We start from the raw sequence: 144,179 nt of genomic DNA on the forward strand, positions 1-144,179 counted from the left end.
ATACCAATTATGTTTATTTATTTAATTTTTTACTATGCTCTAGGGGTAAAATGGGAAAAGGGTTTTTTTTTTTTTACACAAAACAAAAAACTTTATTTAACTCATTTTTACTTTTTTCATTAGTCCCCCTAGGGGACTTCAAGCAGCGATCGTTAGATCGCCTGCACGATATACTGCAATACTAATGTATTGCAGTATATCGTGATTCTGACAGGCATCTATTATCTTAATAGGTGTACAAAGATGGCGGACCTGGGGGTCTTCATTAGGCCTCCAAGCAGCCATAGCAACCATCGCCCCCCCCCCCCATGATTGTGTTGCGGGGGGCGCGATGAGCTGTTAGAGGGGGTCGCCTAAGTCTTTCCAACGATTTAAATGCTGCGGTCGCTATTGACCGCAGCATTTAACTAGTTAAACTAGTGGGATCGCGCTCGAGCGCGATGCTGCTCATTACTCTGTAGTGTCGGCTGTAACATACAGCCAACACCCGCATCGTATGGAGCGGGTTCACTCCGTGAGCCGGCCCCATACTTCCCCTACCCAGCTATGACGTAACTGTATGTCATATGTCGGGAAGGGGTTAAAAAAAGAAGTTGGTATGGTAATTGGGAGGACCTGGAACAGATATAGGATTCTTGTCAATACATTCATTTTAAAAATGGTGCAGTGACCCATCCACGTGAATGTGCCTTTCGACCACCTAGTAGTCTATCCGGATGTCTGCGATGAGAGGGGGGAAGTTTAATTTGAAGAGGTCTTTCAGGTCAGCTGGGATCTTAACCCCAAGGTATTTAAGGGCTGATGTGTTCCATTTAAAGCTGAATGCATGTTCTAAGGTGGGTATTAAGTGGGAAGGGAGATGTTCATGGCCTCCGACTTAGAGAAATTAATTTTAAAATTAGAAAGTTGGGAGAAGAGTTGAAATTCATGCATTAGATTTGGGGGGGCATGGAAGGGTTGTACAGAAAAAATAAAAGGTCATCAGCGTATGCCGCAACTTTATATTCTCTCATGCCCAGGGGCGTAGCTATGGGGGGGGGGGGGCAGGCGGGAAATATTCCCCCGAGCGCAACTAGGTGGCAGGGAAGGGGGGCTCCGCAGAGCAGCTGATCGCTGCTGATAGGCGCCCTGTATGTCGGAAACCTGCAGCAGCTTTAGGAAGAGCCAGGAAATCACGCAGCGGCGTTCTGACTGAGGTCTGTGATGGTCAGGGAGTGGACCAGTCCAGTCACCTGACCTCACGTCAGTGACATGAGGTCAGATGACTCAGGTCAGGGGACTGGACTGGTCCACTCCCGTGCTGCACCATCCCAGCATGTAGGGGGTGCCACTGGGCTCTGCCTCTACTCTGTGCTCTGCTGTCACACACACACACACACACACACACACACACAGTAAATAACAGCCGAGAAGGAAGCTCCGCCCACAGCCCGTCCTGAAAGAAACTTGTGATCCTGTCAGCAAGGAGACATGGTGTGTGTATATGTGTGCGTATACAGTACGTGTCTCTGTGTTTGTATGTGTATATGTTACAGTGTGTGTGTGTGTGTGTGTGTGTGTGTGTGTGTGTGTGTGTGTGTGTGTGTGTGTGTCTTACATCTACTACATTAGCTGTACTCAGAGAGTTATCACTGTATTATCTGTGGCGTTACATAGGACTGCAGGTAACATCTACTACATTATCTGTACTCAGAGAGTTATCACTGTGTTATCTGTGGTGTTACATAGAACTGCAGGTAACACTACTACATTATCTGTACTCAGTTATCACTGTGTTATCTGTGGTGTTACATAGAACTGCAGGTAACATCTACTACATTATATGTACTCAGAGAGTTATCACTGTGTTATCTGTGGTGTTACATAGGGCTGCACGTGAAATCTACAACAATATCTGTACTGCGCATATATGTGCCTGTGTGGGTATATATGGGTCTGTTTGTGAATGTGTCTTTGTGCTTGTATATATGTGCCTTTTATGTATTTGTATATGTCCCTGTCTGTGTATTTATCTGCCGGTGTGTGTGTGCGTATATGTGTCTGTACGTCTATATATTTACCTGTATGTATATATTCCAGAATGTGTGTATGTACACTACCGTTCAAAAGTTTAGGGTCACTTAGAAATTTCCTTATTTTTGAAAGAAAAGCACAGTTTTGTTCAATGAAGATAACATTAAATTAATCTGAAATACACTCTATACATTGTTAATGTGCTAAATGACTATTATAGCTGCAAACGTCTGGTTTTTAATGCAATATCTACATAGGTGTATAGAGGCCCATTTCCAGCAACCATCACTCCAGTGTTCTAATGGTACATTGTGTTTGCTAACTGTGTTAGAAGGCTAATGGATGATTACAAAACACTTGAAAACCCTTGTGCAATTATGTTAGCACCGCTGTAAACAGTTTTGCTGTTTAGAGGAGCTATAAAACTGACCTTCCTTTGAGCTAGTTGAGAATCTGGAGCATTACATTTGTGGGTTCGATTAAACTCTCAAAATGGCTAGAAAAAGAGAGCTTTCATGTGAAACTCGAGAGTCTATTCTTGTTCTTAGAAATGAAGGCTATTTCATGCGAGAAATTGCCAAGAAACTGAAGATTTCCTACAACGGTGTGTACTCCTCCCTTCAGAGGACAGCAGAAACAGGCTCTAACCAGAGTAGAAAGAGAAGTGGCCCCGCTGCACAACTGAGCAACAAGACAAGTACATTAGAGTCTCTAGTTTGAGAAATAGACGCCTCACAGGTCCTCAACTGGCAGCTTCATTAAATAGTACCCGCAAAACGCCAGTGTCAACGTCTACAGTGAAGTGGCGACTCCGGGATGCTGGCCTTCAGGGCAGAGTGGCAAAGAAAAAGCCATATATGAGATCAGCAAAAATACAAAATGAAAGGCAGGTGACCAAGGATAGTAAAACAAATCCTAAAAAATTCTTCAAGCATATAAATGCAAAAAAGCCAAGGTCTGAACATGTAGGACCCTTAGATAGTGGTAATGGGGAGTTGGTCACAGGAGATCAAGAGAAGGCAGAGTTACTAAAAGGGTTCTTCCACTCTGTATATACAACAGAAGAAGGAGCAGCTGATGTAGCCGCTGCGGGTGCTGTTAATATATCAGTTGATATACTGAATTGGATGAATGTAGATATGGTGCAAGCTAAATTAAATAAAATAAATGTACACAAGGCCCCGGGACCAGATGGGTTACACCCTAGAGTTCTTAAAGAGCTTAGTTCAGTTATTTTTGTCCCCCTCTTCATAATATTTAGAGATTCTCTAGTGACTGGTATAGTGCCAAGGGACTGGCGCAGGGCAAATGTGGTGCCTATTTTCAAAAAGTCGATACATACAAAGGGAGGACCCTTATAGTTGGTGGGCGTATATTTAAATTGAAAAGATTGATTTGCCTACCGGCAAAAAAGCCCTGTTTTCCAACTATCAGAATAGAAAATAATAAAGTATTTATTTGATTTTTGCAACAAAGACAAACTACATATATGTAAAAACAAGGTCCATTGCTTACTACAATCAGCACAGTGCAGAGTATAGGGAGCCTAGAGCCAACGGCTGCAGCACGTTGCACCCAGCTCACAGTTAGATTCTAGAAGTCAGCAGGACAAGTATTTAAAATAGAAATGCTGACTTCTAGAATCTAACTGTGAGCTGGGTGCAACGTGCTGCAGCCGTTGGCTCTAGGCTCCCTATACTCTGCACCAGGGGCGTAACTAGGAAAGACTGGGCCCCATAGCAAACTTTTGACTGGGGCCCCCCCCCTCTGCTGGGTATCACACAACCCCCCCCCCTTGTAGATAGTGCCTCCCTATAGATTCCACCACACAGCGCCCCCTATAGATAGCACAATACACAGCCCCCTGTAGATAACGCCATACAGCCCCCTCTGTAGATAACGCCATACAGCCCCCTCTGTAGATAACGCCATACAGCCCCACCTGTAGATAACGCCATACAGAACCCTCCTGTAGATAACACCATACAGACCCCCCTGTAGATAACGCCATACAGCCCCCTCTGTAGATTACGCCATACAGACCCCCCCCCAAAAAAAAACGGCCTATAGTTTGTCCTACAAAAGACATGCATCCCCTATCCACAGGATAGGGGATACATGTGTGATCGCTGGCAGCGATAAGGAGAACGGGGGACCGAAAGTCCCCCGAAGTTCTCCATGACTAACCTCTGACTTCCGGCGTCTGCGCAGTTCAATAAAAATGAAAGGAGCGCTGGTCACGCATGCGCACAAGCACGACCGGTGCGCAAGTCATTTCCATGGAGCTGCCGACACAGACACCGGAAGTCCGAGGTTTGTCATGGAGAACTTAGGGGGGACTTTCGGTCCCCCGTGCTCCTCATCGCTGGGCGTCCCAGCGATCCCACATGTATCCCCTGTCCTGTGGATAGGGGATGCATGTCTTTTGTAGGAACAACCCGTTCAGTGGCGTCGCGCTGTAGCAGCCATAGCGGCTGCTAGCGGAGCCTGCGGCCATGGGAGGGGCCGTGCCGGCGGGTGGCACAGGCCCCCTCATGCTGCAGGCCCCGTAGATGTCGCTACGGCTGCTATAGCGGTATTTACGCCACTGCGTATAGGTTTGTACGGCGTAAAACTACAGCTCCCAGCATGGCCGAAACAATGATAAGGATATGCTGGGAGATGCGGTTTCACAAAAAAAAACATACCACCATCATCTCGCTGCAGATCATACAGTGACTACATTACTGATTAGAGGCAGAATAAACATTTACATTAAGTGACTCACCGGTGACGTCTCAGATTCTAGTTCTTTTCTTCTCCCTCCGGTTCAGACATCTATGATGGATTTCTCCCGGCCATGACCCACTTCTGCAGTTTTCCGTTTAGATGTCTTCAGCTTCTCACTTTTAAAACATTTCTGCACCTGTAAACAAAGTTACAATTCTCAACACATCTAAATATAACTGTCTCACACACACACACACACACACACACACACACACACACACACACACACACACACACACACAGTGCCCCCTGTAGATAGTGCCCCCTGTAGATAGTGCCCCCTGTAGATAGTGCCCCCTGTAGATAGTGACCTACATAGAAGCCGCTGTAGATAGTGCCCACATATGGACTCCAGAGCTGCAAGGCAATAGTGCTAACCACTGAGCCACCGTGCTGCCCTACATATAGCTTCCCCTATAGTTAGTGCTCCACGTATAGCCCACCTCTGTAGATATTGTCCCACATATAGCCCACCCCTGTAGACTGTGCACTACATATAGCCACCCTGTTGCTAGTGCCCCACAGGTAACCCACCCCTGTATATAGTGTCCCACACATAGCCCACCCCTATAGAAAGTACCCTAAAAAATAGCTCCCCTATAGATAGTGCTCTACATATAGCCCACCCCTGTATAGTGTCTCACATATACTGCCCCACATATAGACCCCCCTGTAGATAGTGGCCCACACCCCCACATATAGACCCCCCTGTAGCTACTGCCCCACATATAGACCCCCCTATATATAATAGCCCACATAAAGACGACCCCCCCCACTATAGATAATGCCATTCACATTTTTCTGAGGAAAAAAATATATAAAGTTGACATACTCACATTCTCCGGTTCCCACGCTGTTCACTGGCGATGCAGACATGCTCTCTTCTGAGCATGTCTGCAGGAGCTGAATGAGCGTCCTTCAATGACGCTGATTGGCGGGGCAGAATGACTTGCCCCGCCAATCAGCACCTTCCAAGCATGGAAGCGGCGCGATGATGTCATCGCGCCGCTAGCCAATCAGTGTCATTGTAAGGCACTGGATGGTCAGGCACGGAACATGCCCGGCCATTCAGCGCTAATACATGTATTTGGCTGCCGCTAGCACCGGGGCCCCCTCCGGTGCTAGCGACACCTACAGGCATGAGAGTGCCTGTGTAAGGCTCGGTGGCGCGGGCCCCACAGTAGTGGTGCTACCCCTGTAGCAGCCATAACGGCTGCTAGCGGCGCCACCGGGCATTTGGGAGGGCGTGTCGGCTGGCGGCACGGGCCCCCTCAAGCCCCGGGCCCCGTAGCAGCCGCTACTGCTGCTACCGCGGTAGTTACGCCACTGCTCTGCACTGTGCTGATTGTAGTCAGCAATGGACCTTGTTTTTACATATATGTAGTTTGTCTTTGTTGCAAAAATCAAATAAATACTTTATTATTTTCTATTCTGATAGTTGGAAAACAGGGCTTTTTTGCCGGTAGGCAAATCAATCTTTTCTATTTTCAAAAAGGGCTCTAGGTCTTCGCCGGGTAATTATAGACCAGTAAGCTTAACATCAATTGTGGGGAAAATGTTTGAGGGGCTATTGAGGGACTATATACAGAATTATGTGACAATAAATAGTATTATAAGTGACAGCCAGCATGGTTTTACAAAGGACAGAAGCTGTCAAACCAACCTGATTTGTTTTTATGAAGAGGTAAGCAGAAGCCTAGACAGAGGGGCCGCTGTGGATATAGTGTTTTTGGACTTTGCAAAGGCATTTGACACTGTCCCTCATAGACATCTAATGGGTAAATTAAGGACTATAGGTTTAGAAAGTATAGTTTGTAATTGGATTGAGAATTGGCTCAAGGACCGTATCCAGAGAGTTGTGGTCAATGATTCCTACTCTGAATGGTCCCCAGTTATAAGTGGTGACCCCAGGGTTCAGTGCTGGGACCACTATTATTCAACTTATTTATTAATGATATAGAGGATGGGATTAATAGCACTATTTCTATTTTTGCAGATGACACCAAGCTATGCAATACAGTTCAGACTATGGAAGAGGTTTGTGAATTGCAGGCAGATTTAAACAAACTAAGTGTTTGGGTGTCCACTTGGCAAATGAAGTTTAATGTAGATAAATGTAAAGTTATGCACCTGAGTACGAACAACCTGCATGCATCATATGTCCTAGGGGGAGCTACACTGGGGGAGTCACTTGTTGAGAAGGATCTGGGTGTACTTGTAAATCATAAACTATATAACAGCATGCAGTGTCAATCAGCTGCTTCAAAGGCCAGCAAAATATTGTCGTGTATCAAAAGACGCATGGACTCGCGGGACAGGGATGTAATATTACCACTTTACAAAGCATTAGTGAGGCCTCATCTAGAATGTTCAGTTCTGGGCTCCAGTTCATAGAAAGGATGCCCTGGAGTTAGAAAAAATACAAAGAAGAGCAACGAAGCTAATAAGGGGCATGGCAATTTTTTTACGCCTATGCTGGTGCCCAAAAATCATCCAAGTAAAAATAAGGCCTCAAAATCCTTGCATGGCACCTTCACTTCCAGGCACTGCTGTGTCCGGACAACATATTTAGACCACTTTGGGGGTATTTCTGAACTCAGAAAAATAGCCCAATAATGAGGTCACTTCTTGGGGGTTTCCACTGTACTAGCACCTCAGGAGCTCTGCAAACGCAAAATGGCACCCGAAAACCATTCAGCAAAAGTGCTCCAAATGGCGCACCTTCCCTTCTGAGCCCTGCTGTGGGTCCAAACAGCAGTTTATTACCACACATGGGGTATTGCCGTAATCAAGAGAAATTGCTTTACAAATGTTGGGATGCTTTTTCTCCTTTATTCATGGTAAATATTAAAAATGTCTGTTTTTTCGGAAAAAAATATTGATTTTCATTTTCACTGCCTAATTCCAATAAATTCAGCAAAAAAACGGCGTGGTGAAAATACTACGTCTATCCCTAGATAAGTTCCTTGAGGGGTGGAGTTTCCAAAATGAGTTAACTTTTGGAGGTCTTCACTGTTTTGGTCCCTCCATGGCGTTGCAAAAGCGACATGGCACCCAAAAACCCATTCCAGCAAAATCTACGCTCCAAAATCCAAATAGCTCTCTTTCCCTTCTGAGCCCTGCCGTGGGTCCAAATACCAGTTTATGACCCTATACGGGTGTTACCGTAATCGGGAGAAATTGTTTTACAAATGTTGGTGTGCTTTTTCGCCTTTGTTCCTTGTAAAAATTAAAAATTTCGATGTTTTTTCGTGACATGGTGCCTAAAATATATTGTAATAAAAAGGAGTTCCCAAAATCCACTAGGTGTTCCTTTGCTTCTGAGGCCGGTGTTTAAGTCCATTAGAACACTAGGGTCACATGTGGGAAATTTCTAAAAACTGCATAATCTGGGCAATAAATATTGAGTTTCGTTTTTCTGGTAAAACCTTCTGTAGTGCAGAAAAAAAATAGTATTACAAATAAATTTTGACGACACATACAGAGATGGAATATGGCACATACTAGAGAATGCGAAGAGCCGTTCCATTCACTGCAGCGTACGCCGTCTGTGTGGGAACGGTGCATGCGCCGCTCCCACACAGACCAAAACTAAGCTCGTTAGCAGAGCGAAATCCGGCGCCATTTTCATGTGGACCGGAAGCTGCTGCCGGACAGTCAGATGACGACTTCCGGCCGCGGCTTCCGGCCGTATGTTCAAGGAAGCGAAGACGCAAGGAATAGGAGCGGAGGCGGCAGCAGCAGGTAACTTATGTTTGTGTATGTGATGTGTGTATTATGTTCGTGTATGTTAGTGTTATATTGTCTGCCTAGCACTGTATCTTATCCTCCTACACTGTGCATTCGCTCAGAAAATGGCAGCACACTGTGTAGGAGGTTTGAAGATACAACCCCCTCCTTCTCCTGGCACTAGCCAGAATAAGGGAGGGGGGATTGTGTGAGGACACTAGAGCGAGTGTGTCTACCATAAATTTGCAGCATAAAGCAATGAGGTTGCTTTACCACATTGACCATGCTGCAATTTTGGGAACTGCTCCCTCTACTGACCAGCACATGGAAATGTTATAAATTAGAATCTAATTTATAATATTTCCTGACTTGTGAAAAAATTAAAAAATCTAAAACAATATGTAATCACTCAAATAATGATTGTTTAACTAAAAAAATTAAGAAATAAAATTTCTAGCGACACATTCCCTTTAACCCTTTCAGGACTAAAGGTCCTCGATGCCTCAATGACCAGCCCCATTTTTTCAAATCTGACATGTCATTTTATGTGGTAATAACTCTGGAATGCTTTTGCCTATCCAAGCGATTCAGAGATTGTTTTCTCGTGACATATTGTACTTTATATTAGTGGAAAAATGTGGTCAATAAATTCATAGCTTATTTGTGAAAAATGCCAAAATGTAAATAAAATTTGCAAAAATTATAATTTTTCTAATTTTAAATGTAATCTACATTGTAAAACAGATAGTAATACCACACAAAATTGTTGCTAATTAACATCCTCCATATGTCTACTTTATATTTGCATTGTTTTTTGCACATTATTTTATTTTTCTAGGACATTACAAGGCTTAGAACTCTAGCAGCAATTTCTTACATTTTCAAGAAAATTTCTAAAGGTTATTTTGTCAAGGACCAGTTCAGTTCTGAAGTGGCTTTGAGGGCCTTATGTACTAGATAGGACCCATAAATCACCACATTTTAAAAACTGCACCCCTCAAAGTATTCAAAACAGCATTCAGAAAGTTTATTAATCCTTTAGGCGTTTCACAGGAATTAAAGCAAAGTAGAGGTGAAATTCACAAATTTCATTTTTTTTTGGCGAAATTAATTTGTAATACATTTTTTTCTGTAACACAGAAGATTTTACCAGAGAAATGAAACTCAATATTTATTGCCCAGATTCTGCAGTTTTTAGAAATATCCCACATGTGGCTCTAGTATGATAATGGACTGAAGCACCGGCCTCAGAACCAAAGGCGCACCTAGAGAATTTTGGAGCCTCCTTTTTTTAGAATATATTTTAGGCACCATGTCAGGTTTGAAGAGGTCTTGTGGTTCCAAAACAGTGGAATCTCCCCAAAAGTGGTTTGGGAAACTACACACCTCAAGGAATTTATCTAGGGGTATAGTTAGCATCTTGACCCGACAGGTCTTTTGCTATATTTATTGGAATAGGTCTGTGAAAATGAAAATCTACTTTTTTTCTGAAAAAATATAATGTAATTTTTACAAGGAATAAAGAATAAAAAGCACCCCAAAACTTGTAAAGCTATTTCTCCCGATTACGGCAATACCCCATATGTGGTAATACACTGCTGTTTGGACCCACGGCAGAGCTCAGAGGGGAAGGAGCGCCATTTGGCTTTTTGAGTGCAGATTTTGCTTGGTAATAGTTCTGTTTTGGGTTTTGCTGGTATTTCAGTTTATAATGTGTGGGTATATGTAAGCTGGGCAGAGTACATCAGGGCATATTAAGGGGGTAAATAAATAATTCATAGATTTGTGGCCGGTGTCGCATTGATAAATGGTGCCCAATCTTATCCGCTTTTGGACAATCTGCACAATTTCTGTTGCTATATTCTGAGCGCCAGAACTTTTTATTTTTTCTCCACCGGAGCCGTGCGAGGGCTTATTTGTTACGTTACAATTTGTAGTTTTCATTGGTACCATTTTAGGGTACACATATGATTTTTTTGATCACTTTTTATTCGATTTTTTGGCAAGCAAAGTGACAAAAAAAACCACACATTTTGACAATGTTTTTGTCTTTTTTACTGTAATCACTGTGCGCTATAAATGACATTTTACTTTATTCTGCAGGTCAGTACGATTACAGTGATACCATATGTATATCGTTCTTTTGTTTTGTGGCGGATGCGCAATAAAATCACTTTTTTATAAAATTATTTATTTTCTGTGTCACCATATTCTGAGAGCCGTAATTTTTTTATTTTTCAGTCAAAAAAAGCTGTGTAAGGGCTTGTTTTTTGCAGGACGGGTTGTAGTTTTTATTGGTATTATTTTGGGGTACATGCGAATTTTTGATCACTTTTCATTCTATATTTTGGGAGGGGTGATTGACAAAAAAAAAAAGTGATGCTAGTATTGTTTTTTAATTCTTTTTTGCGGTGTTCACCGTGCGGGAAAAATAATATTATAGTTTTATAGTTGGGGGCGTTACGAACGCGGTGATACCAAATGTGTACTTTTTAACGCTTTATTTTTTTTTCCTATAATAAGAGACTTATTATAGGAAAAAAAGCATTTTTTGTTTTGGTAGCTTATAACTTATTTTTACACTTGTATAAAACATTACTTTTTTTTTTTTTACTTGAAGACCTGCAGCGCTGATGGCTGCTATAATACATTACACTACCTGGGTAGTGTAACGTATTATAAACGGTCAGTGTGACGCTGACAGTCACACTGACAGGGAGCCTATGAGGACCAGCTGCCGCGAATGGCAGACGCAACTGACGGCAGCACCCGCAATCGGTCCTCGGAAAAGTTTGTTGTACTGACGTAGAAGGTCTATCGAAGGCAGTGTGTGGCAATATCTGCGGCTGAGGATTCCGCTTCACGTCCCTGACCATATATGGACAGTGAAGTCAGGGACTACTCCTGGAGCGGAATCACCTGCCGGGGTATCCGCTTTAGGATTAGGGGACCGCTCCAGAAGTCCATGACCTCACTGTCCATATATGGACAGTAAAGTCAAAGTCAGGGACTTCTCCTGAAGCGGAATCCCTGGCCACAGCTTCGTCAACGCTGTGGCCGGGGATTATGGATTCCGCTCCTACAGGGAGCAAAAAAAATCTCCTCCTCCTCACACACTTCACACTGTGAGAAGAGAGCGAGCAGCAGAAAGCACGGCCATCACTCAGATCACATCCAAGTGACAGCCATGCTTTACTCGTCCCCATAGACTTCTACGGGAGCCGTGCGGCCGGGAGAACGGCCCAAAATAGGGCACGTTTCATTTTTTGACAGCCCGGTTCAAAAAAATCGGCTGAGTGACTATCCCCATTTGGGACTATTGTTCCTACTGAGGCCGTGTGAGGGACGTTCAGAGAATGGCAGTCACACGGCCGAGAATCCCTGTCGTGTGAATAGGGCCTAACTATTTTGTGTAGCATTTCTGTCCTACAAGCAGATTCATTTAAATTTATAAAAATGCACATTTTTGCAAATGTTCACTAAATTTAGTTTTTTGTTTTCACAAATAAACACTGAATGTATCGACCAAATTTTACCATTAACATAAAGTACAATGTGTCATGAGAAAATCTCAGAGACGCTTGGAAAAATAAAAATGTCAGATTTGAAGAAGAAAAACCGGCTGTGTCCTGAAGGCCAAAACAGGCTGTGTCCTCAAGGGGTTAACTTCCACATTGGCTAAAATTAAGACAATTTTTCTATGCCAGTAGAGATGCAAGCTTTTTCTGGATTTGCAATATTTTTGTGACACTTTTTGTTTTTAAGTCACACTTTATAAATGCTGTAAGCACTTTTCGCTGTACTTTTGCAAACTATTTTAGAGAAAATCTACAAAAAAAAAGTGCAAATACATTGATAAAGGTGGGCCACAGGATCCAATACACTAACAACCCAGTAGAAGGTTAGCAAAGGCACCAAGGGAGTAAAGATACTCAGCCTACCTAAGCGCTAAGCAGAGCTTGCAGTCTGGCACCAAATACGTCCGTCTGCGCCTTTTAAATCCAAAAGGTTTAGCAAGACTAATCAGCTTGGCACAATAGCATTGCAAGCGCCAAACCCAAGAACTCGTAACTCATCCTCATAATTTTTAAGATAGAAAGAGCATTATGGACGTGTCAAAAGGCAGGATGTCAGTGCATTTGAACTAGTTACCATACTACCATTACCCACGCTGGTAAAAACGCTCTCCTGCACTGGCTGCACCAGAATCTTCAGATTGCCTGGCACTAGATCCAAAAAGCATGGAAGAGAGGGCGGAAGCACCAGAAACTTCCAGTTCTTAAAATAAAAAACCTAAAAAGGTCCTCTTGGGACAGATAAAAACCCCACAATTAGTTTTTTGTCTCTTGGTGACCTTTTTTTGGCATGTTTGATAATTGACTAGTGTTAAAGAGGCTCTGTCACCAGATTATCAAATCCCTATCTCCTATTGAATGTGATGGGCGCTGCAATGTAGATAACAGCAAAGTTGTTTTGTTTTTTAAAAATGATAATTTTTGCCCAAGTTATGAGCAATTTTATATTTATGCAAATGAGCTTTTCAATGGACAACTGGGTGTGTTTTCTCGTTTTACCAACTGGGCGTGTATTGTGTTTTTACCAACTGGGCGTTGTGAATAGAAGTGTATGACGCTGACAAATCAGCGTCATGCACTTCTCATCCTTTCCACCCAGCTTCTTTCACTGCAGACACACAGCGTGTCGTCACCCACAGGTCCTTCAACCTTGGCGTCGGACGGAGATGATACATGGGCTCCAGCCGTCCGAGAAGGTAATATGCTCGTCTCTAGGGAGTTTACTATGCTTACCTGCACACAGTGATGCAGATTCAACTGTACTCTCTCGGACGCCTGGAGCCGATGTGTCTTCTCTCTTCCGACGCCAAGGTTGAAGGACCTGTGGGTGACGTCACGCTGTGTGTCTGCAGTGAAAGAAGCTGGGTGGGAGCGATGAGAAGTGCATGACGCTGATTTGTCAGCGTCATACACTTCTATTCACAACGCCCAGTTGGTAAAAACACAATACACGCCCAGTTGGTAAAACGAGAAAACATGCCCAGTTGTCCATTGAAAAGCTCATTTGCATAAATATAAAATTGCTCATAACTTGGGCAAAAATGATGGTTTTTAAAAAAAAACAAAAAACGTTATTGTTATCTACATTGCAGCGCCCATCACATTCAATAGGAGATGGGGATTTGATAATCTGGTGACAGAGCCTCTTTAAATAACCCATTAAGCCGCCAGCCTATTTTGACGTTCAGGACCACAGGAATTTTTTCATTTTTGCGTTGCTGCATCGCGAGAACCATAACTTTATAATTTTTCCATCAGCGTAGCTGTATGAGGGCTTTTTTTTTTTGAGGAACGAGTTGTATTTTTTAATGACCCCATTTAGGGGTGCATATAAAATGTTAGCTTTATTTTGTAGGGGTATGGGGAAAAAAAATTCTCTTGTAGTTTTTTTGCATTATTTTTACGTATTTTCACTGTGCGGTATAAATGACACGTTAAATACAGGTCGTTAGGATTGGCGCAATACCAAATATGTATAGGACATTTTTTTTTTTATACCATTGCAAAAAAAAATAAAAATAATTTGTTTACTTTTTTTTTTTTTTACCTTAAACACTTTTCAATAAAGTTTTCATTAACTTTTTTTATTCCCACTAGGGGACTGCACAATGCGATCTATTAAATGCTTCTATAATGCTTAGGTATACTTCGGTCGTGAAAGGCAATAATGCTTTTGGTATACTAACAGGCAAACAGCCATCAATGGCCTGGCACCCTTTGTTAGGCTCCCAGATGCCGGGGCAACCCATCATCTCACCACAACCACCACCCACTTATTACATCCTTTTGGGGTAAGAACACCGCTATTAGGACGTAATGGTACGTCCAAGTGCAGTAAGGGTTTAAAGACTTAACCAAAAATTTTGAATAAATATTTCAGCCATTTCTCATCGTTTGCTCCTATTATTTGGTCTCTTATTGCATATTGAAAATTTTATCTAAAGAATTCTTACATATGTGCTCCTATAGATCAGCCATTTCCCCTTCCTCACAATCCTGTGTCTGGCTGTAAGACAACTGGCTGCAGCAGGAGCCTCCTCACTCTGCTTTATCTGCAGTATGACACAAGGATCGTTAAACCAAAGGATAGTTAAACCCCACCCACTTTTGTTGAGCCCCACCCCTCAGTCATTCACCCACCGAAAATGGAACAGTTCAGTAGAAAATTAACCCATGTTGCAGGATTTTTACGAGAAAATGCAGACAATCCTGTAGACTAACAAACACTGTGGGCACATGTATCTCCTGTGTACTTTAAAGGGAAGGTGTCACAAATTATATTTTTTTATGTTATTGCTTTTAGTATGTCATTAAAATAAATTTTATTTGTGTTTTCGTGTTGTACTTTTTTCTTCCTTTTACTTCTCTATGGGGGCTGCCATTTTTTTTTTCATCTCTGTATGTGTCGATTAACGACACATACAGAGATGGAATACGGCACATACATCCCCATAGAGAATGCGAACGGGAGCCGTTCCATTCACTATAGCTTACGCCGTCTGTGTGGGAACGGAGCATGCGCCGCTCCCACACAGTCCAAAAGGAAGGTCTTCGGCAGAGCGACATCCGGCGCCATTTCATGTGGACCGGAAGCCGCGGCCGGACAGTAAGATGACTACTTACGGTCGCGGCTTCCGTCCATATGTTCAGGAGCAAGGACTAGGAGCGGAGGGAGCAGAGGCAGCGGCGGCAGGTAAGTTATGTTTATGTATGTGATGCGTGTGTATGTTCGTGTTATACTGTCTGATTACCACTGTATCTAATCCTCCTACACTGTGCATTCGCTCAAGAAATGGCGGCACACAGTGTAGGAGGTTTGAACATTCAACCCCCTCCTTTCTCCTGGCACTAGCCAGTAGAAAGGAGGGGTGTTTGTTTGAGCACACTAGAGCGAGTGTCTTCTCCAATTTTGCAGCATAAAGCAATGAGGTTGCTTTACCACATGCCAATGCTACAATTTTGGGAATTGCTCCCTCTAGTGACCAACACATGGAAATGTTATAAATTAGAATCTAATTTATACTATTTCCTGACTTGTGAAAAAATTAAAAAAATTAGAACAATGTGTAATCATTTATATACTAGCAGTTTAACTGAAAAAAAAATATATATATATTTTTCTAGCGACACATTCCCTTTAATCATTCCCTTTTAGGTTTAGTGTTCGTTCTTCTGTCCCAGTTAGGAAGAATCAGAGCTTAACCCATTGTGTGCTGCCTGAGGACAATATGGAAGACCGTTTTAGTACAAGTTTTAGGATGGCATTTGGTAGTATACTATTATACTAAGAAATTTGCCTATTCTTTTTCAAGTCAAAGAACTAGATGATATTTTATCTTGTTGATGCACCTACAGGTTCTTACAAGTGTGACACGGTTGAAATAAAACAAGTAAATATGCAATGTTTCACAATCTTCTGATCAACAAATATAGACAAAATGGTTTATTTGTAACACTACATATCTATTTTATTATCTTCAAAGAATGTCGCTGAGCGTGGTTACATGTGGGTCAGTTTTTTGGAGGTTTTTAGCCACGATTTTTGCAAAACCGAAGCAAAAACAAACATGAAACTGACACATGTAACTTCACCCTTACATTATGTGGGGGTGTAGTAAATGTTGGACGACATCTACGCGATGGCACAAATCCTGTAGCTTTAGTGCATTTGTTGTACTTACATGTTTGTCACGATCCTGAAAATTGTGGCAAAAAAAAAACCCAAAACAAAATCCAAATACACCTCTGCCGCCCCATTTTTTCCAGTTCACAATGTCAATTTAAGGGAGTAGAATGAGATTAGAACAAGAATTACCCCCCCCCCCCACCCCAGAAACAGCGCTATTCTTGTCCGTGGTCTGTATCTGGTACTGCAGTTCAGTCAGATTCACTTGAATAGGGCTTTGTGGAAATACCAGACAGCCCAGAGCGGTTTCTGGGAAGGGACACTTTAACTCTTTTTATACCCCGGAATGAAAAATAGGTTATTCTCCCTGCTAGGGCTACTACATAGCCACATACATGGATTTGTCTATAATCCAACAAATATAAGACAGCACTCCAAAAAGTCCAAGTAGTGGTGGGTCACCTCAATATAGTGCGTGTTACTGAGCTACAGTACCAAGGAAAGCGGACCATACAAATGAGCTATAGCTCAAAGGAGCCGCGCCACCTGAGGGTCTGACTCCCAGCAAGCAAACATTGATGGACTATTATAAGTATAGGCCATAAATATTGCATCCTAACTAATTTGCCATGATTAAGTAACAGTATTTTCTAATACACGTTAGCTTTATCATGTCCTTTATCTCCTGATAGTGGAGTTAAATGGATTGTAAAAATTAATTGTGGATTTTTTTCATTTGCTGTACTGTACCTCAATTTTCTTCATAAAGAAAAGCAGTAGTGTTGCCTATGGCAACCAGACTGCATGTTTAAAAGGATTTTCCAGAACACTTATTGGCTGCCACAAAGCGTATTTCCAGTAAAAAAAATAACAAAAACTTTAAGGTGCTCTTCGAGTACCGTCAAAGCTCAGCCTATTGCGCACTAACAGGAAGTGTTCATCGCTGGCAGAGGTTCTTTGGGCAAGTGCACCTCTTTGAGCTAAACCCCTGATTGTAGCGCTCGCTCAGCAGGGAGGAAGTAAAGGGCTGCAGTAATTCAGGTCTCCTTCTACTCTGCCCCATACTGAAAAATAATGGAGCGTGCAGCCTGCACGTGAATGAAGCTAATAAAAAGGATTAGAAACGTGGCTTTACACACTGAGGTGCAGATCACAAGAGGTTTTCAAGTAGATGACTGGATGTATACTTTGATAGGCTACTTATTTTTGATCTGTGAGTGTCGGACCCCATGTACCACCACAATCCAGCACGGTTTATTGGCCAAGCCGTGGGCCTTTTCCTTCCTTCCCTTAGCTCTCTCCCGGCACTGAACCACCCCTCCCTCATTAAGATCTTACACTCTCATTTTCTCAGTGTCGTGCACAAGCCCATGCTAGCAAAAGAAGCCATAAAAAGGAATCTAAATGCCTTGGACTCCATTTACACTGGTGGTATGGCTTCAGGTTTTATAGGATCCATGACAGATGGGACAGAACAGTTATGATCAGTCATGATAAAAAAAAAATGTTACTTAATTTTTTTTAATAAAAATTAACCTAATGGACCAATATATTTTTAGAACTGGAGAGAATAGTGCAGTGCGCTATGCTATTCTGACCATCAAAATGCAGTGAAAGCCTGATTGAAAAAAAAATTGTGCAAGCGAGACAGACTTTTCCTTGAAAACGTATTAAGTCAATCCATAAAAAGTTAAATATATAGAAAGCACATAAATGATAGAGGTGGGAACTGAAAATACTGCAAATAATATATATAGTCACCGATAGGTCCGCAGTAAACTAATTTAACAATATAGTACTATAACAACTATAGCAATTTTATTGTAGACTACGTTTTTTTTGTCCAGGCCACTGGACATGCAGTGTAAACCACCTACTAGTGTTCGAGAATACGGTTCAGATTTTTTTAGCTACTTTATCAGGCGCAATATACACCGGCTAGTTCACAGTAATCTATGTTGTTCTTTACTGGGAAGCAATGCCCTCTGATGGACCACTGATCAGGCTTTTTCAACACCATCCCTTGGCTGTCAATGCCCTGTTTTACCTCAAAGTGGAATTCATTTGTAAATTAATTTTAGCTCATCATGACGAACCAGATGGTGCAGAGACCCGGGGGAATCCTTCCCTAGTCCTGGAATAAGTTAGGTGACACCCTAATATCCATTACAAATTCATATTTATGGGGACCATGACTTCCATAGAAGCCATAGTAGAGTTCTGTCTGGCTACGAGATGCTTGAAAAGTATCCCATAGAGTGGATTTTACTTTTATTAGTTTGAAAGGGTTATTTGAATCATCTAAAATAGTTGGCCACTTATCAAACATACTTGGCATGGACTAATCAAAAGTTGTCCTTCCCCCGTCTGACCTGTAACATGCCATGTGTGACAGGGGAGCATGAAAACCATTGTACAAAAGAAACAAAAAATAAAATTAAAAAAATACAAAATAATAAAAAAAAAATTAGAAATATTTGGTGGGCTGAGGTACACACAAAAACACATCAATAATCGCCAAAGGCAAAAAGAGTAGCCCTGGTTTCCCAGATACCTATTGAATGCTTAATAGTATTGTAACGTATAACTTTATTATGAATAACTATAAGCATACATATGAAATGAAAGTCTCCATATAACGATACTAATAATACTCTGTAGTCAGTACCATCTAAGTGCAGTCAAACCACCATCTCTGATGGCCGCACTACCTATATGAAACTACTATGATTCGCGGCTGCAGTCCGCATAAAAAGGGACTTAGAATTGTCAGAGCACGTTGAATTTTAAAAAAGAAAGAGGGGGGGCTCTTTCTTCTTTATTGAAATTTATAATAAAGTTATACGTTACTAAAGTTATACGATATTAAAGTTATAGGTATCTGGGAAACAAGTGAAAACCATTGTGGCACAGTAATGAAGATGGCGGTCACATGATGTATCATACATGCGCAGACTCAGGCCCAATGCACACGACCGTGCCCGCAATCACGGCCCGCGATTGCGGGCACGGCCGGCCGCTGACTGACAGCCGCATTTTCGGGCCGTGCTCCCATACAAAAGTATGGGAGCACGGCCCGCAAAATCCGAAAGAACGGACATGTTCCATAATTCCCGGAACATTTCCACGGCACTGACACCCTTCCGTAGTGCTACGGAAAGGTGTCAGTGTTCAATGAAAGTGAATGGCTCCGTTTTTGCGGACCGCAATTGCGGTCCGCAAAAACGGAGGTTTTTTTGCTGTCGTGTGCATGGGGCCTTATACAAGCTTATTTTTTTTACTTGTATGGCTCTTGTATAATATTTGCGCATCCATAGGTAGGAGACATAATTGACTCAGAGGTCACGTGATACATGTTACAGATTGGTTGGGGGAAGCTAAACTTAAACTGCCATATGCGGGGTAGGTTTAGAAAGTGGCCAACCCCTTTAAGTTATGGCTTCGTCTGGGACCTCAGTTTCCCTTTGGCATGTCTGCTAAACCGCGACATTCCCACCATCCTGCTTTGCAGGGAACTGCAACAGTTCTATTCAAGCAAACGGTTCTGCGCTCTAGTTCCTAGCAAAGCAGGTGGCCGGGACAGTTACTGTGCAGGGATGATCAGCGAAGGAGCGACAGCGCTTAACTGGTTTTGCTGCCCCTTCATTCTGATGATCGGTGAGGGTCCAGGCAGTCTGACTCCACTGATCTGCAAGTGGTGGCACATCATAGCAAAGGGCCTTCACTTACTTTAGCGGGAAAACCTATGCTCAACATTGAAATATCTATGTTTACTATACGCTTAATAAAGACTTTCCAACTGCAAATGCACTTTTATTTACTCATTCCCAGTTCTCTACTATTGCTCCTCTTTGCAAACGAATGTCCATCAGTTGTCTTTGCTGGTTTATTTGAAATTTCCTCTGAAAAACAAGACACTAAATAACCAATTTTTGCCTAAAATATTTTTTTTTATTTTCATAATTAAAATTCAGATTAAGACTAACTGATATACAGATGCTGATACTAGCCAAGTATACATATATATACACATACATACATATTCAGAAAAAAAAAACAATATTCCAGTTGTCCTTTGCAAAGTCAGACGTATGTTACATATATATATATACATCTTGTATCTCTCAGAACATGTTTCTAAAGCACATTAATGGTTTATAGTAAGGCGTAGTGTATTACTCATGTGAAACCGGTGTATAAAAAAAAATGATAAAAAAAAATGAAGTCTTCAGAATTATGCCATACTTAATGGGTCCCGGACCTCAAAAAGCTACATCTCCTTATGCTTGTAGAAGGGAACCGGTCACCTTTTGCAAGAAAAGATTCACTAGAACTTTATTCATTTAAAGCCCTGCTCATTCTGGGGCTGGAGTCCAGTGGGGGACAGAATTCTCTGCATTAGTTGTCAAGCCCTAGGTAGGAACGCCCAATGGGCTCAAATTTAGAATAAGCAGGGATTTAAATGAATAAAATAGGATATCCTGTATCTTTTGCCACAAAACTACATATCTGCTCAGCTCCACCTACTCTATAAAGATGCTGCCCACAGATTGGACAGCATGTTTAACATGAAGGGTCAATGCACACAATGCGTATTACGTGTGGTTTTGCGGGTGGCAAAACCACAGCGTAATATAGTACTAGCATAGACAAAGATTCCAGGTAATCTCATGTCCACGCTGCGGTATTTAGCGGGACGTAAATTGATCCGCGGTGCGTATCTTCGAAAACGCCGAATGTCAATTTATCTTGCGATTCCGCTTGCGAATTCTATCCTTTTAGTTCTACAGAAATACATAGCAAAACCCGCATGACAACGCCACAATTTCCGCAGCAAAACGTAAAAATCACACCGAAAAAACGCATAAAAATACGCACCTTCAAGTGCGTTTTTTTCCTGCTAATTTCTTGGCAGTTTGGCTGCATATATTCCGCCGCAAAATACACAACATGTGCATGGAGCCTAAAAGGTTCCTTTTAAAAATGTATGCTATTAGAATCTGTGTGATAAAGTGGCGACGATTCCTTAGACCAATGCTCTTAGTATTAATGTTACAGTGAGTTATTGGAAATACTGGCTCCATGGTCATGTAGAAGTATAAACCTAAGTGATCTGCTGTGAACCTATACATGAAACCGATGGTCTGGCAGATTCTAGGACTAATAAGTCAACCGTGCAATATTCACACTATATTAAATTTAAAACACAAACTAAACCACTCATCCCTGAGAGATACCTTGTATCCATTGGAAGACCTGTACACACAGGTAAGAAAACTCTTCAGTCCATCTGATTCAAAATACGGAAAGTATTTAAGAACAAAAAACCCACAGGGCCAGCCCCAGACTCCTAAAAACCTAAATCAAGGCACCGTAAGCTCACATGATCACTGGAAGAGATGTCCTTGGTGTGACAATAAAAAAAATACTTGAAGTGGTTAATGGAAGTTCAGCACTAATTGGAGGTGGAGAACTTTTGCTCTAGTTGCAAGACACTGATTCCTTACACCATAAGGTTGGATAAAACTGGGATTCACAAGCTACACAGTATTACTCTACAATGCCACCTTAGACTATAGCAGGTGCAGGCCAGAGGTAAATCAGAGGGAAGACAGGCTTGTGATTGGCACAACTTCCTATGTAAGTAAGTGCTTCTTGCCCTAAAAGTTCTCTTCATGCGTCTTATTAAGGTCGATGAAATCTGTAAAGTGAAAAAGAAAAAACATTATACTTGACATTGGTTGTATGTTTAGCACTTGTAGCACTAATGTAATTACATTAGTTAATATGTTTAGAAAAAAAACACATGTTGTTCAAGATCAATCAGGGAGGGGAAGAGGAGTGGATGAGGGGGGGGGGTAGGAGAACCATACCTACAGCTAGTTAAATTGACACTCCTGAAAAAATTAAAACACTGTGCTAAGCATAAAGCAGGGCCAAAGGGGCAGTGTATGACTTAGGCTTCATTCAGACGAGCGTGCCGATTTGCGTGTGTAAAAAACGCAGCGTTTTCTCTACATTTCATGTCCGTGTGCCATCAGTGTGCTTTGCATGTGTTTTTCACGTTCGTGTAAACACTTTTTATTTCTCTGCATTTCTGTGTGTATATATATATATATATTTATTTTTTTAATTATTTAATATATCGATTTTTTATATATAGTAACCAATGCCTCCAGGCTGCCCTGACAACCACCGGCACCCTGCAATGGGCTCCTCCCTATTTCTAAAGACTTGTATGCCAAGGTCACTATTGACCACGGCATCTTAGTAGTTACAAGGCTGGGATGAAAGTTAACTCCAATCCAGGCCGTTAGAGGGAATACACAGCTAACACCAGCAGCGTATGAAGCCAGCTCCATACTTCTCCCCCCACACCATGACGTACAGCAGGGGTCAGCAAACTGTTGCACCAGTGTCACAGCCAGCACATGGGGCATGGTTTACTGGCACTCTTTCCTCTCCCAGTGTCCAGCTTCATTGTGAGCTTGGTGGCACTGAACACAGGGAGAGAGTGGCGCTTCATTATGTGCTTAGCGGCACTGATCACCAGGAGAGAGAGCGGAGCTTCATTGTGTTTGTCGCTGCCGAGCACTTGGCAAGAAAACACTGCAGCACTGCTCTCTCTCCTGGTGTTCAGCATCCCCAAGTGCATAATGAAGCACCACTCTCCTGGTGATCAGCACCACAAGAAGAGTTCAGGAAAAGAAAAAGTTAGCAATAGTTGACAGCTCTCGCTTTTATGTGCACCCCCCCCCCCCCCAAGCTGGTGTTCAGTAGTCGCTCTCTCTTGTATGTGAAGCTTCCCCAAGTGGGCATAGTAGCATCGGTCTATCCTAAGAGCCATTCTCTCGAGCTGGTATTCAGTAGCTGCAGTCTCTCCTATGTGCACCCCCAGCTGGTGTTCAGTTGCGGAGATCTCGCCTATATGCCCACCCTCTCCAAGCTGGTATTCAGTAGCTTCAAATGCACCACTAGTGGGTCATCTTTGCAAAGAAATTCAGGGACAAGGGACACACTAAAATGTACTTAATTAACTGATTAATTGGTTTGTGTCACATACATGGCAACAGTTTGTCTTATATGACTCATGTTTGATGAAGTACTCAGTGTGCCATGCAATGATTTTATTTTTATTGGCACGCCATACAAAAAAAAGGTTGTGCACCCCTGGCGTACAGTTACGTTGCAGTGCAGCAAGGCGTTAAAGATTATTTGGGATTTGCTTTGCATTGGTTTGATTTGGCAACCTGCCTTTTAGCTTGCATCCTTAATGTCATTTATTGCCTTTTTAACATTAGATTTTAGCCACGTAATTTTTTGGAAAATTAAAATACCATCCCTCCTTGAGAGAGCCACATATTATGTACTGAAAACAGGGTCAAATCCTGTCAGAGAAAAGCAGGGAGGACTACGAGCCAAAATGATTAGACCACTACAGAAGACCAGTACATGTTAGGAGTACTGTGGCGGAAGAGAAAAGTTAAGAACCACGTGGTGCCTATTGTGAATTCAATCTGTGTAGGAACAATAAATAATCCTTAAACTGCCAAGGACATACTGTATGTAATATGTTACGACTTTAAACATTTGACTAGAACTAGAATGTAAAGGCTAGAGCTTTGCTTTGGGTATAATTTTGAGTCCAGAATAGTGCAGTTCTCCGTGCGCAGAACTCGTTTGAAGTCGGGAAGCAGGAAAAGTTTAACTTCCTGGCTTTGTGTATTAGGGGTGGGAGAGGGAAGTTGCAATTGAGAGCAGGAAGAAAGATCTACAGTCATCTCTCCCCTGTACAACTTTCCAGTGATGCCAGGGGTGCAAATTCACACTATCACCCCCCTTACCAAAAAGATGATGTGCTCCCTGGTGTCTCTTTCTACTAAAAGGGTGCGAATATGAGCAGTTGCACATCTCATCACCCCCTGAACCTAGTCAGACCACTTGTCTGTAACTCCAATGTTTACCGGCACCTGGATCCCAGAGATTCGTAGTCTCTTCTGTTCTGGGGAATATTTGAAGATACGTCCATGTAGACATAGGAATAGGTGGCATGTATGGACCCTGCACATCTTGAATATTTTTAGGGGCTGTTGTGTGTCTAAGGTTCCACTTGTGTCAGACTTTTAGTCACAAACATACATTTGGATGCAATTTATTACACTATGTTACAGTTTGATGCAAAATGTCAAGTAGGTGCCCAGGAGTGTAAAGTGCTGGCTGGCATTTTTACAATGCACAAGGCACTTTCATAAAATATATACCTATGTGTGTTTAGTATGAATTTTTTTATTTTAGAATTCAAATTGTATTTGTGTATGTCAAAAGTGTGAAAATTGTGCCAAAATCCCTGCCAGTGAAAGTTTTAATGGAGGTCTAACTTTATAAAAATATGTAGAAGTGGATCACAAAAAACAGGATCCTATATACCAAAGTGCTTTCCAGGAGCAGCTATTTGGCATCAAACTGGCCATTACATGTCACATTAACTCCTTAACGCCGAAGGACGGACATATCCGTCCTCTGCAGCTGCTAGTTCGCGCAGGACGACCGATATATCCGTCCTGTGATGGCGCGGGTACTGTCACTGTACCCACGCGATCAGCGGCAGGAGCACGGCTGTTATACACAGCCTGGCTCCTGCTGCAACTGCCGGAATCGAAGCGCGCTTCGATTCCGGCAGTTTAACCCATTAAATGCCGCTGTCAATGGTGACAGCGGCATCTAATGTGTTTGACAGAGGGAGGGAGCTCCTTCTGTCACCCCATCGGTGCCCCCGCAAACAAATCGCGGGTCGCCGTCGGGTTTTCTTTGACAGCCGGGGGTCTAACAAAGACCCCCAGGTCTGCCTTCAGCATCTGCCTGTTAGGCGATGCCGGAGGCATGACCTAATAGGTTGCCTGTCAGTTTTACACTGACAGGCAATAATGCTTTGGTATACTAAGTATACTAAAGCATTATATATGCGATCGGCACATCACATAGTGAAGTCCCCTGATGGGACTTAAAAAAAAAAAAATGTCAATCAGTTAAATAAAGTTTGTAGAAAAAAAAAATAATAATTACAGTCAAAATCAAATAAAACTACTTTTTTTGCCCAAAAAGTGGTTTTATTCAGTAAAAGTGTCAAAACAAATCACACATACACATATATGGTATCCCCGCGATCGTAACAACTTGACCAATAAAATGAACACGTTAATTAAACCGCCGGATGAACGGCGTCCAAAAAAACCGCAAAAAACAACGGCAAAATGCTCTCTTTTCTCCCATTCCCCCCATAAAAAATAAAATAAAAGTTAATCTATAAGTCCTATGTACCCCAAAATAGTACTAATGAAAACTACACATTGGCCCGCAAAAATCAAGCCCACATACGGCCACATCGACGGAAAAATAAAAAAATGACGGCTCTTGGAATGCGGTGATGCAAAAACAAGTAATTTTTTTCTAAAAGGGTTTTTATTGTGCAAACGTAGGAAAAACATATAAAACCTTTACATATTTGGTATCCCCGTAATCGTGCCGACCCATAGAATAAAGTTAACATGTTATTTAGGCTGCATAGTACACGGCGTAAATTTATAACGTGAAAATTAATGCTGGAATAGCTGCTTATTTTCAATTCTCTCCTAAAATAAAGTTAATAAAAGTTAATCAATATATTGTAAGCATCTAAAAATGGTGCAATTACAAAATACAACTCGTCCCGCAAAAAACAAGCCCTTATACGGCTATGTCGACGGAATAAAAAAAAAGTTACGACTCTTGGAATGCGACCGTGAAAAAACAAAAAATAATCCTTGGTCATTAACGTGCAAAATGGCCCGGTCATTAAGGGGTTAAGCCTGCTAGTTCAACAATATAAAAGACAAAAAAAAAAAAAAACCTACAAGAATATTAAACCCAATAAGTTTATTATTGGGAAGAAGTGATTTTCAGGCTTTAGTCTCACATGATGCGAAGTGCTAAAGAGATTAAAGAGGCTCTGTCACCAGATTTTGCAACCCCTATCTGCTATTGCAGCAGATCGGCGCTGCAATGTAGATTACAGTAACGTTTTTATTTTTAAAAAACGAGCATTTTTGGCCAAGTTATGACCATTTTTGTAATTATGCAAATGAGGCTTGCAAAAGTCCAAGTGGGTGTGTTTAAAAGTAAAAGTCCAAGTGGGCGTGTATTAGGTGCGTACATCGGGGCGTTTTTAATACTTTTACTAGCTGGGCGCTGTGAAGAGAAGTAACATCCTCTTCTCTTCAGAACGCCCAGCTTGTGACAGTGCAGATCTGTGACGTCACTCACAGGTCCTGCATCGTGACGGCCACATCGGCAGCAGAGGCTACAGTTGATTCTGCAGCAGCATCAGCGTTTGCAGGTAAGATCGACTTACCTGCAAACGCTGATGCTGCTGCAGAATCAACTGTAGCCTCTGGTGCCGATGTGGCCGTCACGATGCAGGACCTGTGAGTGACGTCACAGATCTGCACTGTCACAAGCTGGGCGTTCTGAAGAGAAGAGGATGTTACTTCTCATCAGAGCGCCCAGCTAGTAAAAGTATTAAAAACGCCCCGATGTACGCACATAATACACACCCACTTGGACTTTTACTTTTAAACACACCCACTTGGACTTTTGCAAGCCTCATTTGCATAACTACAAAAATGGTCATAACTTGGCCAAAAATGCTCGTTTTTTTAAAATAAAAACGTTACTGTAATCTACATTGCAGCGCCTATCTGCTGCAATAGCAGATAGGGGTTGCAAAATCTGGTGACAGAGCCTCTTTAAACTACAGATGACAAAAAGTCTGGAAAGGGTTACAAAGCCATTGCTAAGGCTCTGGGACTCAGTTGAACCACAGTGAGAGACATTATCCACAAATGGAGGACTTGGAACAGTGGTGAACCTTTCCATGAGTGGCTGGCCTACAAAAATGTCACCAAGAGCGCATCAACGACTCATCCAGGAGGTCATAAAAGAACCCAGACAAACATCTAAAGAATTGTAGCCTCACTTATCTCAGTTAAAGAGGCTGTCACCAGATTTTGCAACCCCTATCTGCTATTGCAGCAGATAGGCGCTGCAATGTAGATAAGAGTAATGTTTTTTGTTTTTTTTAAAACGAGCATTTTTGGCCAAGTTATGACCATTTTTATATTTATGTAAATGAGGCTTTCTCAAGTCCAAGTGGGCGTGTTTAAAGTAAAAGTCCAACTGGGCGTGTATTATGTGCGTACATCGGGGCGTTTTTACTTCTTTTACTAGCTGGGCGTTGTGTATAGAAGTATCATCCACTTCTCTTCACAACGCCCAGCTTCTGGCAGTGCAGACACAGCGTGTTCTCGAGAGATCACGCTGTGACGTCACTCACTTCCTGCCCCAGGTCCTGCATCGTGTCGGACGAGCGAGGACACATCGGCACCAGAGGCTACAGTTGATTCTGCAGCAGCATCGGCGTTTGCAGGTAAGTCGATGTAGCTACTTACCTGCAAACGTTGATGCTGCTGCAGAATCAACTGCAGCCTCTGGTGCCGATGTGGCCGACACGATGCAGGACCTGGGGCAGGAAGTGAGTGACGTCACAGCGTGATCTCTCGAGAACACACTGTGTCTGCACTGCCAGAAGCTGGGCGTTGTGAAGAGAACTGGATGATACTTCTATACACAACGCCCAGCTAGTAAAAGAAGTAAAAACGCCCAGATGTACGCACATAATACACGCCCACTTGGACTTTTACTTTAAACACGCCCAGTTGGACTTTTGCAAGCCTCATTTACATAAATATAAAAATGGTCATAACTTGGCCAAAAATGCTTGTTTTAAAAAAAAACAAAAAAAAAACGTTACTCTTATCTACATTGCAGCGCCGATCTGCTGCAATAGGAGATAGGGGTTGCAAAATCTGGTGACAGAGCCTCTTTAAGGTCAACAATGTACATGATGCCAGAATAAGAAAGACAAAATGGGCGAAAATGGCATCCATGAGAGGGATTCAAGGTGCAAATCACTGCTGATCAAAAGGAACACATGCTTGTCTCGCATTTGCCAAAAAACATCTGGGTGACCGCCATGACTTTTGGGATAATATTCTGTGGACTGATGAGTCAAAGGTAGAATTTTTTTGGATGACATGGGTCTCGTTATATCTGGCATAAAGCTAACTCCGCATTCCACCATAAGAACACCATACCAACAGTCAAACATGGTGGTGGTTGTGTGATGGCAGTGTTATGGTCTGGGGCGGCTTTGCCTCTGCAGGACACGGATGACTTGTCAATTGATGGAACTATGAATTCTGGTCTCTATCAGAAAACCCTGAAGGAGAATGTCTGTCCGTCAGTTTGTGACCCCTAGTAATACTGATGAGTGGCAAATACTATTTCACAGCACTAGAACTAATTTTTTGGGTGGGGGTTTGAAACAGCAATTCCGCCATTGTTTTTACGGCATTCACAGTGTGGTATAAATGACATAACTTTATTGTTTTGGTCTACACCAAATTTATATTCGTTCTCTTTTTTGTTTTACTACTTTTGCACAGTAAAATCACTTCTTGTAATCAGATTTTTGTGTCGTCGCACCCCGACTTTTAGTTTTCATTGGTACAATTTTCATTCCTTTTTCTTTTTCTTTTAGTGGAATGAACAAAACCGCAATTTAGTCAGTTTTTTTAAATATTTATTTTTAGGACGTTCACAGTGCAAGATAAATAATGTGATCATTTTATAGTATGGGTTCTTATGGATGCAGGGATACCAATTTGTATTAATTTTTTTATTTATTCTCTTTAATATAAAGAAGCATTATTCAATGGAAAAATGGCGATTTTTGTTATATTTTACTTGGGATACTTTTCTGCTTCAAAACAATTATGTATACAATAAAATGAGGACTTGAACATGCGATTGTTTGATCACTTACATAATACACTGCACTACATATGTGCAGTGTATTATGTAGTGCAGTGTATTACGTAGTGCTGTATTCTACTAACAGGCAGCATATTAGGGCCTAATAGGATTATGTCCATGGCAGACATGGGGGCCTTTGTTGGGGCCCCTTGCTGCCATGGCCACCCCCGATCATGTCACAGTTGACGATGGGCTGACAGAGCTATTGAACGTGGCATCTAAGGGATAAATAGCCCCTTCGACCACAGATAATGCTGAAGCCCATCACACGTTCTGGTTTGTGGGGTTCAAGTAGAACATTTTGCGAATTCCTAATATAAAAGTACACAAGGATAATGGTCAATGATACTTCTCGAAAAGATTATAATGATCAATTACCAATATGTGTTACCAAAACAACTGGTTTCAATTGCTAAAAATAGGTTACAGATTAAAAACTTGCTTTAAATTTTTCTCCGTCACTACTGGACTTACCTTGTATAGTGTTTGCTCTCGTCATGCACGGCCATCTCAGAGCTCTTGAAGTCATTTAATTCCTTACGGATTGCTGCCTACAAGATAGAAAAAATGTGTCATCTAAAAGAAGATATCAGACAGCCTCTCCCAGACAGTAAGGGAAGTAGAAAGGTTACTATTAAGATGATGTAAAACGTCTGCCCCCTAGAGGCACTATTGCTAGAAAATACATTATTTATCCGAATTATTGGTACCTTATATAAGAGATACTCCCGTTACAGTATTAACCCCTTCCTACCTGTGCCACATTAATTAAGGAACTAATGGCATTGCACTAATGGCTACCCTGCTAATTTACACACATAATACAGAGACGGTCCCTTACTTTGTCAGCAGGGGTGAGCTTGGTCCAGGGTTTATCAGCTCTCCTGTCATAGTCATGCGCATCTGTCGCTTCCACATACTCATTAAATCGAAGAATCTTCCGCTCCAACAACTCCGCCACTGTAGGTCTTTGACTGAGCTACACATAGAAGTGAGAAAGAAAGTTGTGGCTTAATGACGCTAACGATTAAACCGATATTATGACACAATCTGCACCCTTGTCAGTAAGGAAACCAATGCTATAAAATAAAGCGGTAAAATCTACAAAGCAATACTAAAACAGAGATCTAGATGTGGAATAAGCATAAAGCAAAGAGAAAAAGAATATCGCAATCCAGATTCAGGATACATATGCGGAGAGTATTATGCCTTGTTTTTTTTCTACCAAAGTGGGAGTAGGTGGAAATATAGAATTAGAGAGTTCTGGAATATGGTAGAATTCTAACAGTCCTAGAATAGTTAGCCTTTATCTAACCTTAGCCTGATATATTCTCTAAAATAAAGGCTGATAAATGCTATCAATTATTTTCTAGGCAAATACCTTGCGGGTCAGTCGTCTCTTGATTTCCCGTCTCTCTGCCAGCCGGTCAGCTTCATTCTTTACTACAAGTAAAATATGTACAAGAATGTCATCCAATAATAAAAAGCCTCTGGAATGTGGGTTTTTTTCTGCAAACACCTACCCATCCCACAACTGGATTGTTTAGATAAGGATTGACTTTATCCCTCCCTTCTTAGCTTTTCTCATCTCCTTGTTAAATTTTCTAGTCTTACCTTATTATAAGCTCCAACTTATGCCCGCTAAGCGTAGGCATTTAGTGATATGCATGCATTGGAAAATGCCTTCATTTGAAACAGTCAGCCACTTCCTTTTCTTAGTAATCTTAAGACTGATAGCAAAAAATAGCAACCAGTGTGTAGAAGCCTTGAGCATCCTCCCAAATATTCTGCGGTGTTCCTGCTGACCCCAGTGGAGTAGAACTTTACATTTCTACCCTCTTGTGCAATGGTGCTATGACCCCCAATATAAGATTACAACTTCATCTACTCTAATCCTCTCCTGTATCTTTCACACTATATACTGTTCAAATTCTATTCTTACATTGCAGAATGTTCCTCTGCTCCAGCTCCTCCGCTGAAGGTCTCTGGCTCAATCTCCGGTTTAGCTGTGAGCCAATCTGCTGCCGTATTTGATTCCACTCTTCTCGACTGCGGTGCGGTAACTCTGTGTCTTGTTCCTGAGAACCTGCTTTTCCACCTAACTTCATGGCCAGAGTATCCTTTCTCTTTACTTTATTGGCCAGGGCGCCTAGATAGAGAGAAATGTTGCACAATGTCATGCAATTAAATCCAATTTTGACTAAAAGAAACAATAAAACATAAGATTTCAATAAAACGATACCAATACATTTTGTATCCCACTAATTTATTTGGTATTGCGTCAGATGTTAAATAGTTTGATTTTATGCTCAATCTTAGAGCGTTTTAATGGGTATGCCAACTCATTACATGATCATGCTTTTATCGGAGGGAGATCTTCTAAGCAGAGTAGAGAGAACCAATTCAGAAAAGAGAATACAATTGTTCTGGAATTTACAAGATATTTATTCCCATAATCCAAGGTCCCCTTGATGCCAGATTATAGAATTTTTACTGTATTTCACTTACTTGTTGTTGAATCATCATCGTCGTCTTCATCTTCCTCTTTGTACAGTATGGGCCCCTCTGAATCGCTATCACTAACACATTCATGTTCATCCTCCTCATCCTCCTCCTGGAGGCATGGGGGAATGTAGCTTGGTATTACAGTAACAGAAGGAACATCTCCGATATATACCCTTGAAGCATTAGAATCGCCTCTTTCTGGAGATAAATCTTCCTCCCCGAAGCTCACTTCATCATCGTCATCAGGCCTGGAAAGCAAAAATATTTAAAACACTCCTGTTTCCATATTTCAGGAAAAACGAAGAAAAGCTGGACAACCCCTTATCCAAAAAGGACCACTTACTGACAAACCGCTTATTGTTGCATATCCAACATTTGATACCCCCAGTGATCAACAGTTCTCAAATTAAGGAGTGACTTTGTAATACATGGTCACGTCGAGTCCCCCAGCAGAGGCAGCCGCTCCCTGACCAAGCAGGGCACCAGTTGTTCATAGAACTTCAGCACAGCCACATTCACTTGAATGGAGAAGTGTTGCAGTTCCATGCCAGTTCAACTGTGCAGACAAATCCAGAGATGCAAATTTTAATTTTACCATTAAAAATCCTAGCGATATGCCATCCCTTTCTGTGATGGGGACTTACAAAGCAACACAACTATGTTTTGACACATATTTACAAATTAAAATGACAAATAAAATAACCAATAGACGAACACAATTGGAATTATGCAAAGGAGAAATGGGAAAGTAAAAACTCACACTTTAAGCATCTCTATAGTGACAGGCAAGGATCTCACGCGTGTTTTCTCCTCACCAGACCCCACTTCATTGGAAACAAATAAAAGGGAGTGCGCCCGCTGGGAATTATCCAATGTGGGCACTGGTTGTGGACTGTTGAGAGCCTGCTGAATGCGAATATGAAGAGGCAGCATGGACACATTCGGTGGCATATCTTTTTCCTCTTCTGTGCTATGCAGAGGTATATCCGTTGGAGGGGGACTTTGTGGGGGCAATAGCGGCAATTTGGGGGCTTGAGAATGAAGGGTCGGAGATGGTGGGGAATGCGCTGCAACTTCATTTGCAAGGGGAGAAGGGGTTGACACAGGTCGAGCAACTTTTTCTTTGCCGCTCACAGGATCTGTGGAGGGTGGAAGTCCTCGTTTGGAAGGAAGTGGTGGAGAGGGACGAGACCCAACAGGTGTGAGTGTGGTTCCTCCCAGTGCCTGGCACAGCTCGGCTAGAATAAAAATATGAGTTACTTTATTAACGGTCGCATGTAAAGTAGTACACCAGACTGCCTTGAGCTCCTCCTTTAACGTTTTTATGATCAAGATCTTTAATAGTTTGATTATAATGACACAATTCAAATGTCTAATTCCATTGAGGTATGTAACCAAAACAATTTGATATTCCAACTTATCCTAGCAAAATATAACACTATCAAAAAGGAATCTGGTCTCCCATTTTACTCTACCATATTGCTGGTTTAACAAGCCTTATGAAATTACATATTAAGTGAATAAACACGAAAAAAATATCCCAGCAATTCCTCCCTTAACCTCCTTTTCTTATATATGTGTTGCCCCTCAGAATCCGGTGTCTGGTAGTAAGACAACTAGCTGCAGCAGAAGCCTCTGCTCTGTTCCATTTTAGGCTTGTGTTCTGCGTTTCCTACTGCAGACAGATAAGGAGATTAACCCCTCGTGTTCCATGCAGGATTTTTACACGACTGTTTGTTTTAGGAACATGTAGATAAAACTGCAGAACGGCCAACAGTGTAAGCAAGTTTCTCTATTTTTTACTTTTATCATTCATTTCTAAGTTTAGGTTTCCTTTAACCCGTTAGTGACCGCCAATACGCCTTTTAACGGCGGCCACTAACGGGCTTTATTCTGATGCATATGCCTTTTTACGGCACTGCATCAGGATAAAGTAAACAGAGCAGGGAGTGTCAAATCTCCCTGCTCTGCCGGGTGAGATCGATATTAGTATCGATCTCACCCGTTTAACCCTTCAGATGCGGTGCACAATAGCGTGCACCGCATCTGAGTGGTTTTGGAGAGAGGGAGCCCTCCCTCTCTCTCCCACCGACACCCGGCGATACGATCGCCGAGTGTCTGTGTCTCTAATGGAAGCCGGGGCCTAATAAAGGCCCCCAGGTCTGCCTGGAGCGACTGCCTGCTAGATCATGCCGGAGGCATGACCTAGCAGATGCCTGTCCGTATTAAACGGACAGGCAGTAATACACTGCAATACAAAAGTATTGCAGTGTATTACAATAGCGATCGGAGAATCGCATATTATAGTCCCCTAGTGGGACTAGTAAAAAAGTAAAAAAAAAGTTTCATAAAGTTAATGAAAAAAAAAATGTGAAAAAAAATGAAAAACCCAGCTTTTCCCCTTACACAATGCTTTACTATTAAAAAACCAAAATAAAGTTAAAAAGTGACACATATTTGGTATCGCCGCGTCCGTAACGACCCCGACTATAAATCTATAACATTATTTAACCCGCATGGTGAACGCCGTAAAAAATGTAATAAAAAACTATTGAAAAATTGCTGTTTTCTGTGAATCCTGTCTTTAAATTTTTTTTATAAAAAGTGATCAAAAAGTCGCATCTACTCAAAAATGGTACCAATAAAAACTACAAGTCGTCCCGCAAAAAAAAAAGCCCTCATACAACTGCATCGGCGAAAAAATGAAAACGTTACGGCTCTTCAAATATGGAGACACAAAAACAAATAATTTTGAAAAAAAAAGCGTTTTTACTGTGTAAAAGTAGTAAAACATACAAAAACTATACAAATTTGGTATCGTTGCAATCGTAACAACCCGCTGAATAAAGTTATGGTGTTATTTATATCACGCGGTAAACGCCGTTGATTTAAGACGCGAAAAAGAGTGGCGAAATTTCAGGTTTTTTTCTATCCCCCCCCCAAAAAAAAGTTAATAAAAGTTAATCAATAAATAATATGTCCCCCAAAATGGTGCTATTAAAAAGTACAACTTGTCCCGCAAAAAACAAGACCGTATACAGCTATGTCGACGCAAAAATAAAAGGGTTATAGCTCTTGGAATGCGACGATGGAAAAACGTAAAAAATGGCTTGGTCATTAAGGTCTAAAATAGGCTGGTCATTAAGGGGTTAAAAGAACGTGTATCTTCGGACATGTCATTAACGGTGGTGGACCAGCAAGAGCTGTGCCACTTTCACTTCGAGGTTTACTGAGTGAATCTGGCATGACAATACAATTCCATTCATTTCAATGGGTTTATAATGGCCCTTCAGATTCAGTCATGAAAATTTCCGAATGAAGCTGACAAAAGCTAAAAAGGAGCTCACAGAGTACCACAACTCCTTGGTTCTAGCAATCAGAGTGTTTCATGAACAAGACTAAATAACATCTGTGACATTTGAAAGTGCACATATACTAGGAGGATATACCCCAGAGCAAGATATGGCATTAGCAGCCTTTTTTCCATATACTTAAATCTTCAATGCTCCACTCTACTACAAGCACAGATCTTCCATTCCCACACTATACTTTCACCACTGGGGGGGGGGGGGGGTTCAATCTGAATTTCTGGGTATAATATGAGTCATATGGAACTGTATGCAGATCCCCTCCCTAGTGGTTGTTCACAGAAAGAATAGCTCCTCAAAATTAAGCGTGTTTGGGAATTGAAGAACGAGGGTCTGTACTAATGCATCAGACCAACTTAACCATATGAAAATGAATAGGAAAATACACCAAATCATGTATGCTCCTTGTTTCTTGGAAAATAAAAAGCGTAACAGTAGGTACACGTTAAAGCAGAAGGTAAAAGCTCTGAAGATGCACCGTTCTTGGCATTTCTTACCCATTAAAGGGGTGCTGTTCCGGTTCGGGGGCTTAGGCGGTGGAACAGGTGGCTGTTTAGGTGCTGATGGTGCGAGAAGGGTTCTAGGTGCAGGTGAAGGGGTAGAGTTCGACAAGCGTGTCACAGATTGGGGTTGTTCTGGTCGTTGGCCCGCACTATGATCCTGAGTGACTGAATTGGATGTGGAAAGTTGTCTTTTTGGAGGAAGAAGTGGCTTTGAGGATTCCCGTAAGACCAGTGGCTGCTTTGAGGATTCCCGTAAGACAAGTGGCTGCTTTGAGGATTCCCGTAAGACAAGTGGCTGCTTTGAGGATTCCCGTAAGACAAGTGGCTGCTTTGAGGATTCCCGTAAAACAAGTGGCTGCTTTGAGGATTCCCGTAAGACTTCCTGTGCAGGTTCCACTTGAGAAATGGGACGTGGTACTGTTGAATCTAAAAAAAAAAGAAGAAAAAAAAAGTGTTTTATTTGTATCCACTATACATTCATTTAAAAAAAGAACAGCCTTGTGTAAACTTTACCTGGTCGACTGTTCCGCTTTACATTTTTGTCATCTTGTGACTCCGTGGGCCCTTGGCTCATATGGCCATTTCTTAAAGGAGGGGACTCTGATTTCACAGAAGTATCTGTGGGATAAAAAGAAGCAACTTAAGTTTATGCATGATTTTTTATTGTTTCCTCTTATTTACATAGAACTAACATTTAACAGTGCTGTACGCAGAATACATTCATTAATATAAGACTGTTCCCAGTGGGGCTCCGAATCTCAGGTAATCAAGTTATGGTGTATAACACATTTATGCATTCTTTTGGAGTAGAGTGGGAACAGGATAAGGGGGATTTCACACAGAGTTTTATGACAAGGAAACCGCGTCAGAAAACGAGCCAAAAAACGTCTGAAAATGGCTCCCATTGATTTCAATGGGAGGCGGAGGCGTTTTTTTTCCGCGAGCGGAAAAACTGGTTAGCGGGAAGAAGGGACATGCCCTATCTTCGGGTGTTTACGCTTCTGACCTCCCATTGACATCAATGGGAGGCAGAAGAAGCGTATTTCGCGGCGTTATTTGCCCGCAGCGCTCAATGGCCGCGGGCGAAAAACGCCGCCAAAATCGGCGTGCAGGCAGAGCGAAATCTGCCTCAAAATTCAGAAATTCTGCATGCAAAAAACTCTGTGTGAACCCAGCCTAATTGTATGCCAAGTTGGCAGTGTGTATTGAATTCTTTTTGTTTAATGCCCACCACCTAACAGGGTTACCTTTTGCAATTTGTTGTAGAATCAGAGGTACACACAAAATAGGGATTAGAAAAAAAAAAAAAAGGGTCTGCATTGTTCCCAGAAACAGCACCACTCTTATTCATGGGCTGTATCTGGTATTGCAGCTGAGCCCTGTTCACTTCGCTGTTTCCGGAAAAAAGCAGACCTTTTTTTCCAAATCCTGGACAACAGCTACGATTATTATATAGAACCCAAAAAAATGGATTGACTCGCTACTTGCCTTCAGGTACTTCAGGTACCTCCACTAGAACACCTCTCTTTATTAGCTCTTCTCTGGGCTTTCTCATAGAGATCTTTCTCTCCAGCACTTTAGAAAAGGTAAAACAACATGGTCTAAGTTGATAAAATTGAAGAGGGGAATGCAAAAGGGACAAAAATCCTAGTGCAGTGCCATTACTTCAACTTGTTGGAAAACCCATTTAAGATGCTCAAAATCAGCGCTCTCCTGTCCATGGACTGCCTGGTATTACAGCGCTCATCTCCATAAATGGAACTGAGCTGCAATACCAAATACCAGCCCATGAAAAAGAGTGGCGCTCTATCTGGAGGGAAAAAAAAAGTAGACCTCCCCAATCCTGGAAAACCCTCTCAAAAGTTAAAATCTTATTGTGGCCTCTACATGAAGTGCAATCTGACAATGTGAAACGTAAAAAATAAATAGTGTACACCCTTGTTTTTGAGCATCTTAAATGTTTTTTTTTTTTTAAATAATCCTGAAGTATTGGTATAGCACTAGGATCAGGTTTATCTGCTGGGACCTCTGTCAAGCATTAGAAAGAAGTATCAGCCGCACTAGTTAAGCCCAGTGGCCACCTGGGATTTGTTCCCTGCATTGCTCCATTCCTGATCAGTTTCTGTGCAGGTACTGTAACACAGCCTTATTTACTAGAATGCAGAGAGTTCTGTGCAGATGTAGTGCCAAAGGGCCCTCGAGGTTTTAGATATTGGTGGGGTCCCAACCTATCATGAAGTTATGGCATATCCGAGCAATATTTTAAACCTACATACTGTCAGCACACCCTTTTAAAAAACGCATCTTTGTGGTAACAGTAGACTACTCCGCTTATGCACATTTTATTTACAATTACCTTCTGAAGTCTCACGAAATGTATCACTGCTCTTCCTCTTCCTCCATTTCCAAGGTTTGAAGAACTTGCCTATCCCAGAGAACTTGCTCTTTCTTTTGGTAGGTGGAGTTGGAGGAGCTGGGGGCACCATAGGAGGATCCCCCTCCTCTGCTGGAAGGAGATAAAAAGATTAGCTTACTTCTTTAAATTTTAAGCGCAGGTGTCATGAGTAGCCCGACACCGGTTGTAAAACTTCACCTTGGAATAATGTATACTAAATCAATTAGGCCCTGTTCACATCTGTAGACCTAATTTGCCCAGTCAAATTGACAAAAAGCCAATAGGTTTTGCCGGAGCTTACTTTAATTACCGTTATACTGTCCCTGTGACAGAACAGAATAACGGAAATCGTAACGCAGATGTGAACAGAGCCTAACAGGGGTATTTCAGCTTACTTAAAGTAAAATATATTTACTTATTGATTTTGTGGAGAATTAATTCTAGTAAAGCTACCAAGAGAACACATTCAGAGATGGGAGTGTATAAGCCCAGCACTTATGTTTCATAGATTTCCCAGAGGAAAAACAGAAGAACGGGACTATGTAGAAAAGACACTCCAGAATTATTATTTTATGGAGATCGCAAGTATTTAATAAACAGACTTGTCTGCAGAGCTGACGGATCCTCTTTAACCCCTTGGCACTACGCGCTGTACATTTCCCCCACGGTTAGCTTGCTGTCAAGACCCTGCGCCATAGATGTACAGCGTAGTCATGACAGGGATCAGCCTCCCTCACCACGGGAGGATGGCTGTGATTGCCAGCAGTACGATCGTGGCAATGACCAAGATCGAAGAGAACTCTGATATCTGCCACTCAACCCTTAAATGCTGCAGTTAACGTTGACCGTGACATCGAAACGTCCACCACAAAGGGAGGGGGCACCCCATCGCCGACAACGAGATAGTGCGGGCCAATAGTTAAATATGGCAGCCAGGGGCTGGCACAACCCGATGTGCTTAAATGGACACTTACTTTTCAAAAACAACTTATGCTAATCTAATAGTATACTTGATATTGATCAACTTTGAAATGGACGTACTGTTAAAATTTAGTTTATTTATCGATGCAAATTCTGAGCGAATTTAAGGGCCTTTTGAACCGGCTGACAGTAGGCCGATGCAGCGAACGCCCATCAACGAGACATCGTTTATTGGCGCTCGTTCTCTCCTGTCACACGGAGCTATGGATGGGGACGAGCGGTCGTTACTCCGATCGCTCGTCCCCATACATCATGTCGGCAGCACATCTCCCTGTTTACACAGGGAGACGTGCTGCCGACAACGATAATATTTCTCTTTTTTTAAAACTATACGATCACAAGACTATCGATCATTTGCTCGCTCATCTGTTGATCGCTGCCCTGTTTATACAGGGCAATTATCGGCAACGAGCGTTATACGAACGCTCGTCTGCACGATAATCGTCCTGTGTAAAACCCCCTTTACTTCCACTAGGTGTCTCCCTTCCCGTTACCTGCTGTCCACTTGCTATACTTATAGAGCAGAGGAGAAGACGGACTGCAGGAAGTGTGTATGTGGGGGGGGGGGGGGGGAGGAGTTGTCTCTTCACAACCTGCCAATAGAAGTCTACAGAGAGGGCTGAGAAGGAGAAGGGAGAGAAAGACTGTTGCTGCCCATTTAAGTCAGACTTCTACGTGATGCGCCTAAAGTCACTTAGATGCCACGGTCTCTTAACTGCGGCATCTAAGGGGTTAAACAGCTGGGATCGGATGTTCCTCTGATCCCGGTCTTTGGAGCAGGAGCACAGCTATTATTAGGCGCTCAGCTGTCAAAGGGCGGCGCTGTGGCATAATCGCGGTTTAGTGACTGCTGTAAAAGGCATATTGGCAGTCATTAAGGGGAAAACTGTGAAAAAATAAATTTACCTCCAAGGCTACAACATAGGGATGATGGAAATTCAGTGAATGTCATTGGAAGTCACTCAACACCTTTTGCAACAGGAGGAAAAAACTGTGTATAAGAGGATAACTTCAGCCAGAGTTATTCGTTCCCATATAACATGTAATCCTACTGGAGAAGTTCTCATGAACAGGTTACAGGTGGCCCTTGCAAATGTACTCGATTAGGGTCAGATAGGGGAACATAGTGCAGAACACCACCTGACATGAAGTAAAAAGGAAGGCTTTATTTCATATACTTTCAAGGTTAAGAAGCATAAAAGCTTATTCAAGTTAAAAACACGTGGCATGCGGAGTCTCAATGACATTGACTGAATTGCCCTTATCCCTATGCTGTATAATTGGAGGTATATTTCCTTTTTAAAGCGTTTTCACATGCATCTATGACGTATCACAAGATTATTTTCACTGAAGAAATGTCTTAAAAGGGATATTCCAATAATTTACATTTATGGCATATCTGTACGGCATAATATAAATGTGTGAATGGCGGGGGTTTTCTCATCCGGTACCGCCACCTATCAGGAAGTAGTCCTCCAGACAACGGCACTAGTAGCAATAACACAGATTTACCATTTAACCCCCACCTACCAGAAATGAATGGGATATATTTAAAAACGATCAAATATCAGAATACCCCTTCAACCCCATGACGATGAGTAATGGATATATTCTTTGCAGACAGATCCTTGATCATGTAGAGCAAAGTACCCGACATATACACCAAACCTAAAGCCAAGCGTAGTGTATACAGAGCCTAGGTCCTCTTGCACATGATCGAGTGCCACTCGAGACTTTTTTTTATGGCATCTGAGTGGCACCTGATAGTTTTCATTGACTTTGTAAATTCAGGTGATACATGTTCTTTCCCCGGATCACGGACGGGACGCAGGCGGCACACACGGTAGTGTGCAAGAGCCCTTATACATTTTATATATTTTAAATATTTTTGCATGCATGTACGTTTCTCATTTCCTATATAACTAGATAACTAACTAGAAGCTTGATTTGTTTGTAGTCTGTAACCATGGAGATACCTAGATCAGCATAGGCGCTGTATACATGAAAAATTAATATATGTACAGTAATGTGCAATGCAATGATCTACAAGAAATCCACTCACATGGATTTTGTATTTATTAGTCCCTCAAAACTGAGGAGTGTTTTAAAGAGCAATTGTGATCGCCACTTACAGGTTGCGTAATGTTTTGAATACTAATGGATTGTGTCCATTAGTGGCATAATTGGACGACCACTGCAAATTATTATTAGAAATGCTAATACTTGACTGCTAAGATTTGCTAGGTTGGCATATCGGCAGTGAAAAATGTCACTTGATGGTGTAAGCTGGCAATGCACGGCTAGCTAGCTGCCTTTGTGTGGAAGCCTGTCAATATGCGTTGCACAATACAGGGAGTGTACAGCACTTAATTAAGGGATTTAACCCTGCAATAGCCAGGCAGCAGTATATATTGTGATGAAATCAGGGACAGCAAGTAATTTGTGGGTGTAGAGCATAAGGCTCGGGTATTGCACTGCTGATAACTGAGACAGGTGCTTATTAAATTGAACTATTATCAAAGTCTAGAAAACAAATAGATGTCATATTTAACCCAAAACGATCATGTATCTATATTTGCATTCAGGTTTTAATTAAATTGTCCATTTACTATATAGATCTTTACACATGCAACGTAGTTCGGGTTGCCGAGTGCTCCACCCACATTGAAACGGTAAGCAAAATCAGTGTAACTTCATAGCTTCATAAAACAAAAATAATAATAAAATAAAAAAAAATGATAATGCTTCCATTCTTCGTCATGAAGTTGTTGTGTAAAACAAGACCATTCTGCTGTATACTGATATAAGGAAGGGGTATGTCGTGTAACACAGGGAACAGAATGCATTAAGCATAATGTATAATAAAATCAAAATTTATAACATTTTTCAATCAATGTAGTTACAAAAAAAGTGGACTGCCTTTAAAAAGGACTATAGCTAGAGGAAAAATGAGTAACTACCACAGAATAATTTTATAAGGAACAAGATTATGCAAAGAAAACATGAAACACAAGAAAAAAAACAGCTCAATTTCAGAAGCCTGGATGAGGAGTTAAAAAATAGAAAAGTTATCTAGATCAGGTTCATACACCGCAGCACTTTAACAAAATATAGATCTATGGGGCCACGGCACGGGCAAATCCTATACTCGATCTACAAGCTCACGTATCAAAAGTTAAAGGAAGAGGAATTTACACAAATTATCTTACGCATACTGCGATTGGCAAAATAAATACACTGAGGACCTCTCCATAAAAGGTTCCTCAAGACGGGTGTGCGGCCGCAGGTGGATGGGGGTGTAAACATCTCAGATATAACGTATTAAAAGGCCTGATGTACATGCAATGTATCGAGATGTAATAACATATGACAGCAAATCGTACTAAACAATGCTAGAATTACATACACCTATCTGGTCACTAATGATAAAATACGACATGGTATAGTTCCGGAAACATACAACATGCACAGTCCTATGAGAAATCAGTAGCACCATTCTACAAAAACAACAATACTCACCCTGCAAGGCCGGGATCACAGGCCGGGAAATGAATGCTTGCCCCATTGATACCCCCTGTAGTGCACCCAATGGTACCTCTGTAGGGGTAGGGCCTTCGTAGTTTATTAAATGCCCCCTTAGGGCAGGCGGGCCGATAAAAGAAGCCAAGTGGGACTTTACACGGAGGAAAGCACTCAACCGAGACACACAAATACACTGGGAATATAATACCACTGCCGCCCTCTTAACTCTTTCCACACCCCTTCCTTGCAACAAACAGGATTAACAGGATCCCGGACGTAATCATCGTTTCTATTGAAGACAGAAGTGATACCAGCTATATCATGAGCACAGATTCGACAATCTGAGGGAGGATGTCGATTTTAGAAAACATCTGGGGAGTTGCTAAATTTAAAGCTGAACGCCTCCATGTGAAACCTGCATATACAGTATCACCAGTCAAGTGACAGCCACTCCCCACAATGCTTCACATTTCTCCTAGTATTTCCTTTAACTCCTTAACCACGTTCTGCTTCTTATCCTGGGCATAGCTGCTCCCTCTACCACTTCCTTTCTCTTTAGCTCCCTACAATCTTACTGAATAGCAGCGCCTATTTTTCTCCTCAATTTAAAGCTCCCTAAATTACGGTTCTTTAGAAGTCCAACACCGCAAACTGTCTAATGAGGGGTAAAACAACCAAAAGCACAGCTGTCCCTTCAGAACGTCACTGTCATAAGCAACATGTACAAGTAATGCAGTCATAGTCACTCGACGAAAGCGGTCAAACGCGTAACCTGTCCCTCAGGTACATACAAACTAACCTCACACAACATTGAAAAGAAAGGGGGTTCCCAATGACTTAACAAGTGATTCAGCACTCGCACCTCCTTCCCATCCCTCACTCCCAGAGAAAACATCCCTCATGGATGAGCCATTCTTTCCAAGTACTACACCTTATTCTTCCTATAGGGAACACATACACTCTTGGTCCACATCGTCACACATACAAAAATGAAACCATTACAATTCTTCAACATTCCCTTCAGTAAAAAAGCAAGACTTAAAGGAACATGATGTCTATTGTGGGAAAGTCCTGCTTTCCTGTCCTGCACTGCTCTCTTGTGGATAGAGAAGAAACGGAAACTGCATGCATAAGCGGGTATTAACACTTTCAGTCAACATGTATGGACTCACGCACTAGATTTTCCTCCTGCAAAAAAACTGTGTGAACTTAGGAATAGAAATTAAAAAACAAACAAAACCCTTTAAGGCAAATAGTGCCTGCTATAGTATGTGAAACCGGAAGTGTGAGCGTCTAGAACTAGTTCAAAAACTGTAAGCCACGACATGTTTAGGCCAGTCAAGGAATGTCAATTTGTAGCACAATGTAGGCTTTGACTAAAACGAGACCCCTTCAGATTAGAAAATATAAAGGAAAAAAAATGAAACATGAGAAGCAGTGCTCCTCTAAGGTAATATCATCTGGGACACGTCAGATTCCGGGAGCAATGTACAGGTGACAGAAAACCGCTAACCTAGGCTGAATGTAGCATGTGGAGACTGCCTCCCCCTCTGCTGCCCCCACTAGAAGGGACTTCACTCGGGGGGGACCAGTGTGTGGAGAATAAAAGATGCAGTAAAGGGATCTGGCAAGAGACTCCACAAGTAGAAGAGTTCTTTGTTTAAAACTAGATGTCCTTTTATTCGGCTCACGACAACACGTTTCAGGACAGATCCCTTTGTCAGGTCGTACATTAGAAGGTTTCACACAGTGTTTAAGTACAAAAAAAAAACACTGGAAAAAGAATATTAAGAATAGAAGTCCCACTTTTTATAAGCATTCAAATCATAAATCAAAAAGTGTCATAGAAAGAGTACTGGAAAGACTAGTTCTCAATCACACATGTATGGTAACCGTTATTTATAGAACGACAAGGAGAAATAACTAGACATGATCAAAAAGTTCAACCGTGAGCTCAACCATAGTACCTTTTTATAGAAACCTTCTTCATATCACACGAAGGAACACTCCAGACAAAATCTCTATATAGGTTATGCCCAGGGAGGACCTGAGCGGGCAGTTCATCAGCTCTGCATTGAGTGCTCCTTTAAGTTTCAGGAAACGTTCCCTTCTCTCACCAAATACGGAGGAGAGAGGAATCTGAAAGCGGAATGCGGTATGGCAGATTTCCCAGATACTACAGTGCCTTCATAAATGCCAACTACAATGCCCCCTAAAAAGCAAGATTAAGTACCCTTATCAGGTCCAGCACCTCCTAGGCGGCAAGCCCACGCAGGTAGTTAGTTGGCAGTGGCACCACCACCACACATGCTTCTTAGTGACTGATAGACATTTGTGAGGGTAGGGGGGGGGGGGTTCTCAATTGTTCCTTAGCGTATATGGCACATTCGTTTTCCCAATTCATACTCCACTTGGGACTGAACTGTGCGCATTATACTGGTTAGGCTGGGTTCACACCTGTATTCGTGTGTTCCGTTGTCCTGCTTAGTCAGAGGAGCAGGACAAGGGAATAACGGAACCAATGGTTCCTTTGGACAACGGATGGACAACGGATAGCGCCGGTTGCCGACAGAACCCATTGGGTTCCATCTGCTTTCGGCTGGGGTGTCCGTGATTTTACCAGACAACAACGCAGCATGCTGCGGTATGGTCTCCGGTAAACCCTACCGGATCTCCCCTAATGGAGCCTCTGACGCAGATGTGAACACCGCCTTAGATTAGATAGATTTTTATGGTTGTTGCTGCATTCTAAGTGAGAATAGAGCACAACGCACATTTCCAACAGAACACAAATGCTACAAAAATTGTAATAGTTGTTTAGGGACCTTCTATGCCTTTACATGCTCTCCACACCATAAACCCCAATTTTTTCTTGGTCATTTCTGCATGGTCTGTCTCTCTCTGTTCTCCTGCTCCCCCATCCCCATAGACTTCTATGTGCAGTGTTTGTCTCTCTGCTCCAGCTCTCTTTTCTTCTGCTCCACCATCCACATAGACTTCCATTGGCAGGCAGTGAAGAGACAACCCCCCCACCACGTACTATAGTTTATCTCCTCTGCTCTGTAATTAGGGAAGGATTTTGCTTCACAATAGGCGGTGGACAGCAGATTACACGAATGGAGACACCTAGTGGCAGCAACACAGAACTTGCATGGATAAAAACGTAATTGTAACAGTAAGTAAAGGGCCTGTCACACCGGCCAACAATAGGCCGATGCAGCGAGCGCCGATCAATGAGACATAGTTGATCGGCGCTCGTTTGCTTCGGTCACACGGAGTTATGGATGGGGAAAAGCAGTCGTTACTCCGATCGCTCGTCCCCATACATCATCACAAGAATTTGCTCGTTCATCTGGCGTTATATGAACACTTGTCTGCACGATAACCGCGCAGTGTAAAACCCCCTTCAATTACATAGTTGATATATCAGGTAGATATTAGGATAAGTTGTTTGAAAAGTTAATGTCCATTTAACATTTTTATTTAGAAAAACGGGAATTGATTGGTACATTTCTAGCCACTTCAACTCCACTGAAAACGGCCCCAGACTCCAAAGCCCTGTCAGAGAGAAATCTGCAGCGTAATACAGTACCAGCAAAGTAAATGAGATTTCAAGTAATCTCATCTACATGTTACTGAATTTTTCCGCACGTAAGTTGACCCGCGGTGCAGATTTTAAAATTTGCAGCATGTCAGTTTATCTTGTGTTGAAGACTCAGAATTGTATCTGACAAGTTTGTAAAAAAAAAAAAAACACCAATACGCACAAAAAAATCTGCACGGGTTTACGCATCAAAATGTAAAATTGACACCTAAAAATTGCATAAAAACCCTGCAATATTAAGTGCATATTTTACCTGCCGCAATATCTGCGTTTATGTGGATAAGGCCGGGTTCCCACGGGTCAGATACGCTGTGTAAAAACTCTGCAGCGTATCAGACCTGCGACTCCGCCGCAATAGTCGTATCACTTGGCTATCTGTTGCGGGTTCTGCATCCGTATTGAATTCAATACGGAAAACCCACAACAGAAAAGCAACAAAGGCATAAACTGACATGCTGCAGATTTAAACTCCGCACCGCAAGTCAATTTATAATTTTTTTATTGCAGCATGGGTACGAGTTTTTCAAAATCTCATCCACTTTGCTGCTACTGTAAATGCTGCAGAATTTCTGCACAGAATTCTGCAGCGTTTACGATACGTGGGAACGGTGAAGTCACAAGTCACATTTTGTTGCAGACATTTTCTGAGACTGAAAATCAGTTCCATTCATCTGAATGGTACTTGAAGAAATCCATACACCTGCTGCAGAAACAGACAATCCGTTGCATTCATTTGAATGGGTTTGTCACAAGAAATTTTTGCAACAAAACCTGCAGCGTGTGACCGCACACTAAAAAAGTTAAAATATTTAAACAATTGTCCCCCAGACAAACTTAGGGTATGTCCACACGTAGCGTAAACACTGCCGATTTTTCACAACGGATTTCATTGTGGAAAATCCACAGCGTAATACAGTAGAAATAAAGTGGATAAGAATTGAACAAATCTCATCCTTGCGGCGTGTAAAAAATAAGCCGAAATAAAGCTTGTAAATTGACCTGCAGTGCAGTTTTTTATTCCGCAGCATGTCAAATTAGACTTTGGAATCGTTGCTTTTCTGCTGTGGGTTTTACCCATTGAATTCAATGGGGAGGTAAAACCCTAAACAAAATAGCAAAAAGCTGCAATTCCACCGCAAAAAAAAAAGAAAACTTCCCAGCTGCAGCGATCACATGGGATGAAATGTCATCCCAAAAGGCCAGGCTGCAGGACATCAGAGGGACGCGTCGCCATTTAACCTGCTGTTTTCCGCATCAGACATTCCACCTGAAAAACCGAATCACAATTTGGTGATTTACGTCCGGAATTCGGACGTAACCGGATACACGGTGTACTTTTACTCAGCGGAACCACCCTGTGTGAACATACCCTAATACTGAATACACCCCTAACATTGCTGACAGAAAATAAACTATAACAAAGACATATTAGAAGCTAAAAATGGCCACACATAAAATGGCTGTCACCCCTGACATAGGGGTTCTATAAATAGGGGTGAGGGAGACAAGCTCCTTTCAGACACTTAACAGCAGCATATCTGCCAGTATAACAAAGGACTGGGCAGATTGAAATGTCGGCAGATTACACCACGATCCCATGTGTATTGGCAGATTAATGGGGTATTGCCAGAATCAATCATCAACTAATTACAGGATCGGTGATAATTGTCTGATCGATGAGGGCTCCACCACTGGGACCCGCACCTATCGGCTGTCGAGCATGCGCGCTGCTACTCTATTCAAAAAGTCTATAGGAACGACAAACAGCCGTGTAAATGGCTCGGCTGTATCAGTCAGTCCGATAGACATTGCATGGAGCAGCAAGCGCGCAAGCTCAACTGTGCCACTATTCAAGTTCAGCCTCACTGCGAGGGGCGCAATGAGATGAATCTAGGTTTTTGGGACAATCGGTGGTGGTCCTAGAGCTAAAGGCCCCAGCGATCAGACAATTATCACCTATGCTGTGGATAGGTGATAATTGTCAATTCTGGGAATACCCCTTTAAATATGTATACACAATAAAATATTAAGATACATGCACCATATGGAGAAACGCATTGGAACACACCTCTTAACCATTGAATACAGGTGTATCATTCAGTGCCATTGCCACAGATGTATAAAATCGAGCACCTAGCCATGCAGTCTGCCTATACAAACATTCGTGAAAGAATTTGTCGTTCTAAAGAGATCACTGATTGTGAGCATGGTAATGTAAGAAGATGCCACCATTGCAACAAGTCAGTTCATGTAATTTCTTCCCTCCTAGATATTCCATGATCAACTGTTCGTAGTATTATTGTAAAGGGAAAGTGTTTAGGAATCACAGCAACTCAGCCATGAAGTGGCAGACCACGTAAGTTACAGAGCAGGGGTCACCAAGTGCTGAGGTGCAAAGTGCATAAGTCGCCAACGTACTGATGACTCATTAACCATTCCAAGCCTCCTCTGGCCTTATTACAAAACAAACAAAAATAAACAAAAACACAAAAACTGTGCGCTGGGGTCTTTATGGCATGGATTTCCACAGCTGAGCAGCTGCATGCAAGCATTACATCAAGCACAATGCCTAGCGTTGGATGGAGTGGTGTAAAGCACACCGCCAATGGAGCAATGGAAACGTGTTCTCTAGTGACAAATCGCTCTTCTCTATCTGGCAGTCTGATGGACGAGTCAGAGCTTGGCGGACGCCAGGAGAACGTTACCTGCCTGACTGCGTTGTGCCAACTGTAAAGTTTGGTGGAGGAGGAATAATGCCATGGGGCTGTTAATCAGGTTTGGCCTAGCCCCTTAGTTCCAGTGAAGGAAAATCTTAATGCTTCAGCATACCAAGACATTTTGGACAATTGTATTCTTGTAACTTTGTGGGAACAGTTTGGGGAGGGCCCTTTTCTATTCCAGCATGGCTATGCCCCAGTGCACAAAGTAAGATCCATAAAGACATGGTCGGGTGAGTTTGGTGTAGAAGAACTGGACTGGCCTAGAGCACAAAGCCCTGTCCTCAACCCCATCGAAAACCTTTGGGATAAACTAGAACAGAGATTGCGAGCCAGGCCCTCTTCTCCAACATCAGTGTCTGGCCTCACAAATGCTCTTCTGAAGGAATGGACAAAAAATCCTACAGACAGAGGCTCTGTCCCCACATTATAAGTGCCCTATCTACTACATAATGAGATCGGCGCTGTAATGTAGGTACCAGCAGTGGTTTTTTATTTAGAAAAACTATTTATTTTCACCAAGTTATGAGTGATTTTAGCTTTATGCTAATGATTTTCTTAATAGACAACTGGGCGTATTTTTACTTCTGACCAAGTGGGCGTTGTACAGAGGAGTGTGTGACGCTGACCAATCAGCGTCATGCACTTCTCTCCATTCATGTAATCAGCACATAGTGATCCTGCGTTGTTCACTATGCGCAGTCACTTACTCACACATTAACATTACTGTAGTGTCTTGACGGTGAATAGACATACCTTCCAGCGAGGAAGGGATGTCTATTCACAATCCCGACAGTTCGATAACGTTTGTGTGTGACTTACAGCACAGCAAGCGTAATCTCGTGAGATCACGCTGTAAATGATAGCACAACGTGATCTCGATGTGCTGTAAGTCCCACACAAACGTTACTGAAGTGTCGGGATTGTGAATAGACATCGCGTCCTGGCAGGAGGTGATGTCTATTCACTGTCAGAATACTTTAGTAACGTTAATGTGTGAGTATGTGACTGCACATCGTGAACGTAGGATCACTATGTGCTGATTACATGAATGGAGAGAAGTGTATGACGCTGATTGGTCAGCGTCATACACTTCTCTCCACAACGCCCACTTGGTCAAAAGTAAAACACACGCCCAGTTGTCTATTAAGAAAGTAATTAGCGTAAAGCTAAAAATCGCTCAAAACTTGGTGAAAATAGATAGTTTTTCTAAATAAAAAAAACATTGCTGTTACCTAAATTACAGCTTCGACTTCATTATGTAGGAGATAGGGCACTTATAATGTGGTGACAGAGCCTCTTTAATGACCAAGTTATTTATTTTTTTAGTTTTTCCATTGTCGCATTCAAAGAGCTATAACTCTTTTCTTTCGACATAGCTTTATAGGGAATTTTTGCAGAAAAAGCGGCATTATTTTTAATTTTTTTTTTAAATTGCACTATTTTGGTTTTATTACTATTTTTTTTGGGGGGGGGGGGTAGAAAAAGAAACAGCAATTCCTTTATTGTTCTATGCATTTTAACCCCTTCCCGCATCTTGACTTAACTGCACGTTAAGGTGAGCAGTAACTTCACGCACTTTGACGTGCAGTTACGTCTGTACTTTGACAGGTAACCGCCGCGGCATTTAACTGTGCAGGGTGTCTGCCCTGCTCTCCCCGTTGCCGATTAGCAGCCCATCGCCACTGATTTCGGCAGTTAACCCCTTAGATGCGGCGGATGATTGCGATCGCCACATTTAAGGATTTTAGCGCAGATTGGCAGCACCCACATGAAATGACGGAGGCTGGCGATGGTTGCCATTGCAACTGGAGGTCAGGCAATGGCCTCTGGGATGTTATGTACGGAAGCCAACGAGTTAATAAAAATGTTTTATAAAAGCTATAAAAATAAAAAAGTTATAAGTTACATAAACCAAAAATTAACACGATAAATAAAGTACACATATTTGGTATCACCGCTTTCGTAACAACTCAAACTATAAAACTAGAATATTATTTTTCCCACACGGTAAACACCGCCAAAAAAATAAAAAAATAAAAAAAAAAAAAAGTGATTCTGGCATTGTTTTTACAGATTTTTTTGTCACCACCCCTCCCAAAATATAGAATAAAAAGTGATCAAAAAGTCGCATGTACCCCAAACTAGTACCAATAAAAACTACAACCCGTCCCACAAAAAAACAAGCCCTTACACAGCTTTTTTGACCGAAAAATAAAAAAAAGTTATGGCTTTCAGAATACAGCAACACAAAAAAGAAATAATTTAAAAAAAAATTGATTTTATTGTGCAAACGCTCCAAAAGGTCCTAAGGTTGGACATAAACGTTGCATCCTGTTTTGCGGTTTGAAATAAATCAACTTTATTTGCCATACCGAAGTGCTGCGGGATTTCTTATATATATATATATATATATATATATATATATATTATATATATATAAAATCGTATCGGCCCGCAGGTAAAAGTTAAATTGTCGTTTATAGCCCACGATGAACTCACACAGCTCCATTGGAGAAAAAAATAAAAAAAGTTATGGCTCTGAGACTATGGCGATGCACAATGTAGTGAGTTTTCCAAAAGCGGATAAGATCGGGCACCATTTATCAGTGCGACACTGGCCACACATCTGCGGATTATTATTTACCACATTATTATACCCTCTTATTATGCCCTGATGTACTCTGCCCAGATAACATATGCCCCCACATTATAAACTGAAATACCATCAAAACGCCAAACAGAACAACTACCAAGCTAAATCTGCGCTCCAAAAGTCAAATGGCGCTCCCTCTCTTATGAGCCCTACAGCGTGCCCAAACAGCAGTTTACGTCCACAAAAATGGCATCGCCATACCTGGAAGAACCCAATTAATATTTTGTGAGGTATTGGTCTTCAGTGGCACAAACTGAGAACAACATATTGTGCACTAAAATGGCATATCAGTGGAAAATTTTAATTTTCACTCCGCACCATCCACTGCGCATTAACCCCTTCGCGCACCACGACTTAATAGCATGTCATGGCGCGGGGGGGGGGTGATGTATGGAGCGAGCTCACGCGCTCAGCCCGTACCATGCGCTGCGGGTGTCAGCTGTGTATTACAGCTGACACCCGGGAATAATGGACAGGAAAAGTGATCGCGCGGCTACAGGAGCCTGTAAAAATGAGAATATACCGCAATATATTAGCATTGCAGTGTATTTTACCAGGGGACTAAAAAAGTGGAAAAAAAACAAAAATAGTTATTAGTGGAAAAAAAAATTAAAGTCCAAAAGAAACCCTTTTCCCATTTTTTCGCTAAGGTTAAAAATAAAAAAGACAAAATTGGTATCGCTGCGTCTGTAAAAGTCCAAACTATTACAATATACCATTATTTAACTCACACGGTGAATGGCGTAAAGAATGATGAATTTAATATGCCAAAAATCTCTGTTTTTTGGTTTCCCTAGCTCTAAATAAAATTTTATAGAAAGTGTTCAAAAAGTTGTACACTACCGTTCAAAAGTTTGGGGTCACCCAGACAATTTTGTGTTTTCCATGAAAACTCACACTTAGGCCTCATTTACACGAGCGTGTGCATTTTGCGCACCCAAAAAAACGCAGCGTTTTGCGTGCGCAAAAGGCACTTGACAGCTCCGTGTGTCATCAGTGTATGATGCGCGGCTGCGTGATTTTCGCGCAGCCGCCATCAGAGATGAGGCTAGTCGACGTCAGTCACTGTCCAGGGTGCTGAAAGAGTTAACTGATCGGCAGTAACTCTTTCAGCACCCTCGACAGTGAATTCCGATCAAAATATACAGCAACCTGTGAATAAAAAATAAGACGTTCATACTTACCAAGAACTTCCTGCTTCCTCCAGTCCTGTCTCCCGGCCGTTGACTTGGTGACGCGTCCCTCACGACATCCGGCCCCACCTCCCTGGATGACGCGGCAGTCCATGTGACCGCTGCAGCCTGTGATTGGCTGCAGCCTGTGCTTGGCCTGTGATTGGCTGCAGCTGTCACTTGGACTGAATTGTCATCCCGGGAGGTCAGACTGGAGGAAGAAGCCGGGAGTTATCGGTAAGTCAGAACTTCTTTTTTTTTTTTTACACGTTCATGTATATTGTGATCGGAAGTCACTGTCCAGGGTGCTGAAACAGTTTAACTCTTTCAGCACCCTGGACAGTGACTATCTCCTGACGTCGCGTACCGGAATTTTTTTTGCCGGGTTCGGTCAAAACGAGTTCGGCCGAACGCGGTGAAGTTCGGTTCGCTCATCTCTAAATTCTGACACTCCGTTTGGATGTTTGTAAACAGAAAAGCACGTGGTGCTTTTCTGTTTACATTCAGAGTTTGACAGCTCTTGCGCGAATCACGCAGTTCGCACGGAAGTGCTTCTGTGCGACCTTCGTGGTTTTCACGCACCCATTGACTTCAATGGGTGCGTGATGCGCGAAAAACGCAGAAATTTAGAACATGTCGTGAGTTTTTTTTCAGCGCACTCACGCTGAGCAAAACTCACGGACTGTCTGCATGCCCCCATAGACTTGTATAGGTCCGTGCGACCCGCGTGAAAAGCAAGCGCGCCGCACGGACGTATATCACGTTCGTGTAAATGAGGCCTTATATTTATCAAATGAGTTGCAAAAGGACTAGAAAATATAGTCAAGACATTGACAAGGTTAGAAATAACTATTTTTATTTGAAATAATAATTTTCTCCTTGAAACTTTGCTTTTGTCAAAGAATGCTCAATTTGCAGCAATTACAGCATTGCAGACCTTTGGCATTCTAGCTGTTAATTTGCTGAGGTAATCGGGAGAAATTTCACCCCATGCTTCCAGAAGGCCCTCCCACAAGTTGGATTGGCTTGATGGGCACTTCTTGCGTACCATACGGTCAAGCTGCTCCCACGACAGCTCTATGGGGTTGAGATCTGGTGACTGCGCTGGCCACTCCATTACAGATAGAATACCAGCTGCCTGCTTCTTCCCTAAATAGTTCTTGAATAATTTGGAGCTGTGCTTTGGGTCATTGTCCTGTTGTAGGATGAAATTGGCTCCAATCAAGCGCTGTCCACAGGGTATGGCATGGCGTTGCAAAATGGAGTGATAGCCTTCCTTATTCAAAATCCCTTTTACCTTGTACAAATCTCCCACTTTACCAGCACCAAAGCAACCCCAGACCACCACATTGCCTGACGCCATCTGTCAAGCATGGTGGAGGTAGTCTTCCAGCATCTTTTCAGTTGTTCTGCGTCTCACAAATGTTCTTCTGTGTGATCCAAACACCTCAAACTTCGATTCGTCTGTCCATAACACTTTTTTCCAGTCTTCCTCTGTCCAATGTCTGTGTGCTTTTGCCCATATTAATCTTTTCCTTTTATTAGCCAGTCTCAGATATGGCTTTTTCTTTGCCACTCTGCCCTGAAGGCCAGCATCCCGGAGTCGCCTCTTCACTGTAGACGTTGACACTGGCGTTTTGCGGGTACTATTTAATGAAGCTGCCAGTTGAGGACCTATGAGGCGTCTATTTCTCAAACTAGAGACTCTAATGTACTTGTCTTGTTGCTCAGTTGTGCAGCGGGGCCTCCCACTTCTCTTTCTACTCTGGTTAGAGCCTGTTTGTGCTGTCCTCTGAAGGGAGTAGTACACACCGTTGTAGGAAATCTTCAGTTTCTTGGCAATTTCTCGCATGGAATAGCCTTCATTTAGAAGAACAAGAATAGACTGTCGAGTTTCACATGAAAGCTCTCTTTTTCAAGCCATTTGGAGAGTTTAATCGAACCCACAAATGTAATGCTCCAGATTCTCAACTAGCTCAAAGGAAAGTCAGTTTTATAGCTCCTCTAAACAGCAAAACTGTTTACAGCAGTGCTAACATAATTGCACAAGGGTTTTATAATCATCCATTAGCCTTCTAACACAGTTAGCAAACACAATGTACCATTGGAACACTGGAGTGATGGTTGCTGGAAATGGGCTTCTATACACCTATGTAGATATTGCATTAAAAACCAGACGTTCGCAGCTAGAATAGTCATTTACCACATTAACAATGTATAGAGTGTATTTCTGATTAATTTAATGTGATCTTCATTGAAAAAAACTGCTTTTCTTTCAAAAATAAGGAAATTTCTAAGTGACCCTAAACTTTTGAACGGTAGTGTATGTACCAAAAAAATGGTACCAACAAAAACTAGCTCGTCCCGCAACAAATAATCCCTCACACCTTTCAATCGAACAAAATAAAAAAAATAAAAAAAGTTATGCTTCTCGGAATGTGGTTAAACGAAAAACTTTTTTTTTTTTTTTTTAAATCGTTTTTACTTTGTAAAAGTAGTAAAATATAAAACAAACTATATCAATTTGGTATCACCGCAATTGTATGGAGTCGCAGAAAAAATTTAAGTTTTCGTTTTACTGCACGGTGAAAGCAGTAAAATCAAAACCCAAAAAATCATTTTTTTCCCAATTTTAGGATGCAAAGTTTACTTTCAGTTTCCCGGTACATTAAATGGTGTCAATAGAAAATACAACTCATCCAGCAAGAAATAAGCCCTCACACCACTCTATTGACTGAAAAAAAAAAAAAGTTAAAAAACCAAAATAAGTGAAAGACCAAAATAAAAAAGCAAAAAATGGATCAGTCCAGAAAGGGTTAATTTCTAATAATAAAAAAAACCCACAATTTATGACCACATGTGGGGTATTTCCGTACTCGGTAGAAATTGCTTTACAAATATTGGGGTGCTTTTTCCCCTTTTGTGAAAATGAAAAAATTCAAGATTTTTGTAGAAATAATGTTAATATTCATTTTCACTGCCTAATTCTAATAAATTCTGCAAAAGACGTGTGGGGCCTAAATGCTCACTATACCCCTAGATAGATTCCTTAAGTGGTGTAGTTAACCAAATGGGGTCACTTTTGGGGGGTTTTCACTGTTTTGGTCCCTCAGGGGCTTTGCAAATGCGACATGACACCTCAAAACCATTTCAGCTAAATTTGAGCTCCAAAAGCCAAATAGCGCTCCTTCCCTTCTAAGCCCCGCTGTGCGTCCAAACAGCAGTTTATTACCACATATGGGGTATTGCCGTAAAACAGGAGGAGAAATTGCTTTACAAGTATTGGTGTGCTTTTTCTCCTTTATTCCTTGTAAATATTAAAAAGGTCTACGTTTTTTCAGAAAAAAAAAGTATATTTTCATCTTCACAGACTAATTCAAATACATTTAGCAAAAAAAACTGTGGGGTCAAAATGCTAACTATACCCCTAGATAAATTCTTTGAGGGGTGTAGTTTACAAAATTGGGTCACTTGTTTATTTCACGGTTTTGGCACCACAAGACCTCTTCAAACCTGACATGGTGCCTAAAATATATTTAAAAAAAAAAAATTAACTAGGTTCTCCTTTGCTTCTGAGGCCTGTGTTTCAGTCCATCAGGGCACTAGGGCCACATGTGGCATATTTCTAAAAGCTGCAGAATCTGGGCAATTTCTTGTGTAAACTTTTGTGTTACAGAAAAAAAAAATACTTGTATTAGGCCTCATGCACACGAACGTACAAACGACCGTAATTACGAGTCGTAATTACGACCCCATAGACTTCTATTGGCCACGGGTACCTTCCCGTATGCTTACGGGAAGGTGCCCGTGCCGTTGAAAAATATAGACCATGTCCTATTTCAGGCCGTAATAACGGCACGAGCAGGCCCATAGAAGTCTATGGGACTCCCGTAATTAAGGTTGGCTACGTGTGCGCACCAGTAATTACGGGAGTGTTTATAGGAGACGTCAGGGGATAGTCACTGTCCATGGTGCTGAAAGAGTTAAGTGATTGGCAGTAACTCTTTCAGCACCCGGGACAGTGACTACCGCTGGAGTTAATAGTATTAAAAGTTAACTTACCTGCTTCTTCCTCCAGTCTGGCCCCCCGGGATGACGTTTCCTCCCATGTGACCGCTGCAGTCAATCACAGGCCAAACACAGTCTGCAGCGGTCACATGGACTGCCGCGTCATCCAGGGAGGTCGGACTGGATGTCAAAAAAGGGACCCCGTCACCAAGACAACGGTACGTATGAACTTGGTTTACTTTCAATCGCTGCGGAAACTCTGCCTGAAAGGGCTGCCCCTTCTCTCTTTCCACCACTGATAGAGAGAAGGGGCTGCCGATTAGTGCAGCGAAAACGGGTCCGTAAATACTGGTGGAATACGGGTCGAATACGTGTGACAAAGGACCCGTATTTCCGCCAGTATTTATGGGAGGAAAAAAATACGTTCGTGTGCATGAGGCCTTACAAATGAATTTGAGAGAGAAAAAAAATGGTTTTTATACATTATAACACTTTCTGAATGCTGTTTTGGATAATTTTGGGGGCGCAGTTTTAAAAAGGGGGGTGGGATTATGGGGACTTTCTAATATAGAAGGCCCTCAAAGCCACTTCACAACTGAACTGGTCCCTGTAAAAATAGCCTTTTGAAATTCTTGAAAATGTGAGAAATTGCTGCTAAAGTTCTAAGTCTTGTAACGTCCTGGTCAAATAAAAGAATGTTCAAAAAAATTATACAAACAAAGTACACATATGGGATATGTGAATTCGTAACTATTTTGTGTGTAACACTACCCGTCTTAAAAGCAGTTAAATTTAGAAAAATGCTAATTTTCTCAAAATGTTGGTGTTTTTCACACAAATATTGAATTAATTTACCACATTTTTTTTTACTAACAAAGTACAACATGTCACGAGAAAACAATCTCAGAATCACTTGGATAGGTAAAAGCATTCCCAAGTTATTACTACATAAGGTAACATGTCAGATATGGAAAAATCGTCTTTGTCTTTAAGGCCAAAACAGGCTGTGTCCTGAAGGCGTTCAATTACGCCATTCACCATGTGGTGTAAATAACATGCTACCTTTATTCTATGGGTCGGTACGATTACAGCAAAACCATATATGTATATGTTTTTTATATGTTACTATTATTGCAATTAAAAAAACCTTTATTTTTCTGTCGATGTTGCCATACGAGGGCTTGTTTTTTGCGGGATGAGACGTAGTTTTCATTTGTTTCTTATTTTGGGGTACATGGGACTTCGAGATTAATGTTAGTTATTTTTTGGGGGGGTAATGGAAAAAATAGCAATTCCGCCATTGTTTTTCTATGGGGTCACTTTTCAGTTTAAATAAAAAGATTATAAAAAAAATAAAATGGTCATTACAATCACGGCGATATATTTCACACTTTTACTAAATAAAACCACTTTTATGGAAAAAGGTTTTGTTTTTTACTATGCATCTTAATTTACTTTTATTTTACATTAATTCATTATTTTTTCGTCCCACTAGGGGATTTCACTATGTGATCTTTTGATCGCTTATACAATGCTTTGGTATACTTAGTATAGCAAAGCATTATTGCCTGTCAGTGTAAAACTTTTGTTAAACCCCCAGCTGCCATCGCAACCCATCATCGACCCGTGATTGCATTTGCCAGCCACCGATGGGGGACAGATGCCGTGGTCAATAACTAGCACAGCATCTAAGGGGGTTAAACTGTTGGAAGGAAACATCTATCGCTACCGTTAGAGCAGGAACCTGCTGTCATAAGACAGCCGAGCACCCGCTCCAACCTGCACGAGACACCCCAGCAGGACTTAGACTTGGCAGCCCAGCCTAAGTTCCATTAGGGACAGACGTTAAAAGGCGTATCGGTGGTCAAGAACGGGTTAATGCCTATGAATTTAGAATGGGTTGTCATAAAAGCTCCTGTAGGTGTAATGTGTAGGTGTCCCAATACTTTTGTTGATATAGTGTATCTCATGCTAGAACCCCTGAATCCTGTATAAGTAGAGGGATTAAAGACAAATGTTAGGGGTAATATGAGGAGTTTGGAACTACAGATTAGATCTGAAAATATTATATGAATGTAGAAAAGTGTGAGATATCTGCATTGCAGATTAGAAACAGATCATCAAACATTCTGCCGAGTAGAACCACCATTTTCCCTTACTCCAAGACATAAAATAAATAGTTATTCAGGAAGGGACAGATGCTTGGTGAAGTTCAGAATGCAGATCCTTGCTAGAAGAGACATGCAGTTTTCAGGAATGAAGGAGGAGGCGGTATGGGAAGCACTCCAAGTCCTGTCCTGCAAGTCTGGTCAGTTCCGATCGGCTTTTTCTGTCCATGTAGAGCGTTCTTTAGGCTGCTTACAAAACTACACACGTGCGAAAGATGACCTGTTATTTCGTTTGAGCAGCGTCTCATCCTATAACCCTGTCATTATCCTGCTTTTTTATTTTCAACAAGGTTTCCAGCCTAAAATAATGAATCCAAAAGATGAAACTGTCTTTCTGTCTCAGACCTGAAGGCTGTGTACACCGTTGTAGTCAATTATTCTTTTTTTTTACATTTAACGGTGTATAATGTGATTTTACACAACTTTTAAATAGGTTTTTAATTAAAAAATATGTTTTTACTTTTTGAGATACAGCTTCTTTATGTCCTGTATACATACAAGCTGTATCCAGCTGTCTAAGCCGAATCTGTCAGGTCTGCAGGAAGGATGGCTGCGGTCAGCGATGGTTCTGCGTGTCTGCCATGCAGGAACCACCTATTGTCGATCACATCAAAATTTATGACTGATTCAGCTTAGACGGCAAGATACAGCTTCTATGTAGACAGGACATGTATGAGCTGTATTTCAAAAAAAGTAAACACTTTTTTTTTTTTAATAAAAACCCATTGAAAAGTTGCTCAAAATCGCATACACCATTTTATATACAAAAAAAAAATTACATTTGACTAAATGTTTACATAGCCTTTAGGGTATGTTCACACACAGTCCGGGTTTTCAGGCGTATTTCAGGGGGGCGTAAATGCCTCGAAATACGCCTTAAAAATTGCTAAACGCCTACAAACATCTGCCCATTGATTTCAATGGGAAAAATTGTAGTTTTAAGCTAGGAAGATGTCTGAAAATCAGAGGCCATTTGCCGTTTTTGATTTTGCGTGTGAACATACCCCCTAAGGGTACGTTCACGTGTACAAAACTAAGTGGCTGTAAATGACAGAGCTGTTTTCAAGGGTAAATAGCCGCTGATTTCAAGGCATTTTTTTTTTGTTTTGTTTTTTTAAACTAATGAAGCTTTTTTTCATTTAAAGCTTCTTTTGTAGTGTTTTTCACAGCGTCAATGGAAAATCAGCTCCAAAAACGCTTCAAGAAGTGACACACTGCTTTAGGACGAGACGGTTTTTACGAATTCAGAAGCATAAAAATACACCTCATGTGAACAACCACAGTTTGTAGGCGTTTCGCTCGTGTTTTTGTAGGCGTATTTCAAGGGGTTTACGTTCAGAAATACGCCTGAAAACCTACGTGTGAACATACACTTAAAGGAAAATTTCACACACCCCCATCCCAAACTGCTGACACCGCTAGTTAGGTATAGTGCAAAGCAGTGTAATCATATGTACGTCCATGATCTTAGTCCTTCCAGAACTGTAAAAAAGTGGTTTTATTCTCCAATGTGTCGTATGCAAAATTAGCTCTGCCAGAGCGAGAGCCCCTCTGTTATCGGCTCTCCACACTGGCTAAAAGAGGGGTATCCCAAGTTTGGGCCTGTACCATATGATGTCCATATTCCATAACGGGAGAAATGGAAAGGGCTTTAAAACATTTTCTTAGAACTCCGCGTTGTACCATTCATCTGTTATTTCTCCTACAAACTGACAAAAATTGACAACTGGGTGTTGTCATTCCCTTTGTCAAAAGGTTGTGTCCCTACACAGACTCACTCGGTCATTGGAGCAGTGATCAACTTAGATTTTATCAGTATTCGGGCAAAACCTCATGCACACAAACATGGTTTCTATGGGTCCATGCACACGACCATGGTTTCCACGGTCCGTGCATTGGCTTGGAGCCCTGATCGCAAAAAGATAGGACAAGTCATTATACGGGCCGCATTTGAATTGGAAATCAATGTATGCACGGTCCGTGACTTGCGGGCGGCCCGCTGATGACAATCCGTGCCACAATCACGGGCCGTGTACATGGCTACGGTCGTGTGCATGAGGCCTTAGACATGGTATCCGTAACAGAGGAGCCACTGTCAGCTGAGCCGTCATTCATGGCAATGACAGATTCGGCTTAGAGCGGCATTATACCGTTTCTATGTAAAGTGGATACATAGAAGCTTATAATCAACATATACGGACATTACATAAAAGAAAAAAACAAAAGTCAGTAAAGATTTACATAGCCTTTAAATACAGAATGGAGATCTCCCTTAACTTCACTTTCTCCATAGTGATACCACTGTAAATTGTGTTGCCGCACTAGTCGATCCTTCCAAAAGGGAGAATTATTGAGGCGCTTTATTGAAAGTGCAAAGGCAAAGTTAGGCAGGGACTTTTCAATTTTCCAAAGGGCTTTAGAGAGCTGCAATCTGGATGTTATGGGCAACTCCTCCACTTTTTCTTTGCACCTGTTTTGATAAATCTTCCAATGGCCCTATAATTTTTCCATGATAAAAGGAAGTAAACTTTACCTAGAAGCTACTACTGGCCATTTAGAAAGTCAACTTAGTAACTTTAGTGAGTTATCTACCCATGAATCCAGTTAGAGGGGTGGACAAAAACTGGACTTTGATCAGAACGAAAAATAAAAAAAAACTTTGCATTCAAAGTTTTTTTTGTCAATTGCAAATGATTGTCAAGACGTACGTAAAGACAACAGAATCAAAACCGGATCCACTATCTGTTTCAGAGTGCTATTCGATCACAATTGGAAACAGACAAAAAAGGGACAGGCGTGAACAGAGCAAAAGCTTTTTAGTGTTTAATACTGCTTTATTAAACATAGTGTGCCACTTTTACACAGTACCACTTACCGCTCCTGTCTTCCATCACAGGGGCGCGAGGGGGGCAGGGGATCTGTGCAGATCTGCTCCGATGAGGTTCTGAAAAAAACAAAAGACGTAACAAAAAGGCCAGTGGAAAATACTTTGACAGCATACACTACGACACAGGAAACCTATTTAAAAACAAAAATCACACATGGTGAGTAAACAACAATATGTAGCCAACTTCATATATGGCAAGTAAAAAGATCACTGGCAACTACAAGCATCTATAAAAACTCAAGTCAAGCTCAGGTTTGCATTGTACTACAAAACTACACAAATAAGGGTCAGTTCATACGTTGCGTAAATACTGTGGATTATCCGCAACGGAAATTTGTGTGGAAAATAAGCAAAAAATACAGTAGCAGCAATATAGAGGAGATAAAACAAATCTCATCCACACACTGCTTATTTGTTGCGGGTTTTCCCCAATGAAATCAATAGGGAGGTAAATCTCACAACAAATAGCAGTCGTTGCGTTTTTTTGTGGCGGGCTCGCAGCAATTCCACCGCAAAATACTTACCCAGGAGTCTGTTTCTTCATCCAGGCCGGTCTCCTGGGATGACGTTTCATCCCATGTGACTGCTGCAGCCAATCACAGGCCGGAGCGACGGTAACAAGGGATGAATCATCATCCCAAGAGCCTGGCCTGGATGACGTCAGAGGGCCGGCCTCCTGGGATGATGCTTCATCTCATGTGACTGCTGCTGCAGCCTATCACAGGCTGCAGCAGTCTCCTGGGATGAATCGTCATGCCAGGAGGCTGCATGTTAGAAGGCCGCTAAGTGCTGCAGTTTTCCGCAACTAACAATCCGGCCGAAAAACTGCACCAGTTTGATGCGGTTCTTTGTCCGGAATTCCCGGCAGCTCACAGGGCGGTTATGCTGCGTGCTGTTACCTTTGGCCCTGTTCACACAGTTTTTAGCAGGTAGAAAATTCTGCCTCAAAATCTCGTCTGGTATTTTGAGGTAGATTTTGATCTGCCTGCACGCCGCTTGCTGCGTTTTTTTGCCCGTGGCCATTGAGCGCCACGGACAAAAAAGCAGCGAAAAACTCTCTGCCTCCCATTGATGTCAATGGGAGGTCAGAGACGTAAATGCCCGAAGATAGGGTCTGTCGCTTCTTTTTACCGCTTGCGGGGGAAAAACTCCTCCGCCTCCCATTGAAATCAATGGGAGGTGTTTTCAGACTTTTTTGGCGCGTTTTCTGATGCGTTTTCCGTGTCAAAAAATTCTGTGTGAACAGGGCCTAACAGTTTCCTAGTTTCATAATATTATTGTTAATACTACTAGGGGTAAACAATACAATAGTAATCTGCAGGTTGAAAGTCTGTCTGCTCTCGTGCCCTGCATTACTTGCTTAAAAAAAATAAATCATAATGTACATTACTGTTTCAGTTTTTTTTACATTATGCTCTACTTAGAACAGATTAAATTACATACAAGTGTATTAAAAACCTTTTAAAAAAATTAAATAAAAAAAAACAAGAGAACAAAGTCCACACAATACATAACTGGACCTACTGAAGTCTCCACCCATATTAGGCCTCATTCAGAAGAGCGTGTCCATTTTGCGTCCACAAAAAATGGACTGTATATTATGCAATCCATGTCGGTGTCGCATCAGTGTGCTTTCCGCGTGGCATCAGTTTTTCACATTCGTGTTTCTCCTCTGCAAGAACTTCCTGGTTTTATCTTTTTTTTTTATCTCAGCATTTCTTCAGCAACTGATGTGTGAAACACAGACAGCACACAGATGTCGTCCAGTAGCGTAACTACCGCGGAAGCAGCTGCTACGGAGCCCGTGTCTCGAGGGGGCCCGTGCCGCTAGCTGACACGCCCCCCCATATGTCCGGTGGTGAGCTAGCATCCATTATGGTTGCTACAGCTGTAGCGACGCTACTACGGGGCCCGCGCCGCCGAGCCTCTAACATTTATAGGCTGGACGACTCACGCCCGGGGGCGTCGCTAGCACCAGAGGGGGCCCTGGTGCCATCGACAGACACCCCCTCTTGTACTAATTGTACCTGCGTCTATAGCACGCAGGTACAAATTTCAACAACGCTAGCATCATCAATGATGTAATCGCGCCGCTTCCGTGCTTGAAAGGCACTGATTGACGGGGCAAGTCATTCTGCCCTGCCAATCAGCGCCTTTGAATGACGCGTCGTTCAGCTCCAGCAGGCCTGCTCAGAAGATGGAAGGTCTGCCTTGCCACCGGACGGCGCGGGAACGGGATCATGTGAGTACGTAAAGTTTTTTTCAAATAAAACAGTGGCATTATCTACAGGGGAGGGGTCTATATTTGGGTCACTATATACAGGGGGGGGGTCAATATGGGGGGATGTGGGCCACTATCTACAGGGGGTCTATATGTGGGACACTATACAGGGGTGGGCTATATGTAAAGCACCATCTATAGGGGAGCTATTTGTAGGGCACTATCTATAGGGGTGGGCTATATGTGGGACACTATATACAGGGGTGGGTTACCTGAGGGGCACTAGCTACAGGGGGAGCTATTTGTAGGGCACTATCTATAGGGGTGGGCTATATGTGGGACACTATATACAGGGGGAGCTATATGTGAGTTACTATATACAGAGGTGGGCTATATGTGGGATACTATATACAGAGGGAGCTATATGTGAGTTACTATATACAGAGGTGGGCTATATGTGGAGCACTATCTACAGGGGAAGCTATATGTAGGGCAGCACGGTGGCTCAGTGGTTAGAACTATTGCCTTACAGCTCTGGAGTCTATATATGGGCATTATCTACAGAGGGCTGTATGTGGGGCACTATTTACAGGGGCTTCTATGTAGGGCACGATCGACAGAGGCTCTATCCCTATCTTCAGGGGGCTATGGGGGCACGGTGTGTGTGTGTGTGTGTGTGTGTGTGTGTGTGTGTGTGTGTGTGTGTGTGTGTGTGACACGGTGTATAGTACTATTATAATCAGGGAAAGTGTATGGCGCTTTTATAATTAGAGGTGCAGTATATGGTACCATTATAACCAAGGACACAGTGTATGGTACTATTATAATCAGGGACACAGTGTATGGCGCTATTATAATTAGAGGTGCAGTGTATGGCGCTTTATTATATTTAGAGTAGGGATGTCACAATACCAGAATTTGGACTTCGATACCGATACTTTGCCAACAGTAATAAAAAAAAATTCTTCCGTTTTCTGATGTGAGGCGCGACGTGTGATGAATTTTGAACACGCCTCACATTAATAGTAATTAATCCCATCATGTTTCTCAGTCATAATGGGTTAATGTGCGAGGTACATGATGGGGTTAATTACTATTAATGTGAGGAACATGGAGGTTAAATTCATCGCACCTTGCGCCTCACATTAATAAGTGAATGAAAGCTTTTATTTCATTTTTTTACAGCGTACACATCATAAATGATGCAAAAAAATTGTTGTGCGCGCCATTACTGAATGTGTGAATATTTTATGTATTGAGACTTTTTCTAATGTTTATTGTAAAAAAGGTGAATGTGTATTTTTTTTTAAAATTTAACAATACTTTGTTTTTACTTTATTTTTAAACTTTAATGATAGCACACAGGCAGTTGTTAGGACATACTTGGGTATGTCCTAACAACATGAGATATGGTAAGACAGCCCTGGGGTCCGTCAATAGACCCTGGGCTCTCTGCCCATATATGATATGGCCCTCGATCGCGTCACAGGAATTCCCTGTGACGATCCAGGGGCATCCCCCTTCTCATTTTCTCCTGAATGCTGCAGTCAGCTGTGATCACAGCATTCAGGGGAATAACGGCGTTGCCCCGCTCCTGACAGGAAGTGCGTGCGCGGTCAGCATGAGGAGGTGCAGCTGGCGCTGCACTAATGAGAGGCAGTTCAGGCACTGGAGACAGAACATGGGGATGTTTTGTAGAGCTCCCGCCATGTTCTGTCTCCAGTGCCGCCGCTCATTAGTGCAGCGCTGGCCGCATCGCATCATTCTGACCCCGCGAACTTATCATGACTCAGGAGCGGGGCTGTGGCTGAATTACACAGCCGCACTCCCATACATTCGTGTATTACTATACTGAGCTGTGCGGCTGCGCAGCTCAGTATCGAAATACAGGAAATAGCGGTATTGAACCGTTTAGGGATGCACAGTATCGAAGTTTCGATGCACCGTGCATCCCTAATTTAGAGGTGTTGATAATTTTAACTTCGTTTATAGGTGCAGAAATGTTTTAAAAGTGAGAAGTGAAGACATCTGAGCGGAAAACCGCAGAAATGGGTCGTGGCCAGAAGAAATCCATCAGAGGTCTGAACCGGAGGGAGAAGAAAAGAACTAGAATCTGAGACATTACCGGTGAGTCACTTAATGTAAATGTTTATTCTGCCTCTAATCAGCACTGTAGTCACTGTATGATCTGCAGCAAGATGATGGGTGGTATGAATGCTTTTTTGTGAAACAGCATCTCCCAGCATATCCTTACTATTGTTCGGGCCATGCTGGGAGCTGCAGTTTTACGCCGTACAAACCTATATACGGCAGGGGTTGCACTAAATTGAGCTTTATTTGTTCTGGTGTTGTATATATGCACTGAGCTTTGTTTTGGTGCTGTATATACGTACTGAGCTTTGTTCTGGCTCTGTATAGATGTACTGAGCTTGGTTCTAGTGCTGTATTTATGTACGGAGATTGGTTCTGGGGATGTATTTATGTACGGAGCTTTCTTCTGGTATTGTGTATGTGTACTGAGCTTGGTTCTGGGGATGTGTGTGTGTGTGTGTGTGTGTGTGTGTGTGTGTGTGTTTCTGGTGCTGTATTCTGCATTGCCTTGTGGCACTATACATCAGGGGGAGGCTGTGCGGCGCCACCTACTGAGGGGGGAGCCTGTGCGGCGCCACCTACTGAGGGGGGAGCCTGTGCGGCGCCACCTACTGAGGGGGGAGCCTGTGCGGCGCCACCTACTGAGGGGGGAGCCTGTGCGGCGCCACCTACTGAGGGGGGAGCCTGTGCGGCGCCACCTACTGAGGGGGGAGCCTGTGCGGCGCCACCTACTGAGGGGGGAGCCTGTGCGGCGCCACCTACTGAGGGGGGAGCCTGTGCGGCGCCACCTACTGAGGGGGGAGCCTGTGCGGCGCCACCTACTGAGGGGGGAGCCTGTGCGGCGCCACCTACTGAGGGGGGAGGCGCCACCTACTGAGGGGGAGGCGCCACCTACTGAGGGGGAGGCGCCACCTACTGAGGGGGAGGCGCCACCTACTGAGGGGGAGGCGCCACCTACTGAGGGGGAGGCGCCACCTACTGAGGGGGAGGCGCCACCTACTGAGGGGGAGGCGCCACCTACTGAGGGGGAGGCGCCACCTACTGAGGGGGAGGCGCCACCTACTGAGGGGGAGGCGCCACCTACTGAGGGGGAGGCGCCACCTACTGAGGGGGAGGCGCCACCTACTGAGGGGGAGGCGCCACCTACTGAGGGGGAGGCGCCACCTACTGAGGGGGAGGCGCCACCTACTGAGGGGGAGGCGCCACCTACTGAGGGGGAGGCGCCACCTACTGAGGGGGAGGCGCCACCTACTGAGGGGGAGGCGCCACCTACTGAGGGGGAGGCGCCACCTACTGAGGGGGAGGCGCCACCTACTGAGGGGGAGGCGCCACCTACTGAGGGGGAGGCGCCACCTACTGAGGGGGAGGCGCCACCTACTGAGGGGGAGGCGCCACCTACTGAGGGGGAGGCGCCACCTACTGAGGGGGAGGCGCCACCTACTGAGGGGGAGGCGCCACCTACTGAGGGGGAGGCTGGGCGGCGCCACCTACTGAGGGGGAGGCTGGGCGGCGCCACCTACTGAGGGGGAGGCTGGGCGGCGCCACCTACTGAGGGGGAGGCTGGGCGGCGCCACCTACTGAGGGGGAGGCTGGGCGGCGCCACCTACTGAGGGGGAGGCTGGGCGGCGCCACCTACTGAGGGGGAGGCTGGGCGGCGCCACCTACTGAGGGGGAGGCTGGGCGGCGCCACCTACTGAGGGGGAGGCTGGGCGGCGCCACCTACTGAGGGGGAGGCTGGGCGGCGCCACCTACTGAGGGGGAGGCTGGGCGGCGCCACCTACTGAGGGGGAGGCTGGGCGGCGCCACCTACTGAGGGGGAGGCTGGGCGGCGCCACCTACTGAGGGGGAGGCTGGGCGGCGCCACCTACTGAGGGGGAGGCTGGGCGGCGCCACCTACTGAGGGGGAGGCTGGGCGGCGCCACCTACTGAGGGGGAGGCTGGGCGGCGCCACCTACTGAGGGGGAGGCTGGGCGGCGCCACCTACTGAGGGGGAGGCTGGGCGGCGCCACCTACTGAGGGGGAGGCTGGGCGGCGCCACCTACTGAGGGGGAGGCTGGGCGGCGCCACCTACTGAGGGGGAGGCTGGGCGGCGCCACCTACTGAGGGGGAGGCTGGGCGGCGCCACCTACTGAGGGGGAGGCTGGGCGGCGCCACCTACTGAGGGGGAGGCTGGGCGGCGCCACCTACTGAGGGGGAGGCTGGGCGGCGCCACCTACTGAGGGGGAGGCTGGGCGGCGCCACCTACTGAGGGGGAGGCTGGGCGGCGCCACCTACTGAGGGGGAGGCTGGGCGGCGCCACCTACTGAGGGGGAGGCTGGGCGGCGCCACCTACTGAGGGGGAGGCTGGGCGGCGCCACCTACTGAGGGGGAGGCTGGGCGGCGCCACCTACTGAGGGGGAGGCTGGGCGGCGCCACCTACTGAGGGGGAGGCTGGGCGGCGCCACCTACTGAGGGGGAGGCTGGGCGGCGCCACCTACTGAGGGGGAGGCTGGGCGGCGCCACCTACTGAGGGGGAGGCTGGGCGGCGCCATCTACTGAGGGGGAGGCTGGGCGGCGCCATCTACTGAGGGGGAGGCTGGGCGGCGCCATCTACTGAGGGGGAGGAGGGGGCGCTATCTACAAGGGGGTGTGACACTGTCTATAGGCGGGGTTGTATAGCACTGTCTACAGGGGGCACCATCTACAAGGGGGCTGCTTGTGGCACCTGGGGGGGGGGGCCCAGTCAAGAGTTTGCTATGGGGCCCAGTCTTTCCTAGTTACGCCCCTGATGTCGTCCGTTTGCGGTCTGTGCTTTTCACGTACCTGTAGAATTTAATGGGTGACGTGGTCCGAAAAAATGACCAGAATAGGACATGCAGCGAGTTTCACGCAATGGATACACGCTCTGTGAAAAAACACGGATGTGAGAATAGCCCCATTGAATTGCATGGGTCAGTGTGACAGTCATTTCAACTGATATTTAGATGAGCGTATTTCACGTCCGTGTGCGGAGCCCTTACGTCCCATGCACACGACCGTGTGCGCCGGCCGAGACCTGTCAGTGATCCGAGCAAAGATAAAACATGTCCTATCTTTCCTCGGATTGGAGACTCACATCATTTTTCACAGACCCGATTCACCCGCTAAAGTCAATGGGTCCGTGAAGACTATCGTGTACCACTCGGAGGCCATCATAAACGGCCCGAGTAGCACAACTGTCGTGTGCATGTGGTGTTACGCAGTCAATAATATGTAAAGGTTAATAGTATGTACATATTGTATATATACACACATACACCAATAATAATAATAGCACCCAACCCATCCATACATTATACTAGCTTTTATACCCGGCGTTGCTCGAGAGGTTGACTTACGGTATAGAGTAAAAGCTCACTATTTAAATACACAATTATGTATTGTAAGGCCCCATGCAAACGACCGTAGAATTCGTCCGCAATTACGGACCCATTCACTTCTATTGCCCGTGGACACCTTCCTGTATATTTACAGGAAGGTGTCCGTGCCATAGAAAAGCTCAGCAAAAGATAGGACATGTCCTGTTTTTGCTTTTTACGGACCGTGCTCCCATACTTTATATGGGAGCACGACCCACATAATTAAAAGTTAACTTACCTGCTTCTTCCTCCAGTCCGGGCTCCCGGGATGACGTTTCATCCCATGTGACCGCTGCAGCAAATAACAGGCCAATCACAGGCTGCAGCGGTCACATGGACTGCCGCGTCATCCAGGGAGGTCGGACTGGATGTCAAGAGGGGCGCGTCACCAAGACAACGGTACGTATGAACTTCTTTTACTTTCAATTGCTGCGGAAACTCTGCCTGAAAGGGCTGCCCCTTCTCTCTTTCCAGCACTGAGAGAGAGAAGGGGCTGCCGATTAGTGCAGAGAAAACGGGTCCGTAAGTACGGGTGGAATACTGGTGACACCGGACCCAATGTTATTGGAAGCACCATTAAATATCCTTAACACTATGATCACATGATCAAAAAAGGCCTCCTGTTGCCAAAGTAGCAGTCGGCAGCCCTGCGATCGCATGGCAGGGCTGCCGATCTGTTACAAACCACTAAGATGCAGCGATCGCTGCATCTAAGGGGTTAATGGCAGGGATCGGAGTTAGCTCCGGTTCCTGCTGTTACAGCAGGGTATCTGCTGTAACATACATCTTGCAGTTGGTACCGGAAACCTTTTAGGCCCCGCCTCCGAGTGGGGCATAGGAGGCTTCCGTAGCTGGCAGGCCATGAGGCCAGTATTAGGCCTCCGGTTGCTATTGCAGCCACCGGCAATACGGCGATCTCGTTGCTGGGGTGCCGATGGCTAAAAACCCCTCAGATGCTGCAATCTCTATTGAGCGCAGCATCTGAGGGGTTAATGGGCCGGATCGGAGGCTAGCTCCGGTCCTAGCCGCTACAGCAGGGTTTCAGCTGTAACATACAGCTGGCACCCGGGGGTGATGGTGCGGGCTCAGCTCCTAAGCCCACACTACCACCGCAACGTAACTGTACTGCGGTTTGCAGGAACCCCTGCCCGACATCAGCGTATATATACACTACGGATTTCGGGAAGGGGTTAAACACAAAGTATAATGCAAATATTCATACTACTTTTTTCTGATCCTCTCCTGGTTTTGACCTAAAAATACAGAGGCACAATACTGTAATGCGTAAAAGCGTTCTGTTCAACCTTTCCGTCAGAGGGACCGACGAACGGAAAGCCGAACGGAAGCTGTTACTTCCATTTGCATTACCATTTCAATAAAAGCGCCGTCAACAGCACTATTGTTTTCGTGGAAAAAACTGAAGCTTTTACTGAACGGAAACTAAAGAATTACCATTGAAATCAATGGTAATGCAAACGGAAGCTATAGTTTCCGTTCATTGGTTCCTCTGACGGAAAGGTTGTACCGAACCAATGAACGAAATCCAAGCGCTGATGTGAACAGGCCCTTACATTAAAGGATCATAATATGATACAGAAAGAAACTTCTACGAGTGCAAGTTTAGGGGGAAAATCAGCTATCATTTTAAGAAATTCAGGAAAAATATTTAGAGTCTGATGTGCAAGTCTGGACAAGTATACATGTCAACTGATCATTCCAGTATATTCTTAAAGCCCTTTCACACAGGCCAATGATCTGACGAACACTCGTTCCCGATCATTGCTTTGTGTAAACAGGGCAGCGATCAGCCGACAAAAATGTGTCAACGCTTGTTAGGCTATGTTCACACGGAGTATTTTGGGGGAGGAATATCTGCCTCAAAATTCCGTTTGGAACTTTGAGGCAGATATTCCTCTCCCTGCACGCCGACTTTCGCGTCGTTTTTCGCCCGCGGCCATTGAGCGCCGCGGGCATAAAACAGCGAGAAATACCCTTTCTCCTGCCTCCCATTGAAGTCAATGGGAGGTCAGAGGCGGAAGCGCACGAAGATAGGGCATGTCGCTTCTTTTTCCCGCGAGGCAGTTTTACTGCTCGCGGGAAAAAGACGCCGACGCCTCCCATTGAAATCAATGGGAGGCGTTCTCGGGCTGTTTTTGCCGAGTTTTGCGACGCGGTTTCCGCGTCAGAAAACTCGGCAAAATACCCCGTGTGAACATAGCCTTAGTCGGCTGATCGGATTTTGCAGGTGGTCCATAAAATGGTCGCTTGTTGACAGCATATCTCCCAGTGTAAACAGAAGATTGTGCTGCTAACAAGATGCAAATGTATGGGGACGTGCGATCATAAAAATTATCATTATCCCCCATGCATTTCGATCATTGCTCCGTTTACATGGAGAAAATGATGCTGTAATGTCGATCTGCGCTTGGTTACCAGGCAGAGCATCTGCCCGTGTAAAAGGGCCTTTAGGCCTCATGCACACGACTGTAGCCATTATTTCCTACGACCCTGGGCCGCGCATGGACCGTGGAAACCACAGTCGTGTGCAAGGGCCCATAGAAATGAATGGGGCCACAATTCTCCCGTGGATTTTCGGGGAATTGCGGCCGCAAAAGCACGTTCTTGTGCTTGGGGCCTTAGTGTCTGAAGAACTAACATAAGATCTAAATCTTGTATAAAATGTTCAACTTTTAAAAACACCCGCTAGTTGCTGGTCATAACTACTTCAACCTTAATGAACTTAATGTACTGACACCACAGAATAGGGGAGATGTATCAAGACTAGTGCAAAGGAAAAATGGAGTAGTTGCCATATTCCACCTAATTATTCAGAGTCCCTTTGGAAAATGAAAGTAGCGAGCAGATTGGTTGCCATGGGCAACTCCTACCCTTTTCCTTTGCACCAGGTTTGATACATCGCCCCCATGTTTTTCAAATCAAATTTCAACGGCCATGTTTAGCTATAAGAGGGTTGTGCTGTCCCATTATAGGACCCTTACTATGTCCAATGCCACACACATATGGATGACTGCTAGGATGCATCCTATAAACAATAGATGGCAGTGTTACATTGAGAACCCCACATGATCAGCTTTTGGGAATGTGATCTGCAATATGGGTATGAGTTAATATAGAACTTGCTGTTCATTGAATCCAACAATTAAGAGTACCCTCCGTAAGTAGCTATACCAAAGTATAAGGCTGGATACACACACACACACACACCTCGCGGTTTGTTTGCATTAGTAGCTGCTTTTTATGCACGTTTTTACTTTTCCCCAAAAACGCTGTGGCCGGATGTGGCTTTAAGGACTAATAAAATGAGTACAGTGAATATGGTGGGCTTTTGTTTGTTTTTTTCAAAAACACAGCATGCTCTAGGTATGGCTCTGTCACAGCCTGCATTTAACCCCTTAGTGACCAGCCCATTTTAGGCCTTAATGACCAAGCTATTTTATTCGTTTTTCTATAGTCGCATTCAAAGAGCTATAACGTTCTTATTTTTTCGTCTACATAGCTGTATGAGGACTTGTTTTTTGCGGGATTAGTTGTGCTTTTTAATGGCACCATTTTTGGGTACATATAATTTTTATATTAACTTTTATTAACCTTTTTGGGGGGGGATTATAAAAAAAACCTGAAATTCCGCCATTGTTCTATGCGTTTTTAAATTGACGCCGTTCACTGTGCGACGTAATTAACATGTGACCTTTATTCTATGGGTCGGTACGATTACGGCGATACCACATATGTGGAGGTTTTTTTATGTTTTACGACTTTTGCACAATAAAAACACTTTTGAACTAAAATTATTTGCTTTTGCATCGTCGCTTTCCAAGAGCCGTCATTTTTTTATTTTTCCATCAATGTAGTGATTTTTTGGGCTTGTTTTCTGCGGGACAAGACGTAGTTTTGAATGGTACTGTTTTGGGGTACATGGGACTTATTGATTCATTTTTATTATGACTTTTTTGGGGGGCAATGGAAAAAAATTGCAATTTCGCCATAGTTTTTGGCGTTTTTTTTTTTACGGTGTTCACTTTGCGGTTTAAATTACATATTAACTTTATTAATGGAGTCATTACGGTCGCGGCGATACCATATATGTGTACTTTTTTTTTTTTTTTACACTTTTACTAAATAAAACCACTTTTTATGGAAAAAAATGGATTTATTTACTGTACTTTTTATTAATAATCTTTATTTCACTTTGATGACTGATTTTATTAGTCCGACTAGGGGACTTTACTGTGCGATATTCCGATCGCTGCTATAATGCTCTGGTATACTTCGTATACCAGAGAATTATTGCCTGTCAGTGTAAATCTGACAGGCAATCTGTTAGGACGTGCCTCCGGCGCGTCCTAACAGGCATATGTCCAGGGCAGACCTGGGGGCTTTTATCAGTCCCCCGGCTGCCATGACACCCCATCGGAGACCCGCGATTTCATTCGCGGGCCGCCGATGGGTGACAGAGGGAGCGCACTCCCTCTGTAAACAAAGTTAAATGCCGCGGTCGCTATTGACGGCGGCATTTAACGGGTTAAACGGCCGCGATCGAAGTAAACTTCGATCGCGGGCGTTGGAGCAGGAGCTCAGCTGTCATCAGACAGCAGAGCCCCGGCTCCTGCCTGCACGGGAGACCCGTGCAGGACTTAGACTAGGCTGACGTGAAAAGGCGTCAGCCTAGCCTAAAGCCCAGTAGTGAATCACGTTAAAACACGTATTAGTGGTCACTAAGGGGTTAAAGTATACGTCGGGAGCTTTTGAATGCTAAACATAAGCCAAAAATGTGATGTAAATGGGGCCTAAATCACATTTTATTTATTTTTCAGCGGGTCATGTGTTCATCAACACACTCAAAAATGACACCTTCAAAAAATATTTTTCACTTAAAGAGGCTCTGTCACCAGATGATCAAATCCCTATCTCCTATTGCATGTGATCGGCGCTGCAATGTAGATAACAGTAACGTTTTTGTTTTAGCGTGTCCTCGCACGTCCGACGCGATGAAGTTCCTGTGGGAGGAAGTGACGTCACAGCGTGATCTCGCGAGGACACGCTGTGTCTGTGCACTGCCAGAAGCTGGGTGGTAACAATGAGAAGTGAATGATGCTGATTCGTCAGCATCATACACTTCCAATCACAACGCTCAGCTAGTAAAACAAGTAAACACGCCCAGATGTTACAAACACAATACACGCCCAGTTGGAAATAAGAGAAAACACGCCCAGTTGTCCATTACAAAGGCTCATTTGCATAAATATAAAATTACTCATAAAAAAAAACTTTACTGTTATCTACATTGCAGCGCCGATCACATGCAATAGGAGATAGGGGTTTGATAATCTGGTGACAGAGCCTCTTTAAGCTCTAAGGTTACGTTCACACAGAGTTTTTTTGCAGGCGGAATTTCTGCCTCAAATTTCCGTTTGGAAGTTTGAGGCCGATTTACGCTGCGTTTTTAATCTGCGGCCATTAAGCGACACGGGCATAAAACGCTGTGAAATACGCTTTCTCTGCCGCCCATTGAAGTCAATGGGAGGTCAGAGGCGTAAACGCCCGAAGATAGGGCATGTTGCTTCTTTTTCCCACGAGACGGTTTTACCGCTCGTGGGAAAAAGCTGCCATCACCTCCCATTGAAATCAATGGGAGGCATTTTCGGGCCGGTTTTGATGTTTTTTGGCGCGGATTCCGCGTCAAAAAACTCAGTGTGAACCCAGCCTAAGGTTTTTTGCAGGCGGAAAATCTGCCTAAAAATTCAGTTTGGCATTTTGAGGCAGATTTTGCTCTGCCTGCACGCCTATTTTCCCCCGCGACCATTGAGCGCCGCAGGCAAAAAACGCCACAAAAAACGCTTTCCTTGCCTCCCATTGACGTAAACGCCCGAAGATATCCCTTTTTCCCACGAGACGTTTTCCGCTCGTGGGAAAAAACGCATCCGCCTCCCATTGAAATCAATGGGAGGCATTTTCAGCCGTTTGGCGCATTTTCCAAATAAAATACAAAAATGTAAAAAAAAAAAAAAAAAAATAAAAAAAAATCGGCAAAAAAACTCCGTGTGAACTGGCCCTTAGGCCCAGCTTGTAAAAATCAGCTCCAGTTTTTTTTTTTTAAGTGGTTTTGCACCACAGGCGTTTTTTGCCCGCGTTTCTTTGACAAATAACGCGTTAAAAAACAAAAAAGTAGTAAAAAACTGCTGTGGCCGTTCACGGCGGCTTTTTCCGTCTCCCATTGACTTCAATAGGGTTTTTGAGGCGGAAAATGCCTCAAGATAGGGCATGTCGCTTCTTTTTCCCACGAGCAATTTGTTTCCACAGCAAAAACGTGTCAAAAAATTGTGTGAACAGGGCCTTATTTTTAAACAAAAAGTTGTAAGAATATCTATTTGTGCATACAGCGGTCACGGACTGAATCTTGGCTGCAATGTCTAATGGGAGTATGAGGTCTACAGCTCCTGTCTCTCCCCCATGTTTTACACTGCATCTCTGCTTGTTCAGCTTTACATAAGCTCACCAGGAAGTCAGGGGAGAGTGGATTGCCATGATAGCAAGTAGAGATTCAGATTTTTTCTGTAGTAACAAAAACACCATCTAAACTGTGAAGCATGGTAGAAGACTCAAGAACATGAATTCAGGGATTATCCAAGTGGGCAGAGTTGCTGGTACGTCAGTCTATAGGGCCACTTCCTCACTTGCATATTTTTGTTAGTATTTTGCACCCCTATTAAGAGTTTGTTTACATCTGCAATCCAGTGTCTGTTCTCTGTCATACGAGAAGAGCAAAAAAATAGTGCCGAATCTTTTGGGTATTTATCATGGTGTCCGTCATATTACTGGGGAAAAAATATTTTCCAATATTTTGGAATAGATCTGCAACAGAGTCCTAATGGAGCCTCTGAGCCAGATGTGAACAAAGCCTTATTTAGCCAAAACCAGGACCAAAGCACAGAAGATGTACTTTTTAGCCAAAGATCTTCCAGATTATAAAGAAGACATTCAATCTCCAAATTAACTGTACATACAGTTTGATTTTTAGAGGCTGGTCTTCCATCCAACTTGCATCCTACATAGCAATTTTTTGGAAAAGCAAACACCATAATGGGTCCTATTGAAATACACATTGCTGTACTGCATGTGCCACACCCTGGTAGCAATTTTTTCCCCTAAGTAAATAAGAGCAAAAACACACAAAAAATGCTAGATACGGAATGATGCACCTCAAAAGTACAGCAATGTACTCTACAATACTTAGAGATGTGAATAGTATTGAGAAGGGCTTTCACTCTAGTCAGGGGCACGAAGGTTTTTTTCAAGAAGCAATTCACAAAAAAGCTTTCGGAAGGCAACGTACGATATAACAATGTAGAGTAGGGAGACAAATTTCATTTGTGGGGTGTTTATAAATAATTCCAGCACACACACATGTATAAGGGAGCGCAGACAATGCTGGCTATAAAGGACAAGCACATACATACGAGGCATGAATCATGTGGTTGGTTGCTCAGGCCTGGCACACATTGGCAGTTAATATTTACCTACGGTTCACCTAAGCACATACACATACATAGTGCCGTGTTCTTCCTTTACAAGCACTGTACACTCATGCAAGTTCTATGCACGCAAACATAAGCTATTGCTCATAAAAAAGCCAAGTTCTGTACATTGTGTAACCTGAGAATTACATTCCCTATATAGATGTACAGATACAGTTTTGATTTTAAAGGAAAAACAAATATGTATGTATGTATGTATGTATGTATGTATGTATGTGTATGTATGAAGTACTAGGCATGGATGTTGGATAAAATACTCCTAAATTCTACGCTGCGCCTGGTATCTGACAGTCCAGGATAATGGGGACACGGCTCCGGGCATACATACCTTTGACTAGAGCAGCTATGCAGGGTATTTGTACCTTGCCCATCAAAGGAAACATTAACCTGAAAGCACACAGCCTACGTTTACAGTATCGGAGAGACAAATCCCAGGTAGAAATAAAACTCAGCCAAGACTATACACGGTTCAGCTAAACCATGTACGTGAGCAGAAACAATACTCAGATTCAAAGGAAACTCGGCATCTCAAATTGCAGTCATCTGACTAAAGGAATAACAATAGTAGCTACATTGACTGACTCAAAGGCTATATACACCATTGTAAACATGTTTTTTTTAACCCCTTCCCTCTTTAGCCACTTTTGACCTTCCTGACCGGGCCTCATTTTTCAAATCTGACATGTGTCACTTTATGTGGTAATAACTCCGGAATGCTTTTACCTATCCAAGCGATTCTGAGATTGTTTTCTCGTGACACATTGGACTTTAAGTTACTGGCAAAATTTGCTCGATATGTTCAGTATTTAATTGTGAAAAACACCAAAATTTAGCGAAAAATTGCAAAAATTAGCATTTTTCTCAATTTAAATGTATCAGCTTGTAAGACGGGCAGTTATACCACACAAAATTGTTTCTAATTAACATCCCCCATATGTCTACTTTAGATTGGCATCGTTTTTTGAACATCCTTTTATTTTTCTATGACATCACAAGGCTTAGAACTTCAGCAGCAATTTCTCACATTTTCAAGAAAATTTCAAAAGGCCATTTTTACAGGGGCCAGTTCAGTTGTGAAGTGGTTTTGAGGGCCTTATATATTAGAAACCCCCAAAAAGTAACCCCATTTTAAAAACTTCACCCCTCAAAGTATTCAAAACAGCATTTAGAAAATGTCTTAACCCTTTACACATGTCACAGGAATTAAAGCAAAGTAGAGGTGAAATTTACAAATTTCATATTTTTTTGCAGAAATTAATTTTTAGTACAATTTTTTTTATAACACAGAAGGTTTTACCAGAGAAATGCAACTCAATATTTGTTGCCCAGTTTCTGCAGTTTTAGGAAATATCCCACATGTGGCCGTAGCGTGCTACTGGACTGAAGCACCGGCCTCAGAAGCAAAGGAACACCTAGTGGATTTTGGGGCCTTATTTTTGTTAGAATAAATTTTAGGCACCATGTCAGGTTTGAAGGGCTCTTGCAGTGCCAAAACAGTCAAAATCCCCCAAAAGTGACCCCATCTGGGAAACTACACACCTCAAGGAAATTATCTAGGGGTACAGTGAGCATTTTGACCGCACAGTTTTTTTACAGAAATTATTGGAAGTAGGCCGTGAAAATTAAAATCAACATTTCTTCAAAGAAAATGTAGGTTTAGCGATTTTTTTTCTAATTTCCACAAGGACTAAAGGAGAAAAAGCACCGTAAAATTTGTAAAGCAATTTCTCCCGAGTAAAACAATACCCCACATGTGGTAATAAACGGTTGTTTGGAGACACGGCAGGGCTGAGAAGGGAAAGAGCGCTATTTGGCTTTTGGAGCTGAAGTTTAGCAGGAATGGTTTGCGGAGGTCATGTCACATTTACAAAGTCCCTGAGGAGACAAAACAGTGGAAACCCCCCACAATTGACCCCATTTTGGAGACTACACCCATTGAGGAAATTATCTAGGGGTATAGTGAGCGATTTGACCCCACAGGTTTTTTGCAGAAATTATTGGAAGTAGGCCCTGAAATTAAAAATCTACTTTTTTTCAAAGAAAATGTAGGTTTAGCTTATTTTTACTCATTTCCACAAGGACTGAAGGAGAAAAAGCACCACAAAATTTGTAAAGCAATTTCTCCCGAGTAAAACAATACCCCACATGTGGTAATAAACGGTTGTTTGGAGACACGGCAGGGCTGAGAAGGGAAAGAGCGCTATTTGGCTTTTGGAGCTGAAGTTTAGCAGGAATGGTTTGCGGAGGTCATGTCACATTTACAAAGTCCCTGAGGAGACAAAACAGTGGAAACCCCCCACAATTGACCCCATTTTGGAGACTACACCCATTGAGGAAATTATCTAGGGGTATAGTGAGCGATTTGACCCCACAGGTTTTTTGCAGAAATTATTGGAAGTAGGCCCTGAAAATAAAAATCTACATTTTTTCAAAGAAAATGTAGGTTTAGCTTATTTTTACTCATTTCCACAAGGACTGAAGGAGAAAAAGCACCACAAAATTTGTAAAGCAATTTCTCCCGAGTAAAACAATGCTCCACATGTGGTAATAAACGGCTGTTTGGAGACACGGCGTGGCTTAGAAGGGAAAGAGCGCTATTTGGCTTTTGGAGATCACATTGAGCAGGAATGGTTTGCGGAGGCCATGTCACATTTGCAAAGCCCCTGAGGGGAAAAAACAATGAAAATGCCCAAAAAGTGACACCATTTAGGAAACTACACCTCTTGAGGAATTCATCTAGGGGCGTAGTGAGCATTTTGACCCCACAGATGTTTCATAGAATTTATTAGAATTGGGCAGTGAAAATAAAAACAATCCTTTTTCTTCAATAAGGACGTAGCTTTAGCGCAAATTTTTTCATTTTCGCAACAAATAAAGGAAAAAAAAGAACCCAACATTTGTAAAGCAATTTGTACCGAGTACGGCAATACCCCATATGTGGTCATAAACTGCTGTTTGGGCACACGACAGGGCTCAGAAGGGAAGGACCGCCATTTGGAGTGCAGATGTTGCTGGATTGCTTTTTGGGCGCCTGTGGGCCCAAAACAGTGGAAACCCCCCAGAAGTGACCCAATTTTGGAAACTACACCCCTCAATGCATTTACCTAGAGGTGTAGTGAGCATTTTAACCCTGCAGGTGTTTTGTAGAAATTAGTGTGAACTCGATGTTGCAGAGTGAAAATGGGATTTTTTCCACAGATATGTGGACAATATGTGGTGCCCGGCTTGTGCCACCATAACAAGACAGCTCTCCTCTAATTATTATGCTGGGTTTCCTGGTTTTAGAAACACCCTACATGTGGCCCTAATCTCTTGCCTGGACAGTCGACCAGGCTCAGGAGTGAAAGCGTACCATGTAAAATTGAGGCCTAATTTGGCGATTTACAAAGTATTGGTTCACAACTGCAGAGGCTCAGATGTGAAATAATAAAAATAAACCCCTGAGAAGTGACCCCATTATGGAAACTGCACCCCTCAAGGCATTTATTAAGGGGTGTAGTGAGCATTTTCACCCCACAGGTCTTTTCCATAAATGAATGCGCTGTGGATGGTGCAAATTAAAAATTTATATTTTTCCCTAGATATGCCATTCAGTGGCAAATATGTCGTGCCCAGCTTATGCCACTGGAGACACACACCCCAAAAATTGCTAAAAGGGTTCTCCCGGGTATGACTGTGCCATATATGTGGAAGGAAACTGCTGTTTGGGCACGCTGTAGGGTTCAGATGGGAGGAAATGCCATTTGGCTTTTGGAGCGTGGATTTTGCTTGGTAGTAGTTTTGTTTGGAGTCTTACTGGTGTTTCCGTTTATAATGTAGGGCATATGTAAGCCGGGCGGAGTATATAAGGGGCATAGTCAGGTGGTATAATAATGGGGTAAAAAAAAACAATAAAATAATCCATAGATGTGTGTTACGCTGTGACACAATCCTTTCTGCACAGGCCGGTGTCGCACTGATATATGGCGTCCTTTATTATCCCCCTTTTGGTCCACACTCTGCGCCTTTGTAGTTTGGGGAATTTTGCTAGGAAGTGTTGTCCTTGTATAATTCGGGCACCGTCACTTCCAGCAGATATGTTTGGGCTCTCCCCTTCCTGGTTCCCTAATTTTAGGTCCTTGATAAATCGCCTCTTGAAACAGAAGAAATGTTCCCCTCGGGCACAACTGCATATTTTTTTATTTCCTGACTTATTGGAGCCATAACTAATTTTATTTTTCATAGACGTAGCGGTATGAGGGCTGGTTTGTTGCGGGACGAGCTGTAGTTATTATTGGTACCATTTTGGGGTACATGCGACTTTTTGATCACCTTTTATCCTATTTTTTGGGATGCCAGGAAAACAAAAAAACGCAATTCTGGCACAGATTTTTTTTTTTTTTTTTTTTATACAGCGTTCACCACGCATTATAAATTACATGTTAACTTTATTCTGCGGGTCCGTACGATTCCGGCGATACCTAATTTATAGCACTTTTTTATGTTTTACAACTTTTTGCACAATAAAATTACTTTTGTAAAAAGAATGTATTTTTTCTGTCGCCAAGTTGTGAGAACCATAACGTTTTAATTTTTTTGTCGACGGAGGTGTATGAGGGCTTGTTTTTTGCGGGACGAGCTATAGTTTTTATAGGTACCATTTTTGGATACGTGCGACTTTTTGATCACTTTTTATTCTAACATTTGTAGGGCAAAGTGACTAAAAAACAGGAACTCTGGTAACGTTTTTTACGTTTTTTTTTACGCTGTTCACCGCGTGCAATAAATAATATAATATTTTGATACCTCAGGTCGTTACGGTCGCGGCGATACCAAATACATATGGTTTATTATTATTTTTCAATAATAAAGGACTTGATAAGAGTAAAAGGGGGATTGTGTTTTATTTGATTACTTGAAACTTTTATTGTTTTCAAACTTTTATTTTTTGCACTTTTTTTTACACTTTTTTATACTTTTTTTACACTTTTTCTCAAGTCCCACTAGGGGACTTGAAGGTCCAACGGTCAGATTTTTTTTTTTCTAATACATTGCACTACCTATGTAGTGCAATGTATTAGATCTGTCAGTCATTCACTGACAGCAAGCCGATTAGGCTTCGCCTCCCGGCGGGGCCTAAATCGGCTTCCGTAATGGCAAACCAGGAGACCATTGTGTCTCCTGTTGCCATAACAGCAGTCGCCAGTCCTGATTGCCTGTCAGGGCTGGCGATCTGCTAGTAACCGCTACGATGCAGCAATCGCTTTCGATTGCTGCATCGAAGGGGTTAATGGCAGGGATCGGAGCTAGCTCCGGTTCCTGCCGTTACAGGTGGATGTCAGCTGTACAGTACAGCTGACTTCCACCGCTGATGACGCCGGATCAGCTCCTGACCCGGCGCCATCTTGCCGGCAGCTACGGAAGCCGATCAGGCTCCGCCGCCGGGCGGATCTTGACCGGCTTCGGTGCTAGGCAGACCGGGAGGCCAGTATTAGGCCTCCGGTTGCCATTGCAGCCACCGGAACCCCGGCAATTTCACTGGGCCACATCGGCACCAGAGGCTACAGTTGATTTCACTGGCCACATCGGCACCAGAGGCTACAGTTGATTCTGCAGCAGCATCAGCGTTTGCAGGTAAGATCGACTTACCTGCAAACGCTGATGCTGCTGCAGAATCAACTGTAGCCTCTGGTGCCGATGTGGCCGTCACGATGCAGGACCTGTGAGTGACGTCACAGATCTGCACTGTCAGAAGCTGGGCGTTCTGAAGAGAAGAGGATGTTACTTCTCTTCAGAGCGCCCAGCTAGTGAAAGTATTAAAAACGCCCCGATGTACGCACATAATACACGCCCACTTGGACTTTTACTTTTAAACACACCCACTTGGACTTTTGCAACCCTCATTTGCATAATTACAAAAATGGTCATAACTTGGCCAAAAATGCTCGTTTTTTAAAAATAAAAACGTTACTGTAATCTACATTGCAGCGCTGATCTGCTGCAATAGCAGATAGGGGTTGCAAAATCTGGTGACAGAGCCTCTTTAAACAAAATTCTGCCATTAAAGGGATAGTCACGAAGACAACCCCTGTTCAAAAAGTAGCCGGCATGACAATCATCTGGGGTCTGGCTTCTCTCACCCCTGATGGGAAAACCCATTTAATTAGAAAGTTAAAAAAAAAAAGAATTAAAAATATAAGACACTGCTCACATCTGTATCATGAGTTCCATTTATAATGGAAAGCAGGAGAGTTAATCCAGAGGAATACAAAACAAGCCCTATGAGGTGGCTATCAAGGAGATCAAAATAAATCCTCAACTTCAAAAATGGCAGAATATATCATAAGGGCTTGTCCAGACACAACGGATGTGTTTGAAAAATATAAAAAAAACATTATAAAACACCTTAATGGCATATGTTTGCACATTTTTGGCAACCTACAAGTTTTTTTTCTAAGGCCCCATGAACTCCAACGTATTTTTGAGGCCACAAATCACCCACAAATCTGCGGTTGAATTGCAGCCCCATTTATTTCAATGGGCCCATGCAGACAACCGTGGTTTCCACGGTCTGTGCATTGTCCAGGAGCCTCGACCGCAAAGAGATAGGACATGTCTTATTACGGCCGTATTTTGCGGTCCAGGCTCATAGAAATGAATGCACACGATCATGTGCATGGCCCGCATGTGACACTCAGCGGCCGTCCGAGCCACTATTGTCGTGTGCATGAGGTTTAGGGTATGTTCACACGACAGCGTCCGTAACGGCTGAAATTACAGGGATGTTTCCGCCTGAAAACATCCCCGTAATTTCAGCCGTAACGGCATGTGCAGGCGCTTGAACCATTACGGACGTAATTGGCGCTGCTATTCATTGGAGTAAATGAATAACGGCTCCAATTACGCCCAAAGAAGTGACAGGTCAATTCTTTGACGCGGGCGTCTATTTACGCGCCGTCATTTGACAGCGGCGCGTAAATATACGCCTTGTGTGAACAGACAAACGTCTGCCCATTGCTTTCAATGGGCAGATGTTTGTCAACGCTATTAAGGCGCTATTTTCGGACGTAATTCGGGGCAAAAACGCCCGAATTACGTCCGTAATTAGTGCGTGTGAACATACCCTTAATTCCTAGGATCAACAATCTATCTCCATCAATATACTTCTATTAATATCCAGAACCCTTTAGAAAGTATTTAATGAATCAACGATTACAACATCTTGTGGCAAAGAGTTCCATAGTCTCACTGCTCTTAGGGTATGTTCACACAGGGTGGATACGCTGTGTAAAAGTACAGACCGTATCCGCCCAGGACGCCGCAGGGCATTCCAGCCGAAAAAATCACAGTGCAGTTTTCGGCCAGAATGTCCAGTGCAGAAAACATCACGTAAAAATAAAGTTCATACTTACCCGTAGCCATAGCGACGTGTCCCTCGAACATCCTGCAGCCCGGCCTGACCGCTGCAGCCTGTGATTGGCTTCAACAGTCACATTGGATGAAACGTCATCCCAGTAGGCCGGGCTGGACGCAGGAAGATCCGGGTAAGTATGAGGGCGCTTTTTTGAGTTGCGAGCTTTCCGCTGCAAAAATCGCAACATCTGCTTTTTGTTGGGGGTTTTACCTCCCATTGAATTCAATAGGGAAAACGCGCAACAGGAAAGCTGCGATTCCGTAGCATAAATTACGTGCTGCAGATTTTTTTAGAAAATGCACCGCAGGTCAATTTATGAACGTTTTTCTGGTGGGATTTTTACATAGCGTGAGGATGAGATTTGTTCAAATCTTATCCATTTTGCTAGTACTGTAATACGCTGCGGATTTTCCGCAATATCTACGCTATGTGTGAACCCAGCCTTATGGTAAAGAATCCCTGTCTATAATTATGGTGAAACCTTCTTCTAGACGTAAAGGATGCCCCCTTGTCATAGTTAAAGGATTATTCCCATATTGCACATTTATAGCATATCCACAGGATATACCATAGTAGTCCGATAGAGGAGTCTCCCACCTATCTCTAGAACGGGGCTCCCTGACCCCCATCCGACTTTGTCCGGCTGCTTTCCAGCCACTGTCTGATGAGGTGACCGGGAATACGGAAACAGCCGAGTTGCTTAGCTACACTATCTCCGTGACTTCCATAGAAGGGAGTGGGAGTTTCGGAAATAGCATAGCACTGTAAGCTACGCTGTTCCCGTAGCTCCAGAGTTCCTCAGACAAAAGCAAGTGAATGTGGGTCAGGGGCCCCGATTCTAGAGAAAGGTGCAGAACACAGAGGTCGAACCCGCATCTATCGGACATTTATGGCATATTATGTGGATTTGCCATAAATGTCTAAGATGGGAAAACCCCTTTAAAGTTAGGGGAATAAAGAGGAAGACAGATCCCTATATTGACATTTCATTAGGGCTGTGCAATTATGACCTAAATCAAAATCACGATTAATTGAACATGTAACCTCGACTAAGATTATTTAGGCCACATCCCTTTTTGCATGCCATGCCCCCTATTTGCATGCTACGCCATTGGATTAATAATTATCCCGAGCCTGCTGTATATAATATACCCCCTGACACTGCCCTCACACAGTATATTGCGCTCCTAGTGCTCCCCGCACAGTATAATGCCTCATAGCTACCCTCTGCACAGTATAATGCCCCTATAGCTGCCCTCCACACCTTATAAGGCCCCCATAACTGCTCTCCCCACAGTATAATGCCCCCATAGCTGCCTCTACATAGAATGCCCCATAACCGACTTCCACACAGTATAATGCCCCCATAGCTTTACCCCACAGTATAAAGTCCCCCATAGCTGCATAATGCCCCCAATAGTGCCTGATTACAATAATCTACATACTCTCCTAACCCCGTTCTTTAGGGTCCCCTGCTCTACCATTGGATTCAACTGTATCTGTATCCTGAAGAAACAGAGTTTAACCGGGAGAAAATAATTGATAAAACCGAAATTCGCAAGATGGTGTCGATTAATTGTGCTGAATTTTGGTTTTGATTATTTTTCTATTAAATTGCCCAGCCCTACATTTCATATTTTTGTACATAATTCACACCATTTTTCGCACACGGTCATCTTTTCTCCAACTTCCTTAGATTTTATTTAGCCAATTCTGCTTTCTATTGAGAAATCCAGAGAATTAATTTTGCTAAATAAAAACTACATGACATTTGCTGAATTTCCAATTTTTCAAAACACACTTGGTGTATATGGTAAAATATTTATTGGCACAGAATATATCCTGAATGATCATGGTATGTCACTTTGCATACCATAGGCAGAAAATGTAGTAGGTGATATTCACCACAGTTATCTGCAGATCTCCACTAAACATCGATTTCATTGATGTAAAATGGCTGCGCAGGGTCCTATTACAGAGCTCCAGTGCAGCAGTTTGGTGTACCAACCCCCATATACAGCAGAAAAAGTCCAACTGACAGCCACACTGAGGGACGGCTTGAATTGCATTTCAGTGCTAGAGGCTGGGGACTACATCTTCTATCAAGGCCCCCCATGACCACAATTATGATTGTTCCCCTAAGGCCTCATGCACACGAGTGTCCGTGTGTGTGGCGTTATGCTGCAGTGTGCTTTCCGAGTGGCATGCGTTATTCACGCTCTCGCAAAGCACATTTTTCTTTCTATTTTCAAACTGAATTGATGCGTACATCATGCACCGAACACGCATGTGCATGCGTGGTTTTCACGCACCCATTGCCTTCAATGGGCGCATAGGTGCATGATAACGCACCAATATCGTACATGCAGTATCTTTCAAACAACAGACACATGCTGCGTGAAAAAACATGCATGTGTGAACGGCCCCATTGAAATCAGTGGGTCCGTGTGCTGTGCGTTGTTTCAACGCACAGCACACGGACGTGATTCACGCTCCAGTGAATGGGACCTAACGCTATATTCACACGACAGTGAAAACAAAAGTCCATTAAAAACTGATCAACTGTCAGTTTTTCATGGCCATTTTTCATCAGTTTTTCATGGCTGTTAAAAAAAAAAAACTGATGAATTTCATTGGTCAGGCTTTTTTTGTCCCAGCCCCCTGAAAACACCCAAAGGAAGGTCACATGTTTACCTAGACACTATTTACAGCCTCCCTGTACATGATGCCACACAGCCCGACATGAATGCCCTACATACTCACTGATGTCTTCACGGGATCTGTGGCGACGCGATGACAGAACCCGGGAAGACTAGAGACCACACCTGAAGAGGTCGGCGCTGCATCAGTGAGTGTCCCTTGCCAATCCCCATGTCACAGAACCGTTTTTAACGGTTGTTACACGTATTGGCAGATGTCAAAAATGGATCCATTGACTTCTATGGGGGCCTTCAGGCCGTGAAAACTGAGAAAAATAGGACATGTGAATACAACCATAGAACATCAGTGTTCTGAAAACGGCTCGTGTGACGGCCGTTAAAAGAACGGCCATCACACGGCCGTTTTTCACTGTCGTGTGAAAAAGGCCTAATGCTGACATCAGCAGAGACTAACCTTTCCAGTGGCGATCCTCAAATTCAACAAAACCTGAATGAGATTGCAGGACATAAGAAAATGGTGTGTCAACATCTGAATACTATAAAAAGGTCTTAATAGTGGTGGTTCATCTTAATCCGCAGCAGTAAATAACACATTTTAGGACTATTTCATATTACGCTGAACAAAATACTAAAAGGTTTGGCACCCCTCGGGTCACCCGTCATACAAGGGGTGACCACAAACTCCTGCATAGTAAATGTACATACAAATAATAAATTGCAAGAGCCAAGTATTAGAAGTCACCAGTGTTTTTGTATTCCAAGTTTCCAAAAATTGCCTTACCTTTGCCTTTTTTCCTGACAAAGATGTACACACTGTAGAAGAATAGAATAGTTCAGGTCAAGGATCATTGCTTCAAAGCCTGTGGTCAGTTTACAGTCTATAATTATAGTGCCCACAGGGCATACCTTAGATGTCGGCATCCTGTGTACTAGATAAAACATGAATACTGTCTACCAACTACAGATGTATAGAACATGAGACGAGAAAGATACTTTTAGTCCTTAAAATATTAAAAGGGCATTCCGAGAACCCCCCCCCACCAAAAAAAAATCATCTCAAAAAACAGTTTCCATACTGTATCCAACCTGACGAGACAAGGTATGTGAAAAAAAAAATAATAATTTGGCGATTACCAATATCTGCATTCCAGACACACGCCATTTGTTTTCATTGTTGGCCTGCAATTGCAAGGTGTGTTTGTTTACTCGGTAATGCTGAGCCTACAGTTCCCATGATGCTCTGCATGCTGCAAGCTCCACCCTCTGTTTCCTAGCCAGCTCTCAAAAAGAGTTAAGCGGGGACCGCGCATGCGCCTTCCCGCAGCAAAACTACACGCCCTCAAAATGATACGTTACTAGTGACATGCCGTATACTGGGCTAGGACTACCAGCTCCTAGCCCATGTTGTTGGTATACCAGATGTCACTAGAGACGGATGAAAAGGTGACGTCACAGGTCACGTGAAGCACGATCAGATAGCAGAACAGTTTAAAAAAATGTTACGATATTAAAAAGTAGATGTATAGTAAGAGTAATGATAAGTTACAGCTCAGAAAAATAACTCTGGGAGCCCCTTTAATATCTTCGAGCGTTCCCAATAAATCAGCTTGTCTAATGGGGACCACAGTTTTAAAATATAAGTAGTATGCTTTAATAGCCATTACATACATGAGAATATTATGAAATTGAATGGCCAGGATGGAGAACACCACAGACTGTATGCCGGTGGTCACTATTAAATGGAATATCTATACTATTTCCCTCCAACACAACATTATCTTTATGTGTTTGTCCACCCTAAAACACAAATGATGGTTCATATGTTAGAGGGTAAGGTCTGACTCAGTCCACCTAGAATCATCAGCCCTAGATGGTCTCATAGATGGCATGGTCTAAGGAGGGCCTCCACCTAGAATCATCAACCCTAGCTGGTCTCCCTGATGGCATGGTCTAAGAAGGGCCTCCACCTAGAATACATGGTCTCCCTGATGGCATGGTCTAAGAAGTGCCTCCACCTACAATCATCAACCCTAGCTGGTCTCCCTGATGGCATGGTCTAAGAAGTGCCTCCACCTACAATCATCAACCCTAGCTGGTCTCCCTGATGGCATGGTCTAAGAAGGGCCTCCACCTAGAATACATGGTCTCCTTGATGGCATGGTCTAAGAAGGGCCTCCACCTAGAATCAACAACCCTAGCTGGTCTCCCTGATGGCATGGTCTAAGAAGGGCCTCCACCTAGAATCAACAACCCTAGCTGGTCTCCCTGGTGGCATGGTCTAAGAAGGGCCTCCACCTAGAATCAACAACCCTAGCTGGTCTCCCTGATGGCATGGCCTAAGAAGGGACTCCACCTACAATCATCAACCCTAGCTGGTCTCCCTGATGGCATGGTCTAAGAAGGGACTCCACCTACAATCATCAACCCTAGCTGGTCTCCCTGATGGCATGGTCTAAGAAGTGCCTCCACCTACAATCATCAACCCTAGCTGGTCTCCCTGATGGCATGGTCTAAGAAGGGCCTCCACCTAGAATACATGGTCTCCCTGATGGCATGGTCTAAGAAGTGCCTCCACCTACAATCATCAACCCTAGCTGGTCTCCCTGATGGCATGGTCTAAGAAGGGCCTCCACCTAGAATCATCAACCCTAGCTGGTCTCCCTGATGGCATGGTCTAAGAAGGGACTCCACCTAGAATCAACAACCCTAGCTGGTCTCCCTGATGGCATGGTCTAAGAAGGGCCTCCACCTAGAATCAACAACCCTAGCTGGTTTCCCTGATGGCATGGTCTAAGAAGGGCCTCCACCTAGAATACATGGTCTCCCTGATGGCATGGTCTAAGAAGTGCCTCCACCTACAATCATCAACCCTAGCTGGTCTCCCTGATGGCATGGTCTAAGAAGGGACTCCACCTAGAATCAACAACCCTAGCTGGTCTCCCTGATGGCATGGTCTAAGAAGGGCCTCCACCTAGAATCAACAACCCTAGCTGGTTTCCCTGATGGCATGGTCTAAGAAGGGCCTCCACCTAGAATACATGGTCTCCCTGATGGCATGGTCTAAGAAGGACCTCCACCCAGAATCAACAACCCTAGCTGGTCTCCTTGATGGCATGGCCTAAGAAGGGACTCCACCTAGAATACATGGTCTCCCTGATGGCATGGCCTAAAAAGGGACTCCACCTAGAATACATGGTCTCCCTGATGGCATGGCCTAAGAAGGGACTCCACCTAGAATACATGGTCTCCCTGATGGCATGGTCTAAGAAGGGACTCCACCTAGAATACATGGTCTCCCTGATGGCATGGTCTAAGAAGGGACTCCACCTAGAATACATGGTCTCCCTGATGGCATGGTCTAAGAAGGGACTCCACCTAAAATACATGGTCTCCCTGATGGCAAGGTCTAAGAAGGGACTCCACCTAGAATCATGGTCTCCCTGATGGCATGGTCTAAGAAGGGACTCCACCTAGAATCATCAACCCTAGCTGATCTCCCTGATGGCATGATCTAAGAAGGGACTCCACCTAGAATCATCAACCCTAGCTGGTCTCCCTGATGGCATGGTCTAAGAAGGCACTCCACCTAGAATCACCCAACACTTGCTGGTCTCCGTAATGCCATGGTCTAAAGAGGAACTCCACCTAGAATTATCAGCCCTAACTGGTCTCCGTGATGGCATGGTCTAAGGAGAAACTCCACCTAGAACCATCAGCCTTAGCTTGTTTTCCTGATGGCATGGTCTAAGGGACTACATCTAAAATCATCAACCCTAGCTGTTCTCCCTGATGACATGGTCTAAGGAGGGACTCCACCTAGAACCATCAGCCCTAACTGGTTTCCATGATGGCATAGTCTAAGGAGGAACTCCAACTAGAGTCATCAGCTCCAGCTCATCTCGTTGAGGTTATGGTCTAAAGAAGAACTCCTTCCGGAATGGTCCATATCCCCAGCTCTTGTCAACCTGATGGTATGGTCTAAGGAGGGACACCACCTGCGAACCATCCCTAGCCCCTTCTCTTGCCTCCCTTATGGCATGGATTTAGGAGGGACTCCATCTCCTTGATGGTGCTGTGTAAGAGGGTACTCCATCTGGAATCATCCCTAGCTCCTGCACTTACCGCCCTAGCGAGATATGTCCTTGTATAAGATATCAATCCGCACAGAAGAAAGAGCTTCCCTCGGGTCACACATCATAGTAATGATCCCGATATGAAAGAACGAGAAGGCTCTGTCTACGCCCTCTAAAAATGACATATGAAGCCACACCAAGTTCCTAGCGAGTTGCCAGTCGCCGGGCGGTTATGTCGGTAAAATGGTGCATCCGAGCCGTGCACGGTACATAGTAAAGTAACATAAGTCGGTGACTGGGAACACTGCATGTAGTACACGGGAAAAACACGCCACCGCCTCACCCACCTGACAGCAAGTCCTGGGACAGCTCCTCGCTATACGGCTCTGCTTCTCTTTCCCTCTCGCTGCTTTCTCTGTGTCCTGGGGCTCTCTCAGTCTCACCCTCTGACATCACAGGAAGTCGTACCTGTCCGGAGAAACCAGAACCGGAAGCTCAGAATGAATTCAGCGCACGGGCTCACGGGAGCTGTAGTTTCTGTGTTATCAGGTTGTCGCATAACAGATTGTTGTCGCATAACAGATTGTGGTCGGCTGGTAGCGTCTGCACGTGGGTTTCTTGCGATGTAACGTTTCTTTAGAGCTGTGAACAGTCTGTATGGAATCCTCAGAGTTTCTGACAATGTGACTTTACCTGCTTGTTGTGTAGATAGAGAACTGTACTGATGATTAGTCACTTCATTGTAATTATCCCTGATCAATATTGTGTATCTGGAAACGATTTATGCTAAGCATTTGGTATGGGCAGCTGGGTTCATACTAGCATTTTTTGTTAAAAAAAAAAAGAAGCTATATTCACACTCAGCGTTTATCCAGAGAGATAAAATTGATGGCCTATTCTCAGGATAGGCCATCAGTATCTGATGGGTGGGGGTCCGACTCTTGGCACCCCCACCGTTCATCTATTTGAAGAGGCTCTGGTGCTTGTATGAGCGCTGCTTCCCCTTCATTGCTCACGATGCTCTGTACTGTAAAACGCTTGATCGGTGGGGATGCCAAGATTCAGACCCCCACCGATCACATATTGATGGCCTAGTCTAATGTTATGTTTGAACAGTGTATAAATGAAACGTTTAAAGGGTAAATAAACGTTCAACAAACTTCTGATATGTCATAGTGACATGTCAGAAGTTTTGATTGGTGGGGGTCTGAGCACTGAGACCCCCACCAATCGCTAAAATGTAGCTGCAGAAGCACTCGTGTGAGCGCTCAGCCGCTTTGTTTCTGTTTGGCTTTTTCCGGAAATCGATGTAGCGGTGTACGGGCTCAATACAAAGTCTATGAGCCCGTACTCCGATACATCGGCTTTCCGGAAAAAGGCGAACAGAAACAAAGCGGCTGAGCGCTCACACGAGTGCTTCTGACGCTTCGTTTTAGCGATTGGTGGGGGTCCAAGCACTGAGACCCCCACCAATCAAAACAAATGACATGTCAGAAGTTTGTTGAACGTTTAGTTACCCGTTAACACCACCTCAGCACTGCAGACCTTACTAGGTCAACATATTACAACTGACAGATCCTTTTTGCTGCTGCAATAGACAACATTATGGGACAGGTCCTTATACGACAGGTTCATCAACAGGGCTTTTGCACTTTTGATGCATCTGATTTCCTGGGGGAGAAAACGGTGCGCCAGTAATGATAAATCTCCCCTAAAATTAATTTTGCTGTCTCACTGCTGCAGCCCTCCCGTTCTCCACTTCTGGTTCTCTGTATGCTGTTCTATTGACTGGCCACAGATGGCAAATTTAATACTATATGTATATTTAATACTTCTCGTTCGTTACATTGGGGGACTCAGACCGTGGGTATATGCCAGGGGTAGGCAACCTTTTTTTGTCGACGATAAAAAAGAAAATCAATAATTAAGTTCTCAGTGTGCCATGCAAACATGAAAGTTATGTAAGACAATTTTTATACGTATGTGACATACATCAATGAATCACAGTTAATTAAACTTACATTTCAATGTAACCCTCGTCCCTGACTTTCTTTGCAAAGATGATCCATCTGTGGTGCATACGAGGCTACAGAACACCAGCTGGGGTGTGCACAAAGAAGAGACTTTGGCTACTGGACACCAGTTAGGGAGTACTGCACACAGGCGAAACCATGGCTAATGAAAACCAGCTTTGGGGGGGGGCATCGGAGAGACCACAGCTACTGAACACCAGCTTGGGGGGGTTCACATAGGAATGACCGTGGTAACTGAACACTATCTGGGGGGGGGGGGGCGCACATAGGAGAGAGAGTTGCCAACTTTTGCTATATTTTTCATTTACGTAGCGGTTACTGAACAGAGCTGATCACCAGGGGAGAGTAGAGCTTCATTATGCGCTTGGTGACGCTGAGCACCAGGAGAGAGCAGCGCTGCAGTGTGTGCTTTCCAAGTGTTCAGCAGCAACAAACAATAAAGCACTGCTCTCTCTCCTGGTGATCAGTGCCACCAAGCACATAATGAAGTGCCGCTCTGTCTGTGTTCAGCGTCGCCAAGCACACCAGTGTTGGACACCAGGAGAGAGAAGTGTGCCAGCATACCATGCCCCATGTGCTGGCTGTGGCACCGGTGCCAATGGTTGCTGACCCCTGTTATATGCTGTTGCCACTAGGAGGCTTGACACTAAGAAATGAAAAAGTGGCCTCTCCTACAAGATATACCTTGCTTACAGACACTGAGCTATTCAGTCAGCTTAGTGTCCGTAGGAGGGAGACACTCCTGCTAATGCAGTCTTTACCTAAGAAACAACTCTCACAACCTCCCCTACCACTGTCTCCTCTTAATAAAAGGGTGAACCACTGAGGAGGTGCTCTTGTCACACATCTGGGAGATGAGGTACACCATGGAGGGAGAGTGTTATAAGACCCTCCTGCCTCTGCTTGTGTACAGTACTGTGGGCACACTACCTGGGACCGCTTAATAGGTGCCATTTGTAACCGGCAGCGCTATCTTTAATTTGTTTCAATTAACGGAACCACTTTTCGCTAGCCTTGTGCCGGCAGCGCCATTTTCTCACACCATGTGGTGTTACTAGGCAGAAGAAACCTAGTCTTTGGTCCTGTGCTGCTGATCTATATCTATTTGATGTGGTGTTACTAGGTGGGGGGGATGAGTCCTCCACTCATCCAATAGCGCTCCAACAAGCTTTTTCACTATCCCTTTCACGGAAAATCTCTCTGTAGGAGTGTGTCTTTTTTTCTAGCAGACCTAGGTGTAGGCAGCCATTACTTCCTAAGGGAGTAGTTATTGCTGAGCAGTACCTGAGTACTTTTATTGGTTTCCTCTACCCACACTTGTTTTGCGGGTGTGTGGTGTAGTGACCCGCTCTACTGCCAAGTCTGCCCTAAGGGAGAACTTTCACGCCACACAACCATTACAGTTCATAATTCATGCTCCAAATGCAGTAGTAACTTTCCTTGTGATCAGCCTACTTCCCTCTGCAATGCATGCCGGCCTCCTGGGCAAACGCCTAGTCCTAAAACCACTTCTGTCAAGAAGGCGGATCCTTCTTTTTGGTCCTTACGTGGGTTCTCCAACACTCTGTCTTCCAGGACGCCATCTTACCAGGACCAGAAGACCAAACCTTTTTTTAAGGCTCGCCCAACCTGGCGACCCCGACTTTAGTCTGCCAAGTCTGGAGCGGTAAGTCCACTTCTCCCTGAATGTGCATCCCCGCTCGATTGAGTTTGAGTGCAGGGCAGGCTTCTGCACTTCAAGGTCGCCTGGCTCTCTCACATTTCGGACGCCTGGGTTCAGAAAGTGGTATCCTCTGGATACAAGATCTAATTTTCCAGCCTTCCTCCAGAGTGTTTCTTTTAGTCCGCTGTTCCTCAGTCCTCTTCCAGGGGCTGCATTTTTACGAGCAATAGACTTTCCGCTCCTTCAAGGGGTCATCATTTTGGTACCACTGAACCAAAGGTTTTAGGGTTTCTCCTCACAACCTTTTTGCTGTACCAAAAAAGGACAGCTCAGTTCGGCCCATTCTGGACCTAAAGCACCCCAAAGCATATGTCAGGGTCCTCCAGTGGACATCAATGATGCGTATTTGCAGGTCCCTATTTGCCAGACTCACCAGTGCTTTCTGCGGTTTGCAATGCTGTCCCATCATTACCAATTTGTGGCTCTTCCTTTTGCCCTAACTGTGGCCCCTAGAGTTTTAACAAAAATCCTTTTGGTCGTGATGGTGCTCCTTTGGACCTGGGGGTGTTGGTAACCCCATACCTGGACAACATTTTGATTGTCTCCCACCAGGGAGGAAAATTAGATGGCGTTCCGGATCACCCTGGACACTGTGTCGGTTTGGTTGGATCGTCAACCGCTCCAAATCTTGCCTGTTTCCCTCCCAGCAGATTGTGTGCCTGGGCGTGACTTTCGACACCCGGTCTGCAAAAGTTTTCCTTCCTCTGGTACTACTATCGGTCCTTCAGGACGGGATTCGCTCCTTGTGAACGGCTGCTCCGACTTCACTCTGCCTCTGCATGAGGGTTCTTGGAACCATGCTGGCCTTGATCGAGACCATCCCTTTTGCGCAGTTCCACATGCGTTTCCTTCAGCAGGCTATCCTTCCCAGCAACCTGCTGGAGTTAAGAGGCATCCTTCTCTGCTTGGTGAACTGGACATCGCTGTTGTTCAGAAATCCGGTGCGAGTTCAAACGAACAATGTCACAACCGTGGCGTATCTTAATCACAAAAGTGGAACTATCAGCATGGCAGTGATTTTCACTATCCAGAGTTCTTTCCTTAGTACAGGGTGGCCTGTATCAAGGTTTGGCCCTTTGTTCCCTGAAGGGACAGATGTCTGCACTTTTCATCTTGTTCTGTCGCTTGTTGGCATCAAGACTGATTTTCTGCAGGGGATTGTTCATGCGGTTCCCCCTTATTAGAGATGAGCGAACTTATGAAAAGTTCGGTTCGGCTAGTTCGCCGAATTTCACGAAAAAGTTCGATTCGGACCGAACTGTCATTTCCGTGCACCGAGCATGGTACTGTCCAGGGTGCTGAAAGAGTTAATGGGCTGCACTAACTCTTTCAGCAACCTTGACCGTACATGCTCGGCGCGCGGAAAATAAAATTTTAATGCAATAAAAAAAAAAAAATATACGTTCATACTTACATTCCTCCTGTCCGGCCTCCAGCGATGACGTTTCATCCATGTCGCCGCTGCAGCCAATCACAGGCTGTAGTGGCGGTCACGCACGTCAGGATGACGTCAGAAGGCCGGCCTCCAGGGATGACGCTTCATCCCACGTGACCGCCTCTGCAGCCAATCACAGGCTGCAGCGGCCTCTGCAGCCAATCACACGCTCCTCTCCTGAAATACTCTGTGCTGCCTTAAACTCTGTGGACAGGTCAGGATCCTGTTTCTTTTAAATGCTGCTGGGGAACCCGCTCGATCCACTATATAAGGCTGCTTCCTCCAGTCCGGTCTCCTGGCCGTTGCCTTGGTGACGCGTCCCTCTCGACATCCGGCCCGACATTCCTGGATGACGATACAGCCCATGTGACCGCTGCAGCCAATCACAGGCTGCCGCGGCCTCTGCAGCCAATCACAGGCTGCAGAGACCCCTGCAGCCAATCACAGGCTGCCGCGTCAGAAAAGAAGGTCGGACTGGAGGAAAAAGAGGGACTCGTCACCAAGACAACGACCGGGTACGTATGAAATGCTTTTTATTTTATTTTTAATCAGCAGCCTCTTTTCTCTATCAGTGATTGATAGAGACAAGTGGCTGCCGATTTGTATAATATTTTTGACCGGGTTCGGTCAAAACGGGTTCGGCCGAACCCGGTGAAGTTCGGATTCGCTGCGAACCGAACTTTTCCCGATGTTCGGACCGAAACCGGGTTCGGTTGTCCCGGTTCGCTCATCTCTACCCCTTATTGTCCTCCGATGCTTTCTTGGGATCTCAATTTCGTTTTGGAGGTCTTACAGTCGGCTCACTTCGAACCCTTGCGAGAAATCTCCCTTCGTCTTTCATTCTGGAAAGTGTTTTTTCTCGTTGCGGTGACTTCCATCCGGAGGGTCTGACTTGGCAGCTCTGACTTTCTTTTCTCCATTTCTGACTCTTCATCAGGACAAGGTGGTGCCTTCCTTTTTGCCTAAGGTTGTTTCTGCCTTTCACATGAATGAGGCCATCGTTTTGCTGTCCTTTTGTTCATATCCCAGTCATCCGAAGGAGCGTTCTGTCCATAACTTAGATGTTGAACGCCTTGCAGACTTACCTTTCTTTCACTGCTTCCTTCCAGAGGTCGGATTCCTTGTTCATCCTTCCGCATGGAACCAGGAACCTCTAAGGCCACAACGCTTGCTGGATTTGGATGACCATTCGCAAGGCTTACCGGGCTCAGGGTAAGGTTCCTCCTTTTTGGATCATGGCCCACTCTACCAGAGCGGTTGGGGCTTACTGGGCTATGCACCATCAGGCCTCTATCCTTCAGGTTTGCAAGGCAGCCACATGGTCTTCTTTGCACACTTTTGTCAAGTTCTATAAAGTGCACACTTTTGCCTCTGAAGACGCTTCCCTGGGTCGCAAGGTCTTACAGGCATCTGTGATATAGGTAGTCATATCCTGTGTTCTGAATAGATCAGTCTATAGGTAGTGTATATCCTGTTGGACAGGCCACTTTTTAATTTCTTAGTGTCAAGCCTCCTAGTGGCAACAGCATATACCCACGGTCTGTATCCCCTAATGAACTGGACGAGAAAAGGATTTTTTACGGTGAGTACTCACCGTAAAGTACTCCCGTGGATAAAGTTCAGAAAATCACAGATGCAGACAGCACGTACTTTGTCTCCCAGGTTTCCTTGACTGCAGAGATCCTAGTGTATTTAGGATTGCTGTAGCTGTGTGGTAAATGTATGATTGTTCGAAACTACTTTGATTAAAAAAAAATACTAAAGTGCCATGATCATAAGATTGTCAATAACTTCCATTCTAGAATGACACAGTACTGGTCATGCAACAACCATGAATGACCAGTCCATATTTTACTTGTCACCTAAACTACTACGCATCAGTTCCTCAGATATCCATCATTACCTCTGTACCACAGGATACTGCTTTTACTCAACATATTCCCCACTCACTGCTTCTGATAAAGTCCCGGCAACATTTTTTTTATTTAGCTTGTAACCAGTTCATTGGAGCTATAGATGTCCCCAAAGCTTTACTTACCTGAATGCCACCATTTCAGAGATTAACCCCATTGGCAGGCAGCATAAGGAACACAACTCCAAAATGAAGTGGTTGGTATTTTCTATGCTGCCTGCCAGGTGGCTCATGCCAGTACTGCTCGACAAATCCACACCAATTCGTGAATATTTTAGTTCGGATTTCCCTTTTACAGATTCTAACAGCTGATCGTTTAAAATAAAAAAGCAGTATACTCACCTTACCAATCCCCTGGTGCTCCCATTTATACACTTCCCTGGTCCCCCACCGGATTCTGTTCATTCAGCTCCTTCGATGACGTGTCGACACATGTGCAATATTATTCCTAAGAGAAGGACAAGACGTGTGTATAAAGGGCACTTGCACACCAAGATACAAAAGTAACATATAAAGTTTATTTAGACCATAAGTAAAAAAAAACACACATGAACTTAAAACACAAAAACATTTAAAAACATGTACTCCACCCACATGAGATAATCCTGTATTTGGACCAACCACCTGTATGAACGCTAACATTCGTGAAATACAAGAAATATATATGTATAATCCATATAATCCTGATTTCCCAGAAAATGACACCTATGTATGTAACATCAGATACAAGATAATCATATCAGAATGTGGCAGCCTGTATGGATAAAGACAAATATATCCCTGTGTCAGGAGCATCCATCTAAAACTCCATGTGCATCACCGTCTACAGTTTCCTCAGGGGTCAATACAAATCCACACTTGTGACAGATGTAATCTGTGATTGTCTGCAGCGGTCACGATTCAAGATGACACGTCAGCGCTGGAGTCCGGTAAACCGAGTACGGCGGTGGACTAGGAAAGTCACCACAGGAGCGCTAGAGAATTAGTAAGGTGGGTATACTGCATTTTTATTATTTAAACGATTATCCGCACTTGTGGATTTGGCTGTGGAGCCATTTTCTTAGAAAAGTTTTATACATGCGTGACACTCTCTTAGTACCTTCTGTTAAGCATGTATTTGTTGAAATTATTTCAGTTCTTAGGTTGGGAAATTAAAGAGGCTCTGTCACCAGATTTTCAAACCCCTATCTCGTATTGCAGCAGATCGGCGCTACAATGTAGATTACAGTAACGTTTTATTTTTTTTCAAAAACGAGCATTTTTGGCCAAGTTATGACCATTTTTATATTTATGCAAATGAGCCTTTCTTAAGTACAACTGGGCGTGTTTAACCCCTTAGTGACCACTAATACGCCTTTTTACGTGATTCACTAATGGGCTTTAGGCTAGGCTGACGCCTTTTCACGTCAGCCTAGTCTAAGTCCTGCACGGGTCTCCCGTGCAGGCAGGAGCCGGGGCTCTGCTGTCTGATGACAGCTGAGCTCCTGCTCCAACGCCCGCGATCGAAGTTTACTTCGATCGCGGCCGTTTAACCCGTTAAATGCCGCCGTCAATAGCGACCGCGGCATTTAACTTTGTTTACAGAGGGAGTGCGCTCCCTCTGTCACCCATCGGCGGCCCGCGAATGCAATCGCGGGTCTCCGATGGGGTGTCATGGCAGCCGGGGGACTGATAAAAGCCCCCAGGTCTGCCCTGGACATATGCCTGTTAGGACGCGCCGGAGGCACGTCCTAACAGATTGCCTGTCAGATTTACACTTTCAGGCAATAATGCTCTGGTATACGAAGTATACCAGAGCATTATAGCAGCGATCGGAACATCGCACAGTAAAGTCCCCTAGTGGGACTAATAAAATCAGTCATCAAAGTGAAATAAAGATTATTAATAAAAAGTACAGTAAAAAAATAAATAAAACCATTTTTTTCCATAAAAAGTGGTTTTATTTAGTAAAAGTGTAAAAAAAAAAAAAAGTACACATATGTGGTATCGCCGCGACCGTAATGACTCCATTAATAAAGTTAATATGTAATTTAAACCGCAAAGTGAACACCGTAAAAAAAAAACGCAAAAAACCATGGCGAAGGTGCAATTTTTTTCCATTGCCCCCCAAAAAAGTCATAATAAAAATGAATCAATAAGTCCCATGTACCCCAAAACAGTACCATTCAAGACTACGTCTTGTCCCGCAGAAAACAAGCCCAAAAAATCACTACATTGATGGAAAAATAAAAAAATTACGGCTCTTGGAAAGCGACGATGCAAAAGCAAATAATTTTAGTTCAAAAGTGTTTTTATTGTGCAAAAGTCGTAAAACATAAAAAAACCTCCACATATGTGGTATCGCCGTAATCGTACCGACCCATAGAATAAAGGTAACATGTTATTTACGTCGCATAGTGAACGGCGTCAATTTAAAAACGCATAGAACAATGGCGGAATTTCAGGTTTTTTTTATAATCCCCCCCAAAAAGGTTAATAAAAGTTAATATAAAAATTATATGTACCCAAAAATTGTGCTATTAAAAAGCACAACTAATCCCGCAAAAAACAAGTCCTCATACAGCTATGTAGACGAAAAAATAAAAACGTTATAGCTCTTTGAATGCGACTATAGAAAAACGAATAAAATAGCTTGGTCATTAAGGCCTAAAATGGGCTGGTCACTAAGGGGTTAAAGTTATGTCCAAGTGGGCGTGTATTGTGTGCGTACGTCTGGGCGTTTTTACTTGTTTTACTAGCTGGGCGTTGTGAATAGAAGTGTATGATGCTGACGAATCAGCATCATCCACTTCTCTTCGTTAACACCCAGCTTCTGGCAGTGCACAGACACACAGCGTGTTCTCGAGAGATCACGCTGTGAAGTCACTTCCTGCCCCAGGTCCTGCATCGTGTCGGACGAGCGAGGACACATCGGCACCAGGCGACAGAGGCTAGAGTTGATTCTGCAGCAGCATCGGCGTTTGCAGGTAAGTAGCCTCTGGTGCCGATGTGTCCTCGCTCGTCCGACACGATGCAGGACCTGGGGCAGGAAGTGACGTCACAGCGTGATCTCTCGAGAACATGCTGTGTGTCTGTGCACTGCCAGAAGCTAGGTGGTAACGAAGAGAAGTGGATGATGCTGATTCGTCAGCATCATACACTTCTATTCACAACGCCCAGCTAGTAAAACAAGTAAAAACGCCCAGATGTACGCACACAATACACGCCGAGTTGGACAAAACTTTAAACACGCCCAGTTGTACATAAGAAAGGCTCATTTGCATAAATATAAAAATGGTCATAACTTGGCCAAAAATGCTCGTTTTTGAAAAAAAAAAACGTTACTGTAATCTACATTGCAGCGCCGATCTGCTGCAATACAAGATAGGGGTTTGAAAATCTGGTGACAGAGCCTCTTTAAGCGTGTTTAGAATATAGTGAGTGCTGAGCACCTTCATTTTTCTTTTGCAGTAGTTTTCAAAAAAGCCTGCCATTCCATTGTTGTGATACATGTCAAAATGTAAGCATTATTAAAGGGAATGTGTTGCCAGAAAAACATGTTGTTTTTTTTTTAATTAAACATTTAGTGTGTAGGTGATTAAACATTGTTCAAATTTTTTTTATTTTTTTCACGAGTCAGGAAATATTATAAATTAATTCTAATTTATAATATTTCCCATTGCTGGTCACTAGATGGAGCTATTCCCAAAATGCAGCATTGCAAAATTGGGTAAAAAGCCCTCGCTCTAGTGAGCTCTCAGCATCCCCCCCCTCCTTTATCCTGGCTAGTGCCGGGATAAACGAGGGGTTTGAACGGTCTAACCTCCTACACTGTGTGTCGCCATTTTTTGAGCTAACACACAGTGTAGTAGGTTTACATACAGTAGTAAACGTACACAAACACGAACATACATAGAAATCTCTTACCTGCTCCTGCCGCCGCGGCTCCCTCCGGCCCGTCCGCTCCGTCTGCTGCCGTTGGTCCAAGTGCACAAGTCCGGAAGCCGCGACCGGAAGTAGTAATCTTACTGTCCGGCCGCGACTTCCGGTCCACAGGAAAATGGCGCCGGACGGCGCGCATTTCAAATTGGACTGTGTGGGAGCGGCGCATGCGCAGTTCCCACACAGACGGCGTACATGTTAGTGGATGGAACGGGCCCCGTTCGCAGTCCCTATGGGACTGTGGCTGCCGTATTCCATGTCTGTATGTGTCGTTAATCGACACATACAGAAATGGAAAAAAAAATGGCAGCCCCCATAGGGAAGAAAAAGTGTAAAAATAAGAAAAAGTAAAACACAAACACACAAATAAATATAAACGTTTTTAATAAAGCACTAACATCTTTAACATATTAAAAAAAAAAAATTGTGATGACACTGTTCCTTTAACCCCTTACCACCGTAACCAGTTTTGATCTTCCTGACAAAGCCTCCTTTTTTTTTTTTTTATGAAATCTGTTTTTATTAGTATTAAAGTACAAAAAATTACAATACAGTTACCTGTGTAATACATCAACACATAACCTTTGTCTTTCAACAAGTCTTATTTAACATGTGCCAAAAAAGTTAACTATTGGTATAATCATTGGTCGCCTGTAAGGGTATGTTCACACGTAGTCAACAAAAACGTCTGAAAATCCAGAGCTGTTATCAAGGGAAAACAGACCCTGCTTTTCAGACGTTTTTTTACCAACTCGCATTTTTCGCTGCGTTTTCACGCCGTTTTCGCGGCGTTTTTTACGTCCGTTTTTGGAGCTGTTTTCATTGGAGTCTATGAGAAAACAGCTCCAAAAACGTCCAAAGAAGTGTCCTGCACTTCTTTTTACGAGGCGTAATTTTACGCGTCGTAATTGCCGTACGACGCGTAAAATTACGCGTCGTGTGGACAATACAGCGTTCTACCCATAGAAAGTAATGGGCAGATGTTTGACGACGTATTTGAGACGTATTTCCAGACGTAAAACGAGGCAAAATACGCCTCGTATACGTCTGAAATTTGGCCGTGTGAACATACCCTTATATCTAACATAAGCTAGCATGAGCTTCCCATGACCTCACAAATGTATTTCAGGCTACGCAATTTATTAATACATTTCACTTGTATTTAGTGATAAACCAAGCAACTACAAATAGTTTTGGTTAAAACAAAATAACATATATTTTTGGATAACATGAGGAAAGGTTGGATGGAGAGGTAGGAGCGGGTACTAAAAAGGGGGGGGGGACAGCAAGATCTTACAATAAAAAAAATCCAAAGAATTAGAAAATTGTTCTAATTAAATCATCTCTATGCTGCAACCAGGGAGACCACACTTTCAAGAACTTCTCGTAAGTATCCTCCACTCTGTTGGAAAGTTCTTCCATGCGACAGATTTGGTTAACTTTGTCTACCCATTGACTTACTGAAGGAGCAGTAGATTGCAACCAGTACAAAGGTATTAACATTTTTGCTGCCGCTAGTAAATGCGTATGTAAATGCTTTTTCGACATAGTCATAGAATTTAAAGAGAGCCCCAACGCTATATTCTCTAACGACAGAACCGCATCTGTATCACATACCAAGTTAATGTATCTCTTTATCTGTGTCCAAAAGGACGTAACCCGAGGGCAAGTCCACCAGATATGTGATAAAGATCCCTCATGAGACTTACATCTCCAACAGAGAGCATTTGGGGCAAAACCCATATGATAAAGAGTTTGCTGAGTTTTGTACCATCTGGTGAGCAATTTATAGTGATTCTCCTGTAGTTTTACACACCTGGAGAATCCATGTGAATTGCACATTACCACATTCCTCTCCTGGTCCGAAAGCTGCAGTCCGAGCTCCGTTTCCCACGATGCAATGAAAGACGGCAAATCTTTCCCTTCAATTGCTAAAAGTTGGTAATAAATCTTAGACATTTTATGTTTACTCCCTTTATGAGTAGCTAGAAGCTTCTCAAACCACGTGAGCTCTCTAGTTATCTTGTGATCTTTTAAAAATTTAGCACATGCCATTTGTATATGATGGATCTGAAGAAAGTTAAAGGGGTTGTCCAGGGAAAAAATTTTTCCTAAAAAATGTCCCCCAGTCTTGATTTGCCTTCCCTAATACCCCCTATTAAACTTCTAACCAGTTTCTGTTTGATTTCCATCGTCACTGCTGCTTTTTCTGTTTGTTTACATCCCTTGCTGTTTGTTTACATCCCTTACTGGCTGTTTCCTGTCTTGTAACCCACTATACCCATGATCCCCGGCTGCATCTGAGGAGACAGTTGCATCCTCCCCCTTCCTCCAAAGCTCCTCAGCTATTTGCATACTGCCACGCCCCTCTATGGTCACATGGTCCTTCCCTGCTCTAATTACAAATAACAGGCAGACGCTCCCTCCCTGCACACTGTCTGAGGCCGGATTACACGAGCGTGTGCCTTTTTCTTGCGCAAAAAACACGTCGTTTTGCGCGCGCAAAAGGTACATAACAGCTCCGTGTGTCAGCCCCGTATGATGCGCGGCTGCGTGATTTTCGCGCAGCCGCCATCATTATGACACTGTTTATATGTTTGTAAACAGAAAAGCACGTCGTGCTTTTCTGTTTTCATTCATACTTTTTACTGCTGTTGCGCGAATCATGCACGTACCACGGAAGTGCTTCCGTGTGCTGCGATTGATTTTCACGCACCCATTGACTTCAATGGGTGCGTGATGCGCGAACAACACACAAATATCGGACATGTCGTGAGTTTTACGCAGCGGACACACGCTGCATGAAACTCACAGACAGTCTGCACGGCCCCATAGACTAATATAGGTCTGTGCGAGGCGAGTGAAAATCACGCGCGTTGCACGGACGTATTACACGTTCGTCTGAATAAGCCCTTACACAGTAATAATCATCATTATTCTTTGTGCCTCCATCTATCCCTGATCTAAGTACAGGCACCCATCTCCCTCCCCCGTCCCTTCCACAGCCTGATAAATGTCAGGGGATGTTCACAGGCAAAGACGTCTCAAAATACGGAGCCGTTTAAAGAGAAAACAGCTCCTGATTTTCAGAAGTTTTTTGTGCAAATCGCGATTTTCGCTGCGTTTTTTACGCCCGTTTTTGGAGCTTTTTTCACTACAGTCTATGGAAAACGGCTCCAAAAACGTCTCAAGAGGTTTCCTGCACTTCTTTTTCGCGGTCGTTTTTTTTACGTGTAAAAAAACACATCAAAAAACGGTCCTTCGGAACAGAACGCCGTTTTCCCATTGAAATCAATGGGCAGATGTTTGGAGGCGTTCTGCTTCTGATTTTTCGGTCGTTTTTCGGGAGTTTACGGCCCGAAAAACGGACGAAAATAGGCCGTGTGAACATGCCCTAAGTCTGCCCACTCCACCTAAGTCAGACATCTTGGTACACACAATCCAGTCAGCACATTTACTTCACCTGCTGCTGGATCTGTTCCAATAGATCCTGTATTAGGCCCTGTTCACACTGAGTTTTTTTTGCAGGCAGAAAATTCTGCATCAAGATTCTGTCTTGAATTTGGAGGCAGATCTTAACCTGCCTGCATGCCGTTTGCCACGTTTTTTGCCCGCGGCCATTGAGGGAAAAAGAAGCGACATGCCCTATCTTCGGGCGTTTACTCCTCTGACCTCCCTCTGACATCTATGGGAGGCAGAGAAAGCGTTTTTCGCAGCGTTTTTGCCGGTTGCGCTCAATGCCCGCGGGCGAAAATCGTGGCAAACGGCGTGGAGGCAGATCAAAATCTGCCTGAAAATTCAAGCAAAATTTTGAGGCAGAATTTTCTGGCTGCAAATAACTGTGTGAAAAGGGCCTTACAGTGAAGCAAACCCCAAACACTACTCCAAACAATGGTAAAACGTTTCTTTTTTTTTTACATAATTTAATATAAATGTATGTAAGGCCCCATACACACTAACGTGCTTTTGTGGGCGCAATTCCCCCGAAAATCCACGAGAGAATTGCGGCCCCATTCACTTCTATGGGCCCATGCAAAAGACTGTGGTTTCCAAGGTCCGTGCATGGCCCAGGACCCTGGACCACGGAAAGAACGGACATTTCTTAGTATGGCCGTGTTCTGCGGTCCGGGCTCATAGAAAATAATGGACGCGGCCGTGTGCACGGCCCGCGATTTGCGGGCGGCTCGCGGGTGACACTCCGGGGCAGGCCGACCCGAAGATCACGGCCGTGCACATGGCTACGGTCGTGTGCATGAGGCCTTAGTGTGTCTCACTATTTATATATATTTTTATATATAACATTTTGTGTATGTGTGTGTATATATATATATGTATATGTGTATATATATATATATATATATATACATACACACACACACATACAAATTATATATATATATATATATATATATATATATATACACACACACACACACACAGTGCGGGAACTACAAGTGTGAAGAAGGATGAGAAGGTGTGGACGACGAGATTGTCAGAGGAGGGGGCGTGTTCTGTGATTGATGACGCTCCGTGTCTTTGCTAAGACAGCACTTTCGACTGTGTAAAGACACGGCGCGTCATCAACTACCTTTAGGCTCTATTCACACGAGAGGGTCTGAGTGTCGGCCTATAAAAAACGGCGGTTTTGGTCAGTTTTCTCGGCCGTTTTGCATCTGTTCCTTTCCGGGCCATGCTTTCGTTTTTAACCCGTTTTGTACCCATTTTTTTCCTTGTCCGTTTTAAACGGATGAATTTCATTTGTCAATTTCCTGCCACACACTGCCCCCTGTAGATAATGCCACACACTACCTTCTATAGATACTGCCACAGCCCCCTGTAGGTAATGCCACACAGCCCCCCTGTACGTAATGCCACAGCCCCCTGTAGGTAATGCCACACAGCCCCCCTGTACGTAATGCCACAGCCCCCTGTAGGTAATGCCACACAGCCCCCCTGTACGTAATGCCACACTGACCCCCTGTAGGTAATGCCACACAGACCCCCTGTACGTAATGCCACACAGACCCCCTGTACGTAATGCCACACAGACCCCCTGTAGGTAATGCCACACAGACCCCCTGTAGGTAATGCCACATAGCCCCCCCTGTAGGTAATGCCACATAGCCCCACCCTGTAGGTAATGCCACATAGCCCCCCCTGTAGGTAATGCCACATAGCCCCCCCTGTAGGTAATGCCACATAGCCCCCCCTGTAGGTAATGCCACATAGCCCCCCCTGTAGGTAATGCCACATAGCCCCCCCTGTAGGTAATGCCACATAGCCCCCCCTGTAGGCAATGCCACCCCCCCTACTTTCCTGTAGGGGACGGCTCTGGAGAAATCCCTCACTTCACTGTCCCTGACGTCACTGTCCATATATGGACACAGTGAAGTCAGTGACTTCTCCTGGAGCGGAATCCCCGGCCACATCGGCGGGGATTCCGCTTCAGAAGTCCCTGACGTCACTGTCTATATATGGACACAGTGAAGTCAGTGACTTTTCCTGGAGCGGAATCCCCGGCCAATTCGCCGGTGATTCCGCTTCAGAAGTCACTGTGTCCATATATGGACACAGTGAAGTCCGTGACTTCTCCTGGAGCGGAATCCCCGGCCACATCGGCGGGGATTCCGCTTCATTAGTCCCTGACGTCACTGTCCATATATGGACACAGTGAAGTCTGTGACTTCTCTTGGAGCGGAATCCCCGGCCACATCGGCGGGGATTCCGCTTCATTAGTCCCTGACGTCACTGTCCATATATGGACACAGTGAAGTCTGTGACTTCTCTTGGAGCGGAATCCCCGGCCAATTCGCCGGTGATTCCGCTTCAGAAGTCACTGTGTCCATATATGGACACAGTGAAGTCTGTGACTTCTCCTGGAGCGGAATCCCCAATCCCGGGCTTGGGGATTCCGCTCCTACAGTGACCAAATAAACACCCTCCTCCTCCTCCTCACATGCGCTTCGGACTGTGAGGAGGAGAAGGAGAGAGCGAGCTACAGCAGACAAGGCCGTCACAGTGCACACCGACACCACATATTAAAACTTGCGCATGCGCAATGAAACACACGGCTGCTGAAGACGCAGCCATATCATTTAACAGAGCATGCGTGGTAGTGTCAACCACGCATGCTCTAAGCAGATGGGGAAAACACGTGGTACAGTTACATCATTTATGACGTAACCGTACACTGTGAAAACCGGAAACCGCAAACCGGAAGTTAGGCGCGAATGGACGGGTATGCACAGGAAGTGCAAATTTTACATGAACAAGCGGTCACGTGACGGAAGAGGGGATACGCCGATACATCCAGAAAATCAAACGTAAGTACATTACAAAGTTAAATGTTTTTTATTGTTTCGTTTAATTAAAAGTAATTTTTTACTTCTGGAAAACCCCTTTAAGCTTCAAAGCCTCAACCTGCATCTTAGACTGGATCTCCTCTGCTGTAGGTACTCTATTGTCTGACATAAAGTCTCTAATCTGTATTCCTGCAAAACATTTCCATAGGTCTGAGCTAGAACCTTTCCCCAATTTAAGAAGTTTAGGTAATGCCGCTACTGGTAGCATTGGTGACGGTTGAGGAAGCACCTCCTCTGACAAGCCCACCTTAGCCCAAACCGCTAGAGTACCTTTCATTAAAGGATTCTTCATAGATCCTATGTCCTGTTGGCTTGGCGCCCAAAGAACCTCTAAAGGATTGTCTACTCCGTATACAGAGTCCCTAGATAGCCCTCCCTGCTCCTCCGACTCTGCAGCCATATCTAACCATCTCTGTAAATGTATAGCCTTGTAGTAACCCTCTACACTAGGAAGTCCCATTCCTCCTTGACGTTTGCTCCTTGTGAGATTGCGGTATGATATCCGCGGCCTTCTTTGTTTCCACAAATATTTTGAAAACATTTGTTGCACTGTCCTGAAGAAAGTTCTTGGTAGGAAAATTGGAACCATATTCATAATGTAAAGCACCACAGGTAGGATATAGGTCTGTAGCAGGTTCCTTCTGCCCATCCACGATATGTATGGGATATTATAGGAAGAAAGAAGATTATTTTATCTTCCGAAGGAGTGGTTGGTAATTTAATTTTTTATAATGCATTAAGATCTGTGGGCAATTGAATAACCAAATATTTCACCGATTCCGAAGGCCATTGGAATTCAGAAGCCGATGCCAATCCCCTCACCTGTCTCTGCGGTAGTGTTACATTAAGAATTTCCGACTTAGTATAGTTTACTTTGAAATTAGACACCAGTCCATAACTGTGAAAAACTTCCAAAATACATGGGATAGCGCTCACTGGATTTGTGATGGTAAGTAGCATATCATCAGCAAATGTGTGAACCAAGTGCTTTTTTGAGTTTATATTTAAGCCCTCAATACGTGCATCCTGCCTCAAGGCCTGCAAAAGAGTCTCCAAGGTCAAAATGAATAAAGAGGGTGAAAGAGGGCATCCCTGTCTTGTACCATTTCCAATTGAAAAGGAGGGAGAGAGAACCCCATTCACCCGTATCTTCGCCGATGGCTTGCTATATAGCGTAAATATCGCCTTGATAAATGGTTCTGGAAATGTAAATTTAGCTAGTGTGGCTGCCATAAAGTCCCATGCCACTCTATCAAATGCTTTCTCCGCATCCGTACTCATGAGCACCAGGGGTATTTTAGAATCGTGCGCTTTCTGTATGCAATTCATCAGGCGAATGGAGTTATGTCTACCCTCCCTACCTGGCACAAAACCTTTCTGATCTGAATGCACTAAAGTAGTTAGGAACTTTCGTACTCGCGTGGAGAGTAATTTAGCCCATATTTTGAGGTCTAGATTTAAGAGAGATATAGGCCTGTAACTAGAACATAAGAGGGGGTCTTTACCCTCCTTAGGTAGAATCGTGATATACGCTTCCAGTGACTGCGCCGTTAATTTATTTCCCCGTAGCAGCTCATTATATGCTTTAACCAAAGGAGGTAATAATATGTCTTTACATTTTTTTAAATATTTGATAGTTAGTCCGTCTGGCCCTGGGCTCTTCCCTGAGGGAAATTAATGTAAAATTTTTGACACCTCTGCCAGAGTCACCGGAGTCAGAAGTTCCTCTGCATCCGCGTCCGAGAGTGTAGGTAGTGTTAATGGCCTCAAAAAATCTTCAATCTGTGTAGATCTGAAGATATCTGAGGTCAGGGAAGGAGCCGGAATATTGTATAAACTCAAGTAATATTCACTAAAAGCTCCTGCAATATCCTCAGTATTCGTATATGTATTGCCTGCTGATGTTTTAATCATATGAATAAAGGCCTTCTCTTTTTTCTTCTTGATCAGTGCCGTCATTAACTTTCCCCCCTTATCCCCATGCGCGTATAACTTCTGTTGATAGTGTACCATATTAGCTGCCAACTTTTTGTTCAAGGAGTCTTTTAAGTTATTCCGAAGAATCTGCAATTCAGATTGTAACTTTTTGGTTGGGGTAGTTTTATGTAACTTTTCAGTCTCTGCGATTTGCGATAACATCACTAATATTCCTTTCTCCCTATCTCTTTTTACTTTTGTTCCTAGTGAGATTAATATGCCCCTAATGAATGTCTTATGCGCTTCCCATACTATAGTCCCCGACACATCGTCAGTGTCATTGATTTCAAAGTAGGTCTGCAATGACTCGGTCAATGTCTTGGACAGATCCGGTAAATCTAAGAGGGCTTCGTTTAGCCTCCATGTCCACTCTCTAGGAGATAGCTCTGCAACTTTCAGCGTAATAAACGTTGGTGCATGATCTGAGACCGTAATCTGTCCAATACTGGCCGACATGTATAAGCAGGTAATCCAGTCTCTGATGAGAATGATGAGGGTGAGAGTAAAATGTATAATCTTTTTGTGTAGTATGCAGTATTCTCCAGGAGTCATGTAAGTTGAGTTCTTGGAGCTTGTTTAAAAGTTTCCTTCTACCAATCTGTGGAATGGTTGATTTTTGTGTTGAAGAGTCTAGCTCTGGGTTAATAGTTAAATTTAGATCTCCCCCTATAATAATAGGACCTTCTGCAAAAGCTCTCAACTTCTCCAAAGTGTGAAGTAACCATGGAACCTGAGATTTATTGGGAACATACAGATTCGCTAAGGTGCATGTGAGTGCCCCCAATTTACCTTTGATAAATAAAGCTCTGCCATCCTTCGCATCATGCCTAGCCAAGAATACAAACGGTAGATCCCTATGTAGCGCTATAGAAACTCCTCGTACTGCAGAGCCCGAACTGCAGCCATGGAACCACGAAGAAAAATAGTTAGTAGGTAATTTAGGTATTTTTTCAGCTTTAAAATGTGTTTCCTGTACGAAAGCTACAGATACTTGTTCCTTTTTTAACAGCGTTATTATCTGGTTCCATTTCTGGGGCGAGTTCAACCCATTAGTATTATAAGTCGCTAGCTTTATTGTCGCCATTTTTGTGAGATATATATTAGGCTGTTCAATTTGCTAAAGTATTGCTGGGCATATATTTGGGTAGATAATAACAATCAACAGGGCAGGAGCAGGACAGAAGGAAAGAGGGGAAGGAGGACATACCACAAATCAGACATACCAACAAACAATAAGTGTCCAGGCACTATGTAACTGCCGTTCATATATGGCCGACTTGGCCGCATAGAATACAAAACACAACCCAATAGGTGTAGTAGAGATCCCACTACCCACCTACTTCTATCACCATAGCATTGCTGCATACGGGGGGGGGGAGGAAAAAATCCTGGCCCAGATCCATAGTATATTCTCAAGTGAAGAGATATCAAGTAGAAAGAAAAAAAAAACTTAATATCTAAAGATAAAAACAGTGGAAGGAAAATCTTCCCTTTCAGGCACTGGACACAGAATGTCTGCCTTATGTGAATAACTGCCAGCCACTACCCACGCTACTTATGAGATGATAAGTATTAACGTACTCGGCACTTTTGGCCAAGTAGTATTATCTCAGAACATAAGTACTAAACCACACACTCATCTATATTCCACTAGCTGGAATTGCATGTCGTATGTATCAAATGGCTCAGCTGCTTCAAGGTGTTATGCTGGGTAGCTCCGTGTCATAATATATGGGGGCCCACATATCCTCGTCACCCGTGTGATATGTATCATCTAGTACCGTAAAATACGTAGGCCATAACATGCCTTATAAAACATTCCATACAGTAGAATTTAATTTAGCACTTAGGGACATTAATAATTGAAAAAACAACAAAGCTCACGAACGAGACCGGACAGTTCAAGGTACATTATCCTCCATTACTTCTGCCCTTTGCTTCTTTCCGCGTGGCGTTCTGTGTTTGGAGTACACAGACCAAGGTTCCATCTTCGGCAGGTCTGGTAGCGTGATGTCTGTCTGAGCTGGTAACCAATTCTGTATCTGGATCGGGCGGATACCCAATCGTTCCCATGCTTCTTCCAGGTCACTCGGAGTATGGATCAGGATCCTCTTCCCCTCTTTGATGATAGCCAGCCCGAAGGGAAAAAGCCATGTGTAAGGTAAATTAATTTCCCGGAGTTTCGCCAGCAACGGCCTCATGATGCGTCTCTTTGCCAGTGTAGATGCCGCTATATCTTGATATAACTGTAGTGTAGAGCCTTCAAACGTCACCCTTTGCTGTTCTCTGTTAGCCATTAAAATGGCTGCCGTATCCACAGAACTTAGAAGACCACAAATGACATCTCGTGGTGTATCTGTCGGCTGGGCTTAGGTCTAAGGGCCCTATGGATCCGTTCTATCACCACCTTCTCCGCCCTCTCTTCTCCCAGCAAGACTGCAAATATTTGCAGCGCAATCACAGGTAATGCCTCAGCTGCATACGATTCAGCCAGGCCTTTCAGCCTGATATTTTTCCTACGGCTTCTGTTCTCCATGTCTTCAATCATAGTCAGTGCCCTGTTCATTTGCGACTCCTGAACTTGCAGCTTATGCCCCACCGAGTCCGCATGGTTAACTGTGTCCGACATTGCCATTTCTAGCACTTCCAATGTGTGCCCCATACGCTTAAAATCTGACCTGAATTTCATGATCTCCTTCATAACCGGCAGTATGGCTTGCTGTAGGGTTTTCTTCAGAAACTATTTAGTTATCCCTCCCATGTCTGAGATCGCCGCAGCAGCTCCACACATGCTGTCGGCATCTGAGTCCTCAGATGCAGGATACGGTGCCATCTTGGAAGCTCCAGCCGCCGTTTGCGAATCTCGTTTCTGCAGGAATTTATCCAAGTCAGCCTGCTGTTTTTGCGCTCCTGGGGTGCTCAATGTGTCCCTGAGTTTGTCCTTTCCCGTCTTTACCATTTTTAGTATAATTGTGCCTCTTATTCTTTATGGATCTGAGCCGGCTTTTGAGGAGCACTGTCTTATGCTGCCATCACGTTCAGCGGTCAGGCTCCGCCCCCAAAGCCTCCTTTTTTGACAACTTATGTGGTTATAACATTGGAATGTTTTTACTTATCCAAACGATTCTGAGATTATTTTCTTGTGATACATTGTACTTTATTCTAGTGGTAAAGTTTGGTTGATGCATTCAGTGTTTGTTTATAAAAAAAAAACACCAACATTATCTTCTTGTAAGACAGATATAGTCATTAATTAACATTTATCATAAGTCTACTTTATACTGGCATCAGCTTTAGAATGTCCTTTTATTTTTCTAGGCTGTTAAAAGGCTTATTACCTATTTTTTAGGGACCAATTTAGTTCTGAAGCGGCTTTGAGGGGCCCATATATTAGAACCCCCTCCAGAAATCCCCCCTTTTTAAAACTGCAAGTATTCAAAACAGCATTTAGAAAGTTTCTTAACTCTTTAGGCATTTCACAGGAGTGAAGCCAAGTGGAGGTGAAATATATAAATTTCATATTTTTTTGCAGAAATTAAATGTAATCAATTTTCTCTGTAACACAGAGAAACACAACTCATTATTTATTAACCAGATTCTGCAGTTTTTCATTTTCACAGGGAATAAAGGAGAAAAAGCACCTCAACATTTGTAAAGACAAATCTTCCAAGTACAGAAACACGCCATAATTGGTCATAAGCTGCTGCCATATTGATTGCCATTTGGCTTTTGGATCTCAAATTTTGCTGGACTGGTTTGCAGACGCCATGTCGCATTTGCAAAACCGCTGAGTTACTAAAACAGTAGAAACCCCCCAAAAGTAAGAGATATAAGAAATAATCATTTTAGTTGTGGTTTTGCTGGTATATCTATTTATAATGTGGGGGGCATATGTTAAGGGGGTTTTACACAGGACGATTATCGGGCAGACGAGCGTTATTAGACGCTCGATTATCTGCTGGTCGTATCGTTCGGAGTAACGACCGCTCGTCCCCATCCATAGATCCGTGTGACATGAGCAAGACGATGTCTTGTTGATCGGCGCTCGCTGCACCGGCCGCTTATCGGCCGGTGTAAAAGGGCCTTTAGCTGTGCATACTATATCAGAGTATCTAGGTGGTATAATAAAAGGGCAAAAGAATGATAAAATTAATAATCCACGGATGTGTGATATGCTTTCAGCAATCATTTTTGCACAGGCCAGGTTTTTTGGGAGAAGTGTCACAGTAATAAGTGTTGCCTTTTCTAACACACTTTGCACCATTTTTGGGTCCTTCCCTTCTTACTAGTGGAAGGGACTTCACTGGGAAAGTGTTGCCCTGGGGCAATATGTCCACCCTTGCTTCAAGAAGTACTGGGGCCCTCCCCTTTCTGGTTACCAAATATAAGGGCCTTGATAACCATCTTTTGAAATGGAAGGAATTTTCCTATCTGGCTTACACATCGTGATAGCACATAAGGCCGGGTTTACACCTGTGTTGGTGTTTCCGTTGCTCTGCTCCGTAAGGAGCAAAACAGCGAAAAGACACAAAGCGCCGTTTAAACTTCCAGAAGAGGCTGGACGCAGCCCGCAGGGATTAAGGGAGGCCGACATGACCGTCCTGGTAGGGAAAGGGTTACTTAGGTGAGGGAGAGTTGGTAGGAGCTGGAGGAGGGACGGGGAGGAGTTAAGGGGGACGGGGGGGCTGTTCTGCGCTTCCCGCTGTTTCTCGGCATTGAGCCGGAAGCAGCGGGAGGAGTAACACAAGAACAGTAAGCTCCCCCGTTGCCCGTGCTTTTAGTGATGGCAGAGGCCTTAATGTTGGAGCGGCTGCGTGCCGCTGCTGTGCACCACGGTCCCGGATGGCTAGAGGAGACCGTGGCTGCCATAACGAGGATCCCGGACGCCGTTTCGCCACGTCGGGCACGGCGTTCGGGGTCTGTTGCAAAGGACAGGCTCCCCTCCCCCGGCCCCCTCACGAGCATGGCTATGGCGGCGGGGGGGGAGTCGGCAACAACCGCTCCTGCGCTGGGCGGGCAGAGAGCGTTGCCAGGGGTGACGGCGACGCAGGCCGGGTCGACCCGTCCCTCTCGGCGGTCCCGACCTCCAGAGCGCCTCAGCCCGGAGGCAGTCCCGCGGACACGGCGTCGCAGGGGGAGCCCGATCCCGGACGCTGCAGGCCAGGCAGCTGGGAGGACCGCCCCTTCCCAGGCCCTGCGTCCTGGCAGGAATCCCAGGCCGCGACGGGGTCCGGCGGTAAGCAGGGAGTCGCAGGCTGGGCTCCCTGTCACCCCTCCCCCATCAGATGGAAGATGTGGAGTACAAGGTACGGCCGCCCCGCATGGTGATGTTCCGGCCAGGGGGCAGGCTTCGTCAGGATCGTCTAGACGGACGCCTAGATCTGCAGCGACGTCGAGGCAACAGGTCCGGTCGGAAGTCTGGGTCCCGGCGGTCGGGCGGCAGGTTGCCGGCCCATCGGTCAGCGCGTCCTCATCCCCGTTCCGAAGATGTCGTTGGGATGGACAGTCGTCGGCGAGAGAAGAATTGGAGGAAGGTGAACTGGACGTGTATCGTCGAGGTCAGGATGGTCCGGCTGACGGGAACACAGCGCCTGTGCAGCCCGGTGAGTGTATAACTCCATCATTGTCTTATCCAGCGATTTTTATGTCGGGTGTCGGCGGGGGGGCTGCTAGCATTGCATCGGGGGCCGGTAGTGGCGTGGGCGGACGCGACGGAGCGGGTTTGGCAGACTTAGTGGGTTGCTTACGGGAGCTGGTGGGGCGCCTGGACAGGGCCGCGGCGCCGGTAGTAGCGGAAGTGTCCCCTGCGGTAGTTTGGGAAGGCCCCAGGGACGTGGGATCGTTACAGGCGCGTCCGGTGGCGGCGGTTAGAGAGGCGGTCGCGGTGTCGGTACAGACCGAGGCGCAGAAGGACGGTGATCGAGTGCGTATTGATGATCGTGCTCGGGGGGAGGTGTACGTTTGTTTTGAAGGTCCGTTGGGGGCGCATTTAAAGCAGGAGGTGCGCGAGCGGATCTGGAAGGACGAGTATGTTGAAATTTTTTCTCTCTTGCCGCTCGCTAAATTTAATTTGGATAAGAGCAAGCGGGATGAGAGTAAAAAGGACGAGGAGGAACGGCGGCGGTATAGGCTTATCCCGCAGACGTTCGTTAATTGGTCGCAGGCGTTCGCCATATTGGCTAGTGTGATAGGGGAAAAGGCGCCGGAAAATTGTTCGGCGTTGTTTTGTTATTTTGATGCTATTGGGGAGGCTCATAGGGCGTATGGGGGGCAAGCGTGGCTGCGATACGATGAGCAATTCCGTCAGCGGAAGGCGGTTCGGCCGGCGATTCGGTGGGACCAGAAGGATATTGCTCTCTGGTTACGGGTTACGGCCCCGGTTAGGCAGTCCTTTCCCGGGAGCGCCGGCCAGGGAGGCCAGTCTAGTCAGGTTGGACAAAGCGGCGGGGGAAAGGCGGGGTTTTGCTGGCAATTTAATGAAGGTCAGTGCAAGTTCGGGGCCACGTGCAAGTTCAAGCACGTGTGTTCCGAGTGTAATGGTGCATCACACGGGGCGGCAAAATGTCTGCGAAAAAAGAGGTCAGGTAACCAGCACGCGGCTGGTCAAGGGGGTGTCGCCGGTGAGGGTGGAAAAGATGGCCCCTTATCTAAATGAGTATCCGGATAGGGCGGCGGCTAAGTTGCTTTATGAAGGGTTTCGTGTTGGTTTTGTTATTCCTCCGCCTCCTTATGAGGTTCCGGTTACGCGGAGGAATTTAAAATCGGCTTACTTGCATGCAAAAGTCGTGTCGGAAAAGTTGTTAAAAGAAGTTTCGTTGGGCCGCATGTCGGGGCCGTTTGTTGAGTCGCCGGTAAAAGATTTAGTTGTGTCCCCTTTGGGTATTGTCCCTAAACGCGAGCCCGGAAAATTTTGTTTGATTCAACATTTATCGTATCCCAAGGGTTCGTCGGTAAATGACGGGATTGATCACGAGTTGTGCTCCGTAGTTTATACCTCATTCGATAAGGCGGTGGGGTTAGTGCGGGCTGCGGGTCCTGGGGCGCTGCTGGCAAAAACTGACATCGAGGCGGCGTTCAGGTTGTTGCCGGTCCATCCAGAAAGCCAACGGCTGTTGGGTTGTTTTTGGAATGGGGCTTTTTACGTGGATCGGTGCCTTCCGATGGGGTGTTCCCTTTCTTGTGCATACTTCGAGGCGTTTAGTAGCTTCGTGGAGTGGGTAACGAGGGGAGTATCCGGGGTCGATTCGTTGATCCATTACTTGGATGATTTTTTGTGCGTTGGCCCGGGGGGTTCGCCGGTTTGCGGTAATTTGCTTCATGCTCTACAGAAGGTGGCGAGGGAGTTTGGGATTCCTTTGGCGCCGGAAAAAACGGAGGGCCCGGTAGCGACGATTTGTTTTTTGGGCATCGAAATAGACTCGGTGGCAATGGAGTGTCGTCTCCCGGCGGATAAGTTGGGTGCGTTGAGGCTGGAGGTTCGACGGGCTTGTAGAATGAAGAAAATGGCGCTGAGGGAGCTTCAGTCGCTGCTGGGGAAGTTGAATTTCGCCTGCCGGATTATGCCGATGGGGAGGGTGTTTGGTAGGAGGTTGGCGGCGGCAACGGCGGGAGTGCGTGCGCCGCATCATTTTGTGCGGCTCAAGGAGGAGCACCGAGCTGATCTTCAGGTTTGGGATGACTTCTTGGGCCAGTACAATGGTCGCTCGCTATGGATGGCCCCAGCGCAGGATACGAGTGATTTGAATATTTTCACGGATGCGGCTGGGGCGGGTGGTTTTGGAGCTTACGGGGGAGGTCCGTGGTGCGCAGGTCAATGGCCGGCTAGCTGGGTGTCCAGTGGACTCACGCGGAATCTGGCCCTGCTCGAGCTGTTTCCCATCGTGGTGGCGGCTACCATTTGGGGGGACAGGCTCAGGGATAAGAAGGTCCGTTTTTACTGCGACAACATGGGGGTGGTGCTTGCCATTAATAACATCACGGCGTCCTCTCCTCCGGTAGTTCAATTGTTGCGACATTTAGTGTTGGTGTGTTTGTCGTTGAACGCGTGGGTGGTGGCGGTGCATGTCCCGGGTGTACGGAATTGTATCGCTGATGCTCTTTCTCGCTCGCAGTGGGACCGGTTTCGGCAATTGGCACCGGGAGCGGAACGTCTCGGTTTGGCTTGTCCGGAGCATCTTTGGGATCTGGTATCGGTCCCATAGAACAGCTGTTACAAAGGTCTTTGGCGCGCACGACGTGGAGTGCTTATGCTGCTTGTTGGAGGCAGTGGGAGGAGTGGGTAAGAGAGTTGGGTGACGTCAATACGGATAGAGACAGGTTGGTGGCACTTTTGTACTGGTTAGGGAACGCCTGGGAGGCGGGGTTTTCAGTAGCGAAGGTGAACCGGTTCATATCTGCGGTGGCGTTTGGGTTTAAGTTGCGGGGCTTTCAGGATGTATCGAAGGAATTTCTGGTATCGCAGGCTTTGAAGGGGTTGCGCCGAGGTAGGGTGGAGGCGGATAGTAGAAGGCCGGTGTCGTTTGCTTTGCTTAGCTCGTTGGGCGGTTCATTAGCATCGGTCTGTCGTTCTTCAGACGAAATGGATTTGTTTCGGTTGGCTTTTTCGTTAGCGTTCTTTGGAGCATTTAGAATAGGTGAGTTGGTGTCGCCAAGTACTAAACAGGCAGGGGGGCTGAGATCTGGGGAGGTGAGCCTTTTTGCAGATCGGCTGGAGGTATGGTTGCGTCGATCTAAAACTGACCAAGTAGGAAAGGGTAAACTGATAGTTTTGTTCGCTCTCCCGGGGTCGGTCATGTGCCCAGTAGAGTGCATGCGGGGTTTTACGAGAAACAGGGGGTCTCCAGATTTGCCTTTGTTACGTCATGTGGACGGGTCGTTTTTGTCCAGGTTTCAGTTTGGAGCTGTATTTAAAAAATGTTTGACGGCGGTTGGTGTTGCGGCAGGCTCATATTCATCTCATTCCTTCAGGATTGGCGCAGCAACGGAAGCGGGGCGCTGGGGGTTGGATGATGAGGGGGTGAGGCGTATTGGTCGTTGGGAGTCTAAAAGGTTTAAGTCCTATGTCCGCCCCCATATGTTATAATGTTGTTGTTTACGCTTTACAAATGTTATATGGTGGTGCCTAACTGTGTTTTCCGTTTCAGATTCGCCTCCGTGTTTGGTGTGGTTGATGGGTCATTCGTACGTGCACTGGGGGGCTTTGAGGGCGGACGTCCGCCCGGATGGTCGCCAGTTGCGCATTCCGCGACAGGACGCGGTTGTGCATTGGCTGGGTTTTAGAGGTATGTCATGGAGCAGGGTGTTGGCGGAATTCCAGACATATGCGCGGCTTGATAGGGTTCCGGAGGTCTTAGTATTGCACGTGGGTGGGAATGACTTAGGAGTCCGCCCCTTTCGTGAGTTGGTGCGGGATATCAAACATGATATGTTGTGTTTGTGGGTATCTTATCCCAAGTTGGTGATAGTGTGGTCGGACATAGTCCCAAGAAAGCATTGGCGGTTAGCTAGATCTGTGGAGAGAGTCAATAAGGCTCGCATTAAAGTTAACCGGGCGGTGTCCCGTTTTGTGGCAAGAAACGGGGGCATTTGCGTGAGGCATAGGGATTTGGAGTCAGGAGTGGGGAATTTCTGGAGGAGTGACGGGGTTCATCTGACCGAGGTTGGCATTGATCTTTGGAGCTTGGCGATAGCAGAAGGCATAGAAAGGGCGGTGGTGGTGTGGAGGAACTCACAGGCTTAAGGTGGTCAAGGCCTGTTTCGCTGTGCGGGGGGAGTCCTTGAGGCCAGTCAGTACAAAATGGTGGGGGGGTCGCATCGGGGGTATGCGTCCCCCAAAAAAGGTACATGGTTGAAGACTTCATCGGGTGTTATCCCTTTGAAGTGGTCTTCTGGTAGAAGGTATATCACTTGAAGGCTTCATCGGGTGTTATCCCTTTGAAGTGGACTTCTAGTGGTCGGTATATCACTTGAGGGCTTCATCGGGTGTTATCCCCTTGAAGTGGACTTCTAGTGGTTGGAGCCATCTGCAGAGGTGAACGGTGCTTCCGAGCTGGTTTACGGCTGGAGGTAATTGGTGGTTTGCAGATGGCTAATTCGGTGTGTTCTTAAAAAGGAACATCTGAAGGGGCTTCAAGGACTTCCTCTGCTCGGGTTAATGTTAACGTTAAATTGTTATTTACGATTCTGACCCATGTTGGGTCATGTGAATTATTAGGAGGAATTCTATGGCGGATTCCTAACTAGTTATCCGAATGTTTCGGATTTAAATTGTTTTTATAAAACTGTGAAATTAATAAACGGCTGCTGTGGCCATTTCACATCCAACCTCGGTGTCACGTGTCTTTACTAAAATGGGGGTGGGGGGATAGGATGATCTAAGGTTAACGCACGACTCTACCTAGGCAGGTCAAGAAGAGGCTGGACGCAGCCCGCAGGGATTAAGGGAGGCCGACATGACCGTCCTGGTAGGGAAAGGGTTACTTAGGTGAGGGAGAGTTGGTAGGAGCTGGAGGAGGGACGGGGAGGAGTTAAGGGGGACGGGGGGGCTGTTCTGCGCTTCCCGCTGTTTCTCGGCATTGAGCCGGAAGCAGCGGGAGGAGTAACACAAGAACAGTAAGCTCCCACCCTCCCGCCCTTGGTTTTGTTACTCCTTAGGTCTTATGTACGTCCGTCTATGAGCGTTGTGTTTTATTTGTGTGCTTATTTAACATGTTTTTCTTTTTTCCGGAGTAGGTTCTGTTGTCATGGCAGCTGGCGGGGGGAGTCCTTGAGGCCAGTCAGTACAAAATGGTGGGGGGGTCGCATCGGGGGTATGCGTCCCCCAAAAAAGGTACATGGTTGAAGACTTCATCGGGTGTTATCCCTTTGAAGTGGTCTTCTGGTAGAAGGTATATCACTTGAAGGCTTCATCGGGTGTTATCCCTTTGAAGTGGACTTCTAGTGGTCGGTATATCACTTGAGGGCTTCATCGGGTGTTATCCCCTTGAAGTGGACTTCTAGTGGTTGGAGCCATCTGCAGAGGTGAACGGTGCTTCCGAGCTGGTTTACGGCTGGAGGTAATTGGTGGTTTGCAGATGGCTAATTCGGTGTGTTCTTAAAAAGGAACATCTGAAGGGGCTTCAAGGACTTCCTCTGCTCGGGTTAATGTTAACGTTAAATTGTTATTTACGATTCTGACCCATGTTGGGTCATGTGAATTATTAGGAGGAATTCTATGGCGGATTCCTAACTAGTTATCCGAATGTTTCGGATTTAAATTGTTTTTATAAAACTGTGAAATTAATAAACGGCTGCTGTGGCCATTTCACATCCAACCTCGGTGTCACGTGTCTTTACTAAAATGGGGGTGGGGGGATAGGATGATCTAAGGTTAACGCACGACTCTACCTAGGCAGGTCATGTGTATGACCAACACCAAGGCTCCCTACGGAACCCATTGCTGCGCTATTGTTTCTTGTATTTTCGGACGAATCTGTGATGCAGGCACCTAACGGATCCTACAATACAGATGTAAACAGGCACTAAGCGTTACAATGCAATCTGTATGATGTGCACAGCCAGCTTTTTGTACCATAGCTTTGTTTTCCACATGGCACTGTACAGGTTAAGTACTTTATCAGAGAGATCAATGTCTTTCCATATACCTAAAAATTTCAGGATGCAATGTGGCATGGAGGTTATTGTAGTGATTCCTCTGGGGACTGGGCTGCTGCCGTTACCATGTATTGTGGTCGGCTTAGAGTCATCCCTCTTGTCCTTATACGTGACCAACTACATGTTTTTGCAGATAAGTGCCCTGCTGTCTCCCTTTCTGAATGTTTGCCCAAACAGAGTTTTAGAGAGGCCTCTCCGATTACCTCACATGGTGCCGCATGCTGCAGTACTTGTGGTTGAGAGGAACTTAAAGAGGCTCTGTCACCAGATTTTGCAACCCCTATCTGCTATTGCAGCAGATAGGCGCTGCAATGTAGATTACACTAACGTTTTTATTTTTAAAAGACGAGCATTTTTGGCCAAGTTATGACCATTTTTTTAGTTATGCAAATGAGGCTTGCAAAAGTCCAAGTGGGTGTGCTTAAAAGTAAAAGTCCAAGTGGGCGTGTACTATGTGCGTACATCGGGGCGTTTTTAATACTTTCACTAGCTGGGCGCTCTGAAGAGAAGTAACATCCTCTTCTCTTCAGAACGCCCAGCTTCTGACAGTGCAGATCTGTGACGTCACTCACAGGTCCTGCATCGTGACGGCCACATCGGCACCAGAGGCTACAGTTGATTCTGCAGCAGCATCAGCGTTTGCAGGTAAGATCGACTTACCTGCAAACGCTGATGCTGCTGCAGAATCAACTGTAGCCTCTGGTGCCGATGTGGCCGTCACGATGCAGGACCTGTGAGTGACGTCACAGATCTGCACTGTCAGAAGCTGGGCGTTCTGAAGAGAAGAGGATGTTACTTCTCTTCAGAGCGCCCAGCTAGTGAAAGTATTAAAAACGCCCCGATGTACGCACATAATACACGCCCACTTGGACTTTTACTTTTAAACACACCCACTTGGACTTTTGCAAGCCTCATTTGCATAACTAAAAAAATGGTCATAACTTGGCCAAAAATGCTCGTTTTTAAAAAATAAAAACGTTAGTGTAATCTACATTGCAGCGCCTATCTGCTGCAATAGCAGATAGGGGTTGCAAAATCTGGTGACAGAGCCTCTTTAAATAGTGAGATGTGTGTATAGAAGTTATCTACCTAAAGGTCCAGCAGTGGGTGCACCAAATCCCACACTTTTTTCCCACTAATTCCAAAGAATTCCGATCCTGGGGGTTCAATCCTGTCAGTCCCCCTCGTAAACTCTAACCTTGTGGTTGTACTCTGAGGTACCTTTCGCACAACTTGTACATTTTAATCCCATACTTTGCCCTCTTACTGGGCAGGTATTGGCAATGTTTTAGCCTTCCTTTAACCCCTTCCCGACATGCGCCGTACATGTACGGCGCTGTCGGGAGGTGCTTCCCGCAAAGCGCCGTACATGTACGGCGCAGTGATTGTGCGGGCTCAGAAGCAGAGCCGGCACCGTCACCGCGGGGTGACAGCTGTATTATACAGCTGGCACCCTCCTGTAACTGCCAGGACCGGAGCTACTCTCCGATCCGGCAGATTAACCCCTCAGATGCTGCGCTCAATAGAGCGCAGCATCTGATAGGTTTTCACCCGATCGGCAACCCAGTGATGCAATCGCTGGGTTGCTGTGGCAATCGGACGCCAGAAAATGGCGTCCGAGTCTGCCTTGTACGGGAGCCGATGAGGACCCGCCTTCGGCGAGTCCTCATAGGCTTGCTGTCAGTGAATAACTGACAGCGCTAATACACTGCACTACGTATGTAGTGCAGTGTATTAGAATAGCGATCGGGGCATCAGGCCCTCATGTCCCCTAGTGGGACAAGTCAGAAAAGTAAAAAAAAGTGAATAAAAATGTGGTAAAACAATAAAAACACACACATTTCAAATAAAAATAAAGCTAAACTGACTTTTTTCCCATAGTAAGTCTTTTATTATGGGAAAAAACGTAAAAATTAAAAAAACTATACATAATTGGTATCGCCGCGTCCGTAACGACCCAAACGACAAAACTATTATGTAATTTATCCCGCACGGTGAACGCCGTAAAAAAAAAACATGAAAAACAACGCCAGAATCTTTGTTTTTAGGTCACATCTCCTTCCAAAAAATGCTATAAAAAGTGATCAAAAAGTCACATTTACTCCAAAATAGTACTAATAAAAACGACAATCCGTCCCGCAAAAAATAATCCCTGACACCGCTTTGTGCACGCAAAAATAATAACGTTATGTGTCTTAGAATATGGCGACACAGAAAACAAATGATTTTATAAAAAAAGTGATTTTGTTGTGCAAAAGCCGCAATACATAAAAAAACTATATAAATTTGGTATCGCCGTAATCGTATCGACCCGCAGAATAAAGCTAACATGTAATTTAGGGCGCACTGTGGATGCCGATAAAAAAAACAATAAAAAATGATTCCAGAATTGCTTGTTTTTGGTAATTTCCTTTACCAAAAAATGAAATAAAAAGTGATCAAAAAGTCGTATGTGTTCCAAAATGGTACCAATGAAATCTACAGCCCGTCTCGCAAAAAACAAGCCCGCACACCGCTCAATCAACTGAAAAATAAAAAAGTTACGGCACTAGTAATGCGGTGAGGAAAAACATCTCAATGGGGAACATTCCTTCAGTTTCAGGGCCCTAGTATTTAGGAACTAGGAAAGGGAAGGGACATAGCACATCCGCTGGAAGCGAGGGCGCTCGTATTATACCAGCGCAAAACTTTCCCAGTAATATTTCCCAAACTACGAAGGAGAAAAAGTCCCCAAAAGGTGCAGAGCGTTACAAAAGGGGGATAAGAAAGAAAACCGTTTATCAGTGTGACAGCGACCAGCGCATAACGGATCGCTTCACATCGTACCACACATCTATGGATAATTGTATTATTTACCCCATTATTATACCCTCTTATTATGCCCTGATGTACTCCGCACAGATTACATATGCCACCACATTATAAACTGAATACCAGCAAAACTCAAACAAAACTACCAAGCAAAATCCATGCTCAAAATGGCGGTCTTTCCCTTCTTAGCCCTACAGTGTGCCCAAACAGCAATTTATGGCCACAAGTAAGGCATTACCATACCCGGGAGAACCCGCTTAACAATTTATGGGGTAAGATTCTCTAGGGGCACAACATCTTGTGCGGTGAATGGGCAGATCAGTGGAGAAATTGCAATTTTCACTTTGCACCATCCACTGCGTATTCATTTCTGAAAAACACCTGTGGAGTCTAAATTCTCACTACACCCCTTGATAAATGCCTTTAGGGGTGTAGTTTCTAAAACGGGGTCACTTTTGTTTGGTACATCAGGGGTTTTGCAAATGCAACATGGCGTCCGCAAACCATTCCAGCAAAATCTACGCTCCAAAGATAAATACCGCTCCTTTTCTTCTGAATGCTCCCATATACGTAAACAGCCGATTATAACCACATATGGGGTGTTACCGTACTCGGGAGAAATTACTTTACAAATGTTGGGGTGCTTTTTATTCTCTATTCCTTGTAAAAATGAAAAATGTTGATCTAAAACGACATCTTGTTGGAAAAAAAAATTATTTTTAATTTTCATGGCATAATTCTAATTAATTCAGCAAAAAACCTTTGGGAACAAAATTTTCACTATACCCCTAGATGATTCCTCAGGGGGTGCAGTTTCCCAAATGGAGTCAATTTTGGGGTGTTTCCACTGTACTAGTACTACAGGGGCTCAGCAAATGTGACATGGCGCCCAGACACTATCCAAAATCCAAATGGTGCTAGTTCCATTCTGAGCCCTACCGTGTGTCCAAACAGCCGTTTATGACCACATGTGGGGTATTGTTTTACTCGGGAGAAGTTGCTTTACTAATTTTATGGTGCTTTTTCTCCTTCAGTCCTTGTGGAAATGAAAAAAAAAACCTAAACCTACATTTTATTTCAAAAAATGTAGATTTTCATTTTTATGGCCTACTTCCAATAAGTTCTGTAAAACACCTGTGGGGTCAAACTGCTCACTGTACTCCTAGATAATTTCCTCATGGGGTGTAGTTTCCAAAATGGGGTCACTTGTTGGGGGTTTCCACTGTTTTGTCACCTCAGGGGCTTTGTAAATGTGACATGGCCTCCGCAAACCATTCCTGCTAAATTTGAGTTCCAAAAGCCAAATGGCGCTCTTTCCCTTCTCAGCCCTGCCGTGTGTCCAAACAGCCTTTTATTACTACATGTGGGGTATTGTTTTACTCGGGAGAAATTTCTTTACAAATTTTATGGTGCTTTTTCTCCTTTAGTCCTTGTGGAAATGAAAAAAAATTAGCTAAACCTACATTTTATTTGAAAAAAATGTAGATTTTCATTTTCATGGCCTAGTTCCAAAAATTTTTGCAAAAAAACTGGCCGGTCAAAATGCTTGCTACACCCCTAGATAAATTCCTCGAGGGGTATAGTTTCCAAAATGGGGTCACTTGTTGGGGGTTTCCACTGTTTTGTCCCCTAGGGGGCTTTGCAAATGTGACATGGCCTCCGCAAACCATTCCTGCTAAATTTGAGCTCCAAGAGCCAAATGGCGCTCTTTCCATTCTAAGCCCTGCTGTGTGTCCAAATAACCGTTTATTACCACATGTGGGGTATTGTTTTACTCGGGAGAAATTGCTCTACAAATGTTGTGGTGCTTTTTCTACTTTAGTTCTTTTGGAAATGAAAAAAAATTAGCTAAACCTACATTTTATTTGAAAAAATTTAGATTTTCATTTTCATGGCCTAGTTCCAAACATTTTTGCAAAAAAACTGGCCGGTCAAAATGCTTGCTACACCCCTATATAAATTCCTCGAGGGGTGTAGTTTCCCAAATGGGGTCACTTTTGGGGGGTTTCCACTGTTTTAGTTCCACAAGACCTGTTCAAAGCTGACATGGTGCCTAAAATATATTCTAATAAAAAGGAGACCCAAAATCCACCAGGTGCTCCTTTGATTCTGAGGCCGGTGCTTCAGTCCAGTAGCACACTAGAGCCACATGTGGGATATTTCCTAAAACTGCAGAACCTGGGCAATAAATATTGAGTTGCATTTCTCTGGTAAAACCTTCTGTGGTACAAAAAAAATGGATTCAAATTGAATTTCTGGAAAAAAATAATGAACTTTGTAAATTTCACCTCTACTTTGCCTTAATTCCTGCGCAATGTCTAAAGGGTTAAGAAACTTTCTAAATGCTGTTTTGAATACTTTGAGGGGTGCATTTTTTAAAATGGGGTGACTTATTGGGGGTTTCTAATATCTAAGGACCTCAAACCCACTTCACAACTGAACTGGCCCCTGTAAAAATAGCATTTTGAAATTTTCTTGAAAATGTGAGAAATTGCTGCTAAAGTTCTAAGCCTTGTAACGTCCTAGAAAAATAAAATGATGTTCAAAAAACGATGCCAATCTAAAGTAGACATATGGGGGATGTTAGTTAGCAACATTTTTGTGTGGTATAACTGCCTGTCTTACAAGCAGATACATTTAAATTGAGAAAAATGCTAATTTTTGCAATTTTTCGCTAAATTTTGGTGTTTTTCACAATTAAATACTGAATGTATCGGGCACATTTTGCCAGTAACATAAAGTCCAATGTGTCACGAGAAAACAGTCTCAGAATCACTTGGATAGGTAAAAGCATTCCGGAGTTATTACCATATAAAGTGAAACATGTCAGATTTGAAAAATGAGGCTCTGTCAGGAAGGTCAAAAGCGGCCAAAGAGGGAAGGGGTTAAAATGTACAAAGGACTCGTCTATTGAATTGTTTTTTTCGGAGTTGTATGCTTAGGCAAACTTGATGCTAAAATGATCAATGACTGGCCTGATTCTAAATAAGCGGGGTCAATGTGGGGTCATCTCTAGGCAGACACAGTGCTTTATCATTATAATGCAAAAAGGTTAAAATATCTTCAAAGCCTGTCCGGGTCATGGGCATGTGATAAATTAGGGTTTTGTGAAAAATATCTGTACTTCAGCATTGCCTAATCTCTGGCTTTTTTACTAGCCCCATATGTAGCACAAGGCCCCAAAATGTCATGATCTTTGCTGCATCTACGGGAATCCACCTAGCATATGATGACTTCGGGATTTGGAGCAAAAAATTGCTGGGTTTATAAATTAGTTTTGCACACTATTACATTTACTAAATTCTCAGAGAAAAAGACGTTAATAAAGTAACATTTCTGTGAGGGTTGCAGTCTCAAACTAAATTCATGAGCTGCCCAATAAAAAATGGGGTTCCACATTGTCACGCCTGTGGGATATGTGGACCCACTAGGCCGCTCCGCCATAGTGGAGTAGCAGCTGGCCAAACAACATTCAATAACAGTCTCTGGGGTAAGAGTACCTGGGAAGATGATCTGGCAGATACTCTGAGAAGCAGGCACATGGTGTAGTAGACACTTGGCACAGATGATGCTTGGTATATGTCACTGGACGTGGCAGATGTCACTAGACGTGGCAGATGACGCTGGGCGTGGCAGATTACGCTGGGCGTGGCAGATGACGCAGGACGTGGCAGATGGAACAACACAACTCCAACCCTAAATACAGCTCAGGAACAAACACAGTTACGGGATACAGGAAGCAGGATACGGGAACACTGGGAGCAGGATACAACTTAGGGACCATTTGCTTAGACTAACATGGGAATACACAGGGCCGATTGTAGATTTTCTGTTGCCTGAGAAAAAAATTTAAATGCCGCCCCCCAGATTTTGATTGACATCCCCCTGGCCATTCTACATCACTAGCAGCCTCCTCCAACTCTTGCGGATGCACCATTGCCTTGTACTGGCATGCGCGTTGCAGCCAGGCAGAGTGCACCTCGCTGCCCTGTGTGTGCCCAAGTAATACAAGGCAATGGTGCATCCGAGAAAGTTGGAGGAGACTGGTAGTGATGTATATCAGCCAGGGGGATGTCAATCAAACATGGAAAGATGGGTTTGGAGGCACGACTATGTAACTCTTCAGGATAGTGGCACCGCCCCATGACCCTTTATAGAGTAATTAGCATATAGAGTGCGCCGTTTTAAAAATTGATTTTATAGATTTTGCTGCATCTGAAGAAAAACATACAAGGGAATGTTTGGAAATATTGTCAGGTCATGTATAACTGCATGGTGGCAGTTCAAGGGGTTAAAAGTAACTCACAGGTACCATTAAATATACTATGAATTGAAAACAACTGCATCTGCCCTGCAATTTTTTTATTATAAATATATCCTATATAATTACAACATCAGAACCAAGCTCTGACATATACGTATCCAGAACCAAGCTCAGTACGTATATACAACATCGGCACCAAGATTAGTACATAAATACAACATCAGAACCAAGCTTAGTATCATGTCCATGGCCGCGGGCCATCAGGCTCACTCACCTCCTGATGGCCGCAGCCATGGGTCTGCAAGCGCTATCCCCAGTCTCCTCAGGAGACACCAGCGCTCACTTCCGCTTACCTCGACCGGATCCCGTAGCGCACGCACCTGAAGTTATTGTTAAAATTAGCCCATGAGTACCCTGGACTATAAGAAGGGCTCAGAACCTTCCTCCCTTGCCTGAGCGTTGTTGTCATACCCTAAGTTTGTCTAGCAAATGGTCTCCTAGTGTTTTCCAGTACCTGTATCGTGTATCCCGTGCTGCCTGGTCAAGTGCCGTGCTGAGCTGTAGTCGTGATGTACTGTATTCCACTCCTGTCCTGCTACATCACGCCTGACGTCTGCCTGCTGCCTAAGTGCCAGCCGAGCCTGTAATTTCTTCTGTCCGAGCTGCCCAGGTACACTATACGAACTATAGACTGTGACCTGCGTCCTGTTGGCCAGCTTCCATACCGTCAAGGCGGTACTGCCCAGTAGGCCCACGCACCCAATGTGACAGTATGCTCGGGCCATGGACCCCGCTGGTCGATCCAAGACCAAGATGACGTCACAAGAGATGCGGATGAATATGCTGGACCTCCGATCTCGACAGGACCAACTCCTCCAAGCATTGAACATTCTCACACATCGGCAGGAGGCGCAAGCTGCAGTTCCTCCTACTACACCTCCTTGGAGTCTTGATCCTCAGACTACACCTCCTGGCGGTGTGGATCATCGATTTTCTTTGGCACTTCCTGACCGCTACGATGGAGACGCAAGGACCTGTCGTGGATTTTTGAACCAGTGCCAGATCCACTTCAGCCTGTATGCAAGGGCATTTTCGTCTGATGGCGCAAGGGTTGCTTTCATCATCTCTCTCCTCACTGGCAGGGCCCTTGCATGGGCGAATCCTATCTGGGAGAGAGAAGGACCAGAGACCCGTGACTTCCAGGGGTTCCTCCGGACATTTCCTGTATCCCGGTGCATCCCTTCCCCATGGTAGGGTATATCCTGTTAAGGAGTACGGAAGTCTTCCTCCCCGGCAGGAGCCGGGTTATTTTTCGTCAAGAAAAAGGATGGTTCCCTGCGTCCTTGTATTGACTACCGGGGTCTCAACCAGATCACGGTGAAAAATAAGTATCCGTTGCCACTGATCTCAGAACTGTTTGATCGTATACGTGGTGCCAAGATTTTTTCCAAACAAGACCTGCATGGGGCTCACAACCTAGTCCGGATTCGCCGGTGTGACAAATGGAAGTCTGCATTTAACACCCGTGATGGACACCAAGAAAGTAAGAGGAAAAACTTTTTATTTGGTGGATTGGAGGGGGTTTGGTCCTGAAGAGAAGTCCTGGGAGCCAGAGGAGAATCTCAATGCTCCTACCCTTCTGAAGAAGTTTCTCTCTCGCTCTGGTCCCAAGAGAAGGGGGCATAAGGGGGGATACTGTCATGTCCATGGCCGCGGGCCGTCAGGCTCACTCCTTCTGACAGCCGCAGCCAAGGGTCTGCAAGCGCTGTCCCCAGTCTCCTACTTAGGAGACGCCAGCGCTCACTTCCACTTACCTCATGCCCGCTCTTAAAGGGCCAGCGCGCGTACCTGAAGTTAATGTTAAAATTAGCCCATGAGTACCCTGGACTATAAGAAGGGCTCAGCCCCTTGCCTGAGCGTTGTTGTCATACCCTAAGTTTGTCTAGCAAATGGTCTCCTAGTCAGGGACGTAGCTAAAGGCTCATGGGCCCGATGCAAAAATTCTTACTGGCCCCCCCCCCCTTCTCATGGCCGACGGTCCGCAGCATTCAGCTTCATCGCTGGGTCTCCTAAGTGACCCAACAATGCAGCACTAGCAGCCGCGGCGTCACTAAGGCTGGGTTCACACACCCTATTTACGGACGTAATTCGGGCTTTTTAGCATTGAATTACGTCCGAAAATGCGGCTCAAAATCGTTGGCAAACATCTGCCCATTCATTTGAATGGGTCTTACGATGTTCTGTGCCGACGGTCATTTTTTTTTTACGCGCCGCTGTCAAAAAGACGCCCGCGTCAAAGAAGTGCCTGTCACTTCTTCAGACGTAAATGGAGCCGTTTTCCATGGACTCCATAGAAAAACAGCTCCAATTACGTCCGTAATGGACGCAGCGAAAGACGCCTGCACATGCCTTTACGGCTGAAATTACGGTGCTGTTTTCTCCTGAAAACAGCACCGTAATTTCAGCCGTAACAGACGCTGCCGTGTGAACATACCCTAAGGGATTAAAATGTCAGGGAAATAGCCCCAATACATATGTGTCCGCCCCAAAAAAAGTGTGTATATGAGACAGCATAGCATATCTATAGCACTACGACCCTATAAACTATGGATAGGATTAGATACAGTGGCTCAGCAGACAGTATCACACATGATAGGATTAGATACAGTGGCTCAGAAGGCAGTATCACACATGATAGGATTAGATACAGTGGCCCAGCAGACAGTATCACACATGATAGGATTAGATACAGTGGCCCAGCAGACAGTATCACACATGATAGGATTAGATACAGTGGCTCAGCAGACAGTACCACACATGATAGGATTAGATACAGTGGCTCAGAAGGCAGTATCACACATGATCGGATTAGATATAGGGCCCAGCAGACAGTATCACACAAGATACGATTAGATACAGGGCCCAGCAGACAGTATCACACATGATTGGATTAGATACACAGCTCAGCAGACAGTATCACACATGATTGGATTAGATACAGGGCCCAGCAGACAGTATCACACATGATTGGATTAGATACACAGCTCAGCAGACAGTATCACACATGATTGGATTAGATACAGGGCCCAGCTCGTTGTCATTGCGTCTCCAGCGCTGGACCCAGGATAGGTAAGAATAATAATTTTGCTTCTTTATGTGTTACTGATTATTTTTGTGTGTTTGTGTTTTTTTTACAGGTTCGGTTGTTGGTCTTCGGATTCGAGGACTTCAATGACGCCGTTTTTTTTATTCTCAATAAAATGGTTAATGAGGGTTGTGTTTTTTTATTTCAATAAAATATTTTTTCTATGTGCTTGTATCTTTTTAAACGTTATTATCACCGCCTTAGTAATGGCCACTGGCTGATTGACAACCTCCATTACTAAGGCGGGGCTTAATGTTAGCCGGTGCAGAGGCAACACTAACCCCCATTATTACCCCTTTACCCACCGCCACCAGGAGTACTGGGAAGAGCCGGGTACGAACCAGTACCCGACCATCTGTAGCGACGGGCAGGCACCGGGGTGGCCGCAGGCTGGTAGTATTAGGCTGGGGAAGGCCAAAAACAGTGGCCCTTCCCACCCTTGTAATGCTGCCTGCTGCTGCTGTGTTGTATCTGGCTGGTTATGAAAATTGGGGGGGGACCCCCACATCGTTCTTTCCAATTATTATTATTTTTTTAATTTATTTTTTAAATGACGTGGGGTCCCCCCCATTTTTCATAACCAGCCAGATACAATAAAGCAGCAGCAGCCTAGCATCACCAGGGTGGGAAGGGCCACTGTATCTGGCCTTTCCCCTCCTGATAATACCAGCCTGCGGCCACCCCAGTGGCCGACCATCACTACAGATGGTCAGGTACTGGATCGTACCCGGCTCTTCCCAGCACCCCTGGTGGCGGTGGGTACCGGGGTAATAAAGGGGGTTAGTGTTAGCCTCTGCATCGGCTAACACTAAGCCCCGCCTTAGCAATGGATGCTGTCAATCAGCCGGCGGCCATTACTAAGGCGGTAGTAATATAGTTTAAAAAAAAACACAAAGACATAGAAAAAATATTTTATTGAAATAAAAAAAAAACACACAGCCCTCATTAACCATTTTATTGATAAGAAAAAAAAGCCGTCATCGAAGTAGTCCTGGAATCCGACGTAGTCCAACGACCGAACCTGTAAGAAAACACACAAAAAATGATTAGTAACACATGTGTTAGGCTTAGATATAGGGCCCATGTGTGATACTGTCTGTGGGACCCTGTATCTAAGCCTACCACAACGTAGGCTTAGATACAGGGTCCAGCAGACAGTAATCTTATACAGTATAAGATTACTGTGTGCTGGGGCCCTGTATCTAAACCTACAGTGTGGTAGGCTTATATACAGGGCCCATCAGACAGGATCCCACATGGGCCATGTATCTAAGCCTACCATGTGATTGGCTTAGATACAGGGCCCAGCAGACAGGATCACGCATGGGCCATGTATCTAAGCCTACCATGTGATTGGCTTAGATACAGGGCCCAGCAGACAGGATCACGCATGGGCCATGTATCTAAGCCTACCATGTGATTGGCTTAGATACAGGGCCCAGCAGACAGGATCACACAATCTGTGATCCTGTCTCATGGGCCCCCTAAGCCTGCTACATCGTAAGCTTAGGTGTTGTACAGTCCCTAAACATTGATGGCCTATCCTTAGGATAGGCCATCAATAGCTGATGTATCTCTCAGGACCCGCAAATCAGCTGTTTTGAAGGGGCCGCAGCACTCGTACGAGAGCTGCGGCCCCTTCATTTCACTACTCGCTCACACTGTGAATCGCCGACACTGATTCACAGTGTGACCGGAATGAAGTGACAGGAATGAAGGGGAGCAGCTCTCGTACGAGTGCTGCGGCCCCTTCAAAACAGCTGATTGGCGGGTCCCGGGAGTCGGACCCCCCAGTCAGGGCTAACCTTACCTTCCTCTTCGGCCGCGGCGGGAGTTCTGTCGTCTCGATGCTGTGCGCAGCGCATAGCGCTGTGACGTCATGCGCTGCGCACAGCGCTTGACGTCAGGACCTCCGCTGCCATCCGGAACCAGGAAGGTAAGTAAAGTATGTTACTATAGTAACAGGGGCCCGCGGCCCGAGTTACTATAGTAACTTTTTATTGATGTGGTGCGGGGGGCCGTGGGCCCCCTGGCTTCGGGGCCCGGTCGCAATTGCGACCGCTGCGACCCCTATATCTACGCCAGTGCTCCTAGTGTTTTCCAGTTCCCAGTGTTCCCCATTCCTGTACCTGTATCCTGTGCTGGAAAAAACAAATGGATCCAGCGCTGCGTCCTTGAAGTTTGTTTAAAAACGGAAACTATTTCCAAGTTTTAATGAAAAATTGGTATAAAAACAGGTAACATTACAAATAGATATTCTCAATGAATAGTGGGATTCATGGCAGTGTGAGCGGTGCCTACGCGTTTCTGACGCATGCAGCATCCTTAGTCATGACTGGCTGGATCCATTTGTTTTTTCCTGTACTTCATACGTGTGCCGACACGAGGACCCGCGCGCAAGTCTACTCATACGATAAGGTGAGCTGGAGGAATCCAATCTTTTTTTCTGTATCCTGTGCTACCTGGTCAAGTGCCGTTATGAGCTGTAGTCGCGCTGTGCTGTATTCCACGCCTGTCCTGCTACACCACGCCTGACATCTGCCTGCTGACTAAGTCCCAGCCGAGCCTGTCATTGCTTCTGTCCAAGCTGCCACAGATACACTATACCAACTATACGAACTATAAACTGTGACCTGCGTCCTGTTGGCAAGCTGCCAAACCCGTCAAGGCGGTACGGCCCAGTGGGTCCACGCACCCAACGTGACACTCAGTACATAAATACAACACCAAAACCAAGTCCAGTACATATATACAGCATCAGAACCAAGATCCGTACATCAATACAGCACAAAAACCAAGCTCATACATATATACAGTACTAGAACAAAACTCATTACATATACAAAGTACCAGAACCAAGCTCAATACATATATACATAACCAGAACCAAGATAAGTACATATATACAGCACCAGAACCAACCTCAGTACATATATACAACATCAGAACCAAGCTCCGTACATAAATACAACACCAGAACAAAGCTCAGTACATATATACATCACCAGAACAAAGCTCAGTACATATATACAGTTCCAGAACCAAGCTCAATACATATATACAGCACCAGAACAAAGCTCATTATATATATACAGCCCCAGAACCAAGCTCAATACATAACCAGAACCAAGCTAAGTACATATATACAGCACCAGAACAAAATTCACTACATATATACAAAACCAAGCTCATGCATATATACAGTACCAGAACCAACCTCAGTACATATATACAGCCCCAGAACCAAACTCAATACATATATATAGCACCAGAACAAAGCTCCTACATATATACAGTACCAGAACCAAGCTCACTACATACAGTTAGGTCCATAATTGTAACGTCTATGGCCATGGCCCATCGTTCTGACTTACCCCTCGACGGCCATGGCCATCCGACTTGTGTGCAGCGTCATCCTCCTGTGAGGCGCCGGCACTCACTTCCGGATACCGAGACTGTCTCCGGAGGCCACGCGTGCATGGTCTTAAAGGGCCAGTGCGTGCATATTGCAGGAAGTCTGCAATCTAGCCCAGGATGCTCTGGGCTATAAAAAGGGCTCTGTCCTCTTGTTCCTTTCCAGAGTGTTGTTTGTTACCCGAAGTTTGTCATGCTAATGCTCTCCTAGTGTCTTCCAGTTTCCCAGTGTACCCTGTTCCTGTATCCTGTTTCTGTGCTATCCTGTTCTAGTGCTGAGTTGTTGCCATATTGTGCTGCGTTCCACGCCTGTTCTGCTACGCCACACCTGACGTCTATTCGATGCCTGGTCCCAGACGTGCCTGCCTTGCTACTGTCTACGTTGCCTCAGGTATCCCCTCTGAACTATTGACTCTGTACTTTACCTGTTTGGCCAGCTGCCATCCCGATATGCGGAATGGCCCAGTGGGTCCACACCCCGCATCGTGACAGTACGCTCTGGCCATGGACTCCGCTGGTCAATTCAAAGGCATGTCACCCTCCCAAGCCATGCAGGTGGACCTGCTGGATCTCCGAGCTAGACAAGATCAACTTCTTGTGGCAGTGCACTCTATGGCACAGCAGCTAGGGACGCTAGTTGCTTCTCTTCCTGCCTCTATGCAAACTCCTCAGATCGATCCTCCTGCTACACCTCCTGGCAGTTCCGGCTCGGATCCTCGGTTCGCGCTGCCATTGCCCTCTCGGTTTTATGGAGACGCCAGTACGTGTCTGGGGTTTCTGAACCAATGCTATATTCATTTTACCCTGCACACCCGAGCATTTCCGTCGGACGGAACCAAGATCGCATTCATCATGTCCCTACTTACAGCAAGGCCCTGGCGTGGGCAAACCCTATCTGGGAACGTCAGGGACCCGAGACCCAAGACTTCCAGGGGTTAGTGCGGTTATTCCGAACTGTTTTCGAGGAGCCAGGGCGAGTCTCGTTGGCAGCCACTGCTATCTTCAACCTTCGCCAAGAGGACACCTCCGTGGGCGAATATACCATCCAGTTCCAGACCCTGGCAGGAGAGCCATCCTGGAACAATGAGGCCTTGGTGGCACCCTTTTGGCATGGTCTGTCGTCCGAGATCAAGGACGAATTGGCCACTCGAGATCTGCCACCTGCCTTGGACGACTTGATTCTGCTTGCCACACGGGTAGACATAAGGCTGAGGGAGAGATCTCATGAAGTTCGTCAGGAGAGACAACTTCCTAGACTGGCGTCCAACTTCCAGCAACCCCTCATGCCTGCTTCTATAGCTTTGCCCGAGTTCCGATGCAAGTGGACCAGCTAAAATTGTCGGTCCAGGAGAAACAGCCCAGGCGCACCTCTGGACTCTGTTTGTATTGCGGCCTCGCTAGCCATGTCTTGCGTCTATGTCCTCAGAAGCCCAAAAACACCAGCGCCTAGGTTTGGTTGGAGAGACAACCCTGGGCGTCACTGCATTTAATCGAAAACTCTCTTCCAAACTATTCATTCCCGTAACCATCAATGCTGGCGAGAGGTCCCATCCGGTCTCTGCCTACCTGGACTCTGGCTCTGCAGCGAACTTCATCTGCCAAGACCTTGTGAATCTTCTTCAGTTGCCTACTGTCCTGCTAGAAAGGCCATTGATCGTTGCCTCGGTGGATGGACTGCCATTGCCTGACCCAGTTGTGTCTGTGACCAAGCCGTTGAGACTCCAAGTTGGAGCTCTTCATGCTGAGCTCATCTCCCTGTTTGTCCTGTCCAAGGCCGTCAACCCCGTGCTGCTGGGTTTGCCTTGGCTCCGTCTGCATGCCCCAGTCCTGGATTGGAACTCTGGAGAGGTTCTCCAGTGGGGTCCGAAGTGTCTTGACCGGTGTCTGGGTCATATCCAGTCACTACAGCCTTCTCTGCTTCAGTCATTGTCAGGGTTGCATTCTTGTTTCTCCATGTTCTCCGATGTCTTCAATAAAAAGGAGGCTGAGACCTTGCCGCCACACCAGGCATATGATTGTCCGATCGATCTGGTTCCTGAGTAGTCTCCTCCTCGTGGTAGAGTGTACCCTCTCTCCTTGCCAGAGACCCAGTCTATGTCGGCCTACATTAAGGAGAATCTGGAGAGGGGCTTCATTCGTAAATCCTCATCCCCGGCCGGAGCGGGTTTTTCTTTGTTAAGAAGAAAGATGGATCGCTATGACCTTGCATTGACTACCGAGGCCTGAGTCAGATCACGGTGAAGAACAGGTACCCTCTGCCTTTGATTTCTGAACTGTTTGACCGCATACGGGGGGCAAAATTTTTTTCTAAACTGGACCTGTGGGGGGCCTACAATTTGATCCGGATTCGTCGAGGTGACGAGTGGAAGACTGCTTTTAATACTCATGATAGGCACTATGAAGATCTAGTTATGCCCTTCGGCCTGTGTAACGCCCCCGCAGTGTTTCAAGAATTTTTCAATGACATTTTTCGTGATCTCCTTTATGTTTGTGTTGTGGTGTATCTCGATGACATTTAGATTTTTTCCCCAGATCCAGTAACTCATCAAAGCCATGTCCACCAGGTGTTGCTTCGTCTAAGGGAGAATCGTCTTTATGCCAAGCTGGAGAAGTGTGTGTTTGAGAAGAAGTCTCTTTCCTTCCTGGGCTATATCATCTCTGATCAGGGCCTCAAGATGATGGACCCTCAGAAGGTAAAGGCTGTCCTGGAGTGGCCACGCCCCCAAGCCATACAACGCTTCCTGGGATTCGCCAACTTCTTCCGGCTGTTCATCCCCAACTTCTCATCTTTGACTGCTTCTATCTCCACCCTCACTAAAAAGGGTATGAATGCCAAAGTGTGGACTCTGGAGGCAGAAGCCGTATTTGAATCCTTAAAGAAAGCCTTTACGTCAGCCTCTATTCTGCACCACCCTGATGTATCCCTACAGTTTTTGTTAGAGGTGGACGCTTCCTCTGTTGGTGCTGGTGCACTGTTGTTCCAGAGAGGTTCAAAAGGCAAGGCTGTGGTATGTGGCTACTATTCCAAGCTGTTTTCTTCCACAGAGCGCAACTACTCGATTGGGGACCGGGAGTTACTGGCCATCAAGCTGGCTCTGCAGGAGTGGAGACTTCTACTGGAGGGCGCAGTTCATCCTATCCTGGTCTTCATGGATCACAAGAACTTGACCTACCTACAGACGGCCCATCAGTTGAATCCTCGTCAAGCCAGGTGGTCGTTGTTCTTTGCTCGGTTCCGGTTCGAACTCCACTACTGACCTGCCGACAAGAATGTGAGGGCCGGCACCTTGTCTAGATCTTTTGAAACTGAGGACACTGTGGAGTATTATACTTGATCCGTCCTGCATCTTCTCTGTGAACCCTCTGCAAGTTATTTGTGTGTCTGGCAGACAGAGGAAGAATTCTTCGCTGGGGTCACAGTTCTAAGCTGGCAGGTCAGGCGGGTGCTCGTAAGACCCAAGATCTAATCACCCGTCAGTTCTGGTGGTAAACGCTACCCAAAGATGTTATGGACTTTGTCTCCTCATGCACAGTATGCACAGCAAATAAAGTTGCTCACTCCAGACCTGCTGGCCCCCTCCAACCACTGCCTGTGCCCATTGCTCCCTGGCAACATGTCGCAATGGACTTTGTCACAGACCTTCCTCTTACTGCGGATTGCAATGTGATCTGGGTGGTGGTGGATCGATTTTCTAAGATGGCTCATTTCGTTCCCTTGACCGGTCTGCCGTCTGCTACACGATTGGCTGACCTCTTCATTCAACACATCTTCCGTCTGCACGGCTTGCCCCTACATATTGTCTCGGACTGTGGGGTCCAGTTCACCTTGAAGTTTTGGAGAGCACTCTGTGGTCTCCTCAGTGTAAAATTGGACTTCTCTTTGGCCTATCATCCCCAGTCCAATGGGCAAGTCGAGAGGGTTAACCAAATTATGGAGAACTATCTGCGTCACTTTGTTTCCAGGCGGCATGATGACTGGGTGCAGCTGCACCCTCCCGTGGGCAGAGTTCTCTTATAATAACCACACTAGTGAGTCTACCACTTCCAGTCCGTTCTTCATCGTCTACGACCAACATCCTTGTATACCCCTTCCTGTCTCTACTATGTCCCAGGTGCCTGTAGCTGACTCGACCTTCAGGGACTTTCTACAGATATGGCAACAGACCTTCTATCCTGCTGGCGGTGGGCCGCATGAAGAGAAAGGCAGATACAAGAAGACGGGCTCCTCTGCAGTTTCTTCCAGGGACTAAAGTCTGGTTGTCTTCAAGGAATATCCGGCTGAGGGTGCCGTCGTGCAAATTTGCCCCTAGGTTCCTCGGACCCTTCGAAATCCTGCTACAGATCAACCCGGTATCTTACAAGCTGCGGCTGCCTCCTACCCTCAAAATTCCTAACTTCTTCCATGTCTCCTTGCTGAAGCCCATGGTCCTGAACCGCTACTCCAGGACTCCTAGTTCCGCACTGGTCCCTGGCGGCTCATCTGGGACTTTTGAAGTAAGGGAGATTCTGGCCACCAAGAAGGTGGGAGGAAAGACATTTTATTTATTGGATTGGATGGGGTTTGGCCCAGAAGAGAGGTCTTGGGAGCCAGAGGAGAACATCGATACTCCTGTCCTCATGAGAAAATTTCTCTTCCGCTCTGGTCCCAAGAAGAGGGGGCGTAAGAGGGGGGATACTGTAACGTCTATGGCCACGGCCCGTCGTTCTGACTTACTCCTCGACGACCGTGGCCATGGACATCTGACTTGTGTGCAGCGTCATCCTCCTGTGAGGTGCCGGCACTCGCTTCCGGAAACCGAGACGGTCTCCGGAGTGCGCACCCGCGCGTGCACGGTCTTAAAGGGCCAGTGCGTGCATATTGCAGGACTTCTGCAATCTAACCCAGGATGCTCTGGGCTATAAAAAGGGCTCTGCCCTCTTGTTCCTTGCCAGAGCGTTGTTTGTTACCCGAAGTTTCTCGTGCTAGTGGTCTCCTAGTGTCGAGTGTACCCTGTCCTTGTATCCTGTTTCCGTGCTATCCTGTTCTAGTGCCATGCTGAGCTGTTGCCATATTGTGCTGCGTTCCACGCCTGTTCTGCTACGCCACACCTTACGTCGCCTGGTCCCAGATGTGCCTCCCTTGCTACTTTCTACGTTGCCTCAGGTATCCTCTCTGAACTATTGACTGTACTTTAACTGCTTGGCCAGCTGCCATCCCGATACGTGGTACGGCCCGGTGGGTCCACACCCCGCATCGTGACAATAATTATTTGGCCATAACACAAGTTTTGGCATTTTAGCTGTTTACAAAAACATATTGAACCTACAGTCATATAATCAAATGGGCTTAAAGTGCAGACTCTCAGCTTTAATTTGAGGTTAATCACATCCTAATTTGAGGAAGGGTTTAGGAATTACATCTCATTAATATGCAGCTGCCTCTTTTTCAAGGGACCAAAGGTAATTGGACAATTATCTCAAAAGGTATTTAATAGGCTGCATGGGCTAGTCCCTCGTTAATCCATCATCAATTAAGCAGGTAAAAGGTCTGGAATTGATTCGAGGTGTGCAATTTGAAAGCTGTTGCTGTGAACCCACAACATGAGGTCAAAGGAGCTCTCAATGCAAGTGAAACAGACCATCATTAGGCTGAAAAAAATGAAGAAATCCATCAGAGGGATAGCACAAATGTTAGGAGTGGCCAAATCAAAAGTTTGTTACATTTTTGAAAAAAAAAGACCGCACTGGTGATCTCGTGAACTCCAAAAGGCCTGGACGTCCACGGAAGACAATAGTGATGGATGATCGCTGAATCCTTTCTATGGTGAAGAAAAACCCCTTCACAACACCTACCCAAGTGAAGAACACTCTCCTGGAAGTAGCTGTATCAGTATTTTAAGTCTACCATAAAGAGAAGACTTCATGAGAACAAGGTGCAAACCATTAATCCGCCTCAAAAATAGAAAGGCCAGACTAGCCTTTGCCAAACAACATGTAAAGAAGCCAGCCCAGTTCTGGAACAGCATGAAACGAAGATCAACCTGTACCAGAATGATGGGAGGAAGAAAGTATGGAGAAGGCTTGGAACGGCTCATGATCCAAAGCACGCCACATCCTCTGTAAAACATGGTGGAGGCAGTGCGATGGCATGGGCATGCATGGCTGCCAAAGGCACGGGGTCACTAGTGTTTATTGATGATGTGACTGAAGACAGAAGCAGCCGGATGAATTTTGAAGTGTTCAGGGATATACTTCTCAGATTCAACCAAATGCAGCAAGGTTGATTGGACATCACTTTACAGTACAGATGGACAATAACCCAGAACATACTGCGAAAGCAACCCAGGAGTTTAATATTCTGCAATGGCTAAGTCCACCACCAGACGTCAACCCAATCGAGCATGCATTTCACTTGCTTAAGATAAAACTTAAAGTGTAGCTAAACGTTTGACAAACTTCTGACATATCATAGTGACATGTCAAAGTTTGGATTGGTGGGGGTCTGAGCACTGAGACCCCCACCAATCACTAGAACTAAGCAGCTAAAGCGCTCGTGTGAGTGGTCAGCCACTTTTGTGTCTATTCGGATTTTTCCGGAAATAAATGTATCGGTGTACGGACTTAATAGAAAGTCTATGAGCCCGTACTCCGATACATCGGTTTCCGGAAAAAGCCGAACAGACACGAAGCGGCTGAGCGCTCACACTAGCGCTTCAGCTGCTTCGTTCTAGCGATTGGTGGGGTCTCAGTGCCCGGACCCCCACCAATCCAAACTTCTGACATGTCACTATGACATGTCAGAAGTTTGTCAAACGTTTAGCTACACTTTAAGGCAGAAAGACCCACAAATAAGAAACAACTGAAGACAGCTGCAGTAAAGGCCTGGCAAAGCATTACAAAGGTGGAAACCCAGCGTTTGGTGATGTCCATGGGTTCAAGACTTCAGGCAGTCATTGCCTGCCAAGGATTCTCTACAAAGTATTAAAAAAAAACATTTTATTTATGGTAATGGTAATTTGTCCAATTACTTTTGAGCCCCTGAAATGAGGAGGCTGTGTAGAAAAATGGTTGCAATTCCTAAACTCGTCATAGGATATTTTTGTTCAACCCCTTGAATTAAACCTGAAAGTCTACACTTCAATTGCATCTCAGTTGTTTCATGTCAAATCCAATGTGGTGGCATGCAGAGCCCAAATTATGATGATTGTGTGACTGTCCAAATAATTCTGGACTTAACTGTATGTATAAATCATGTATTGTCTAATGCAGTAGTTCCCAACCGGGGTGCCGTGAGAACCCTCTAGGGGTACCGCGACACTCCTCTGAACCACTGCCACAGTCGTGCTTTCTCTCCTCACATCGCAAAGGGCATGTGAGATTTTTTGTAGCCGTAGCCCCTATGTAGATAGCACCCCCCTTCCTGTACATAGCGCCCCCCTTCCTGTACATAGCGCCACTGTAGCTCCCTGAAGGAGTGGAATGCCCCTGTGGCCGGGGATTCCGCTCCTGGATGGAGCGCTTGATGTCTTTGTCCATATATTCCGCTTCAGGAGTTGCCCCATATATGGACAGAGACATCAAGTGCTCCGTCCAGGAGCGGAATCCCCGACAACATGGGGATTCCGCTCCTTGAGGGAGCTACAGTGGCGCTATATACAGGAAGGGGGGCTCTATCTACAAGGGGGCTGTGTAGCACTACCTACAAGGCGGGCCGTGTGGCACTATCTACAAGCGGGGCTGTGTGGCACTACCTACAAGGGGGGCTGTGTGACACTACCTACAATGGAGCTATGTGGCACTACCTACAAAGGGGCTGTGTGGCACTACCTACAGGGGGCTGTGGCGCAATATCTACAGGGGGCATCTGTGACTGGCAAGCTGATGGTCATTTTACTGTGAGTGGCGGGTTGATGGTTATTTTGCTGTCAGTGGGGGGCTGATGGTCTTTAAGTAGTTTCCACCTCTAACCTCCAATTGAAATTAATAGGAGGCAGAAAATACCTGCGGTGCTCGTTTGGAGTGCTTTTTTTGCCTGTGTCTTTTGCATTAGCTTCAACGCTTCAAAAAAACGCAGGCAAAAAAAACGTGAAATGACGCTGTAAATTCAAAATCTGCCTCAAAATTCCTGAAATCAATGGGAGGCAGAGGATTTTTTTTCCCCGCAAGCGAAAAAAACGCTAGTGGGAAAAAAAGCGTCATGCCCTTTCTTCAAGCGTTTCCGTCTCTGACCACTTTTGGCAGTCAAAGTGGTTTATGCAGTGTTTCTTGCCCTCAATGGCCGTGGCCGTAAATGACGCGGCAAAGAGAGTGCAGGCAGGTCAAAATCTGCCTCAAATTTCCTAAAGAAATTGTGAGGCAGATTTTTCTGCCTGCATAAATATCAGTGTGAACATACTCTTATAGTAGTTTTGCTTTTTTAGCTATTAGAGTTACAATTTTTTTTTTTGTGTTTTTTTTTACAGGTTCGGTCATTAGACTACGTCGGATTCGAGGACTACTTCGATGACAGCGTTTTTGTTTTCAATAAATTGGTTAACGAGGGTTGTGTGGGGAATTTTATCTCAATAAAATAA

At 44.6% G+C, this 144,179-nt stretch overlaps 1 protein-coding gene across 7 annotated transcripts; it reads right to left on the bottom strand.

The window, feature by feature from the left end:
• Positions 1-20,159: 20,159 nt before the first annotated feature.
• PHACTR4 (phosphatase and actin regulator 4) lies at positions 20,160-91,508 on the bottom strand. Of its 7 annotated transcripts, XM_075853427.1 has the most exons (14): positions 91,326-91,414; positions 87,687-87,718; positions 61,596-61,664; positions 37,854-38,003; positions 36,986-37,072; positions 36,011-36,115; positions 35,492-35,923; positions 32,387-32,864; positions 31,630-31,874; positions 31,064-31,270; positions 30,503-30,564; positions 29,963-30,100; positions 29,596-29,672; positions 20,161-21,913 (listed from the first exon to the last, which is right to left on the bottom strand). In XM_075853427.1, the coding sequence occupies exons 3-14, from the start codon at positions 61,609-61,611 to the stop codon at positions 21,898-21,900; spliced, it is 2,013 nt and encodes a 670-aa protein (XP_075709542.1). In that variant the 5' UTR covers positions 61,612-61,664; positions 87,687-87,718; positions 91,326-91,414; the 3' UTR covers positions 20,161-21,897. The 7 variants fall into 7 exon arrangements, with proteins under 7 accessions (XP_075709537.1, XP_075709542.1, XP_075709536.1 ...); XM_075853422.1 differs by lacking the exon at positions 87,687-87,718 and having other exon boundaries at positions 20,160-21,913; positions 37,854-38,000; positions 91,326-91,508; XM_075853421.1 differs by lacking the exon at positions 87,687-87,718 and having other exon boundaries at positions 91,326-91,507.
• Between the last annotated feature and the right edge of the window lie 52,671 nt (positions 91,509-144,179).

Source organism: Rhinoderma darwinii, chromosome 2, assembly GCF_050947455.1.
Source record: "Rhinoderma darwinii isolate aRhiDar2 chromosome 2, aRhiDar2.hap1, whole genome shotgun sequence".
Classification (NCBI taxonomy): Eukaryota; Metazoa; Chordata; class Amphibia; order Anura; family Rhinodermatidae; genus Rhinoderma; species Rhinoderma darwinii.

What these genes read in the sequence shown, in the direction of transcription:
- PHACTR4 (XM_075853421.1), bottom strand. Translation starts at nt 91,431, where the DNA reads ATGTCAGAGGGTGAGACTGAGAGAGCCCCAGGACACAGAGAAAGCAGC. An exon ending in GCAGAGGAACATTCTGCAAT is followed by an intron (nt 30,565 to 31,063) that starts GTAAGAATAGAA and finishes TTTTACTTGTAG; the next exon opens with TAAAGAATGAAGCTGACCGG. An exon ending in AGAGACGACTGACCCGCAAG is followed by an intron (nt 30,101 to 30,502) that starts GTATTTGCCTAG and finishes TTCTATGTGTAG; the next exon opens with CTCAGTCAAAGACCTACAGT.